Raw genomic sequence first — 144,179 nt, 5'->3', positions numbered from 1 at the left:
GAGCCACGTGATGACGCGCCGCCGGGCGCTGGAAACAGCCGCGGCGCGTCCGGAGGCGAAGAGGGGAGCGTTGCGAGCCTCTGAACGCTCCGGACCATGCGGGAACCAGGTGGGGCCGGTGGGAGGGAAGCCGGGTGTGCCGGGGGGTGGAGGGGCCCCCCTTCGTGTGTCGGGCTGCCGAGGCCCGACATGCTGCCCCCTCTACCAGGGGCCCACCTGGAATGCAAGAAGAGAGAGGTGAGCGATCCGTAACGTGAGCAACTGTCCCCCCCGAGGTCTCCCCCGGCTTCCCCGGATGTTTCCGGTGGAAAGCACGGAGAAGGCGTGGTGCACACACATCCTCTTCCCGTACCCAGGTGGCCTCCTCCATGGGGTACCCCTTCCAGAGCACCAAGTATTGCACCCGCCCCCTACGTTTCCGGGAGTCCAGGATCTCCTGTACCTCATAGTGACTGCCCTGTACAGGTTCCGGGCCACCCTCCCCTGCCGCCGCGGAGGCGGTCGTAGCAGGCTTCAGCAGGCTGCTGTGGAAAACGGGGTGTATCTTTCCAAGTAGAGGAGGTAGCCGGAGTCTGACGGTGACGGGATTGATTACCTGTATAACTCGGAAGGGTCCGAGGTATTTGGGTCCTAGCTTTCTACATGGCACCTGCAGCCGCAGGTATTTTGTAGAGAGGTAGACGAGATCACCTACTTTGGGAGGTGCTAACGGCCGTCTTTTCCTGTCCGCCTGCTCTTTGTATGATTCTGCTGCTCGCTCTAACGCCTTCTTAGCCACCCCCCACACCTCCTCCAACCGGTGCATCCACGCCCCAGGTGTGCAGGATGCTGGGGCCCCCTGATCGCACCCTGCGATAGGAACAAACTCGTAACCGGATACCACTTTAAAGGGGGAGAACCCAGTGCTGCTATGCACTGCGTTGTTGTAGGCAACTTCCGCGAAGGATAACAAGTCCACCCATTCGGACTGTTGGTATGACACATAACAACGCAGGTATCGCTCCACTGCCGCGTTTGCACGTTCCGCGGCTCCATTCGTGCTTGGGTGGTACGCCGAGCTCAGACCCTGTGTTGCTCCAATATAACGTACGAACTCCCTCCAGAACCGAGCCGTGAACTGGACCCCACGGTCGGAGATGATACGCCGTGGCACCCCGTGGAGACGATAGATATGTTGGACGAACAACCAGGCCAACCGACGGGCCGAGGGCAATCCCTTACAGGGGATGAAGTGGGCTTGTTTCGAGAACAAGTCTACTACTGTCCACAACACGTTATATCCCCTGCTTTCCGGTAGCTCAACCACAAAGTCCATTGCAATGTCCTGCCAAGGTCTTACGGGATCTGCCACCTGTTGCAGGAGGCCTGCCGGTTTCTTGGTAGAGGGCTTAGTGGTCGCGCAAATGCGGCACTTCTGCACATAGCTTTCAATGTCCCGTCTCATGGTTGGCCACCAGAACTGGCGGCGGGCCAGATGCAGGGTTTTCACGAACCCGTAATGACCTGCCTGCCTAGCGTCATGGCATTGGTAGAGTGCCTGATGTCGTGCCGCTGCAGGCACATACAACCTGGCCCCGTGCCAAGCTAAACCATCCCGCAACGAGAGGGTGTCGGGGTGCGCCCGCATCCAGTCGTCGGTCGCCAACGCTCCCTTACACGTCCGCAGGAAATCGTCTGTCACGGTGTTGGCCCTGTGCTCCGTCTCCTCCACCGGGCGGGGCGGCGGTACCAGTGCCTGCACTACCTCCTCCTTCCGGCAATCGTACTGCGGTAGCCGAGACAAGGCGTCCGCCAGGAAATTCCTACCCCCAGGCACGTACTTGAGGCGAAACCGGAAGCGTTGGAAGTACTGGGCCCACCGTACGTGTTTCGGGGACAGTCGGCGGGGTGTTTGCAGGGCTTCCAGGTTTTTATGGTCCGTCCAAACCTCGAACTCCTGGCTAGCCCCCTCCAGAAGGTGTCTCCAGGTCCCCAGGGCCCAGCGGACCGCAAAGGCCTCTTTCTCCCAGATAGCCCAAGCCCTCTCCGCGGTCGTTAGCTTCTTGGAGGCGTACGCGCAGGGCCGCAATCCTCCCTCCGCATGCCGTTGCAGAAGAACAGCTCCAACAGCCACGTCGCTTGCATCAGCCTGTACTACGTAGGGCAGGTCAGGGTTCGGGTGTTGCAGAACGGGCTCCCTGGCAAACTGCGCCTTGAGCGCCTCAAAAGCCCGCTGGCATGTAGTGGTCCATGCAAGCTTCTGCCCTGGCCGCGGCGACGTTGCCATCTGTTTAGTTCGCAGTAGGTCCGTGAGCGGCAGGGCGATGGAAGCGAAATGCGGAATAAATTGCCGATAAAAGTTAGCGAAGCCTAGAAAACTCTGCAACTGTTTTCGGGTCCGTGGGGCTTGCCACTGCTGGATAGCCTCCACTTTCCCCGGGTCCATCTCCACCCCGCTGGAGGACACCCGATACCCCAAATAGTCCAGCCGGGGCTTGTGAAACTCACATTTAGAAAGCTTCACATATAACCGGGCATCCCTCAACTTGGTCAGCACACTCCGCACTAAGGCGACATGCTCCTCCAGCGTGGACGTATATATGAGGATGTCGTCAAGATAGACAAGAACCCCCCGGTACAAATGGTCATGCAGGACTTGGTTAATCAACTGCATGAATACCGCGGGGGCTCCTTGCAGGCCAAACGGCATTACCCTAAACTGGAAGCTCCCCAACGGGCAGTTGAAAGCCGTCTTCCATTCATCACCAGCTTTTATCCGAACGCGGTAGTATGCCTCCCTTAGGTCTAACTTGGTGAACACCCGGCCCGTAGCCAAATGAGCTAAAAGGTCCTTCACCAAAGGGAGGGGGTACAAGTGCTCCACACATACCGCGTTGACCCCCCGGTAATCAACGCACAGTCTTAGGGTCCCGTCTTTCTTCTCTCTGAACAAGACAGGGGCCGCCATCCTAGACCGAGCGGGCTGGATGAACCCCCGCCGCAGGTTCCTGTCTATGTATTGACGGAGCTCCTGCATTTCCCGGGGTGCCATTGCGTACATGCGGGGTTTCGGCAATTTTGCCCCTGGCTCCAGTTCAATAGCGCAGTCCGTGGGGCGGTGGGGTGGCAAGGCGTCACACTCCTTCTCATCAAAAACGTCTGCGAGATCGCTGTACTCCTGTGGTACCTGTGTCTCAAGCCCGGTACCCACCCCTGCGGCCCCCTCTGGTCCACCGATCCCCTCCGGACCCAGGAAGGAATGCTTTTCAGGAGGCTGGGGCCCTGTCCCAAGACGAAGGTGCCGGCATCCCCCCTCCCACCAAACCGTGGGGCCCCACCTGTCCAACCATGTAAGCCCCAAGATGACTGCCTCCGTCATAGACGGCACCACGACAAACCGGAGAGTCTCCCAGTGTGTACCCAATTCCATCCTCACCGGTGCCGTTACATGCGTAATAGGTGCTCCACCCAAAAGAGACCCGTCTACCTGCTGAAAACGGATAGGTTTGGGGAGCCGCTGAAGGGGAATACCAGCCTCCCTTGCCATCACCAGGCTAATTAGGCAGCGTGTGCTGCCTGTATCAATCAGAGCCTTACACTCCCTTCTCTCACCCGTTCGTGGACTTATCAACACCACGGGCAGCACAAAAGGACACACCGGAGCGCTTACCATCGGGTCCTCCTCGTACTCGGGATCCTCAGAGCCGTCGGACGTGTCCGTTCGTCCATCCGCCGGGCCCACTGGACGTATCGGTGTCGATGTTCGGGGTGTGTTGTCAGCCACCTGGTACGCTGTTCTGGAGCGGTCTGCAGCTCTTCTGGGGGTCGGGACCCGCGCCTCCGGAGGGTTGGGCCCCGGTCGCGGCGGAGGCAACGGGCAGTCCACCGCCCGATGGCCCGGTTGGTCGCAGCGAAAGCAGCGGATTGTTGGACGGGGCGCCGGTGGGGGGCCGGGTTGTGTCGCCGCCGCCACAGGCTTCCGGCTCTCTGTCTTCGGGCCCTCCGGGGTCCTCCAGGCTCCAGGGGCCACTATTGGTCTGCCCCGGGTATCCTGCAACCCAATGTCTAGCTCCACCGCCACCCGGAACCAGTCCTGAAGCCGTGCAGGTACCCCCCGCACCACACATGCCCGCCGGAGAGCTCCATCAAGACCGGCCCGGAAGTGGTGCACCAGCAAGCGCTCGGGCCACGAGCGTAACCTGCCCGCAACCCTGCGGAACTCAAGCACGTACTCCTCTGCCGGCCGTCCTCGCTGCCTGATGGCCAACACTTCGGCTTCCGCGCGATGTAAGCGGGATACATCCTCGAAGCGGACGCGTAGGGCTTCCAAAAACAGCCCCACGTCCCCGAGCTCACGGGCGTGGTCACTGTAGAGGTCCGCTGCCCAGGTCGCAGCCTCACCCTGAAGGCACGCGGTGACCGCCACCACCATCGCCCACTGTGATGAATAGGTATGGGCGTACCCGTCCAGATGGTTAATCACCTGCCCTAGGAACATGGCCAGGCGGTCGGGATGCCCATCATAGGTTGTAGTGAGCGGTGGGGGTCCCCACACCACGCCCGGTCCCCAATGGCCAACAGGTGGTCGGGTCTGAGCCTGGGACACCCCCACCGACCTGGGTGCGGGACGTCCAGGGCCCCGGTCAGGCGTTGGCCACGCTTCACGCCCCCCTTGTGCTCGTGTGGATGGGGGCCGAACGCCCCCCTCCCCGGGCACCTTGAACTTTGGGCTAGCCAGGCGGAAACGGGACGTTGCTGTCTGACTGGGTGCCCCCCCCAGAGACCACTGTCCAATGTCTTCTTCAGGAGCCATGACTCCCCAGGAACCGCCGTCACGTGCCCCGACTTCTCCGAACCTTTCGCGCAGCACATCCATAGTTTGGCTCCCGGGTGCAGTTGAATAGCTGTATTCCTCGCCATCATCATCGGTAAGCCGACGCTCCCTCCAACCCAGTGGAGCCCCACCGGGCCGGGCCGTTCGTCCTTGCTCGGGCCCCGTGCGCCCCAGGATCGAGCTCAGCCACCACTCCCCCCCCTGGGTTTGGCTACTGACGCCCTGGGACTCCACCGCAGGGTCTGTTGGCTGCACGTCCCGCACTTTGGGCCTCACAACCGGTTGGACGTCCTCCACGTCCCTCTCCACAGGGGTTGTCACCTCCGCCCCGGCCACACCAGCCTCCTCCGAAGCAGGCTCCAACGCGGCCCCTTGCACACCCTCCGCCATGGCGCACGAACGGAACACAGCCGAGAGGCAGTAGGGCCGCAATGCTAGAGGCAACGCTGGCTTTCTGTCAAAGCTCGTCCTGCAACAAGCAGGGTAGGTGCCGAACACAGGAACGAGAGACTTCTGCTGCAGTCTAGAAGCACTTTATTCTTCAGAGCAATAGCCGCAACGAGAAACAAAGCCAGCGTTGGCTGCTATCCGCACCCAACGCTGTTATATACACATCCGAAAACCCCACCCAAACTCCACCCAAACATGCCTCCGCCCTCCCATTCCCTATAACTTCTCCACCCCTCCCCTACAAGGCCTTTCGCCCGTCGCTCAGGCAGGTAAGGCCCTCCCAACGTGTCGCCACCACCGTGCCCTTTTCCCTCACCCACTCCCCGCTGCACCCACCCCCGAAGCCCCCTGTCACCCAGCCACCCGGACACCATAGGGGGGAGGGACCCATCCTCTATCGGCGTTGCCACACAGTCCCGCGCAGGCATGGCGTCGGAGCCCTCCCAGGCCGCAGAGACGTTGAGCCGGCTCAGGCCTCCACCGGGCAGGCTGCAGGCCGGGGTCCGTTGCTCACCCTTGCCGCCGACCGAGCACAGCAGCCGCGGCGCATTCCGAGGGAGCAGAGGCCGCAGCGCAGGTCCTGGAGCCGTCCGAGCCGGAGAGCCGCGCGCAGACGCGCCGCAGGGCGAGGCCGGCAGCCGCGGCGCGTCTGGAAGCACCGGAAGAGGCGACGCGGGCCCCGGAGCCGGCCGAGCCGGGGAGCCGCGCGTAGTCACGTCGCCAGGCGAGGGCTGCCGCTGCGGCGCATCCGGACGCGCCAGAAGGGAAGGCTCGGGTCCCGGAGCCTTCCTCGCCGGGGAGCCACGTGATGACGCGCCGCCGGGCGCTGGAAACAGCCGCGGCGCGTCCGGAGGCGAAGAGGGGAGCGTTGCGAGCCTCTGAACGCTCCGGACCATGCGGGAACCAGGTGGGGCCGGTGGGAGGGAAGCCGGGTGTGCCGGGGGGGTGGAGGGGCCCCCCTTCGTGTGTCGGGCTGCCGAGGCCCGACAGTAATATCAAATTTAAATGTTCTTCTCACTTAATTGTAATTTTTAGTCACTTCTGGTTTCATTTAATGTCCAACTTTCAAAGTCCCAATCAATCATTTTTTTTTAAGAATTCAAAACAAAAACATTTTCGCATGGAAAGGATGCTTATAATTGATTTCAAACTCTTATTTCAAATTCATCTGGCCCATTGGTCAGCAATGAAGACATCATGTTGCCATATGCTAAGGCAGTCCTTGAACCATGTAGTAGATTCTAATGGGGAGAAGGAATAACCTTGAGGAATAGGAAGAAGAACTGCAACCAAGAGAATGGTCAGATAAAAGAAATCTGAATCTGGGGCAGAAATATAATTTGAGAAACCATTTCAGACAGGATCTTCCCTCATAGGAGGGAAGTGTATTCAAACTTGCAAGATTCTGTTGCTGTAACTTTATAATAAAAATAGTACTAGCATCCATAACTTTGGCTTCCTAATCTACAACTACTGTATATAAAACAATAGGTCTTGTCTACTTAATGTTTCTATTAATACAGTATCTTGGAAAAGGGAGCAAAATGAGTGATTATATCATAACAGGATATAAAGGATTTTAGAAACAAGTCCTCAACATAAAGGGACAGCATCCTTTTAGCTCACTGAACACATCTGGCATTTTAATACAAGTCAAGGAAGAAGGGGCATTCAGAAAAGTTGGCTTGTACAATTGACTTGTATAATCAGCTGTGTTCACCTGAGCTATAATTTAATTTAACTGATTTACCTAATATGAGAATTCATATGACATACAGAACATCGACCAATCTTGTGAGGGTGGGTTTGCCTAAAACGTAGGCTGAAAGGAGGTTAGCGTGTCTGTTTTAATGGCATAGTACACAATCAAAATGGCTGTGGTACTAATGTTTTCCTGTTCAGCAAATGGTGGCCATGATGCACTTGCCGTAAAAAATTAATAACAAAGGCCAATACTGGTGAGGTATCTTACCCCCACCCCCACCAATCCTGCAGGATGATTGTATTATATCATTGATATCATTGTATTATTTATCTATACTGGAGCACCAATAAAGCACTGGCTGGCATAATCTATCGTTTTCTAAAAGTTCTCTAGGATTAGGGAGTTCTCAGGGAAGAAGTCCAAAAATTCAAGATGGCACCTGCAGCCATGCATCCAGAACTGTCTTAACATCTGGGGAGATAAGCTACAGCATTTGCATAATGATATCATCACACACCTTGTCCCCATTCCCAATAAACATCCATGCTGAACACGGGTTCTTTGCAACATGCCAGTTTTGCAATTGTTACTTTTTGATTGTTAAAAAAAATGTTTTAAAAAATCTTAAGAGAGACACCTCATCTCTTGTTCCTGGTTAGCAATTCCAGGCCTGTAGCATCTTCATTCACTGTGGCTTCTATTTAAAATGCAGCACACAAAGTACATGGTTCAAGTTGTTTCCTAGCACCCAGTAATTTGAGATCTGTTAACTGAAGATTTGGGGATCAATCTGCTGATTAAATGAATTCATTTGTATTCAAGTGCCAAGCTATAACTGTGCCTTGCTTTAGGTCCTGTTGCAGGTGAACATGTTCCTAGGACCGAATCTGAAGTGGTTCCTTTTGGTTTTGCAAGCATTTACAGGGAATGTCGAGCAGAGCACAAGTCTATAGAAGCACACACACAGAGCAAGCTTGCTAGCAAAAGAACTTAATTCAGAAAGAGGCCAAAGAAGCACATAGGTGAAATATATTGGTCACAGGTCCTGATTCAGACACCACAGAAAGGTGATAAACTGCTCCAGGGTTAGAAAGCCAAAATGTGAGGATATATATGTGATTCAAGGCATAAAGGCACAGCATCGAGGTTGGAATATTTTCCAATAAAGAATTAGAAGCTTGCAGTTGTTCGAATGTAGGCCAGCCCACAGGTCACACCCAACTAAGGACATTGCCATCTTTGTTTTGTAAGGATCCAGTTGAGTGCCTCTGATTTAGCATGATCCAAATATTGACAACACTGTTTAGAGACAGATCAGGTGAATGACCAATGTTAGAGCGACATATATACAGCATTACTGTGCAGGAAGAGTGAAAGAACTGAATAGTAAATTCATGCCATGTCTTTATTCTTCAGAATACTGAAGACTAGTATCACTGCTGTTGCTTTTTTCAATTTCCTGGTTGTCTAGAATATCAGTACATGTTGAAAGAGGCAAAGCAAACAAGCTGTCTGAATAGAGACATTTGTGCTGCTTTGTTTTCTCAATAATTAATATGTCAATAATCAAGTGGGAAAGATCTGCTTAAGCAGCTAGAAAGGTGATAGTCGCTTGACTTTTCCATAAATAGATGGTGGTCTAGCTGCCTTCGGAGGTACTCGGAAGAAACAGACAAAGTAAGTAAAGAAATCAGCTGTCGCTCACATCCTTATTAACCTCTGCATAAATATTTCTGCCTAAAGATCTTTTAATATATGGTTTTAATATTTAATATTTACATCTTAATACCTTGTTTTCATTTTATGTTTTTAATCATATATTTGCTCTATTTTGGAATTTTGATTGTGGAACAAAAATTATTAAATATTGAAAGCCGTGAACAATATACAGTATAAATATATCAAAATCAACAGCCTTTTAAATTGTGTTAGTTTTAAAAGAAAAAGGATTACTGGTTTATAAGTATTATTTTTTTTAAAAAAATTAACATTTTGTTTTAATAGTATACAGTACATTTTATAGAACAGAATCCACTGCAGATGAAAGTTACACATCTGATAAAATGGATTCTAATATAGAAAGCTTGTGCCTTAACAAATTTGATCATGGTGCCAGTAAAGATACTTTTTGCTTCATGTACTTCTCTAGAAAAATCTAGGTCCAATCTTGTCCATGTTTACTCTTTAAACACCAACATTTATCAATGAATAATTATTAAATAAATATGCTAAATATATCAAACATTCTGAAGTTGTACTAGAACAGGGGTGTCAAACTCCCGGCCCGTGGGCCAGACGTGTCATCCAGAAGCCACGCCCACCCCATTGCCAGCAATGGTGAAAAAGCTCCAATATGTTGTGCGACGTCACATGACGTCACGAATTTGACATGTCTGAGAGCATTAAATATTTTTAAGAATTTCTTTCTTTAAGAAAAAAGTACCCATTATTGACAGTTTCTTTCTGCAATTCAGTTTTAAAAATTAGTCTTTCAATTGGCCCCTTATACTCCACTAACTTTGCTGTTTGACAGCTAACAATGGCAATAAACTTTGGTATATTCCAGAGGTTCTATATTATTACTCTAGGAATCTCTGCTTAGGGTATGATTCAATCAAGTTAATGCATAAGCATTTCTTAGTGGTGATTTCTATTTGTTTATAATAATATTTTTTAAAGTTTAGTTCTGACATTATAAAAATTTATCAAAAAAGATATTATGTTTGGATGTAAGAATAAATACATAAATTTTATAAACATAGTAAATCTGTGTAGTTGAACTCTTATTTCTCTCAAATGATTTGCAATGCTTAATGGGTTTTAAAAAATAAAGGGAATCATGTAGCTCATTAAAAAAATCACTTTAAACAATATCATCCAAAATATGACAAAATACCAAGGGGCTTTCTGACTTCATAGTACTCTTAATATCAATGTTTTTTTAAAAAAAGGCAGGGGTGAAAGAGAAAAAAACTGACTGTGGTAAAACCAACTGAATTAGGGCTCTGTGGCGTGGCATCTCAGTTTTGAGATATATGTAGTATATTAGCCTTTGTGATAAGGAAATGAATAAAAGCTGATTCAACATTTTTAAAGTGCAAAAGCCAACACTCAGATCCACCTTTAAGCAAAATCCAGAAAAGATAGAGAAGACAGATTAAAGACAAAAATGGCTATGTTCGTACTAGCAAACTTAAAATTAATATTAGCTGATAGGTGACAAGCCAATTGGAGACTTTTTGAGTAGCATTGATTGGAAAACTGGTAGTTAGGCAGAATTAGAGTGACTACTGATATTGTCCACTACTTAGAACTCTTTCTTAATCTGTTTTCTCTCTTGGCTTTGTTTGAAAAAAAAGTAGATAGTGAACATTCTATATTAAATAGAGCACACAAAACTGAATGATGATTTGAGGGATCCTTGGTGATCTCTGAGCTTGGTTGTTTACTACTACTAATAATAATGAAATTCAATGGTGAAAACAGTAAGGTTCTACATTTAGGCAAGAAAAACCAAATGCACAGGTATAGCAATATTAGATACTCATTCTCCTTCTCATACTTAACTGCTAATATTTCTAACAAAAACAGTTCTGGTTTAAATTCAACCTGTATTTTAGTCATCTTTTCCAACCATGTATGTATCTTAAGTCAGAACTTTTTCACTTTAGGGCATACCAACCAGATATGGTAGTAGGTACCTGGCCTTTGTTTACATTTCCAGCAATTATTTGAAGTATTTTTAAACATTTTAGCTAATCTTACTGGTGTCATATGCCATCTATAAAACATTTTATACAAATTTTCTTTATATGAAGCTGCTTTAGTCAATTTAATATTTCTATCCCATAATTTTTGCCAGTCTTCCAAATCTATAGAATATCCAAAGTTTTTTGCCCATGTTATCATTGTATCTTTTGTTCTTCTTCCATCTTCAAGTTTAGCAGAAATCTGTACAGTTTCTTAATCAGGTTTTCATCTGTTTTTAATAATATTTGATCAAATTCTGTCTGTTCTTTATAAAATCCCATTGTCCTTGCATCTTTTCTATATCTTGTTTGAATTTGTAAATATGGCCACCATGCTAAGTCAATACCTTGTCAATGTAAGTCTTGTCTGCCTTTCAATTTTCCTTCCTTATCTGGAATATCTTTGTAGGTAACAACTTTGTCATAGTTAATTAAATTGGTTAAGCAAAAGCTTCCATTGTTGAAAGCCACTCAGGTAGTTTAATATAGATTTTATGCTTTATTCTTTCCCATTCTAAAAGAAGTACATTCCTTATAAAGTGATTTTGGAAGTATCTATGTATTTTACTTTTCTTGTACCATAGAAAGGCATGCCAACCAATTTGTAGGTCATGCCCTCTAGGTACAATAGTCTTTTATTTCTCAATGTAATCCATTCTTTAAGCTGAGGAATTCTCTACCATTTTTGAACTTGACTTGGTCTAGGATAATCACAGTTTCCCAATTGAAACTATGGTTAAGTCTGTCCATGTGTTGTTAAATTAAGGAGTTCATCATGTCTTCTGACTGCTAGTTGGTGTTCATGGATGTGCTCAGCTAGTCTACCTATTTGTCTATGTAGTATCTGTTGCAGACCGTACAGTGTATGTCGTAGATGATTCCTGTTTTTTCTTCTTGGGGTGCTGGGTCTTTTGGTTTATTTAGGATGTTTTGGAGACCTTTAGTTGGTTTGTGTGCTATGCTGATGCCATGTGGTTGTAGTAGTCTGTTGGTTTCTGATGCAGTGTTATCCTTTTTATTTATTTATTTATTGAATTTCTATACCATCCTTCTCCCGAAGGACTCAGGGCAATAAAAAGATTACATACAAAAGTTAAAATAAAATTAAATTAATTAAGCCCTAACAATAAATAATTAAAAATACCCCAAACCCTTAAACCAGGTCGGCCTGTTCAAATAAATAGGTTTTCAGATCACTGCGGAAAGAGCGAAGGTTGGGAGCCATCCGGAGCTCAACCAGTAATTGATTCCAAAGGGCTGGCGTGCCCACAGAGAATGCTCTCCCCCTGGGGGCCGCAAGCCGACACTCTCTGACCGACGGCACCCTGAGGAGGCCCTCTCTATGGGAGTGCACAGGATGAAGGGAAGATGACGCCGGCAGCAGGTGCTCCTGTAAGTAATCCGGACCCATGCCATTTAGGGATATATAGGTAATCACCAGCACCTTGAATCTCACCCGGAGGGCAACTGGAAGCCAATGCAGCTCGTGGAGAAGAGGCGTTACATGGGAGTATCGGGAGACCCCATCACAACTTGTGCAGCCACATTCTGTACCAGCTGAAGCCTCCGAGTGGTCCTCAAGGGCGGCCCCATGTACAGAGCATTGCAGTAGTCACGAGAGGTCATGAGCACATGAGTGACTGTACACAGGGCATCCCGGTCCAGATAGGGTCGCAACTGGTGCACCAGGCGAACTTGTGTTGTTTGTCTGTATTGGGATGAGAGGTCAGGCACTTTTTGATGAAGTTGTGTGGATATCCATTCTATTGGAAGGGGTTGTATAGATCATCTGTTTCCTTTTTCTGATGTTCAGGGTTACTGCAGTGTGTTTGATGATGATTTATGTGACTGGCTTGCTACATGGTATTACTAATATTTCTCAGACTGATATTTCACAGTATGAAAACCTAATAAATAAAATATTCCAAAAAGTTGTCTGAAACATCAGAAAGCCACCCCATCTAGTCAGTAGACATTACAAAGCAGCTACCTATCTTTACAGATCTAGCTGAATTTAGTTCTTATAACCATCAGCTAGATGGCAGTGAATCTTCCTATGACAAGAATCAAAGACTTAGAAATGATAATTTAGGTCATCAAGCAGAAAATGCTTTGCTGATGCAGGAATCCAGTTTCAAGCAGCCCCTGCTTGAAAATATTTCCTTTGGAAGAGTTTTTGTAGCCGTATGTACCTTATTACATTTCTCTGATTCATGACAGATTTATATTCTATATCTTGAGGAAAATATGGCTCCTGACTTGTGTCTTTGGGATCCTTGTGTTACACCAACAACAGTGATATGTTGTGAAAATTCAGTGATGGGATACTATCATGAACAATAAATTCTACTATTTTGGAATGCATTTATTTATTTAGCATTTATCAAATTTGGAAACTGCTCATATCCCTCACAGAAGGACTCTGGGTGATGCACAAAAATAACATAAAAACATAAAAACTGTAAATAAAATTTAAATATGAGGCAAGGAAAGTTATGATAACTTTGCATTAAAAATGAAAAAAATCCACAATTCCTATAAACAGAAAAAAGAAGTTCTAACCCTTTTTCCAGATACAGTGGCCTTTTTTGGGGGGGGGAGAAAATAATTTGCAGCATGGTTCTAAGCTTATGTTGTCTGACTCTTAGTGGACTAACCTCCCTCCACCTGTCGTCAAATATGTTTCAAATATCTTAAAACAAGAATTCTAAAGGATATACAGTGGAGTCCTCAATGCTCTCTGAGCTTGGTGGTTTTCTTGAAGATGTTTCATTACCAAACTAGGTAACATCATTTGTACTTATGAATAAATGTAGTTAAACCACATATTTAAAATTAGCATTACTTCTTTAAAGCAGATAATCAGCAGTCACCAATCTCATTGGGTCTCTGAATGGCTCAGTAACCTTTGCTGTAATCTCTTATTTTGCTCCAACTAATCAGTTCATGTCAGTTAACAGAATTACTTTTTCTAGATCCCATTCTTTCATAATGTCACACTGTTCTTTCCAAAATTCATCCCTGATTCCTTCATTGCTATTCACTGGAGCGTGACATGCAATTAGTATCAACAAATGAATTTTTATCTTCACACACACTTGCAACAGTCTACAAAATACAAATTAATACTCTGTGACAATGAAATGAAACCTAGTTTTTCATAGCCATATATGTATTAAAAACTTCTCTGATACATCCTTCTTTTTTGCCTCAGTTTCACAAACACACTACTTATTTTCCTCTCTTTCATTAGATTTGTTCATTTATGCTCTTTAACATTTAATCCTCTTACCTTGTAAATTACAGTCTTCCTTTCCTGTAGTTGTTACAAAATGTTCCATAAATATTGGTCTTCATTGTCCATCATTACTTTGGTTAATTGAGCTTCCACATAACTTTTATTGCAAAAATGAGAAAAAGTAGACTAAATTAGCAGCCTTAGTCATACTCATATAATATTCCATGCTCATGAGAAGAACAAAGTGTAACCAGGTTTCAACCTATTTTTTCAGTATTGTATTACACATTTTTCCATATGCCATAAGTGTAACTAAGGTCCAGTTTTTGTTCTAAGTTGCATGCTCGTTCTATTCTGTACATGCTAGGTTCTTTAATCTAAGATCTACTTTCAAACCAAGGTATTTGTCAGGTGCAAAAAGCCAAGAATGACACTCCAAGCAATTTATTTATTGCATATTCACCCATAGACAAAATCTTGCTGGACTAAAGCTTACTCTTCATTAACAATCTGATAAATGCTGGGAAGAAATTAAGGAAGATCCCTTATTTACTACTCCTGTACCACTTCCTTCACAGCACTGACTCGAGGCTAATGTTTCTCTTTATTCCTCTCTTCTGTAACTTAGAGCTTGATTCCACAACAGTAGTGTTGACCCAAACCCCCCAACTAAGAGGTGCAGGTATTGATACACTAAGGGATTTTCCATGTTTTTAGAGAGGGATCTTTAACTTACATGCAATGAATAGCTGAAGAATCAATGGCATTGTGAACTGACGTGAAAGAGCTAAATAGCATGTAGAATTGATATAATCTGGTAAGTAAAAGTTCCTACTACTACTACTACTTCATCTTGCTATGGTATTTTTAGTACTCTGATATATAGAGAAAGGAGAAGCAATATAACTTACTTTCTGATAAAATGAGCTGCAGCTCATGAAATCTTATGCTTTTTAATAACATTTGTTAGTCAGAAAAGTGCTACCGGACTCCTGATTTATTTATTTATTTATTTATTTTGCTACCATAGACTAATGTGGCTGTTCCCCTAAGATCATGTATTGCTAGATGGGTTTTTTAAAAAAAAAATAATTTCAACATTCTGTGAAAATATAATTTTAAAAAATCTTCTAAAAATCTAATTCGACATTGTCATAAAGCTTAATGGAAAATATGATAACATAACTTAAAAAGCCTAAGTTTTAAATCTGAGACCATGAATTTCTTGGGGGAAAGCAAAACAAGAAAAGGTGTATGCAACACAAGTTGATAAAAAAGGTAGGTCTTTGATCTTCAGAGATTATATGAATCCAATTTTGGGGATCAACTGAAGTTCTGAATGTAAAGAAACACAATGTAGCTAATATTCCCTAGTCCAGTGGTGGCGAACCTATGGTATGCGTGCCAGAGGCGGCACTTGGAACTCTCTCTGTGAGCATGTATGCCATTGCCCCACTCCTGCCTCCCCCTGCGGACCCCTCCTCACCAACAGCCCCCCGGAGCAGAGTTGTCCCCAGGCACGGCCCATGCGGAGCAGTGCAGCCGAGGACATGGAAGCCGGACACCAGGGACAAGACTCTGCCCTCATGCCCTGCTGTCCACAGATGATGCTCCAGGGCATGGGCAAAGGGCGTGGCTGCCATGGCACTGCAGGGCTGCCTGGGCGATCTGCTGCAGTGGGCCGTGGAGTCAGTGGGTGGCCCTGTGGGTGGCCAGGGGTGGGGTGGGGGCAGGGCAAAGCGGGGGTGGAGTGGGGAGGGTGGGGTGGGCCAGGGATGGGGCAGTTTTTGGGCACTCGGTCTCTAAAAGGTTTGCCAACACTGCCCTAGCCAGTTGTAATGCCGATAAAGCAGAAAGTAATCAGATTCTAGGAGTAGACAAATAGGTCCAATAAGAATCATTAATGAACTATGAATTTCTGGACAATATCTTCCAGTGGCTTTATATAAATTTGGCTTGAATATTGTCTTTATTCAAAATTCTATGAACATTGAAAAAAACATTTTTCTGCAGTAGATGGGCTTCCATGAAAACAAGTTTGAATCTCTGTAAAGCAAGTCTCCTTCAGATCAAGCTCAGATCCCGGTGACTACACTGGACTAGTTGTTTTTGCAATGACCACAAATCTCTTTCAACACTTGGTAAATTTGGTATCAGAAGGATTCAAGCACTGCAGTAAAGCAACGGTAGCTGTACATTTTGTTAACAATTCAATCAAATAATTTGTAGAGATACTTAGCTTTTCAATTGATCCTTTTTTCCCCATTTCTATTTTTTGTTTTTGGGTTTTTTCATATTTGCAAATACACTGTTTTCTTTTAAGATAAACCTGGCATTAAATGTTCCTATATAATCAGGAGTCTGTGCCATTTAATTTCAGTTGAGAATCTACTAGAGAAAGTCCAGAGACAAGGTAAGAACTGAATGTGGATTTTGATTTTGATTTGGATGAATGATCATGTCAGCTTGATTAAGAGTAATCAACTAGTTCAAACTAAGGAGTACATTTCCATGGCAAAGAGTGAACTTAAACTTGAGTTTTTGCTGTTCTAGTCAACACTTAAAACATTACATCATTCTAATTCTCTCAAAATGAGAAGTGAATATTGCCTTTGAAGGCATTAATAAAACTGCTGCTTTCACTTCACATCAAAGTCAAGCACTGCAGTTTCCTCTTTCTGCTTTACCTCCCCAAAATGCTGTTTTTTTAAAAAAGAAAAAAAAACTCCTAAAAGATGCATGTATTTTTTTTCCTGACTGAACTGAAGTCACTTTGCTTTCTCCAAACACATTGACTATATTTCTAATAAATATTTAAATAATGCAAGCTAATGATACCGAAGGCCTGAGATAACTATTATCAAAACCTTTGCCTTATCAGTTAGAAAGTTCATGAGTATTATATGTAACCCTAACCCTAACCATTAAGTATTGACAAAAATAATAAAAAATAAATAAGCCTCATTTCTGTATGAAATTTAGAAAGAATAGAATAGAATAGAATAGAATAATAGAATAGAATAGAATAGAATAGAATAGAATAGAATAGAATAGAATAGAATAGAATAGAATAGAATAGAATAGAATAGAATAGAATAGAATAGAATCTGAAAGGGTCCTTGGAGGTCTTCTAGTCCAGCCCCCTGCTCGAGCAGCAGAACCTATACCATTTCAGACAACTGACTAGTCTCTTCTTAAAAACCTCCAGTGATGCAGCGCCCACGATTTCTGGAGGCAAGCTGTTCCACTTGTTAATTGTCCTCATTGTTAGGAAGTTTCTCTTTAATTCCAGGTTGCTTCTCTCTTTGGTCAATTTCCAACCATTGTTTCTTGTCTTGCCCTCTGGTGCTTTGGAGAATAGTTTGATGCCTTCTTTGTGGTAGCCCCTCAAATACTGGAATACTGCTATCATGTCACCTCTGTTTCTTCTTTTCTTTAGACTAGCCATACCCAAGTCCTGCAGCTGTTCTTCATATGTTTTAGTCTCCAGGCCTTTGATCATTTTCGTTGCTCTTGTCTGAACTTTTTCCAAGGTCTCAACATCTTTTTTGTAGTATGGTGACCAGAATTGTTTGCAGTATTCCAGGTGTGGGCTTATTAGGGCTTTATAAAGTGGTACTAATACTTCGTGTGATCTTGATTCTATGCCTCTGTTTATACAACCCAGGATTGTGTTAGCTTTTTTGGCTGCTGCTGCACACTGCTGGCTCATAGTCAAGTGATCGTCCACTAGGACTTCAAGGTCCCTCTCACAGTTGCTGTTTTTGAGCCAGGCCTCGCCCAATCTGTACTTGTACCTTTGATTTTTCCTGCCTAAATGTAAAACTGCTTTTCTCCACACTGAAACTCATTTTGTTAGATAGAGGGCCCATTGTTCAAGTTTGTCAAGATCTTTTGGATCCTGAGCTTGTCTTCTGGGGTGTTGACTATTCCTGCCAGTTTGGTGTCATCTGCAGATTTGATGAGATCCCCTTCTATTCCCTCATCTAAATCTTTATATATAATTTATGAAATTTTCCAGTTAGAAAATAAAACTTTTGGGTGCTTGCCTTGGGTTTTCAAAATTTTCCTAGTAGCATAGGAAATCCGAAAGTTATAGACCAATAGCAGTTTATCTACGGTATTTGGAAAAAGGATTGGGTTTTTTTTTAATCTGAGGATGGCTAGTAAATTTTAGCTTGAGGCATTTTTAGCTTTCCATATGTGACATAGAATTTGTCAGGTGCAAAGCCAAAAATGACACATTGCTTATACCTAATATACAGGATTTTGCCGAACTGAAGTTGTAACAGATATATTCTGAGAGATTCTAAACTGTGGCTACCCTGAAACTCTTCCCCACTCTTTCATCCACTCTGGACTGTGCAGTCTCGTAATCTGGGCCTCTTTCTGATGAGATCTGCTGCCTCTTCCCTGGGAAAGCTTTGTGTGGCCGAAACTCCTCTATCCTTATTCTCCAGGTACATATTCCATCACAGTATTTGATTTCCAACTAGACAATCCATGTCCTGTTAGGCATTGTTTCAATGATATTCCTAAACTGATAAACTAAACTTTCCTTGTGGGAAGCTGGCAGGGAATATCAGAAATCACAGCACCGCATGGTGGAGCTGCAGTGGCCACAACTTTGACAGCACAATCTGTCTGAAGATCCTTAGAATTTCAATCCCACAGGAGTAATGGGTCCTGGATTTCAGATGCATTCTTTAAGCTGGCCCATTTAAGATAGCAACAGATTTTGCCTAATGATACACTGTTTTGCCCAATTGAAGGTTACAAACACAAACAGGAGAGTTTAATTATATATAGATTATTCATTCTATAGAGTGAAAAAGAGGAAAAGTTGATAAGCCATTATATAATAATTATGTAGAAATATGAGAGTCAGGACAGTGTGGTAGTTCCAGTGTTAGTTTAGGGCCATTCAACTTTAAGTGTACTTTCACCCATGGAACTTAACTAAGTGACTGTAGGTTAGTCACTTTTTTCAGACCAACCTACTTCTTGTATTTTTGTGGGGATAAAAAGAGTGGAGATAGCTATGTAACCGCTTTATTTTTCTGAAGAAATGGTGACATTTATTTTTAATAAACAAATATAATGAGCAGCGATGCATATTATAATCTTATTGTTTTATCTCATTTGTTTGCCATCATGTGGCATATAAATAGCTGGTTTTAATACTATTATTAATCTAATACTTGTGTACTTTCAGGGAAGAAAATACCTATTCATTATGAATTCATCTAACTATTCTTCATGGAACAAATCTGATTTAATACGAACCTTAATAGCAGTAAAAATGGGCCTTTATTTCATTAATTTCACCTTCACTGCCATTATGAGTATGATGATCATTAATATTATAAGACAGAATTACAAAATGAGGAAAGAAGTCAGATACTTCTTTCTTTGCCACCATCTCATCGGCTCTACTTTATTTTGTGCTTTTGGCATTATAAGCAATGCAATACAAACATTGCACGTGCAAATACTCTGGGTCTGGATCATCTTCAGGGTACAAGCAGCAACGGCAGAATCAGTCCTCCTAACTTTAGCTTTGATGGCCCTCAATACTTGCCTTGCCGTTTGCTGGCCTTTGAGATACTTGGCATTTGTGCACTCAGTAAAAAACAAAGTGACAGCTTCTATTTGGATTGGGACTATATTCAAATCTACATTATTGATCATTATTGAAGGTACAGACCAGAATCCAGAGGAAATTTTTGAAGAAGAACCCTCTTGTCCTACAATGCTAGGTGGCAATTTTGCAAAAATATCTGGTCTTCTTCTCATTTCGCTTCTTGCAGCTGCCATAATGACTGGTTATATCTTATTGTGCAGAGAAGGAAAACTTTCTGGTCATTTTAATTCTTCAAATAAGAAAGCCATAAAAAAATGGCTTCCGGTGGCGTCGCGGCGCCGAAGACAGCCTTCCCGGGCTGCCCGCGGCTCAGCTGTTTGTTTTTTCGCCCGTAACAGCGCCGAACAGCTGTTCGGGCGAAATTGAAGCCCCCTCCTCGGGAGAAGAGGAGGGGGTGAGGCCCCAGGTAGGGGTTGAGTTCTCCGAGGCCGCCTGAGCTCGGAGCTTGGGCGGCTGAAGGATTGAACTCCCCCGAAGCCTGGGTTGCTCCCAGCTGGCCGGCGTGTCTGCTCTGAACTTTTTGGAGCAGAGCCAGGCGTCTGCGAACCATCCCTGCCTGAAGAAAGGACTATGATTTAAAGGAGCAGGCAGAGCGATACAAGAGATAAAGGTGAAGAGGCTTATTTTATTATACTCTCTAACTACTTGAACTTTTTAAACTCTAAGTGAAAGTGCGTCATATTTGAGGATTAAAAGATGGCGGCGAAACCTCCCCCTAAAACTCTTCGGAGTGGTGGATCCTCGCCAGTGCAACAATCATCTTTACAGGCGTTGCACCCTTCTGAAGCGCTGACAGCGAAGGAGTTTCGAGATGCTGTGGATAAACTTTTGGACTCAATTAATCAATCAATGGCTGACAAATTTGCGCAGATGGAGGAGAAATTGGAGAAACTGGAGGAGAGAATGGAAGAGAGGATGGAACAGAAGCTCAGCGTGATGAAGGTAGACATTTTGTCTTCAGTGCATAAAGTGGCGGAATGTGTGGAAGAATTAGATGAAAAGATGGATGATTTGGCTCAAAGGAATGCTATATTAGAAGTTAAAGTAAGAGAGAATGAAAATGTAAGAGACAAACTGGAGAAGGATTTAAGTTTAGCCCAATTTTACCAGATGCAGTTTGCTGTCAGAATCAGAGGCTTAAAAGAGGATACTAAAGAAGATTTGAAGCAGCTGATCTCTGAGGCTTTTGAAGAAGTATTAAACCTGCCAGCATCTGAAATAAGAGCAGCTATGGATAAAGTGTTTCGGGTGAATTCATGGATTGCCAGACAGAGGAAGTTGCCTAGAGATGTGGTGGTTTATTTTGCAAAAAGGGAGATCAGAGATCAAATTATACAAGCTGCCTATGATGTTAAAGTGGTGATTGCTGAACAAGAAGTTTTGGTTTTAAAAGAAATTCCTCCAAGGATTTTAAGGGGAAGGAAGGATTATACATTCCTCGTGCATGAGCTCAAGCAAAGAGATATAAGGTTCAGATGGGAGATTCCTCAGGGGCTGATGGTGATGCATGAAGGTAAAAGGTACCGGTTGATTACTGTGAAGCAAGCGCGTGATTTCTACAATAATGTCCTAAAAGCAACCCCATTAACGCTCCTGGAAGCTGGAAAAGGATCTGGAGAAGAAGAACAGCAAGAGGAGGAAATAGAGGAAAGTGGCGTGGGAGGAGATCAAGTTACAACTTCTTTGGATGATCCTAGAGAGCAAAGAGTGACGCGTGCTGCTTTAAAACGAGCAAAGAAAATAATAGAACAAGATCAGCAAAAGTCTTCAGTTTCTTCGCAACGTATATACAGTCAAGCTGTGGGAGGGGCACGGCCTAAAGAAGTTAGTCCTATCAAGGCTGTGGTCCAAGGGCTTCTGGATGATATGCATGGCAACTAAATTTTTAACTTGGAATGTTAATGGACTAAATTCACCGCAGAAGAGGAAGAAAGTTTTTCAATATTTAAAGCAATTTAAGATAGATGTTATATGCTTGCAAGAAACGCATATTAGAGTTTTGGATCAAATTTCAATCCCACAGGAGTAATGGGTCCTGGATTTCAGATGCATTCTTTAAGCTGGCCCATTTAAGATAGCAACAGATTTTGCCTAATGATACACTGTTTTGCCCAATTGAAGGTTACAAACACAAACAGGAGAGTTTAATTATATATAGATTATTCATTCTATAGAGTGAAAAAGAGGAAAAGTTGATAAGCCATTATATAATAATTATGTAGAAATATGAGAGTCAGGACAGTGTGGTAGTTCCAGTGTTAGTTTAGGGCCATTCAACTTTAAGTGTACTTTCACCCATGGAACTTAACTAAGTGACTGTAGGTTAGTCACTTTTTTCAGACCAACCTACTTCTTGTATTTTTGTGGGGATAAAAAGAGTGGAGATAGCTATGTAACCGCTTTATTTTTCTGAAGAAATGGTGACATTTATTTTTAATAAACAAATATAATGAGCAGCGATGCATATTATAATCTTATTGTTTTATCTCATTTGTTTGCCATCATGTGGCATATAAATAGCTGGTTTTAATACTATTATTAATCTAATACTTGTGTACTTTCAGGGAAGAAAATACCTATTCATTATGAATTCATCTAACTATTCTTCATGGAACAAATCTGATTTAATACGAACCTTAATAGCAGTAAAAATGGGCCTTTATTTCATTAATTTCACCTTCACTGCCATTATGAGTATGATGATCATTAATATTATAAGACAGAATTACAAAATGAGGAAAGAAGTCAGATACTTCTTTCTTTGCCACCATCTCATCGGCTCTACTTTATTTTGTGCTTTTGGCATTATAAGCAATGCAATACAAACATTGCACGTGCAAATACTCTGGGTCTGGATCATCTTCAGGGTACAAGCAGCAACGGCAGAATCAGTCCTCCTAACTTTAGCTTTGATGGCCCTCAATACTTGCCTTGCCGTTTGCTGGCCTTTGAGATACTTGGCATTTGTGCACTCAGTAAAAAACAAAGTGACAGCTTCTATTTGGATTGGGACTATATTCAAATCTACATTATTGATCATTATTGAAGGTACAGACCAGAATCCAGAGGAAATTTTTGAAGAAGAACCCTCTTGTCCTACAATGCTAGGTGGCAATTTTGCAAAAAATATCTGGTCTTCTTCTCATTTCGCTTCTTGCAGCTGCCATAATGACTGGTTATATCTTATTGTGCAGAGAAGGAAAACTTTCTGGTCATTTTAATTCTTCAAATAAGAAAGCCATAAAAACAATTATTATTCATGGCTTGCAGATGAGTTTTCATATTCTTCCACCTTTGATTATTGGAGCCATTGGAAAAGGAACAGAACACACAGAAATAAAATTTGGAGCTTTTGTTGTTTTCTGCTTTGCACAAAGCTTTAGTCCTGTAGTTTATGGACTTCATAATAAGGAACTGCTGGAGAAATTATGCATCAGAAAAGAAGGAATTCAAGACAGTAACTACTTGGTAAATAATAATAGTAACACACTGCAGCTTCAAATGACTGAAAATCCAGTAAATGGAAAAATAACTTCTCTATGTAATGTATAAATGCTCAAAGGCAAGTAATGTTATATCTAATAAATTGTGTCTTTCTGTTTCTGAATATGTTTCTGGATTATAATCTTGGATATTGCAGAATTATATACAACACATGCAATGATTCAACTCAACTGAATTTATGGAGTTAAAAAGTTATATTGGGTATTTCAAGACCAGGGAAATAACCAATGCACAGCTCGGTAAAGGTTCATGACCAACTTGGAAAACAACAGTCATCTGCAGATTCCTCACTTATCTGAAAAGAGGGCAGCCAATTTGTTGGTTCACAGAAACACTGTTACTAAGAAACTAAAAAAAGTGTCTGTCTTAATCAAATTGGTTTCTAAAGTGAAAGTAATTCTCTTGATGAGTGTTCTCTATTCTTATCTCATTCTGTTTCAATGATCATATTTTTAATCAAGGACCAACATAACCAGTTGGGATTTTGGAGTGCTACATTTTTACTTTAAAAAGGGTCGAACACAAATCTGGGTCCACAAAGAGTCCCAAGTCTCATTGTTTTTAGCCTCAAAACACTCCCATTTGTATTTGGTGTACAATATTTTTCTTACTGCAGCTGGAGCAATATATTCTTTCTTTGGACAGTTATATATCCAGCCTTCCAATCTTATGCTTGTAAATGTCAATGCACCTAGTTTGTTGTCATCCACTAGACTCTACTTTATTGACCTCACATATCCTCCATATGCATTCTAGAAAACATGATGATCTACTAGGGCTTTAGTAAGAAGTGGGCAAGCTTGGGGCAGCAGGTTCTCCTGGAGTATGGAGCTATTTGTAAGAAAAGCCTACAACTTGCTTTCAAATCGCAACAATGCCTTCCATTTTAAAGGCTTTGTGGTCCCCTATCATAGATAGGTTAGTAAGTGGAACAATTCTTAGTTAAATTGTGCTTGTGTTATATCCTAATTAAGTTTTTTCCCAGTGGGATTCCCAACAAATAGATACAGTAAATAATGATAGACATTCTTTTTTAAAGATTACCATTTCTTCATAGACTATAAGTACCGTGTTTGATAAGATGCCCTTTCATTTTTGTCTTGTTCTTTGAGATCAATAGTGCAACTACGATACCAATTAAGAAAAAAAATCAGATGGTTTATTTATTTTATTCATTTATATTTCATACTTCTTAATTTAATGTTCACATCCTTTCTCAATAAGACATCTTGCTTTAGGTCTGATCACTTTCTCTCCTGCTTTTTTTTTCTTTCTATTTTCTCTGGGCTTTTATATTAGAATTGCAATACTTAAAAATTCAAACCAGAATTGTACAAATCCACCATCATTGGTAGATTTAGGAAGTCGTAAGTCTGAGGACCTCGATCTGGTTGTATTTGTATTTCCACATATTGTCTAATTAAAAATAACCAGGTGATTGCCATCTTGCAAAATGAATACATCTAATACTTCTTTATTTTCAGGGATGCTTCTAAATCCTACAAGATCCAGCAAGTAAAAAAAAAAAGCAGTGGGGTGTACCCTGATACTTTGTTTTGGAGCACACCAGATATCCAGGTTTTAGAGTGGGAGAAGAGAAAGAGAGAGAACATAAAAATTATTATCCTGAGGAATCTGAGTGGTAAAGTGCTGCATCATGGGCAGCAAGATATTTTGCCTGTGTTTTCATGTTTTTAATTTGTATTTGTATTTGTTTTGCTTAATAAAGTATTTGCTTAAAACAAAAATGTTTCGTTTGGGTGCTTTGCTGTATGTTTCTCTCTGTGTGTTTCACCTGATGTGGCTTTGTGAAGTGTTTTTTCAGAGCAAGGACGTGTTTGCCTAAGTAATGGATGTTGTTCCAGATATCATTAGTCACTTGTTACTCAACTGTTGTTTTCTTCATTAAAACAGAAAATGTTTTATTTCATTTTATTAAGATCCTAATTTTTAGATAAGCTACTTTTTTGCTGCCTCATCAGTTTGCTCTTTTGGGAAATCTCCTTTTTATTGATCGGCAGCTAGTTTGTGAAAGCACTTATACCGATCATTCCAGATGTGTTTGTAAGCCCCAAAGATTTGGGAACAAGGCATCCAAAGTAATAATTCAAATATATATTTCTATGTGGCTCTGCATTTTAACGGTCTTTCAACCTGCTCTTTAGAAACATGCTTCAAGCAATCTTGCTGTCATTATTACTTGCATTGGGAGAGAAGGCAGAGAGATGCCATAGTTTAGTCTTATTTCGCCTCAGTAACCTTCTTGGGCAAGATATATGTGAGGAAATGAGTCATTTGCAGCAAGTCATGCATATTCAGAAAGCATTACAAATTGATCTTTATACAATTAATTGTAACATTAAGGTGAAGTTGAACCACTTGGTATAATAATGGATGAGAAATTGTGGGGGAGCAGTGGTTAGAATGCAATATTGCATGCTAACTCTGCCCACTGCCAGGAGTTCAATCCTGACTAGTTCAAGGTTGACTCAGCATTCCATCCTTCCGAGGTTGATAAAATGAGGAGCCAGATTGTTGGGGGCCATATGCTGACTCTGTAAACCACCTATGTAAAGCACTATGAAGCGGTATATAAATCTAAATGCTATTGCTATTTATTGACGAATCAATTTTGTTCCTCCCTCATAAAATGTATGTCCAACATTTGTAACTACAGGACTCATTACTCAGCAAGAAACTAAATTACAGTTAATTGAGAATATAAGAGAAAAGCAAGATAAAACCTATCTCAACATCCTGGCATATGTTCCAATAAGGGAGAGATACAGTTTCCTTGATAATATGAGCAGAACAACAAAACAAGTTGATGATTTTTGTGGAGTTAGAATTGCTGAGACAAGTTCTTCTGGAAAAAGGAATTTTGGCAAATTATCATTGAGAATAGCTGAAGGAAAACACCATGTCTGGCTTTTTAAAAGGTTCACTGCTGAGCAGGGAATGTGTGTGGTTAATCATACACTTGGTTCCCATCCAGAGTATTCCAAATGCTCCTTGATATGATGTGAAATTAAACTAACTTCATTGTGTTTTCTGCATGAAGAAATCCAATCTTAATCATTTGAAACAAGACAATATCTGGTCTACAAAGAGACAAAGAAAGGCAAGTTTTTTGTATTACTAGGAGGTACCTAGAACCAGTGCTTTTTTTGTAAAAAAAAAAAAGGTGCCAGAACTCACACACGTCATACAACCTGCCTTGCCTACCCTACAAGGTTCCATCCAAAAAAGGTGCCGGAACTCCGTTCTGGGTGTTTTATGACAAAAATGCCCTGCATAGAACATTGAAATTGGTCCATTAACTATACAACATCATTCTGGCCAGGCTGGAGATGCTGTGGAAATCTTGATCCAGTGCCTGCAAGTTATGAGATTCTGAATGGCATCTTTAAAAACCCACAAAGAATCCTAGCAACATATAATTTCTGATTAATCAGAAACACTCTGATTACTTTTCACTCTACTGTAGTGATTGATTGGATCATGCCTCTTGTAAGCAAGTAGGTCCATGTCATAAGGGGTCGCCCTGGGCTTATTATCTGCTAAGGCTATGGCCAGGTAAAATGTTGTCCAGTTACATTTATGCACCAGTCCCAGCATCTGGCTTTTTAGGATAACTTCAACAAGCAATTAGGAAAGAGGGAGGGCATTGGTTTATCACTTGTGAGGAAGAGATGTGGGGGTTGCTTGCAAGTGCATACACAAGACACAGATACACAGAGAATCCTTCTATCTTCCTATCTTCCAGCTGGAGTGAAGGCATTGCCTGTGGTAAAATGAAGCACAGCAAACAGCCTGTATAGTACTGTTTGTTCCAGATGAGACTGAAAAACATTACTTTTGACACAGAACAAGGAAAAAGAAGGAGGGGTTGGATTCACAGCAGGTCAAGAGTGGGTTGAAGATAATGTCATACATTCATGACTTCCAGAATTAGTAACTGGGCCATCCTTCAGCTAGGACAAGCAGAACATGCATATGAAACCTTAAACTATTATAAGATACTCTATGTGAGGTGGCCTTTGAAAATGACCCAGAAACTACGGTTGGTTGTAATGTAACTTGCTCATAATCTCCTGGTTTCTGGCCTCCTGTTTTAACCACTGGATCAAACTGGCTCTGTAATTTAAAATGCTATGCTTCTCTCTGAAACTTAGGAAACAATTAAGAAGTAGCTTTGAATATTGTGGTCAACTTTGGTCGGTTATGTATGTAGGAGACATAATGCTAGGTGAGCAAAAGAGTCTGCTATGGGGTATACATAAGAGATAAGAAAATTGATAAGCAAAGCCAAAGTGTGAAAAAGGCAATGGAGGAAAAATTGTGACGATAGACTTGGGACTTCTCATTCTAGTAATCTAGAATGAGACCTGTATCTACTCATATTTTCATGCTTTGAAACTGTTAGGTGCAGACACTGGGGCAGGTAACAGGAGCTCATCCTGTTGCAGGGTACCCAAGTCTCGAACCTGGGCTGTCAGCTTTCCAGCCAACAAGCCCAGACTCTTAACTGCTGAGCCATTGTGCCACTTAATTGAATTAATGTTTAAACAATTGTAGTTATACACATAATTAAAATGTTTATTTCCCATAGATTTAATAGTTTTCCCCTTCTGACAAACAAAAACTATAGTTCAGTAGCAATTTTGGTAGGAAGATTTAGGCCTCGAGTTCAAGAGTTTGTGTGTTAGAAGTTCTAACATATGGCATACAGAGATAGTAATTTAGAATCTGTACATTGTAGATAGATTGTCCAACTTCATACATATACTTGTAATGAGGATAGGGAATATAATATAATATAATATAATATAATATAATATAATATAATATAATATAATATAATATAATATAATATAATATAATATAATAATATAATATAATATAATATAATATAATATAATATAATATAATATAATATAATATAATATAATATAATATAATATAATATAATATAATATAATATAATATAATATAATAATATAATATAATATAATATAATATAATATAATATAATATAATATAATATAATATAATATAATATAATATAATATAATATAATATAATATAATATAATATTCAGTCAAGGTTATGCCTAATTACTCCATGTTAAATCATCTTATTTGTGCTAAGATTCAGCAATTTAGATCAGATAAACATAAATACTTGTCAACAGAAGCTGGGGATATTGACCACATATACAGGGAGTGCAGAATTATTAGGCAAGTTGTATTTTTGAGGATTAATTTTATTATTGAACAACAACCATGTTCTCAATGAACCAAAAAAACTCATTAATATCAAAGCTGAATATTTTTGGAAGTAGTTTTTAGTTTGTTTTTAGTTATAGCTATTTTAGGGGGATATCTGTGTGTGCAGGTGACTATTACTGTGCATAATTATTAGGCAACTTAACAAAAAACAAATATATACCCATTTCAATTATTTATTTTTACCAGTGAAACCAATATAACATCTCAACATTCACAAATATACATTTCTGACATTCAAAAACATAACAAAAACAAATCAGTGACCAATATAGCCACCTTTCTTTGCAAGGACACTCAAAAGCCTGCCATCCATGGATTCTGTCAGTGTTTTGATCTGTTCACCATCAACATTGCGTGCAGCAGCAACCACAGCCTCCCAGACACTGTTCAGAGAGGTGTACTGTTTTCCCTCCTTGTAAATCTCACATTTGATGATGGACCACAGGTTCTCAATGGGGTTCAGATCAGGTGAACAAGGAGGCCATGTCATTAGATTTCCTTCTTTTATACCCTTTCTTGCCAGCCACGCTGTGGAGTACTTGGACGCGTGTGATGGAGCATTGTCCTGCATGAAAATCATGTTTTTCTTGAAGGATGCAGACTTCTTCCTGTACCACTGCTTGAAGAAGGTGTCTTCCAGAAACTGGCAGTAGGACTGGGAGTTGAGCTTGACTCCATCCTCAACCCGAAAAGGCCCCACAAGCTCATCTTTGATGATTCCAGCCCAAACCAGTACTCCACCTCCACCTTGCTGGCGTCTGAGTTGGACTGGAGCTCTCTGCCCTTTACCAATCCAGCCACGGGCCCATCCATCTGGCCCATCAAGACTCACTCTCATTTCATCAGTCCATAAAACCTTAGAAAAATCAGTCTTGAGATATTTCTTGGCCCAGTCTTGACGTTTCAGCTTGTGTGTCTTGTTCAGTGGTGGTCGTCTTTCAGCCTTTCTTACCTTGGCCATGTCTCTGAGTATTGCACACCTTGTGCTTTTGGGCACTCCAGTGATGTTGCAGCTCTGAAATATGGCCAAACTGGTGGCAAGTGGCATCTTGGCAGCTGCACGCTTGACTTTTCTCAGTTCATGGGCAGTTATTTTGCGCCTTGGTTTCTCCACACGCTTCTTGCGACCCTGTTGACTATTTTGAATGAAACGCTTGATTGTTCGATGATCACGCTTCAGAAGCTTTGCAATTTTAAGAGTGCTGCATCCCTCTGCAAGATATCTCACTATTTTTGACTTTTCTGAGCCTGTCAAGTCCTTCTTTTGACCCATTTTGCCAAAGGAAAGGAAGTTGCCTAATAATTATGCACACCTGATACAGGGTGTTGATGTCATTAGACCACACCCCTTCTCATTACAGAGATGCACATCACCTAATATGCTTAATTGGTAGTAGGCTTTCGAGCCTATACAGCTTGGAGTAAGACAACATGCATAAAGAGGATGATGTGGTCAAAATACTCATTTGCCTAATAATTCTGCACTCCCTGTAAAAGGTGTTTAATGATGTGGTTGAGAATCATTGCTAAGAAACTTTTGCAAGAGAACCCATTACTGGAATAAAGGAAGATGATGTGATCTTTACTTGAGCTGTGGGCAAGGGATCTAGAGACAGTCCGAAGGTAAACAAAGTTTATCATTAGGACTCTAAAAGCATAACCCATGCATATTTAGATAAGCATTACAAAGATTGTGCTTAGAATATTATGGGATGGGACCTGTTCAGGGCTTTTTTTCTCATAGAACGCTCAGAACGGAGTTCCGGCACCTTTTTTGGATGGAACCTTGTAGGGTAGGCAAGGCGGGTTGTATGACATGTGTGAGTTCCGGCACCTTTTTCTTTTACAAAAAAAGCACTGGACCTGTTACATCTAATTGCATGTACAGTAGGTAAAACTATAATCTTATGCTTCAGCAAACAGTACAAATAGCGTGGTGTAAACATGTCTTGGGGGTCCTTTCTTGCTGAAGCTATCAACAAGATGCCACTGTGCTTCTGCGCAGAAATAAAATGTTTGAATTCCACTTTCTTTGACTCTGTGTGATTCATTGGCCCATCGCACCAGGTGAATGAACCCAGTGTTGGCATTGGGCCAATACTTTGGAGAAGTCCCTTCTGTTCCAGGTTTTAATACTTAAATGGCTTAACCAAAAGGATTAGTTTAAAAGAAGGTAAACATAATTTTATTTTTTCATGTTTTATTTTATACAATTCAAACAATAAACATATTTCTCTCTCTACTGTTTTCTCTACAACCGTTCTATGAGGTGGATTGGGCTGAAAGAGAATGACTGGTTCAAAATTCACCATTTTTCTTCCATTCTAGTCTTCCTTTAGATTAAAATTCAGTCTTCCACTTTCTGGTCCAGAACCTTAACCATTGTACTAAACTGGCACTCACCTTGTTAATGACAAAAAGATTCCAATGTTATTCAGATGCTGTGAGAACTTACCCTAATAGATCACACACGCTATGCATTAAAAGCCATCTGGAAGCTGCCTGAATCCCAATCTCTCATATTGCAGTTTCCCTTATATTTTCATATGGCTGTTTTGCTAGAGGAAAAAGGGTCTTGATCAGCCATTTCTTCAAACAAGGCCTGACTCTGACAAGGATGTAAGTAGACCTGTCTGGGCCCAAGATAAACCCCTCAAATGAGAGTGCTGAGTGTTGAGCCTGGCCTCTAATCTCCAGTGTCAGCCACTGTTAACAGATAGATGAAATGGAGTAAAATCATACTTTATGTTTATTCCTTCTCTGCTGCCACTGAAACAGCAATTGCCTTGAGACACATGAGGGTCTAGGCAGCAAAATATGGATGACCACTAGATAACCAAGTGGTTGAGTTTTCTGTACTGTTGCTTATGCCCTCCAATGCTTTGAATTCCTGCAGCCCAGTTATGAAGGAGAAGCAGCACTTGCTAGGGAAGCTGTCATGGCTTCCATGGATTTTGCTTTCAATGCATGTGGTGCTGCTCAAGGGTTGGCTGATCCAGGAGTGCCATCAGAGCTAGAAATACCAGTAGTAACAGGAGCAGTAGTGGTCGCTCTTTTCTCTCATACTCTCCTTTGTACTGGGCACCATTGCTTTTTTGGGGGTCCCATTACTAGTATTTAGACTAAATAATCAGGTATAACTGTTAAGACAGACTACAGAAAAACTGTCTTGCTGCCATCTAGTGGTAAAGTAGAGTTTGCAGCCAAGATAAGGTATCCATGTCTTCTGAAGGTATTTAGAACAAGGAATGGACAGGAAGCCAAGAGCGGTTGGCATCCCTGTGCATGCAACTCTTAAGTCTATGCTCTTCATTTATTATTTATAAAATTTATTGGCCGCCCATTTTACCACAGGGTAACTGGACGACTTACAATCATATACATATGCTTAGATAAAAACATACATACGTTAAAATCATTACAATCCTTAAAATACTTGAAAAGTTGGAAAGGGAAGGCGCAGGGGAGAGGTGGATCTGTTGTTACTCAATTAACCACCACCACTGTGCTGCTCCCCTTTGAGGCCCCAAGCTAACGGCCAGAGCCAGGTTGTGAGGCCCTTACAGAAGGATAGGAAGGTTGGGGCCAACGCACCTCGAGGGACAAGATGCTTCAGAGGGCAGGCACAGCAGCAGAGAGGCCCTTCTCCTGCAACCCACTGGCTGGAACAATTGGGCCAATGGAGCCCACAGCATACCTCCTCTGCCGGCATGGGTGAGATGGGCCAATCCCAGTGGGATGAGGGAGTCCCTCAACATGATGTTGATGCCACTGATTCCAGAGGATCTAAATGAGTCATTTCTTCAAATCATAATCTAACCTCTTTAGGTTATCTTGGCTTACATTAAAACATATTATTTGATTACTATGAACTGTTATCACTCTTTCATTAAGATAGTCATTTCACTGAAGACCCATGTCACTGAAACCTGATAGAAACTTGAACAATAATTTCTTGGCCATTCTCTTCGTAGTACTTACTCCATTATCAAAGCTTCATAATTGGGTCCAGCCAAGACATCTTGCATTCCCAAGAATACATAAGGTTAGATAAGTACATTTATTGCAAGTATAATAACAGAAACACTCTTCATTTAGCAATGCCCCAAACTCTGGCCTTTATTATATTAATCCCCATTGTTTTCTTTTTACCTTTTACCTTATTTCCCTATCTTGAAGGTTGATGCATATTTATCTTTCAAATGGCTTTCTCTCATGTGAGAATCAGACATCCCACCCTCACTAGCTTCAACTTTAGACGTACCAAGATTATATGTGGGAAAGGAACATAGTGTTCCACAACATGTATGCAAGAGATTAAAAAGACTATTATGTATTGTAAACAACCAGTGGCAAACTTTTGTATTATCAACAAAGAGATCCATCTCCTCATTGGTTCATGGAAGGCTCTTAGAAAAAGAATCAGAAAGTCTCTGACCTAATGTACATGGGAATATTTATTTGTTTGATTGATTGATTTTTAATCCCATCTTGATTACTTGAAAAATAAGTTTAAGTGGCAAATATACATAATACAGGTAGTCCTCGACTTACAACAGTTCATTTAGTGACTGCTCAAAGTTACAACAGCACTGAAAAATGTAACCATTTTTCACACCTACAACCATTGCAGCATCCTCATGGTCAGGTAATTAAAATTTGGATGCTAGGCAACTGTCTCATATTTATGACCTTGCAGTGTCCCAGAGTGATGTGATCATCTTTTGCAACCTTCTTACAAGCAAAGTCAATGGGGAATCCAGATTCAATTACCAACCATGATACTAACTTAACAATTGCAGTGATTCACTTAACAATTGTGGCAAGAAAGGTCATAAAATTGGGCAAAATTCACTTAACGAATGTTTCACTTAGCCACAGAAATGTTGGGCTCAATTGTGGTCATAAGTTGAGGACTACCTGTACATCCTGGGAAATGCTGGGAAAGATTGAGGGCAATAGAAAAAGAGGACGACAGAGAATGAGGTGGCTGGATGGAGTCACTGAAGCAGTAGGCGTGAGCTTAAAGGGACTCCATAAGATGGTAGAAGACAGGAAGGCCTGGAGGAACGTTGTCCATGGGGTCACCAGGGGTCGGACACAACTTCGCAACTAACAACAACAACCTGTACATCCAATTTTTCCCACAACAACCCTTTGTGGTAGGTTGGGCTGAAAAAGAGCAACTGGCCCAAAGTCACCCAGCGGGTTTCTGGGCCAGCACCTTAATCACTATATTGTTTTAAATTGAAAATAATTGTATAACACCATCCCACCATTTCAATAAACCTTGCTAAAGACTATACAAATATAATCATGTTGAAAAATAGTCACTTGATTTAGGCAGCCACCAAAGAGCCTGACACCACACAGAAAAAAAATGCAGAGGGGAAGTGGGGTCAAGGGTTGTTCACTAAAAAATAAGGAAATGAATATACACAGTTCAATATGAATTTACAAATACAAAATGTATCTGCTAGCCTAAGTGCTAGGACTAGGTAGAAAATATTATTTTGAATGAAATGCAAGGGATGCCTCTTGCTTATAACATATTCTGAGAAACTACATAGCTAAACAGAATGCATTTGAGTTTATTTTTTGAGTTTTATAGCCATCAAACTCCAGCCCTGCCAAATGAATTTTAGTATATCTGTTTTCACAAGAATAACCAATGAAATGTCACACATCCTGCTAAGGACGGTTAGCTTTATTTTAAGAATTATATTGCTATCCAGAAAAAACGATCATGCCTTTATCTGTATTTGATTAGTTTGCAGACAGCAAGCAGAAAAAATAAATTCATTTTCTTTTTCCATCTGATTTTTTTAAAAAACATTATATTAAAAACAAATAAGAAGCTGATAGATTGCAAAGCAATGATTATCCATTAGCATTATACTTATTTAAAATAATGCTGTTGGGTTTTACAAGAGTTCTGTAAACATTCTTAGAAAACAAACCTTATGCCCCTCTACCCAGAAAATGGATAAAAGTAAATGGGGGGGGGGAAGCACTGAAAGTGGTGGTGAGCAATCTCACTAATTTGCCTTGTGCAAATGGAAGTTGTATCATTCCATTCATCATAGCAGTTTTGTGATGGTAGCCATGATCGACTCTCAAAATTCGATATGTACCTACAAACCCCCAAATTTTGTTTACTTTTGGTATGAATCTCTTGTTTCCCAACACCATGACCAAGGCTTGACCAATGTCCTATGGACATTTTATAAATTTTTAGGCAATGTTTTCAGAAGTTGCTTGCTATTGCCTCTTTCCTTCCTAGTGTTAAGAGAAAGGGACTTGCCCAGTGGTGGGATTCAGCCAGTTTGCACCACTTTGGCAGAACCGGTAGCTAATTTTTTGTTGCCCAGGCCCAGAATGGACTTCCGGAAGCAGCATCCATACAGAGAACCGGTTGTTCACATATTTGAATCCCACCACTGGACTTGTCCAAAGTCATCTTTGTCGATGCCAGGACTAGAATATACAATCTCTGAGTTTCTAGCAAATACCCACAAAAAAGTTCGTAAAATGGAGCACAACTTAATTTGGCTCCATTGTGGTTGTAAGTTGAGGACTGTATGTAACTGGGCAAGATGTAGGCATAAAGAACCAGAAGGTGTCTGATGTCAGCTGAGCATCACATAGTGAGGCGAATTATTAAAAAAAACCAAAACATTGAAAATGTTAGGTTTGCTGATTTGGCATATTTTATTTAAAGCTTTTTATTCAATGCATGTCAACTTTATGTGCTATATAAATATCTCATTGAGTTGAAATGATGATTAAAGAAATAGAAACTAATAAAGTAAATTTAATGGAGTTAAACTATTATATTCAAACAACTTTTGCAGCTCTATTTTGAAGTTTGAAATAATAGCTTAGAGATATGACATGGCAGCTTGTTAGCAGGCAATTCCCTTGTTTAAGAAGGAAAATGAAAGCACTTAGTATAGCAACTGCTTCTATAATACTGCTAGTTGGTGGCCTTCTGACTGCAACAACCAAGCAGAAAAGCCTTTCAGTGGTGCCTGATTTTTCTGGAAAGGACAAACAATACTGTTATTATTCAGAGACAAGTAAGTGCCTTGCTCCTTTATGGTGTTCGCGGCATAATTTTTGCTTTGTGGCTATTTGCTTTCCCTAAGTTTGTTTTGATACTTGAAATTAGCAAATGATTGTATTGTTCACATATCACTGCAAATTTTACATGATAATTATAGTACTGCATTATTTTAATTTTGTAAGCTACTTGCATTTTCTACTTTTCTTTAATAGAAACATCGCTTGATATGCTTTTAATAATAAATATACGTAATTTGAGAGCCAGCTTGTGACGGAGTGAAAAACACCAGGCTAGAAACTCAGAGATTGTATATTCTGAACAGATGACTTTGGGCAAGTCCAGGATTTTGTGGAATTTGATACTCAAATCATGAAGTTGAGGACAATAACAAAAGTTGGGAGCTTTTTAAAAAAAACGCAGGGGATCAGAAATTTATAAGACAATCCCACATTGTGCTTTTCTACAGAATTGAATAAAATCCTATAAGCAAGGGCTCAAAGTTTATATGACTATGCTATAATTTCTATTTTAAACAGCAATAAAGAAGAAAAAGGCTTTAGGATTCTTTATTACTTTTCCCTTTATCACAATCTTTACTTGTTTAAGTAGAATTATTCTTCATTTATAGTGTAAATGGAAAGCTCAGGCTGTTCTTATTTAATTCATGAACAAATATGCTGAGAATGGAGGAAATATTTAATGTTAATGTTTGTTTGTTTGTTTGTTTGTGGGGGGTTGGAGACAGGCATTTGTACCAAAAGGGATTTCCAGATTAACTATACTAGTGGCATAAACACACTGGTGTTTGATGTAAGATTCAGTGGATCTGAAACATTCAAAGATTATTTTGTAGAGAATTAGAAATAAGAGCACTTTTGAAACGTTCCAGTAGACTTGAGAGAATAAAGCATACAACCCTTGGTAATCCTTTGTAATGGGAAGGATTTCATTCTTCTCTAGTGAGGCTTTTTTCCCTTCTATTAACAGTTTAGTCTTAGTGGTCATCATAAGCTGTTCCAGTCCTCCCTATTTTTCCTGAGAGGAAATTCTGGCAATAAATAGAAAGCAAGACATGTTTCTGTTTCAGACAGTTAAAAAACACACACACTTTTTTCTCCTTTATTTCCACCGTATATATTTTATGCAATGTGTACGTTTCTTTTTAACAAAACAATTTTTTTTAAGATCCTATCTTCATTTTTAAAAATCTGATCCTGCTGCCTTGATTGAGGACCTATTCGGTGTCTCTAATGCAGTGAAATAAGATAACACGCTATTAATTTCAAAAGCAAAAGAAAAGCTGTTTCAACGCTGTTTGTGACAGCGATTGGCTTTAGTGTTTGTGCTTTACTTTAATTATTTTTTAAAAAGTTAGATCTGGATTGTTAAAATTGAGAGTACTTCAGCGGCTGTGCTGACTTCCATGATGCCAAAATGTCAATGTACCACAATAGCAGAGATAGCCTATGAATAAAAAGAATATCAGAAACAACAATAAACAAGAAGCAGCATCTCATCTTAAGAAGGGGGCATGCTGTGAATTCAGCCCGATTATGGCCAATCTGCTTTTTTTTTTCTGCTACAGGGAGCATGTATCAGTATATACCACTTAAGTCATCTTAGTATTTTATAGGTCACTGGGGTTTTTAAGGAGTAACATTTATGGTCATTCTCCATGGCATAGAACAATGCAGAAGATTCGATTCTTCATTTTCTAGCAGGCGCTGATTTTAGGAACTCTTTAAGGATGGAAAGGCATTTTGAAGCATAAGCCGTATTGCAAAATAGCTTCCATTTATGCCTTGCAGATATATTTAGCTGTAACCATGCTTGTGGTTAAACAGGGTGCAACACAGAAGCAGACAGCTGATTCTGCAGCCAGACCTCATGTGCCTGTGATTTTGTCAATAGGCTCAGCATTTCAGTAATCCACTGCAGAATTAGTGTTTTAGCAATGGTGGTCTCACCTCTTAAATGCTTAACAACAGCTACAGCAGAGTAAATTATTTGTCATAAAGAAAATAGCAAAACAGAACAATAGTACTATAGAGCTAGGACCTAATACGTACTATGTGAAATCTTCATTCATCAAGGAGGGTATTGTTGCGGATTTTCTTTCCAATCCTCTTTTTTTAAAAAAAAGAAAAAGAAATCTTCTGTTTTTCTCAGTAGGAGATGGCTGTGGTCAGTAGAAAGCGATCTGCAGACAGGTTTTGCCAGAAAATCTGCCATACTTCAAGGTTGCATTGATGAAGAAACTAGAGCTTTGCTGAACACAGCATAGTAACAATTTACCTTGCATCATCAGTTGATGGCAGGTTTCCCCCCCCCCTTCTTCTCCTTTGTTCCCTCCCACACGGTTGCTGTAAGACAGAGCATATTTGCAATGTCACTTAACAACATTAATCAGATACTGCATATAAGGTGAGCTGTCCCTTGCCTTTTCTCGTAGTGGATCTGTGCTGCTGTGCCTGTCTCTCTGTCTCATTCTGTTGCAAGCATAAAATGGCAGGCAGGATTAATGCAGCTTGCGCTGCCTGCATGATCTCGAGACTGAATTCATTATACCATGCCTAGTATTTCTAAAGGGAGCATGTAAATGCTCTGTGTGCCTTATCATGCCATAGTAAGGGCTTGTTCTTCCTAACAGAGATTGCTGTATTAGCAAGCATTTTCAGAATTCAATTTCATTTTCCGTACCGTTAGTTAATAGCTCATTGTTGCACTTCAAAACCAGCATTGGGTCTTTTGTTGTTACTATTATTTTAAAATGAATTAAGCGGAAGCTGCTTCCAGTTGGTGTCACTCTATTTCCCCTTTGCCTTGGCTGCTCTTTAAATAATGTATGTTGTATTGCTAATTAATGGCAATATCAAATTAAACCCTTCGAAACTGACGTATTTCTTATAAAGCCCATGCAATCTATTTTTAACTCTTACTGCGTAAGAGGTGTGCATAGGGCTTTGGTTGCTGAGTTTTTCTTTTCAGCAGGGGCAATCATCCTGGGCTGATGTTCAAGCAGATGTGACAAGGGGCCTTTGCAGTCAGTGGTCATCTTCAAGCCTTGAACCTTCAGAAAAGGAGACGAAAGTCCTGTGCTGCAGCTTTAAAAACAAACCACCACCTTCCACTACCACCTTGGATGAGAAGATCTCTCCGCATTCCACATCTCTCCTTCCCATTGATAAATTCAGCAATCTTGGTCACAGTCTATTCAAAGCAAGGTGTTTTTGAAAACAGCTTCTTTTTTCCTTTGGTTTTTTTTAATAGTCAAGCTTTCATAGTCTCTCCATTGCTTTAAACAAGAATGGCTGAGTGCACTGCCATGCTAAGACTTAATTAAACCACATAAACAGGTAGGTGAAGATTTGCATGTTTTTTTTTTTACCAATTGTTATTCCACAATGGAAGAATATGAAAATACAGACACTGAGCTGATAATCTGTTAAATAAGTATAATTTGTAATGAAATACTTCTAAAATATTTAACTTGTATTTATTGAAGAGACAATTTTGTCAGTTTAAAAACATACCTCTTTCAGAATTGAAAATAGCATTTTTGCTAGGTAATCAGGGCGTGGCACCGCTTATGCAATAAAAGACTTTTTAGAAAGCTCAACAATTTTAAAACATTTGAAAGTCAACTATGAAAATGAATAGACTTTTTGCTAAGATACAAACATCTAAGTTGTGAATATAGCTCTGATAAAAATTGAAAATATTCGAATTTTGTGCTATAAAGCGGTCTATTGGCATTTATTATAAAAACTAACTTATTTATTGTTCTTTTATAAAGATTGCTGTCATAAAGTAAGGATACATTTAAACACAGTATTTTTTTCCTTTTGCGATGGCAGCTATTTTTAAAAGATTAGCACCTAAATGTGTTCCTTTCCCTTTGAAATGAATGCGAATTAGAATTGGACTTATTCAGCAAATTAAAACAAAATGTGTAGATATCCTAATCTATAAGTTAATTTTTCAGTATGGACATATAACATATACTAACATAGATGCTTTATAATATAGTTTTTTCACATCAATATTGGGCCAACCTGTTACCTTGGTAACCAAATTCTGTTAAAGGATGCAGTAACAGAGCTGCAAAGGCATTTATTATTATTTATTATTCCTCAGTGCAAATGACTATTTGATAATATTTTTACATGGCTATGATTTTTAAGTGATTGGAGACTTTAGCCTGTAACTGTAATATTTTCTGTCATCTTAACTTGATTACTTAAGCAATGCAACAACGCTAGTTGTGTTCTCACTAAAACAAACACCATAGTATGAAGGAATTCACTGTGACACAAATGTAGAATCTTGATTTATACTTAAAACAGGTTCAGCACTGTAGAAGCAGAACTAAATTTAAAAACAGCAGAAAACTACAAATTGGTTTAAAGCTTTCTTCTCTCATTATTTCTTTTAGCAACAATTTTACATATTTTTATTACCTACCAGTAACTTAATCTGACATTTTAACCAAACTGAACATATTTTACAATGAAATGTATGAGATGAAAGCTGTGATGATGCAGTTTGTAATTTATTATAACATTAATGCAAGATGAAGTTGACAGTGATGTAACATGTAATAAAAAGCAGCTTTATCTGATATTTTTAGTAGTTATCTGTAAAATTAAACCTAAGGGTGAAAGGTATTACTTGTAGTGTAAATATTTCTCCACTTTTTGATATAGATACTTTAGAATATGTATTCTAAATGAAGCACAGCTCTTTGTAAAGATATTTTCAGCACAGAAGCCATCTTTTCAAATGCTTATCTTCAAAATAATCAAAGATTGTCATATTCAGCACACAATATAGTTGTTTAGTGGCAATATTAAGAAATACAGTTACATCAGGCACAGGTACCTACAGCAAATATAAACAACAAAAGACAATATTAATTTGATAAAATAGCTCACAACAAACAATATTTTTGTTTTAGAAAAATAATAATAAAACTTGTTTTAAAATGAAGCTGTAGAATATGCATATTACTCAAAATGGTGTAAAATGTAAATGGATGAATGCACTAAAATCAGGCATTTTTATTCACTTTTTAATAATTCTTTCAAAAGCTAACTTTCAGTACAAAGATTGTGATAGGATTGATTACATTTTTTCAGGATGAATTATTTTGATTATTTACTTTAGAAAATATAATGTAATTATCAGGTCCTTGATAGTGTTAGGAACATTATTATTCATTTTATTTGTAGATTTTTTTTCTTTTTAATAAAGTTTACATATCATTCTATGACATTGTATTAAGGATTTCTACAGGAGAGCAGGAAAATGAGGATTTATGAAGCACTTCTTGGTTTTCATTTCTTTTCATCTTTAAAGAGCAAATGATGGTGTCAGAAAAAAATGCAGCTTTCTTTAGCTATGAAGTTTTCATATGGCTACTAGCTCTAAGCTACAGAAATCCAGATAACCATTAGATGGCAGCAAGAGTTTTCTGTATCTAATGGTTATCCTGATTTTTGCAGTCCCAATAGGTTTGTTGACATGCACTGCTGATTCTCATTTTTAAATATTACCAGCCAGTTAGTATCCATTTTCCAATCCGTCCTTTTTTCTTCTCAGCCATTTTAGCATACAGTAGTACCAATGACACTGTTAAGTCATGTAGTAATGTGATTTGCTTATTTTTGTCTTTGGATGCTATTTATATGAACTGTTACTGAAGTTTATAAACCACAACGTATAACTTAGTATGAGGTGTCAATTATGTAGCTTATGTAACAAACAGACCCTGGTACAACAAAATTGTAGCAAAATATGATAAGTGAATCAAAATATTGGCATGTACTGTTTTCCTCCAAATGGCTATAAATATCTATTCATTTGCTAAATAGCTATTAGTGTTGGTTGGATCATCCTCATCTACTAAATTGTTTCCTTTAAGATGCAAAAAAGAGGAAAGATCAGCTGATGTCCCAGTTTCCATCTCCTTGTTACATGTACGTGCTACTTCTTGTTCATAAAAGGGTTAAAGATGGAAGAATCAAAACCTTTCAGACCATCCATGCTAATTATTCCCAGTATCTGGAACCTTCCATCCTATTTGAGATTTCATATAGATAATGCTAACAATTTGGTTACATCTATCTCTTCCTGCTTTTTTCTACATTTTATACAGTTTGGTTGCTACATAGTTACTAAAAAGTAACTATTTTAGATGTTTGCTAATGTTTGATAAATGTCAAGATAGATATTTTTGCTGGCTGAACTAAGTGACAGATGTGCTTGCTTTAATCTGAATATAGGAATTGACTGGGAGTGTGCTGGGTGCAAACTAAAGTGGAAATTAACCCATCATAATTTTCCAACAGAAGTTATGGGTCTAGTATGAAGCCAGAACTACACACTGGGCACTCAAAGTACGCCAGTCACAAAAACATCCCAAATTATTTCTAGTCCAGCATATATCTGAACCAACGCTCAGAGATACGTATCATGGATGTTCACATCCTAACTGAAGAACGTTTCTTCTGTACTGTCAAAGCTTGCATAAATGGACCGGACTGGAAAAATCTCATGAAGATGGGAAACAATCTAGCAATGGAGCATAGAAATAGAGGCATTATTTGAAAAAGATGAACTTCTCAGATGCCATGTCCAGAAGAAGTCGAGGTTAGGACAGCTTGGATAAAAAAAAATTAGATTACCAAAATCTGAAATAATTAACTCAACAAACTAAATTAAGTTGATTGAAAACTGGTTTAGAAAAAGAGATTTAGAACAAGCTAAGGAAGATATATGCATTGTTAGGAATGAATAATACATTATTTTATTTGTTTGTTTGTTTAGCATATTTAAGAACTGTCCATCTCTGAGGGACTCTGAGCAGTGTATAATAAATATTAAAAGCATAAAAACAGTATATAAAATTTAAAATGTTAATGTTCAGAAAACTAGTACATCTGAAAATATCAAGACATGACATTTAATGGAAATGAAGTTAAGAGTAGTTTCTATTCAGAGGACAGTAAAAGAAAATATAGGTAGTTCTCGTCTTATGACCAAAATTTACCCCAAAAATTCTATTGCTAAGTGAGATATTGTTGAGTTTTGCCCCATTTTACAACCTTTCTTGCCACAGTTGTTAAGTGAATCACTGTAGTTGATTAGTAACCCAGTTGTTAAATGAATCTAGCTTTCCCATTGACTGCTTGTCAGAAGGTTGCAATAGGTGATCACATGACCCCAGGACACTGTAACAGTCATAAGTATGAACCAGTTGTCCAGCATCTGAATTTTGATCACATAATCATGGGGATGCTGCAAAGATCATAACTCTGAAAAATCGTTATAAGTCACATTTTTCAGTGCTTTTGTAACTTTGAATGATCACTAAACAAACTGTTGTAAGTCGAGGACTATCTGTAGTATCAAATTGCTAATTTGATCAAGGAACTGTTATTAAGATAATTACCACAAAACTATACATATATGGTACAGTTGTTGAAACGTTATGATGAAATTCCCTTGAGAATATAATTGCCAAACTGGAAATATGCAAACATGTGCAACTGAAGGGAAATCTCTAAACAATATAAATGTAATCCATCATTACTATAATGAAAGGCGACGTACTTAAAAAGAAAACATATTAAAAGAGAAAGGAGACTTTACAGAAATAAGGATCCATACTAAGAAAGAGATAATGAGAGGGAATGTCCTAAAAGAAAAGTCAATCCTTCAGAAGGATTACAAAAAAATGATATAAAGAAAGAAAAATAATATTTATATTAGCAAATAAATGCTTATTTGAAATCAGACAAGATTTTGAAAGAAAATTTTTTGATATATAGTGGTGAATCAAATCAATAAATCCGCTTGATGAATCTTATGAGAAAAAAATTAATTTAGTACATGCTGAAAAGGCAGTATTAAACTGAAATGCCCAGTAAATCTTAATATTTCAGGAAGCCTGTCGGCAACTGAGTTGGATGCAAATTGCATTAAGTCTATGTTATCTTCTTATGCAACATGGCTGTAAAATTCTACTTAAAAATAAACTTTGCACTGTTACAATAAGCTACCAAGTAATGTTAGTAGAAAGTAGAAGAAAGCTAATTTGCTGGATCTTATGCTGTGGAGAGAGAGAAGCAGTTCGGTCTAGTGGTTAAGGCATCACATTAGAAACCAGGAAATGCACTAAGGCAGTCAGGTGACCTTGGGCCAGTCATTCTCTCTCAGCCCAAGGAAGGAGCAACTGCAAACCACTTCTGAAAAAATCTTACCAAAAAACCTGTAGGGACTTGTAGTCCAGGCAGTCTCCAAAAATTAGTCACAATTGAATGGAAGAAAAAAAATGCTGGGATAAAGCAAAGCTATTTATTTAACAATAAAAGATCTAGCTAAAATCTCATAAACAGAATACCATTTTGTTTTTTATTTGTTTTAACCTAGTTTCTGATTCTTTTAATGTTTTTTATATACCGGTACTTTTGATTATGATTATGTATGCGTCCAGAGTGACTATGTGAGGTGTGTGGATATAACAATGTGATTAAATAAATAAATATAAATAAGAATTATAGAATGGGAGCAAATGTCACATCTAAAGCTGTTTGGATGCAAAGCTTGCCGTACATTAAAAAATAAATAAATTACAGAACCCAGTTAGGAACAATACTGATTTATCAAATAAAAACTAAAGGCTACAGGGTTTTGGACTTAAAAACTGAAAAAGTAAACATACACTATGTTGCTCCTTTCAATAAAGGATAAATGACTTCCAGCAGGTAAATACAATCCAACCTAGTTTTACCAGTAGCATCTCTGTCCAGGCAATTCACAAAGGGAAGCAGCAAATAAAATCCAGAATTAGAGTTAACAATATCTGAAAAAATCTAATAAAGGAATTGAGAGAAGCTGTTGCACTAGGGATGGGCCCAATCCATAGAAAAAAGTGCAGTATAGCCAGTAGCACAGAAGGCATAGAGATGGAGGGAAACTGCATCAGAAGCAAAGAAATCCTTGCACAAAAATGAAATATGGATTTTAACAGAGCTACTAAAGGGCAAGAAAGCCATAGACCAGGGCTTTTCAACCTTTTCACCCATTGTACCACTTTTAGGATAAGGCACTCTCCGAGTACCACCAGTCACCCAGTAAGGTGTCAAAAACGTGACACCCCCCCAAAAAGAAAAAAATAAGTACAGGTAGTCCTCGACTTTCAACATTTCGCTTAGTGACTGTTTGAAGTTACGACGGCACTGAAAAAAGTGACTTATGACCATTTTTCACACTTATGACTGTTGCAGCATCCCCAGGGTCATGTGATTTACATTTGGATGCTTGGCAACTGATTCATACTTATGATGGTCAGTGTCCCAGAGCCATGTGATCACCTTTTGCAACTGTTTGACAAGCGAAGTCAATGGCTGGGGGGGCAGCTCATCACTCAGGTTGCAGGGTGCCTGTGTGGGGGGAATCCATGGGTCTCTGGTGGAGAGGGGTGGGACTGGGGTGGGTGCCCTCCTTCCATCTATCTCTCCCATTGTCCCTTCCTTCTTTCCTTCCTTTCTTACCTCCTTCTTTGTCCCTTCCTCCTTCCCTTCCATTGTCCCTCCCTCCCTCAGGTTACAGGGTGCCTCTGTGTGTGTGTGTGGGGGGAATCCATAGGTCTCTGGTGGAGGGGGGTGGGACTGGGGTAGGTGCCCTCCTTCCCTCCCTCTCTCCCATTGTTCCTTCCTTCTTTCCTTCCTTTCTTACCTCCTTCTTTGTCCCTTCCTTCCTTCCCTCCCATCTCCCCTTCCCTCCTCCCTCCCTCCCTTCTCTGGGAGCTTGAGGTTGCTAAGTGAGGCCAGTAAATACTTGCTGCAAGGAAAGCAATTGCAATGGCGCAGCAGAGGGAATTGGCGTTTCTCCGCGCACGCTGATCAGCGCGCGCAAGAAACACCAGATCTCGAGTCTTCATCCCAACTGCCTGCCTTACTACAAGGAAAGCAATTGGGATGTGCAGCAGAGGGAATCAGCGTTTCTCAGCACGCGCTGATCAACAGAAAGCAAGCTGAAACAGAGGGAGACTGTCAGGAGCACGAGATCAGCGTGGGCTGAGAAATGCCGATCTCATACTCCTGGCAATTTCCCTCGATTTCCACTTGTGAAGGTCAGGGCCGGCCTTACGGAGTCACCAGAGCTCCCGTGGGCCTGGGAGGACGCATACACAGGGCCGCTGATCAGCTGACAACTCTGTACCACCGGCCCCGACCTCCGCCGACAGGCTCCAGTCGGCGGAGGTCGAGGCCAGCTGTACAGAGTCACCGACAGTGGAGGGGGGAGGGAAGTCAGGCGGGCGCATTTTTCCCTCCACATTCTGATGGCTTCACCTACCTTGGCGTGGATCAGGGGAAAAACGTGGGCCTTGATTCCCACCTGCTGCTGCAGGATGAGTCCTGGGGACTCATTGCCGCTTTGCTTTCCCCTCCATAAAGAACATTGGGAAGAGGAGAGTGAGGAGGAAAAGAAAATGAACACCTACCTGCCGAGGATGTCTCTGTACCCTTCAGGCTCGGGCTTGCTTCTGGGGGAAGGTTGCTGACAATGAGCCCAAGGGGAGGGCGGGGCCTCACTCTGCCCCTGCACTCTTCTCCTGCAGGCTGCCGGCAAGCAGCATGTTTTCCGGCAGCAAGTGAGCTGGTAGGGAGTGGGAGGGGGAGGTGGGGGGGAGGAAGGAAACACCGCGTACCATCAGCTAGGTGCTCACGTACCACCAGTGATACACGTACCACCAGTGGTACACGTACCACCAGTGGTACACGTACCACTGGTTGAAAAGCCCTGCCATAGACTATAAACATTCTTTCAAAACAAAGTATGATGCTCACGCAAAATTCAATACCATAAAGCTAGGTTTAATACTGTGTTTCCCCGAAAATAAGACTGGGTCTTATTTTTATTTTATTTTTTTGCCTCCAAAAGAGGCACCAGGTCTTATTTCCAGGGGGTGTCTTTTATACTCACCTCCGACACCGACAGCCCCACCCAGCCAGTCCACTTCTTCTATGGCTGAAGGAGCAGTTTCATTCTGCAGCTGCATTCCGGCCTGCATTTTGCAGTCAGGCCTTTCCAGAAGGCCACTGCAGCTGAGTAGCAAGCTATGGATTGAATCTGGAAAGGCCTGTGACTGAGAAATGCAGGCCTGGCTGCAGAAGATGCCACATAAGAAATGGGCTGGTGAGGAGAGGCCTAGCTGCAAGCTAAGTGACTGCAGGGCATGTGGGGTAGCTCCACACCCCTATCCCCACCCTAGCTTGATTTTTAGGTGTGTGCCTTGCCCCCATACCAGAGCTTATTTTGGGGGTAGGGCTTATATTGGACCCACCCCCCAAAATCAAGCTGGGGCTTATTTTTGGGTTAGGCCTTTCGGGAAAACATGGTAGCTAAGGAATATAAACAAGAATATGGTAAGGTTTATTATGTTTTTGCATTAATAGTTAAGTATGCAAGTTTAGCAATATTTCAAATACTGCACAGAAAGCACTTAAGACAACCTTTCTGCATGGTGATCTGAAAAAGAAAATAGACTGATCACCAAATTTTGAAGAGTCAAATAAAGATTAGTGTGTAAATTGCAAACATCCACATGCAGGCTAAAGCTAGCAGCCAAAGCATGGTCTGATAAACCTAATCAAATATTGAAAACATGAACTTTGATTAAGGAAATACTGGCCCATATTTACATATGAGCCATGGAAAGATACATGCTCAGCTTTACAAGGCAAGATAGAAAGACCTGCACATGGATTAGAGCAGAGGTCCCCAACCTTTGGGGCACCGGGGACCAGTTACGTGGAGAGAGATTTTTCCATGGACCGGAGGGAGCGCGGTTTTGTATGCTGCCTGCATCCTGCAGATGGGGCTTTGTTTGTTTGTGCGGCCTGGTTGCTGGCATGCCGCGGACCGGTTGGGGATCCCTGGATTAGAGAATGAACAAATGTATACAATGTCATCAAGAAAGTAAAACAATTGAAATAAAAATGGGCTGGTCACACAGCAAGAACTTATGGCAGGTGGAGCAAGGCAGTCATAGAATAGATCCCACTTGGAAAAAAAAGCCTCCACAAAAGAGAACTAAAACAAGATGGATCAATGACATCTGCAAGTATTACGGGCCCAATTGGCAAAAGAAAGCTCAGGACTGTATTGGTTGGAAACATGCAGAAGAGCCTTCATCCTGTAGTGGATAGACTGGATAAAATGATGATGATTTACATACAGCAATTAAATATGGAATACACTTGTATATTCTCTGTTATGTTGATTTAATTCTACGTGCAATAGACAGCTTGGAGAATATCGAAGTGGAAATAAAATAGGGGCATATTAGCCATTATTTTCAACTGAAATAACAAAGGACAAAAGGTAAGAAAGCTTGCTCAGTCAAAAACAAAGATAATGTACCTAATTAAGTTCCTAAGTCTCAGTGAAGCTAAGAAGTATCCCCATGAAAATTGGATGCCTAAATAAAGATGGAAAGCAAAACAAGTTGTCATGTATAGGGCAGCCAAAAGAAAACTATTATGCATTATAACTTTAAGTAAACCTGATATAGCCAGTGCAGTTGGACTGCTGCATAGAAAGATCAGTGAGCCAACACAAGAGGACTGGACAGTAGTAAAATAGGCAGATACTTAAAAGGAATGTTTCATCTTTATTTAAAATTGCCTATAACTAATAATATAAAATTTATTACATATACAAATTCAGATTGGCTGGGAGATAAATCTGGCAGGAACTCAGCTACAGAACACTTATTTTTTATAGGATCATGCTCACCACCTGATGTAGGAAGAAACAAAGTATTGTAGCCCTGTAATCCATAGATGTTTAATGCTGTGCTGTGGAACAAGCTTGTAGGAAATTTATACGACTACACAAAGTATTCCTAAACTTCAAAATAAAAGAACCAATTCCAGCCATGTTATCTGAGGACAACATGGGCTGTATCAAAATTCCACATACAGAGACCCCATATCATTAAATCTATTATGTGAAGGACATGCAAGAAAAAGAGCAAATAAAACTGAGGTACAGGTAGTCCTCAATACACTACAACTGAGTCCAAAATTTCCATTGCTAATCAAGACAATTGTTAAGTGAGTTTTTACGATCTTTCTTGCCACATTTGTTAAGTGAATCACTGCAGTTGTTTTACGATCTTTCTTGCCACATTTGTTAAGTGAATCACTGCAGTTGTTAAGTTAGTACCATAACACGGTTGGTAAGTGAATCTGGCTTCCCCACTGAACTTTGCTTGCCAGAAAGTTGCAAAAGGTGATCGCATGAAACACATGCCAGTTGTTAAGTTGTTAAGCAGAAGCCCTTCAAATGTCTTGAGTTACAGCTTCAGGAGCCTGGTCAATGTAGCCAATGGTAAGAATTGAGGAATTTATGTTCCAAAGTGGAGGAGATAGATTGCAGTTAAAAGTCACATATTGCTCTACATTCTAAAGTGTCTAATGTAGTTTCTGGCTAGTCATTTGCTTTATGCTTTTAAGCAATGGGTACAATTTATTATGACTTGCTCATCAGATTTCTATAGTTTGTTGAAGAAAGCTATGGTTAGGACAAACCATTATTTTCTTTTATGTGTGAACCCACATCCCTTGATGTCTGGTGTAAGAGCAATGGCTTTGGTAGTCTTCTGCAGTATTATGGTATGTTTTGTCTATATATTTGTGAACAAATAAAATATAAAATGCCAATCAGCTTCCATTGGCCTCCTTCCAAAAGAAGTTATATCCAGTTTGGAGCCAAACCCCTGAAAATTTGTAGTGCAGTAGCAATAATAATACAGGTAATTTCTCCCAATGTAGCTAAGTAGATAGAAGAGCCCACATTGACCCATTCAATCTCAGAATAACCCTGCATAATTTATACCATCACTCCAACATATTTTTGTTGCAAGAATCCAAATTAAAGCATCCAAAGAGGAAGACATTGTCTCTGGAGGTAATTGGTTCCTTTCTCAAATTGTTCTTCCTATTTGGAAGTTAGTCCTGCAACAACCCATTAATAACTGATGGCAGCAGCTCAGAATATAAGATTATAACCTCTCCCTATATGGTTATATGACATTTAGAATTCTGAGGAAAAAACACAAATCTCCCGTAGATTCTCTTCCTTGAAAAAGATGGCTAAACAACTTAGTTTCAGGGAGGGAATCAGCACAGGACAGGAGACATCTTCCATTCTCGGATCTTGGTTGTTCTCGCTTTCTTTAATGGGAGTTCCAAGTAAAAATACAGAGAAGATGGCTGCCTCATTTCCAGGCTGGAGGAAATCTAGTATGTCTACTCTGTTTCTGCTCTTCTCAGAGTGCAGCAGAACAATTTAGTAATGGCTGCACTTAACTGCACAGTCTGAACTTTCTAAATATTTATTCATTCATTTATTTTCCACCTTTATTCTTTTTACAAATAATTTAAGGCAGCAACATATCTAGCATACTTGCCTCCTGTTTTCCCCACAACAACAATCCTGTTTGATGAGTTAGGCTGAGAGAAAGTAACTGGCTTTCTTGGCTAAGATAGGATGTGAAATCATGATCCTTTGCTTTATCACTGAAAGGAGACCAGCACATACTGAAAGAATGGAAAACCTGTGGCCCTGAACTACATTGTCCATTATTCATCACTAATGGCCTGCTGATTGGATCTGCTTGGAAATGTAATCTCTTACTCATAATGCCAGCATATACAGCATGTTTTATATATGCTTCGTCTTCCAGACTTTTCAAACAGCTAATCAAAAGGCTAGTAATTTAGGCAGATGAATTCCCACAAATCTGGAAGGCCTCCAGTTTGGGAAGGCTGATGTGAGGATGCTCTGATGGGTTGAAGAAGCTCATATTTAAAACCCTATCCAGAATATAAATTCACAGCATAACCATTATTTAAGCATGACTTAGTTCACCAGTTTGATATGCTTTGGAAAAAAAGTATTTTACTAATTTATGGAACAAACCAATATTTAAGCATAATAATGATTATTAATCCTATTTTATTTTGTAACTGAAATGATCTCCTCCAAGGGGTTAGATTCCTATATTATGCTCAACCATATTTTTAAATCATTGAAAAGACATAGTGGCTTAACTCATAAAGTACATTCTGTACAATGTGATGGTTCACACATTACTGTAAACTAAGATTACGAGAACTAGTCTGTAGAACTCCAGAAGTTCATTAGAGGGCACCAAAGAGTTATTTTTCTGTATCCCTTTATTGCCATCTAGTTTTCTTCCAGATCTCATAGTCTTAGTTTATTTTATTTATTTATTTATTTAATTAGTTTTCTATACCGCCCTATTTCCGAAGGACTCAGGGCGGTTTACAGGGCAGCATATAAAAGACAATATAAAAAGAGAATATAAAATTAAAATTAATTAAATTAATTAAAGCCCAACAATTAAAACAATATTAAAAAGCTAAAACCCCTTCAGTCCAGGCCTGATAGATCGAAAAGCCAGGTTTTCAGGTCCCGGCGAAATGAACGCAGATCGGGGGCGGTCCGGAGTTCCACAGGTAAATCATTCCAAAGGGCAGGCGTGCCCACAGAAAATGCCCTCCCTCTGGGGATCACCCGCCGGCACTCCTTAACCGGCAGCACCCTAAGGAGGCCCTCTCTATGGGAGCACACAGGACGATGGGAAGTTGATGCTGGCAGCAGGTGCTCCCTAAGATAATCCGGACCCATGCCATGTAGGGCTTTATAGATCATCACCAGCACCTTGAATCTCACCCGGAGGGCAACTGGAAGCCAATGCAGCTCGCGGAGAAGAGGTGTTACACGGGAGTATCGGGAGACTCCCATCACAACTCGTGCGGCTGCATTCTGTACCAGCTGAAGCCTCCGAGTGGTTCTCAATGGCAGCCCCATGTAGAGAGCGTTGCAGTAGTCTAGCCGGGAGGTCACGAGCGCATGAGTGACTGTGCGTAGGGCATCTCGGTCCAGATAGCGCCGCAACTGGTGCACCAGGCGAACCTGGGCAAAAGCTCCCCTGGTCACGGCTCCTATGTGGTCTTCTAAACTGAGCCGTGAATCCAGGAGGACACCCAAGTTGCGGGCCCTATCAATAGGGGGTAACACCTCACCCCCCCATAGTTAACGATGGACAAAACTGGTTCTCCCGAGATGCCGGTATGTACAGCCACTCAGTCTTGGTGGGATTGAGTCGAAGCCTGTTCCTCCCCATCCAAACCCGGACCGCCTCCAGGCAAGTTTAGGGTGTTTTATGGACATACTGCAGTGTTTCTCAGTCTTGGTAATTTGAAAATAATCTTAAATACTCTAATCTTTGAAAACTATGCATTTTTTGAGATTTGTCATAATGTGGTCTAAGATGTGACTTGACTACCCTGGGGTCTTATCTCCATTTTGTGTGGCTTCTTAACCATAATTTGTAGTTCATTCCTGTTTTAACAAGGCATAGGTGTTAGTTGCAATTTAAAACTCTGATTGGTTTCAATTTCTAGTTATTATTAACTTGAAAGTGATATCTGTTTTACATGTCACTTTAAATCAGCATGTAGAACTACGTACTCTCAAAGACATTGAAAATTAGCTAAAGGCCAAATATACTTCAGTTTTCTTGGTATTTAAAGTAGAATTACGGGACATACTACCTGCTAAGTATGCTGTGCTGCTTATTTCTAATTACACTCTATTAGAGTATGTGTAAATTCATCCTATGTCAAAATTGCCTTGCAATTTTTCCTGGGTTTATTCCCCTGTAAAACAGATTTCTACTTAATTTTGTTACTATTGTTTGATCATGTTCTCAGAATGCTTGAAAAAGTTTTGATTTTCTTTGGTAGTGCTTTTGCATGAGTTTTATTGTTGAGATGGTCAACAGTGCCTCTGCAAGTGTTTGATTTCTTTTATACGTATCTTCATTACTCTGAAGCTTCTCTGATTGCCCACGTGTTCTACTATGAAAGATCCCAGCAGGAATAGTTTTCTTGTAATATCTTTCTATAGATTTTATTGAAGTAGCATCAGAAGCCAAGGAGGCTAAGACAAGAGGAAAGGTTCCTGTGTTAAGACACTCACCTAGACACCTTGGCCTCTTCCTAGTTAAGTACAAAAATACCAAATTCAGCCTTTGAAAATTCACCAAAATTCTATTCTTTTCAAAGAAATTTCAAAAATAATTTCTCTTTTACCAAAATCAAGCAAGAACTGGTAGAAAGAATGCAGTATATTTTTTCAACACAGCAGTAAAGCTCTAGCAACCTCTCTTCAATACAGTATATTCTGATAACACAGATCTTGAAACTTCTTACCCACTGAAGGAAGTGGAAAATATGTAAAACTATGCTGCAGTTTGCTCACCAAAAATAACACTAAACAGACTTAAAATCTTGGACAGTCTCTGACTTTGAAGAAAATATATGATCAGTATGAAGGAAAAAAGTGTGCACATGCCGCACGCATGTGCGCGCGCACGCACACACACACACACACACACACACAGAGTACTTCATTTCACCAAGCAACATGAAATGGAATATGATGTAGGGAACAACAGGGGGGGAAAAGCAAAGATTTGTTCATGTTCTGGTTAGATGCAAATGTGAACACAGTTTTTGACTAATTGTATGAAAATATTTTATTAAAAAATAGACTGACTATAATGCATAAATTGACCTTTATAACTTTCAGCGGTTTAGCTGGAAAATAACATTGCAAAGATAAAAACAATATTGAAACTTCTACTGTGGAAACAGAAAGATATATTCTTGATATTGGAGTTGCAAACCATGTGGATTAATCTTTTCATATCCTTTGTTGTGTGTACATTAATGTACTTGCCTGAGTTGCATTCTCGAATGAAGCATTGGGGGAGATAAAAAATGGAAGCTGAGTGTAGTAAGTTCGTTTTCTAAGATCAGTTGCCTGTGCCTTTTGACTACTTTCAGTTAATATAATAGAAGTTTTAAAACCATAGGAAAGTTTCCATTTGAGTCATTTCTAAAAATTATGTTTTAGAATGATTAGCACATAGAGAAAAATATGTTCATAAGAACATAAACATTGCTTTGATTGAATAGCCTACCAACCACTTCTTCCAATGTTATTTTAGTGACCAAGAAAATATATTCTGGAAGCTGATAGATTGTGCTATTTCTAACATGTATCATTGTCCTCAGCAATCAAAACTATACTGACTTTGGCAAGGGGGTTTGGTTTATTATTTTCCTTGGATGTGCCCAGTCTCCTCTTTGTTTATCATTTTAATATTGCAATGATTTCCAGATTCATTGTGTGAAATCAAGATCAAAAAGTGATTCCAAATTCTAGTATTTTGAACATGGGAAAAATTTCCCTTTGACATCTTTCACCATTCATAGGCCCATATTCTTTTATCCATTAAAATATCCAATTAGAAATTTAACAAACTTCACAAAAGTTTTAAAAGACATTCCTCAAGTGCATTTTTTAATCTGACTGGAATAAAGGGTGATAAGATAAAATTCACCTTTGGTTCTCAATGATTGTCAGAGTTGGAATGTATTGAACAGGTTTATTCTCTGATATATACGTCTATCCTTGCTGTACTTAGTTCAGTGACACTGCTACCTGAATCATTAATTGAGAACTAAAGCTGAATGCTTGTTCACCTTGGCCTCTTCCAAACTGAAGACCCTTGCCTAATTCTGTGAACCTTTGAATAATGTACTATGCTTTATCATTCCAGTTCCAAAAAATTTTAACAAAATTTTTAAGTATTGCATTAAATGTGCAAGTACATTCTTGATTGTATTTATATGTCACCCACTTCCTTAACAGCTTTGGGTTAATTTTAAAACATCCATAAGAATAGCTTTAAAATGTGACAGATATACAACACAAAACTAGAATATTAGATTAAAAGGCCCTGATAAATATATATGATTGAAACCCCCTCCTAAACCATATTAAAGAAGATATTTTCTTCAACTTTGTAGGCTGGTGCTTAAAAAAATACTATGGTCTCTACCTGGGAAAATATCAGCAACATTGATATGATTGTCTTCCTTGTTGTAAATATGGTTCATAGGAAGTACAGTGTAGGGCCCTTTTGTGCTTTCTTAATCAATAAGTAAGACATCTTTCTCAAATATTAGTATACAAAGATATTTTAAATATTCTAATGACTGGGTGAAAAAAGTGTTAAATGCATTAAGCGTTCATCTAAGCAGACATTCAGCTAAATAGCTTGTTAATAATAAAGTAGATTCCTAAGTAGAACATAAAATAAATAGATGACCAGTAGTAGAAACCGTTCTTTGAAAAATGTAAACTCCTGAAATTGATAATTAGGAGAATGTTGACTGTGAGATTTATAGTTAGTCAATCAACTTTTATGTAATGTATTGGGCCTTGTTTTGCTGAGTGTACCATGTGGGGTTTGAATGCTGGAAGGCTGCTTAAGCAAGGACCTGGCTAACGGCTCCCAGCTCCTCAGACAACCCGTTTCCAGCACTGCCATTGGCTGCCTCTGGGGCGGCAATAGGTTGCTTTAAACCTATTGGCCGCCACCTAGAGGCCAGGGTATAAATAGCTGCATCCGCTATTTTACAACATTTTACAATTCATTTTCAACTCTTTTATTGCCATGAATGTTCTGAGTTTTTGATACAGAAATATTTTGGAAGTGTCAGCATTTTTAAAAACCTTTAAAAAGGACCTATTGTCACATGTCAGTCAAATTTCTGCCTACCGGTATTGGAAAGGGCCTAAGCATTCAGGAATCTAGTGATCTCATCACCATTCAAATTCATTCCTTTATTATTTATTTATTTAATTTCTATACTGCCCTTCTCCCGAAAGACTCAGGGCGGTGTACAGGGCAATAAAATGCAATAAAAATACAATATACAAAAGTTAAAATGAGAATTAAATAGAATAGCCCAATTGCAGTAAAATGGTTAGGTACACCTTGTAAATCCAATCCAAAAGATCACCTTATTTTGAGCTTACATTTTTCAGCCAAGATGCTATGGGAGTTATTTTAGGTAATTATAAAACTGGACTCTTGCTAAATAGCTTTTGTTAAAGTATCAAGAGTTTGATGGTGCTTATCTCTCCATGGCCATTTGCCATTTTTCCTTAAGAGTTTCCATAAAACCCTAGTAATGTTAGCAGATGTGATTACCTATTAAATGAAAAGCTCCTGAATTTTTAACTGTTTTGTATACCTTGGTGAAAGGCTAGGATACAAGGCTTTTATCTAAATCAATTTTTCTTCCTCTTGGCTCATGTTATCCTGCAGTGTTTAATCTTTTATTTTACTGGCTGCATTTTCCTCCAAATTTATTGTAAACCTAGAGTCAGTGCATTCAAATACTTCCTATTGTAAACCTAGTGTCTCTGAGTCAGTGCTATTCAGTATTTCCAGATACCAGTAGTACAGTACAGGTATTCTGCAGGGCTTCTGCAGTGTGGACATTTGAAAGAGTGCTGATCCCTCATGGGCCAAGCTGTATGGCAAAACCCAGTATATCCCAGAGCTTGTGAATCAGCCGATCTGCAAGTGGGTGGGGATGACACCCATTTCCTGTTTAATCTGTCATCTGCTATTTCAAATATATTGCCTTTTAGAGCCTATTGGATAGATGATCTGCAGTTTATAGTTGGTGATGCTGGCACTAAGAGAGCCCATTTTCAAAGTGCCAGATTCCCACTTTCCCTAAAATAGGATGTCCTTGGAACAGTGTTAGAATAGGTGGTGCCTCCTAGAACCAACATGAAGTAACCAATAGGCTGTTGGGTTGATCCCTCCCATGTGGGAGAGTTACTGCCTCTGAGATAATGAGCAGTGAAGTTAATACAGATTTTATATAACTTACCACTGCTTCCAAGGGAAAACAACATCTTAACATGGAAAGACTAAAGATGAATTAAAATCTGATCAGGTACGGATTTCAGAGAAGATGAAGACAAAAGCATGAAGATAAGAGGTTGCCCTCTGTGTTGATGAAAGTGAGGAAAGGATCTCTGTTTTTGTGTATCCACCTTGACTTGAGATTATGAAACTTTGCAACTATTGCCTTATGATTCCTTCCACATTTGTCCAGTTAAAACCTTGGTTTCCAATGAAATAATTGTAGTTTCTTGCTAACTATGCACCTGACCTCCTACTGTGCTCTTTTTCGGTTTATTGCCATCTTGCCTTTCATTATTTCTACTTAACTGCTGTTGGATGTGAGGGCGATCTGGCTGCGACATCTGTCGCCCCATTGATCGCCAGGGTTGATTCGGCTGATCTGGCTGGCTAGGCGGGTGTCCCCTTCCTCCCTCACCGCTCCATGTGCGTCCCTCCCGAAGCTGCGCGCTCGGTGGAAGAGGACGACCATCCCAGATAGAAGGAGTGTACCGATCTTCAGTCAAGGGTATACTTAACTGCTGCCTTCTTTCCTCTAGAATTACTTAAATCTACAAGGATTTTTATCTTCTCTTTGTTCTTGTGGTCACAGTTTACTCTGTTCAAGCATTATCTTGTTTTGGCTATCTTCCAGCATTTCATCATCTTAGTTTGTTTGACTGCTGGATATTGACTTTGATTTTCCACTTGAGTTTCATTGAGGCATAAAGGATAGCTGTTTTATAATTTTAATCTTTAGAACGCACACATAATTAGTAGTTATAGGCCGTATTATCATTATTATTAGGCAGCTTGGGTCTATTAGGACTTCTTTGTTACAAGCAAGTAAATATAATCAGAATTAAGCTTAGAACAAATATGTTCATTATTTTAAGACAGCACAAAAATCTATACTGCTACTATATCCTAAGATTTACCTAAGATTCATATTTAATAAATGTTTTATTTTCATTCTGGTTATTTCATTTTATTTTAGTTTCATTATGCTTATATTTGTCTTTGTGCCTTATTCAATATACAAATTGGAACAATTTTTAATAATTTAATTTGTATACCGCCCTTCTCCCGAAGGACTCAGGGCGGTGAACAGGGCAATACATAATAAAAAACAAGATACAAAAATTAAAAAGTGATTAAGCTATGCCCGTAGTCATTAATACATATTAAAAATTTAAAACTAATTATAAAAACCCAACCCCATCCCGTCAGGCCAGGCCAGCTTGTTCAAAAAAGGTTTTGAGATCGCGCCGGAAGGAGCGAAGGTCGGGGGCCATCCGGAGCTCGACCGGTAAGCGGTTCCATAGGTCTGGCACGCCCACAGAGAACGCTCTCCCCCTGGGGGCCACCAATCGGCATTCTTTGATCGGAGGCACCCTAAGGAGGCCCTCTCTGTGGGAGCGCACTGGACGGAGGGAAGTTGACGCCGGCCGCAGGTGTTGCCGTAGGTAATCCGGACCCATGCCATGAAGGGCTTTGTAAGTCATCACTAACACCTTGAACCTCACCCGGAGAGCAACCGGTAGCCACTGCAGCTTGCGGAGCAGAGGTGTAACATGGGAGTATCGGGAAACCCCCAAGACAACTCGCGCAGCTGCATTGTGCACCAGTTGAAGTCTCCGGGTGGACCTCAAGGGCAGCCCCATGTAGAGAGCATTACAGTAGTCTAGACGAGAAGTCACGAGCGCATGAGTGACTGTACGCAAGGCATCCCGGTCTAGATAGGGCCACAACTGGCGCACCAGGCAAACCTGGGCAAAGGACCCCCTAGTCACAGCTCCAATATGCTCTTCCAAAGAGAGCTGTGAATCTAGAAGGACCCCCAAGTTGCAAGCCCTATCTACAGGGGGTAATAGCTCACCCCCCATGGCCAGAGATGGAATAATCGGAATTTCCCGGGATGCCGGTACGAACAGCCACTCAGTCTTGTCAGGGTTGAGTCGAAGCCTGTTCCTCCCCATCCAGACCCGGACCGCCTCCAGGCAGCGGGACATCACGTCGAGGGCATCACTGGGGTGGTTTGGGGTCGAAATAAAAAGCTGGGTATCATCAGCATATTGATGATACCCAACTCCGAAACCACGAATGATCTCACCCAGCGGCTTCATATAGATGTTGAACAGGAGAGGCGAGAGAACCGATCCCTGAGGAACTCCACAAATGAGAGGTCTCAAGGTCGATCTCTGCCCCCCTGCCAACACCGACTGCGAACGTCCCAGAAGGTAAGAGGAGAACCACTGGAGAACTATGCCTCCCACTCCTAACCCCCTGAGACGTTGCAGCAGGATACCATGGTCGATGGTATCAAAAGCCGCTGAGAGGTCTAAAAGGACTAGGACAGAGGAGCAACCTCTGTCCCGAGCCCGCCAGAGATCATTCACCAGCGCGACCAATGCCGTCTCCGTGCTGTACCCGGGCCTGAAACCCGATTGGTACGGCTCAAGATAATCAGCTTCATCCAAGAACAAAGGGAGCTGCTGCGCCACCACGCTCTCAACAACCTTCGCCAGAAAGCGAAGGTTGGAGACCGGACGATAATTGTTTAAAATTTTGAATTTTAAAACAAATGGGAACAATATTTATACAAATATTTTAAACTGGGGTCTCTATCCAAAGATCACAACTAAGGAGCAATTTATGGGAAACACTGCTTAAGTTAATTTCCTATAAGGGATTTAAGTATATGGTTAATTTTGAATGGAAATGAATGAGGCTTCAAAGCATTTGAGTCATGACTTGACAAACAGAGTCAAATTTTAAAAGTAACTCTTTTGTTTGCATGCTTAATGTTCATATGGACTCTGTTAGATCCTTCTTTTTAGAGTAACATAAAGTCAAACTCTATCCCTTTTAGGAAGTTGGTCTGATGTATACAATCACCATGATACAAAAAAGATGTTAAGACGGTAGAGAGGGTGCAGAGAAAATCAACAAAGATGATTTGAGAGCTGGAGTCTAAAACATATGAAGAACAATCACAGGAATTGGGAATGTAGTCTATCAAACAGAAGGGCTACAAGTGACATGATAGCAATCTTTCAATATTTGAGCAACTGTCACAGAGAAGAGAGGGTCAAGCTGTTCTCCAAACCATTTGAGGTCAGAATAAGAAGTAATGGATGGAAACTTATCAAAGAGAGATCCAACCTTCCATACAACTAGGAAGAAATTTCCTGACAGTGAGAACAATTAACCAGTAGAATGGTTTGCCTCCAGAAATTGTGGGTGCCCTGTCACTATAGGTTTTTAAGAAGAGATTGGACAGCCATTTTTCTAGAATGGTATAGGGTCTCCTGCTTGAGGAGAGGATTGGACTGGAAGACCTCCAAGGCCCCTTCCAGCTCTGTTATTCTGTATACTGTGCCTTAACAGAGAAGAAGGAAAATACAAACTATTGTGTTGTGGGTTCTTGGCCGCACGGTCCGACAACAGACAAAGGATTCAGCATAGCAGCTCTTTATTGGTGGTAGTACTGAAGTGAACAAAGGGGTTACCTGTACCCCTTATATACCTGGACAGGTGCACTGGCAGCCAATCCCTTATTTGGGTTTTCCCGCTGAGCGCTTACCAGCCAATCCTGTTACAGCACAACGCCACCTGATGGTCACAATGAACTGCTGCTTGTATTTTATTATCCCCATACATAACACCCCTTCCCCATAATAAAAAATAAACATTTTTTTATTTCTAACACATACTTCTTGGTGATGCTTAGACACTTTGCGTCCTTCCTTACGTCCTTACATAGTCCTCTAGATAAGCAGGTGGCCTATGAGTCCTGGTTGACCTTCTCAGGGGTTGCTCCCCTCCCTGGACAGTTGCATCATAAGTTGAGTCCTGGCTCTGGGGCCTTGCAACCCATTGCTGTTCAGGCCTGCCAAAAGCCTCTGGCAACAGTACAGTGTCCGGAAGATCTTCTTCCTCCCCTAAACCCCATGTTTGTGGTTGGGTGGATTGGTCACCCTGTGACCTTTCAGGAACCAATTTCCTGATTTGGTCGATGTGTCTCCTGACCTGGCCCCCCCCTCCACCTCTACAATGTAAGACAGTGGCCCTGTTCTGTCAATTACCTTCCCCAGAATCCACACATGTCCCGGCCCGTAGTTCCTGACCCAAACTTGGTTTCCTGTGTGTAGTTCCCTGGGGGGCAAAGGTTGTTCTGTCTCTGCGGCCACTATGTCAGGGTGGAATCTGTCCAACTTTGTGATGAGACGTCTGCCCCAATGCAGTTCAGCTGGACTCTTGCCTGTGGTTGTTCACGGGGTAGTGTGTTGAGCCAGAAGGAATTGGGCCAACCTCTGATGCCAGTCACTGCTGACGATGCGTCTCAAAGCGTCCTTAGTCGTCCTCACCATAAGTTCTGCCTGCCCATTAGACAATGGGTGAAAGGGCGCAGAGGTGACGTGTCTAATCAAGTTGGCCCTCGTGAAATCCTGGAAATCAGCAGATGTGAATTGTGGGCCATTATCCGAAACTATCACATCAGGCAGGCCATGAGTAGCAAAGAGTGCCCTTAGTACCTGAACCGTTTTGGCTGTGGTCATACTGGTCACTGGTACCACCTCTAGCCACTTGGAGTAGCTGTCCACTACCACTAAGAAAGTTTTGCCTTGAAAAGGGCCAGCATAATCTATGTGGATTCTGGACCAGGGGTTGTGTGTCACCTCCCACTTGTGGACCGGTGCGTGTGGCTGATCTGGCCTAGATCTTTGGCATGCGTAACACCCTGCTACCTCAATAGCTTTATCCAGGCCCGGCCACCACAAATAACTCCTGGCTAAGGCTTTCATCCTGACTATGCCCGGGTGTCCCTCATGTAATGACCGTAAAATTTAAATTTCTCAGGAATGATGACCCTGCTACCCCACAATAGGCATCCCTTATGAGAAGACAGCTCATGTCTCCTCGTGAAGAATGCCTGAAATTCCAGGCCTGCACTCTTTCCCTGCCACCCTGAGGCCACCCACACCAGTACTCTGCTGAGAAACTTATCTGCTGTGGTACCTGCAGCAATGTCCTTAGCGTGGAGTGGGCATTCTGGCAGGTCCTGAATTGCCATAATCTGTTCAGCAGGTGCTGGATCCGGTTCTGTAGTGGCTACTGGTAATCTGCTTAATGCATCAGCATGACCCATGTCCTTTCCTGGTTTATGAACCAGTTTGCACGTGTATGCTGAAAGGAATATGGACCACCTCATCATCCTTGGGGATAGGATTTGTGGGGTTTGCCTGTCAGTCGTGAACAACCCCAGCAGAGGCTTATGGTCCGTGAAGATAGTGATGTTCTGAACCAGCCAACTACCGGCCTTGTAATAAGGCAAACCCCTGTTCAAACAGTAGAGACTGGAGAGCGTCTGAGGCTGCAAAGCGTCTGCCAAGATTTATTACTCAATTAACAGAACAAGAAACAAAAACACTGGAACTTGAATCCTCAAGCGGAAGGGTTGCTTTCAGCAACCAGCCCTTCCCCAAACACTCCTTTTATTTAGAGTTCAGGGCGTGGCCTCCCTCTGCCTCCTCCCGAGGAGACCCGCAGCCTTTCTCTGCTTGGTCCTGCTCGACTGCCTCCTGCGTCGGGCGTCCTTGAACAGGGCCAGCTGTGAGTCATCATCCTCCGCACTATCGGGCTCACGCAGCTGAGAAGAGGGCCCCGGCTGGGAGCTCTGCCAAGCCTCCAAGCCATCATCAGCCAGTTCGTCTCCCTCCTCCCCCTCATCTGAGTCATCCGATACATCTGAGCCGGCTGCCGGACCCACAGGCTGGCCCTGAGTCACAACAAGTGAATTCCCTGCCATATAAGTAATCATGACATTTCTTGACCCCTGACACTATTGCCAGGGCCTCCTTATCTATTTGGGCATAATTCCTTTCTGCCCTTGACAGTGTCCGGGAGTAATAAGCGATAGGTCTCTGCTCCCCATTGTCCTCTATGTGACTTAGGACAGCACCTACTCCATAGGGGGATGCATCGCATGCAATGCAGATGGGTTTGGTTTCAATAAAATGTGTGACAGTTGAGTTGCATGACAATAGGTCTTTTAAATTCCTAAAACTCTGTTCGTGGACCTTGGTCCAATTCCAAGGAGTTTTCTTGTCTAAGAGCCTGTGTAATGGCTCAGCAATCGCTGCTTTGTGGGGTAAAAAGTCATGATAGAAATTAAACCACCCCAAGAAAGCTTGCAATTCAGCTTTGTTCTTTGGAGTAGGAGCCATTTTAATTGCTCTTACCTTTGAATCAGTAGGGTGAATTCCTTTGGCATCAATTCTGAACCCCAGGAATTTAGTTGATGCCACTCCAATACTGCATTTGTCCTTAAGTTTCAGCCCTGCAGAACGGAATCTGCTTAACACAGCCTGCAACCTGTCAGCCAGGACCTCCTCAGAATCTCCAGCAATGAGGACATCATCAAAGTATGGGCATACCCCAGGTATGCTCTTCAGAGTCCTCTCCATCACCTCCTGAAAGATTCCAGGAGCCACAGAGACTCCGAATTGCAATCGGTTGACTCTGAAGGCTCCTCTGTGAGTTACAATAGTCTGAGCGACTGCTGTCTCCCTGGTAACGGGGAGCTGCTGATACACTTGCGCCAAGTTGAGCTTGGCAAAGATGGTGCCGCCCTGGAGTGCAGAGAGGACGTGTCTCACCATTGGAACCGGGTAAGCATGCAGATTTAGGGCCCGGTTCACCGTGGCCTTATAATCCACGCAAATTCTCACTTCCCCGTTGGCTTTGAGTGGGGTGACTATCGGGGTCTCCCACTCTCCCCCGTCCACGGGTTCTAACACCCCTTGACCCACTAATTTATCCAATTCGCTCTCAATCTTGTGCTTGAGAGCGAAGGGCACTCTACGGGGTTTTATTCTTATGGGGAGAATATTGGGGTTCAATTTAAACTTAATTGGGGGCCCTGTGTATTTACCCAACTTGCCATCGAATATGTCTGCAAACGTTTTGCAGACGGATTCGAGGCTTTTGGTCTGGATGCTATGGATCCCTGAGATCCCTATTCCCAGAGCCTGAAACCAATTAAGCCCCACTCAACTGGTCCTCCGGCCCTCGGCTACCAGGACGTCCAAAGGACCCTGGAAGTTCTTGAACCCTACTAACATGGTGGCCACCCCCTTAACTTTAATGGGTGCATGCTGGAAATCAGCTAACTGAATGTTGGTGGGCTTCAAAGGAGCCCACCGTTTGCTCCGGCCACAAACTGCTCTAAATGCATCACTAGAAATGATGGAGAGTGCGGATCCGGAGTCGAGCTCCATCTTGCAAGGTACCCCTTGCAACTGTACCTCTAATGTTATTTTTGGTGTGAGAACCCGGTGAATGTCTGTGTGTGAGACGGTCACCTTGTTCCTGTGGACTTTGGTAGGAGAGGGCTGAGGAGAGTTGAGATGAGGGGACTCAGTACCTTTAGGCCACATGTCCACCAATTGAAGTTTGTGCAAGTTGTCCCGCGTGCGATTTCGGCAGATGGCCGCGATGTGTCCTATCTTACCGCAGAACTGGCACTTAACGAATCTGAACTTGCAGGTCACCCTCGGATGGTTTCCCCCGCAGCTAGCACATTTTTGAGTGGTTTCTTTGTAGTTGCAGCTTGTGCATTTGCTAGTTGCTGGTGTCTTCCGCTGGCTTCCATTGTTGTCGCACCGCGGTTGCTGTCTTCCTTGCTTTTGATGCATGGCATCAATCTCAGCCTCCTCCACCACTTCTCTGATTCTGCCATCCACAGCCTCTCCATGATGAATGGAACCGCCTGGGCTGCGGTTCGAGTTTGATGGGTCGCGTTTACTGCTCCCCCAGCGGCTTTGCTGGCCAAGATCTCATCCTGAGAATCTTATAATGTGATCGTCGGCCGGGCGTATAGGCACTGCTGCAGTTGCTTGTCTCGGAGCCCACACACCAACCGATCCTGCAACCTTTCTTCTAAATTATTAAAATTGCACAGGTGCGCAGCTTCCCGTAGAGCTGCGATAAATTCGGAAGCCGTCTCACCTGGCCGCTGGCACCGTTGGTCGAACTGGCCTCGCCACATCAGTTCGGACATTCGCGGCTTGAAATGATTATTCAGCTTCTCCATGACGTCCTTGTACGACACGGTCTCGATCGCCATCGGCACGCAGAGGCTAACGGCCAGGTCATGGATCGCTGGGCCGCTCAGGCAGGTCAGGAATGCTGCTTTCTGGATATCATCAGTAATCCGGTTAGCCCGCAAGAACCCTTCTACCTGACTCAGGTGTGAAGCCCATCTCTTGGGATGCCGCATATTGAATGGCGGAACCTGTCTGTACTGCGCCATGGTTATCCTGTTTCTCCGCTTTACTGACCGCAAGCGCTTGCTTAGCCAGCCAAGGAAGGTTCGGGGAATTGTTTTTTCCCTCTGATCCTTAGTGACTTCAGCCCCTCAGGAGAAACAGGATCCCACCTTCGTTGTCACTATTGTGTTGTGGGTTCTTGGCCGCATGGTCCGACAACAGACAAAGGATTCAGGATAGCAGCTCTTTATTGGTGGTAGTACTGAAGTGAACAAAGGGGTTACCTGTACCCCTTATATACCTGGTCAGGTGCACTGGCAGCCAATCCCTTATTTGGGTTTTCCTCGCCGAGCGCTTACCAGCCAATCCTGTTATAGCACAGCACCACCTGATGGTCACAATGAACTGCTGCTTGTATTTTATTATCCCCATACATAACACAAACCATCTTTGTTTAACTATAGAACTGTATCTTCAGAGATAATACATCTTTCTCCTTCACAGTCCCATGACGGCTATCATGACTCAAACAGTATGCAAATCAGAACCCTCAATTTTGTCACTGTTTTATCAGCCCATTATTCATATGCTGTAACAAATATGGCTACTCAATCTTCTTGTTTCATCAGGACCTTTTTTTAGGAGTGCAATCTGAGACAAGTATATGGATGATGATAATCTGTGGATAATTTTAATAAATGCCAGTATCTGATACTGGCATTTAATCAGTTCTGAGTAAATAGGAAATATAAAGTATTGATTGTGCTCATAATTTCCAGTGATATAAGACAAAGTCAGTCCATAGGAACTCTTGATGTTACATAAGATAAGATAATCTTGTCATTTTTTTACTGTGGGCACAACAACACACATCAAAAATGAAATTTAGTTGCCGGCTCTCTAAGTGAAACACATACATGACACGCACCTAAAACATACTATAAACAACATATGTATAAATCCACCCTCCTACATATACATAACAATAAAATATTAAATACTGTCCATCTTGAATATATAACGGAAGGAGGAAGACAGAGTTCACAAGGTTAATGCTGCATGGAATGAAACTATGGTTGAATCTGGATGTTCTGCTATGGATAAAAGGCCCAGTTTGTCTAGTAGATGCTGGGGAATGATAAATAAATCAGGATTTGTTAGTTGCAAATGACTAAAAAATAATGTGGCAACTTAGAAATAAATTACTCATGTTACTAAAATTATATTTGCTATTTTTTTCCTATAGTCTGATGTAGTCTCCTTTGAACTGAGCTCCATCTTGTGGTCACACATACAAGACCAAGATACCGGTAATGCAAGTATGAGAGACAATAAGGAAGTAGGGGCATAACAGGAAAAATCCCATTTAGAGATTCATACAATACATTGTTTCAGGTAAATTTAAGGCATTAATTACTCCAGTGATTAAACTGGTTCAGACATCCACAAAACATCTGTGGTCAAACATGCAAGTTGTTTTCTAGACTGAATTCAGGAGGAATCTGTTTTTCTGCTGTATATGGAAGAGGCTGTGTGCAGACTTGATTAATTGTTCAATGAACATTCCATTCAACACTTTCTATTGAAGATTCTTTCTAGTATAATAGTCTTCAAATGTGTAGAAATAGAAATACGTATATATACGTTTCCAATAGAAAAATGCAAATGTGCAATGAAAAATATTTTGCCTGCAGAAGTTCTAGCAATCACCCATTGTTTTTTAAAGTGCAAAATAGTTGCTAAAATGGAGATACATACATTTTGTGCATATAGGTGTTATTGTAAAAAGAAAATTATATCCAGCAAAATCATTCAACATTCCTTGAAGATTGTTTATGGAGTTTATTAGTGAAATATATAGCCAATAATTTCAATTGCAAAAATAATGATATGCTACTCCCAAAAATGATATTCAGCTACTCCAATGAAAATAGAAACAGATTTATTTAGAAGATTAAAATATCTAAAGATATCAGACAATTATGATCTATATATACCTAAGTATTTCCCACCGCCCGATTCTCTTCCCTATTTTTTGTTCATTTGTTAATGGAAAAAAATATTTTTGGAAGCTTAGAAATATTAAGTCAAATTAAATTATCAATCCTTTGTAAACAATGGGGTCCTGTTGTTTTGTCAGCAGGTAGAGAGAAAAGGAAGGGAATGAATTTGTAAATTTCATTAGTTTATATGTCAGAAGAAAAAGTTGACAGCCTTCATTACTGGGTTAAACCAACCTTAATCAAAGGCCATAGTTGAAATTGTGTAATTTAATTTAGATGTCAAATGCTTGTATTTCTAATTCCATAACACATAGCATGATCTTAATATTTGTCTATTGAAGCCCTTTTATCTAAAGGGCTGCAACTGCTTACCTAAAGTATAGTATCAACATTCTTTATTTTGAAGATTCTTTCTTTTATATTAGCCTTCAAATGAATATACATACGTGGGGTCAAAAAATGAACTACATTGTAATTTCAAGACATTATCATTCTGATTAGTATGCATTTACATTTCTTTTCATGTTTATAAATAAATATAAATTTGTGAGATATGGACACAAAAGCAAAATTACAACTTATCAACTTATATTTAACTTATACAATATATGAATTCAATACTTATGCTAATTTTTAAAAACCATTTAATGGCTGACATTGTAATCTAGAAATTATGATCTCTAAAACATAGCTTAATTATTTTTATACCTTCCAGTTCCAAAGATTGATCCTGAATTAATTTATCACATAAGCATGGTTTGTTTTATAAATAGCATTATTGTACGTTATGATTTCATAATAATAAAACCATTATTATATTTATAATGCCTTTTTAAATAGAATATTAGTCTTTGCACTATTTCATTGCAATCACATGGGGTAATTGTAACCCATATACATTTTTACTGCAGAATTAATAGAGAAGTAGAGTTATAAAAGCCGATCCTAGCAAAAGATTATAATAAATAGTATCTCAAAATTACAAAAGTTTATCACTAATAGTTTTCTGATGTGTGGGATTATTGTATGTTTGTGTGTGTCTGGGAGAAATCATTACAACATATAGAGGTCATTTTTTCTCAGCAAAAATAATTTGATAAATGTAATGTTGAATTTCTTTTCAGAAATCCAAACAAGCCTGAACCATTCATCCCAAATCTATTGACTGTATCCCCCATACTGATGTATTTTTGCAAACCCTCCCAATCCAAAGAAGAAATATATGCCTATTTTTGTGGCTTTGTATCCAATACATTTTAGTATTTGAGCTAGATTTTAATATGAGGTAGCACAGCTGTGTACATCCAATGCCATTTATGTCTCCTTCTTTGAGTTTATTTATGATCAAACCTAGCTGGGTTATGAATTTAAGTTGGTCACAGGTATTTTCTTTAGAGCTTTTAAGGGTCTTTGTCTCATTTGTATTTATTTTGTTTAAAGTCTTCAAATAAAAAAAAATGCATGAAATGTTGGCTTACTGCAAAGCCAGTGCCTGAGGCTTGTTATCCTTTTTATTTACAAGAATCCTTCAAGGCCCTACATGAGCACCACAGACATTCTTAGGTACTTCTTTGTCCCAAAAAGAGAGACAAAGTTGAGGTACCTGGAAGCATCCTGGAGGCCGGATATGGTGAATGTTATTTTGTGACAAGAAAGTGTTTTGTGAATGGGCAAGGCTCTGCCTACCTCCCTTGGCAGTCAACAGGAATTCTGACGTGTAACTTTAGCTTTCCAAATGAGAATTTATATAACAGCTATTCAAATATCTGGAATCTGGCTTACTTTCTCAAGCACTCCCAAACTTTTAAAAACAGTCACCAAGGAGAGAGACCTAGCCTGGATTTGCAAAAATGTTTGGCAATTTATCTTACCAGAGTCAGAAACAACTCTTACAATAAGTATCATTCAGCTAAATTGGATTACATTCTATTAAAAAATATGTAACCTTTTTTTACAACACAAAGCATATGAGTCTTAGCAGAAATTATATTTATAATATTCATGGAGCATCCCAACCATCCACCCTGTAATATTGAATATACTTCCTTTTTCTCACTAAATTTCATGATTGAAGTTCCATTTAGGATACTTATTTTCACTGTATCTGCCTCTTAACCGTCCTTTTCCATCTAACTGCTCAGTTATCATCGCTGTCTGTGAAGATTCTCAGTCATCCAGGTCATGGTTGTCCCAAAAGTGCTTTTTCATGTCCCAAAAGTGCTTTCTTTTTTCTCTTTGAAGACGTTTTGCTTCTCATCCAAGAAGCTTCTTCAGCTGAGGGGATGGTGGGGAATGAAAGGATTTATATTCTTTGTAGACAGCTGGTCATTTGTATTCTTTTAGTGAGTTATTGATGCCACCTGGAGGCATAAATACACCAACATGGGGGGGAGCTAGCTTTTTAATGATAATTGTAGTTACCTTTCTATGATTTTTTTTTAAAAAAATGTTCTTTGGCTAAAGAAGCTGGCACTGACTGATGGTTTCTGAATCCTGTTGGTCAATTATAACAGTGTCACTGCTCTGGCAGTCTGCACTGGAGATCATATTCCCTATTGACTTTTAAAAAACTCCTAAAAACAGAACTATTCTTAAGGTATCCTCTGAACTTCATATCTGTCCACTTTTTCTTTATTTATCGTTGTTTGTTGTTTTTTGATCTCATTATGTTTTAATTGTACTGCAGATATTTTAATTAGTATGTATTGTAGGTGGCCGAGTGTGATCACTTTGTGATGGGGTATGGGGACAATAAGTATTAGCATTTGATCTTGATTTTAAAATCTCTTCTTTATTTAAACAGATGACCATCATGTCCCACTTAAAGGATCTCAAAGATGACTTTCACAGTGACACAGTCCTTTCCATATTAAATGAACAACGCATTCGGGGCATTTTATGTGATGTCACCATAATTGTAGAAGATACCAAATTCAAAGCCCATAGTAATATCCTGGCTGCTTCAAGCCTTTATTTCAAAAATATATTTTGGAGTCATGCAATCTGCATTTCTGGACATGTGTTAGAACTAGATGGTCTGAAGGCTGAAGTGTTCACAGAGATACTTAATTACATCTATAGTTCTACAGTAATTGTTAAAAAACAAGAGTCTCTTGTGGATCTTGCCGCTGCTGGCAAAAAATTGGGAATATCTTTTTTAGAAGATCTTACAGAAAAGAGCCTTTCCAGTTCCCCTCGTCTGTATTCATTTTGCAATACTGAAAAAAATGACGTGAAAGAAGAAAAAAGACAGGAAGATTCAGCCATTACAAATGGACCAAGAATCACGAATGCATACTCAATTTTTGAAACTGAAAGTAGTAATAATTTGTTTTCTCCTCTTGACCTGAGGGCAAGTTTTAAAAAAATGCCTGAAACAAATAAAGCATCCAATAGTGATTTGGACAGGACTGATGCATGCAAAGAGGCTGAGAGAGCCAGCACATTAGCTGAACATTCCTATGCTGTTACAACAGGTTGCAATGCTTTACAACAAAATTCCTTTTATTATGAAAACACACCACTTTATAAAACAGGTGAAGATTGTTCTGAAGCTGCAGAGTTAGTGCCTCCAGTTAAATCAGTAACACACTCATATAATGCACCAAAGGCTATATTTAACTCCCAGATCACAGATGCTCCTACTGTAAAGATATCAGCCCACAAGGGAAGCAGTTCAGAGGCTCCCCATAAAGTCATAAATGACCACAGCCATTCTTTTCAAAACTGCCAGGCAAATAAAGCCAATATTCTCTCTTCTAAGGAAAATGAAAATAAATCAGATAACCTTTCTGGAACAATAGCTATGGACATTCCACATCCTTACAACTGCAATTGTTGTACTAAATCATTGAATGATAAAACTCAGTTAAGCACTCATCTTAAACTTCATTCACAATGTCAAGAGACTTTAGTTTGCAAATATTGTAGCAAACAGTGTGACAATATTGCTGGACTAGAGACTCATGAACAAGAATGTAGGGGTCTGAATAATTTGTGTGTTGAAAATGAAAATGAGCGGAATAGTCTGGATAATTTTGCTCCTTCAAATGAAAAAACTGGCACCTCATATGTAAGCCCAGACCCCACAGAAACTGAAAATGAGATTACTGATTATCCTGCCACAAACGGTACAATGCCAGAAACAGACCATTTTGTTAAAGTTGTTGGTGGACAGATACTTTATACTTGCAGTGTTTGTAAACGTACCTATGTTACCTTGTCTAGCCTCCGAAGACATTCAAATGTTCATTCTTGGAGAAGAACCTATCCATGCCATTATTGCAACAAAGTCTTTGCGTTAGCAGAGTACCGTACTAGACACGAAATCTGGCACACGGGTGAAAGGCGATACCAATGTATCTTCTGTCTTGAGACTTTTATGACATACTATATACTCAAAAACCATCAGAAATCTTTTCATGCAATTGATCACCGACTTGGTGTAAACAAGAAAACAGCTAATGGCGGCTTAAAACCAAATGTATATCCTTACAAGCTTTACAGGCTTTTGCCTATGAAATGTAAAAGGGCACCATATAAAAGTTACGGAAACTCATCATATGAAAGTGTACAAGTTAATGAAGTGCCATCTAGCACCTGTATTATTCAGAATACTGTCACATCTGAACTGTCATCCTTGAATTTTGAACACAATATATTGCCAGCTCCCAGTATTTCTTTGGATAGTTCTTCGTGTGGTGATGTTACAGCAACATCTGAAAATCCTCCAAATGTTTCTTCCTGGAAAATTTCATCAAGGACAGATCTTAACAATAACGCTCCCACTAACAGAAGGACATTATCTTCTGTTGAGGATTCTGGTCCTCAGGAATACGATTCCTCTTGTCAAGCAATTAGTAATAGCAATTCCCATGAGAATTCAACCTCTGTTATTAGCTATAACAATCCAGCATCTTCTGTTATAGTGCATAGTGGAAGAGTTTCCTCAGTGATAATGCACAGTAATGCTGTCAATGCAGTAGGAAGAAGTGATAAGGGGACTTCAGATATCACAATCAGTCAAGTAGCAAGCAATGATCTTATATATGAGTCAGAAAATGGCAATAGTAGAACAAAAAGCAATAAAGAAAAGAAAAAGGTCCCCCTATATGACAGAGAAGCAACTTTAAAGGAGGTAAAATATACAACAAATACAGGGATACCTTCTAACACACCTACACACATCATTGAAACTTCAAGTAAGACTGAAACTTATATCGCAAAACCTGCACTGCCAGGAACATCTGCTGACAGCAACGTTGCTCCACTTTGTCAAATAACAGTTAAAATTGGAAATGAAGCTATTGTGAAAAGACATATTTTGGGGTCCAAACTGTTTTACAAAAAAGGCAGAAAATCTAAATATGAATCCAAAGGTGATCAGACAGTTCAGGTTGCAGAACGGGAAAAGAGAGAGAGAAGCACGTCTCGAGTTTGTCAGGCAGACATTGAAAGTGAAATGGGTGATGATATCAGCGACCATGACTCTAATGATAAACCTTGGCGGCCATATTACAATTACAAACCAAAAAAGAAATCTAAACAACTAAGAAAAATGAGAAAAGCAAAATGGAGAGAGAAATGCAGGAGCAGAAATTCCTGTCAGGAAAGTGAGAAGGCCTATGTCACCACTTATGCTCTTAGGAATATTCCTGAAGAGAAGGTCTGTAATCAAGAAGGGGAAGAGAAAATGCCAGATCTTTATTGTAAGCTCTGTGAAAGGGAGAATACTTCTACAGAAGTATCCCATGACCACTCACACTGGGAGACCACAGAGTCTGAGACTTTCACTTGTGATTTATGCCAAAAGCATTTCCAGAGCAATTCTACCCTAAGGGTGCATAAACGGTGTCATGTGGGGGAGAAACCCTACCTTTGCAAAACCTGTGGGAAAAGTTTTTCAATCTCTAGCAATTTACAGAAGCATGAACGCACCCATTCTGCCGTCAAGGATTTCATCTGTCAACACTGTAACAAAGCATTCACTCTCAATGAAACACTCAAAATACACGAAAGAATCCATACAGGAGAAAAACGCTACCACTGTCAGTTTTGTTTTCAGGGCTTCTTATATCTGTCCACCAAAAGGAATCATGAGCAAAGGCATAAGCGTGAGCACACTGGAAAAGGCTATGCATGTTTTCAGTGCCCCAAGGTTTGTAAGACGGCAGCTGCTCTTGGGATGCACCAGAAGAAGCATTTGTTTAAACCACCTAAGCAAGAGGACAGAAAAGACTGTTTGTTTAATGAAAGCTCTAAATCATATAAAAGTCAACATTTCTTTGATTCAGAGCAACAGGAAACAGCTAAACCTCTCCTAACTAAATGCCTAACTGATGCAGAAAGTTTCAAAGCCAGTAATATTCAGAATACTGCATTGGATGCTGGACTCTGAGTAAGAAAAGGGTGTGGCAACAAAGATTAAAATAGAAAGATGAAAGGCCATAGATGCAAGCAATTAATGCAAAAAAAATCCAAATTTATGGAAGTTCTTAAAATTTGAGATATATATTTTTCACATAAATATATTGCATACTTTACATTTTAAATGTGCCATAAAAAGCAAAATTTGGAAAATATACTGAAGTTAATGAAGCCTAAAAAATTATAAGGAGATATTAATATCCCTCAGAAGAAAGTTTATGTAAAAAAGAATATGCTTAACTGAAATGTTTAAAAGGATATTATAAAGAATTTACTGTTGTACTGGAAATATGCCTAACCTGTTAAGAATATGAATCATTTTGGGCAACTAAAAAATGAGTGATATCCATCCAGAATATATAGTAAGGTTAAAGTGTTTTCTGCTAGAAGAAATTACATCTTTCTTCCATAGTTGGTTCAAAGGTCAACACTGTTTTAAAATTTTAATTTAGCCCTAGTTCAATGTGTACACAATAAGCATCTGGTTAAGATTCTAGCATTTGTTATTTGAGTAGTCCGCTCAGCCATTCGAAGTGTGAATATGCTGTTACCGAACAATTTTGTAAGAGCTTATGAATGGTTCATCGTACAATCAGCCAGATGTATTATTATAATAAATATTTATATTCTTAACATGTACCACAATGTGTCATCAGCTCATTATACGGTATATTAATGCTATCAGATTTGCAGATTTGCAGACTGATGTGCAAGTGAAGTTTAAATATGATAGCATTATACATGATTCCTTCATGAGCATAGTTACACACATGGAATAAGATCTCTATCTTGTTGAAGAGACTTTTCTTACCATTAGTCTACAAGCATCATTCAGACCATCAGCTCAATGCCCATGTATGTCTTCTGTATACAGTGATTTCTCCTCATTGACTTGGTCCAGGCATGACCTGTCCTCTGAGAAGAAATAATCTGCAAGAATCCAATACAGGAACAGGTAACTGGATACAATATTAAATTTCTCCATGGAATATTCCTAAAACTTACAGCTGACATTTTCAGTTGTGTTTGCCTCTAAATATATGTTCAAGGCTCAAAAAAGGAAAAAAAGAGGCACTCTGATCCTATTTTAGGTATACTGCTGTACTCATGAGTGTGAAGATAGTTTTGGTACCTTGATTTACTCCAAGGCCAATACTCTCATATTTGGATTTACTGAATTGTATTCCAAGTTGACTTCCACAGTGTTTAACATATATAGTCATCACCCTAGTTTGTGTAATTACCATAGAATTTAGACACTCCAATCCTAACCTCAAGTATGTATAGAACTGTCTACCTGAATAATGTGGGCTTTCAGTATTATTTTATATTTTCTTTTTGCATACTTAATGGGCACTGTGCAGTGAGCACCCTCTCTCCTAATAATGTATTCAATAATAATAATAATAATGTGACCAATATGATTTTACTGTTTAAAATTAGGACTGTTGTAGAAATGCATCATTACCCATAAATGGATCAAACCTTTTTAGAAATTTTGATAATTCTGCATAAAATGGTTCTTCTGTAAGCTTTTTGTACAGAAGTTTGTGTTACCATCTCCTCTGCTGATATTTCCTAGCTATGTCTAAAGAGGGTCTGAATTATTTATTTTATTAATTCCATTTATATCCCGCCCTTCTCCGAAGACTCAGGGCGGCTTACAAGCTTAGCAGTAGCCTTCATTCTATGTATATGCCTGCTTGTTAGGGCTTTCACACACACACCCCAAGCGGCATTATTACAAAGTCAGCTTAATTGCCCCCAACAATCTGGGTCCTCATTTTACCTACCTCGGAAGGATGGAAGGCTGAGTCAACCTTGAGCCTGGTGGGATGCGAACCTGCACTAATTGCAGGCAGCCGGTGTTACTTAAGGAGGCATTAGCCCACTTGCTCCACCAAGGCTCTTATCTGCATTATACCAACAGATTTCTCTACCCAACAGGCTATATAAATGTCAAACTGAAAAAAGAATAATCTTATCTGAACAGATAAAATATTTTTAAGAGGAGACCATCCTTTTATACTGTAGCTGCAACTCTTTTAATCTAATGCATTATTAGTGTTTTGGGTTGCATCCTCTATTCGCTTTGTACCAACCAGAAAATTAATCAACTATACCTACAAGGGTTTGGTTATTTTTTCTTTTTTTCTTTCTCTTTTTTTCATTTTCTTTCTCTCTTTCTTTATCTTTTTCTGTTTCTTTTTCTTTTTTCTTCCTTCCTTCCTTCCTTGGAGAGGGGTGCGATTGACATAATTAATAAGAAGAAAAATATAATCAAACTGATATGGGAAAAAGCAAAGTTTTAAAGAAAACTATTTTGAATGAGTTACTTTATTAGGTATGTTGATGCCTAAATAAAAGAGAACACTGAATCGATGAAAATTACAGTGAAGCTCGAAGTTAATGTACCAACCAGAGGGCATGGATGCCCAATAACATGTCCATTAAATCACAAATTAATTATTCACAGCAACTAATCCACATAATTTTGCATAAAATGTCACAAATGATGAAAAATTGATATAGCTTTGTCTCACTCAGACTATTTTAAATACGGTTGACCTGTCTGCTGTTCTGGAGAATGTTAGGACCAAAATGTGGTCTATTGCTTCTAAAATCCTCTAAATAGTGGTCCTTTAATTAAGTTTTCTGTAAAACATATCCACATTTTTAACATTTTGAGAATGTAGAAAACTGCGCTCCACATTTTATTATAGGAAAAGTATCGTTTAAAGAAGATTCTATTTGGCACATTAATTTTGGCCATTTATGCTCACATTTCCACATTATATAACACAAATACTTATAAATGTGATAACATATTTATGCTGAACTTGTCTAATGTCATTTTGCAAGTGATTAAAGTAGCTCTCACAATATAAGCACTGAAAAAGTTCTAACTATATACATAAAACATTTCTGCACATCAAAGTCTATCACTTAGAAAATTATATTATGAGCTGTTTAAAATAAGTACTTTATGACTTTGTAAAACAATATCTCAATAATTCTAGACCAAAGCCAACATTGGTTAAGATTTATATGTAATGATAATTGTACAAATATTTTCTATAACTGTTTAATTAATATGGAAAACAATAGCTTCTGTTACATTTGAGGGCTTTGTATATTTTGATAAAAACATGCTAACTTTGTAATTCTGCCTGTTCACTACAGTTTATAGAAAGCAATTTTAATATGTCAATGTTATGTTTATAATTCATTACCGTAATAGAATTTTATTAATCAGCATAATGGAGAAGTATTACGAGACATAGAATTAAAGCAAATATTGTTAATATAATGTTTGCTACATAATGGCATATGCATTTTGTTTTAACAGAACTATTAAAAACTGACATTCACAACTATTAAGAGAATCAAGCTTTTTTCCCTTTACAAAATATTATGACTTCATCAAAATAGCCACAAATTCATTCATTCATTCATTCTGTATCTTCCTTCCTTCCTTAATTATGATAATCTAAACAAAAAACAAAACAAACAGGAAGGCATGAAGACTGGTGGGAATCAAGGATTATACAACTAAGTACTAAATATATTGGCATCTCTGGGAATTTACGTTACAGATCATACTTTACAAACCACCATGACTGAATTTAATATGTGCCCAAACCCAACAAACAGACTGCATTATGGCTTAGTTTAATGCCTCTGTCCAGCTTGCGTCCAGTACCTGTTTTATTCCATGTGTGTGCAACATGTACTGTGTCATTACCAAACTAGGAACTCCTTGGGTTACGAGAAGTTGCTCCTTGAAATCTTTCGGAGATCCTCCACTGCCATAATGTGGAATTCAATATGGAGAGCTTCCATTTTTAAAAGCTTTTTTAAATTATTATAGTTGAATATGGAGAGCTCCTCCTCCTAACACAAGTGAATAAGAACATTCAGGAATGAAATTCTGCTTCCATGTCAGAGCTTCAGGAGTTCAGTTCTAGGATGCCAATTACTAAAACAATTAGCAGCCTATTACTATTTTGGAGTTATTGTCCTTGTTTCTTGAACTTTAGTTGCTGTCCCACCAGGACTATTTGCTTGTCTCACAACTCCTGCTCTACAAGTAGTATGGCAGGAACACTGCATACTAAAATAAGAAACAGGTTGGTTGACACATTGGTTAAGTTGTTCTTTTACATAATATAAATCAATTAACTTTTTCTCAAACCAATTCTCTGATTCAAAATAAATTTTAAATGTCAGGAATGAAAGACGTTTAGTCCAAGAACGTTTGAACAAGTTATAAATTTCTGAATCTTGATGTATATAAATCTTCTTCTGTGATCTAAAATTGAACAAAAATAACTCTTAGTCAGCCACTACGGTCCAGCTTCCCAAGTTCAAGATTAGCATGTTAAAGTATATGAGTTATTATGCTTCTAGAAACAGATGGATACTATACTACATTAGTTTTTTAGCATAGGATATGAATGCTTAAGATGGCCTTTAAGTATTACTAATTAGAAAAAATTCTAGGAAATACGGAGTAGTAACTAATACCAAAATTTGCTGGCATTACTTCAAAATAATTCACTTTCTTTGGTTATATCCTATTAAAAGTTTTTGCTGTTATTAATGTTCTTTTTCTACAGTGAGTTACATCCAAAAGTTACATATCCATCTGCACTCAGTGTTCTAAAACCTTCTGTTTTACATCCACCTACTCCTTCTCGCTAAAAATACATCTTCATAAAAAACATTTTTTAAAAAAATCACACAGTATTAATTTGAAACTCATTCAAAGCAAGCAACACATATCTTGTAATTTTTAGCCTCTTTCTGGATCTCTGGTTGCAAATCAGTAAAGGATGAATGGAAATGAGAGGGAGGCTAAGTCAGAAATTAAACAAGCAATATATATGTAACACAACACACTAAGCTATGAGTTATTACTTATGAAGTCAGAAGCGAACCACATTAGGGCTAAGTATGTTATACGTGAAAGTAGCCCTATAGCTTTTGGTGCTGCTGTTTCTTTTCACTCCACATATATTTTAGGTGATATAACTGCCTGTGAAATGATACTAAAAAAACCTTAGTACAGTACAGGTGAGGCCTTACTGATATAATTTCCTTTTACCTAAAAAAGTTTTTTGTTATTCTAAAGGCATTTCTGTTGATTGTGATAGTACATTGCTGAAAGAGAAAATCCCACTGAATATACTGAAAACTATTTTCTTCGGCTTTAGATTCCTTTATTACTTTGCCCTGAATAATTTAATCTGAAATATGATCTATACAAACGTAGAAAGCTGTTTTTCTATATTATTAAACATTGCTAGAAATCAAGCAGGACAGAGGAAGAAAAAAGATAATTATAGTGGCATTCACTGTTCTTTCTAGAAAGGAATTTTCATTCACAAGCCCGTTTTAGTGCCAACAATTGTGCCAACTCTTACAATTAAAAATGGATTTTATTCAACCCAATAGCCATTGTGGTTTATAAGCTATACTTACTTACCTTTGCTATGTAAATTCAACTGTTTCTTCAATAAACCATGATTAAGCCAACCATGGCTTAGCAGTTGAAAATACTTCACAGAAAGGATACACAAGCTATGATAAAAACCTGGTCAGACAGCTGGAGAAGTGCATACTATTCTGTAATATAATTTGCATTGCATTATTACATTATATGAATACAAATAATGCTTCACTAAGCCATGGTTATACAATTCAATAAATCAGTATTCAAATATTCATAATAAACTATGGGTGGCACAATGTATGAATCTAGCCAGCAATTTCATATACTGGGGCTTTTTTAGAGCTTGAAAAATATGCAAATCTCCTAATGATACAGGGATATCAACTTACTAGGGTCAAAAGGCAAAATGGCAACCAATGGAGTGTGATTAAAGTGATCCCTCATTTTGAACTTTTTGATCCTACCTTGCAGACACTTCTGCTTATGTACAGGAAACTACAGTTAGAACTCCCATTAAAAAGCAAAGTTACTAGTTTGAAGAATCTTTAATAACACTATGTCAATTTCCACAGAGCAATTTTTGTATTTTACTTTCATGCCTATGAAGTACATTTACCACATCTGGACTGCAAATTTCATCGCATTCACAAGATGGCCAGAAAGAAATACCTAAGCAGCTAATTCATAGCCATAAGGATATTTCCAGTCCAGGCATGGTGCCTTATGGTACCATCAAGATTTTCTTCATGATGATCCCTAACCTGTTCTTTCAGGTTTTCTAATGATATAAACATTGCTAAAGTTACCGAGTCATCCACCTTACTGATGGTGGTCCCAAATTCTCAAACTTAAAAAAAAATACATATTATTTCAATTATAACTAGATGTGACTCAAAAATCTTTGGTAACTGTAATTATAACATTTAATTACAATTACATAATAAATTTAAATGCAAGTAATAGTTGGATATTTGCTCATTTGATTTAAGATACCAGATATTTTAAGATACCACATATTTTAAATTATTTTTCTTGAAAAACCCAGATAGCTGGGTCTTCACATTAGTATCCGAAGTAGGATAATTTGAGTCTGAGTGCAGGCAGCTAGTATGAGGTTTTTTATAATCTAATCAAGAGCACTTTTCCTCACTGGCACCTAATCACAGCACAGACATGCCTGGCAAATAACTTTTTTGCTGTTTCCATGATGCTGCCTTCATCTCATTCCCACTCCTGGGAATGACCTCATCTTGGCTGACCTCATCTTTAGATGTACCAGTGGTAAAATAATATCTTCCCCCTTATTTCAGTATTATTTCACAGCAGTCTCCAGAAACATCTGCCCAGCTTTGTTACCCAGCATCAGCCAATTGAAATGTAAAGGAAATATAGGATACAGTACAGCAAAGAGCCTGTATATGTCTCTGACTGGGGACAGGGAGTTTGGACTTAGGAGCTAGTTTGTCATAGTGGTTAACGTAGCAGGCTGGACCCTGGGAGACCATGAATTCTAATCCCAACTCAGGCATGAAACCAGAATGACTGCTAGTCACTCTCTCTCAACCTTAGAAAGCGGGCAATGGCAAACCACTTCTGAAGTCCTGCCAAATAAACCCAGGTGCTTTTCCAGGCAGTCACCAGGAGTCAAGACTGACTCAAAGACACATACACAAAATATTTGGCCTTAACTGAGCAAGGGAAATGACCCATCACTAATATAGAAATGCCCAGTTAAGAGCCTCGTGCGTTTTTGTAGCCTTCCATCGTCATGGTATTCTCCAGCCTTTGCCGAAAGAGCCGTTTCCCACCCCCCCACCTTCCAGTTTCTTCAAAACTGCTTCCATTTTCCAAATCACCATTGGATATGCAAAAAGCACCGGTTCTTTAGTGCGGTTTAGATCTGGAAATGACGCTGGGCCCGCATCAGGTTGAGTAACAAGCTGACAGTTCCGGCCGCCCTGACTTTCTCTTAGTCATGCCTAACGGAAAGATAAGGCAGCTGCCTTCTCCAAAGGGCAGGGGCGATGCATCATCCCGATAACCCCGAAGCCCAGCCGCTCACTTGCCGGGGAAAAGGAAAGCCGAAAAAGCACGCATGCGCGCGTGGCATCCGTGCCCGGCCGCCCACCCTCGAGCTTCCAACCAATGGCAGAAGAGAAGAGCCCGAGAGCGGTGGGCGTGGCTGCGGTGGTTAGGGCTTTGCCCGTCAGCACCGCGACAGGGTAGGTCTACGCGGTTTTGTACACAGTCGAGTGGGTCGGGGCGCGTGCGGAAGCCGTTTGGCCTTTTCTCTTGGCCGCGCGGCGGGTGGCCCCCGGCTATGGCTGCTGGCGACGGGGGCGACGAAGAGGTGCGAGTGCTGCAGACTCTCCGCGGAAAGATTTGTAAGTCACTGGGAGGGGTCGGCTATCCGGACCCGGTTCTCCGTGTGTGTGTGTGTGTGTCTGTGTGTGTGTGTATATGTACAAGTCCGTGGCCGGAAAGAGGGTGAGGGAAGTGCGTGTGAGGGCGGAGGTCGGAGACGAAGAGGCAGAGCCGGAAGGAAGTACCTGTGCCTTGGAGCGGCCTGACTGACTCATCCGCCCCAGCCCTCCAACCCCTGCTGCTTCCCCGGGTGTTTTCGGCGGGTGTGTGCGTTTGTGTAGGAGTAGATTACTCCGCCTCGTGGCTAAAAGCTACAGGCAGTCGGGAGTGGAAGTGCATCGGTAATGCAGTAATTGTGTTTAATTTACTCGTTGGTGCCCCTTCTTGTTTGGATGGGCTGCTTTTACCCCTCTTATTGGAGGGGTTTTGTAAGCCACTCAGATTTCATGGATTAAAGCGGTCCAAACCTCTCGAAAATAAACGTAAATAATGAGTAGGAAAGGAGTGAGAGAAATCAATACACGCACGCACCCCTATCAAATAGAGAGAAGAGTGACTGAAGATGAGAGTTGATGTAAAGAAAATAAAAGGGACCTTCAAAGGAAGATTTTGTACCGGGATAGATGATGTGTGGATATAACATTACTTTTTAGCTGGGAATGGGAGGGGTTGTGATCCATTAGGATCTGAGAGCATCAGGGTGGTAAAAACTGGCACGTGAAGTAAATGGGGATATTTGTGTAAGTTTTGGAACCAAGTATTTGGTAAAAGGGATTCAGAAGTTAAGCAAGGCAGCCCACTTTTTCTCTTGCCTGAAGCTAACTCTCATTTCCTAACTATTATTTGAAAGCTTTTATTACATGTTACATTTGATAGATGTTTCCCAATTCTGACTTTTTATGTGGAAACTGTTCTGTGTGGTAACACTTAAATGTTTTAGGTGAAATTTAATTTGGCTATATTGACTTATAGGACAAATCCTTGACATTTCTCTTCATAATTAAGTTTCCAGAGGGTTAATTATGTTAGTCTATTGAACGACAAACTGTATTTTGACAGATTTAAAAATACCAATGAAGGAGAATTTAAAAATAACATTTAAGGCTTAAAAGCAAAATGCCAAAGAGTACTTACTAACAAATCCTATCTAACTTTAACACCCTAGGTTGTATCATGTCAAAACAATATTTGACATCTATAGTCCACATATTAATGCCATTGCTATCACTTGATCATTACAGTAGGTTACAAGTGGATGCTGCAATGGGAGAGAAATGAACTTGTGAATGTGATGTAAAACTGTAACTACAGTAGTCTTGCAAACCGACTGCTTATCTAGTAGTATAACAAGATGTCCTTGATCACACATTAAATGCCAAAAGAAACTACTGATTTAAATTGAGCTTACCATTGATAAGTCTTCATGTACATATTTGGTAAATGGTGTACATCTGATTGAATGCAGCCATCACTACAATAGTGTTTAAATCATTTTATGTGTAAGAAACGTCATGTATACATATATACAAATGCAGCTTTAAGTCTTAAAAATTATTAGAACGACTATAAATGAAAAACAACAGTGCTTATCAAAATTTGAAAATGACGCATATGACATATATAGAATAATTCCATGTTTAGCAACCCTTTGGGTTATTGATCAACACTGTCCTTAATAAATGAATTATCATAGTTCAAAATGTATCTTGTCCTGAAATTTTTGTAGAAAGATTTTTACTTCCACACTCCAAATTTATTTATAGCTTGGAATAGAAGCATCACTTTTCCTGTTTTCACTCCAATTCTTATATATTTTTAATCTTTGAGAAAATATGAAATAATGCAAATATTCTTTCTGTTCCTACCGAGAAAAATCTCTGAAGTGAATGAATGAGACCAAATTAAAATGCCTATGCAATGATTTAGTTCAAAGGAGTCGACTAATGATTTTTACCAATTCATAACTGATTCTCTAACATCTTAACCTTACCTGAAATTTATTTTGACTGAAAAAATTGAACTGCAAACCCATGTTTGATAGGTAGATAACAGTATATTTGTTTAGGAAATTCATTTGTATTTATTATAATTTTAGTATGTTAAATAGTTATAACTGCAACCATGACATTTTAATGAAAATGTTAGCATTTATAGATTTTAATTTCTAACAAACTGTTCTTTTGGGTAAAATTGAGATTTGTTTGACAAGAAATCTTTTTCAAGGGGGAAATGTTTTGTTACTTGCATGTGATTTATCAGGAAATTTTTATAAATGACCACATTATGGGAGGAGAATGTTATACTTATTATTATTATTAAACATGATATAACAGCGGCTATCAAAATGGACAAAGTTAATAGGATGTTTCTGGCAATTATAACCAAGGTGCATCTTAACTTGAAGATAGAAAATGTAAAAACTATAGTCTGAGATATAAGAAATAAAAGAGTGATAATGTTATGAGTCAATTTTAGGGTAACCGGAATAAACAGGATGTAGTGGTTTTGTTGAAATGGGAGGAACTGAAGTACTTTCATGTAAGTCAAATGTAACCCGTTTCCTTTCTCACGCATTTGAAATAATTGCAAGAAAAATGTTTTCAATGAAAATATATATTGCAATATAGTCTTCTGTTCTAGATTTGATTTAAAACCATGCCTGCTTTCAAAATTTTTAGTATTTACAGTGTATATTACACTTTCAAAATGCTGGCGTAGGCTTGCTAGCCAGTGGTATTTGATCTTATCCCAATCAATTTTCTGTACTGTATCAGTTTCTCAGTGAGATGCTAGATTTAGTTTTAATAAACAAGAACCTGTGATTAAAACATATCCCAATTCCTACAAACCATTATTTTAGAACTACTTCATTTTACCCTGCTTATGTATTTAATAAAATTAGTGATAAATTACATTTTATATGTGTATATGTATGCTTTTGGGCTTTTTAATATATTTATACATGTCTGACATTGGATAACCAAAGAATTTATATTTCAACATGCTTTATATGTGTTTTTTCTGTTTTAGCTCCATTTAGTATTTGTTAGTGTTGTGTAACAATCTAGATTTGAAGGGAGAAATGAGATATGGTGCCTTCACTATTAAACATGTCTTTTTCTGGCCACACAAGCCCGGAAAAGAAGCATTTTTTTTAAAAGCTAAATGTCTATGGAGATTCTCAGTCATCCAGGTCATGGTTGTCCCAAAAATGCTTCTTCAAGAGGCAATTGGACTTTCTTGTTTTTCTTTGAAGACATTTCACTTCTCATCCAAGAAGCTTCTTCATTTTTTAAAAGTATTTGCTTAATTAATTCATCCTATTTGTGCCATTTAATTTTTCTTTCCAAGTTGAATTCAGTTCGCTACAAATCCCTAGTATTTGTATAGTGTCTCTGTAATATTTTTAGATAATAAGATTATTGAGATAATAGGTTAAGTTTCTTAAATATCTCTAATAAACTAGAGTTAACTTATTTGTAGATGTCTTAATATGGGGCTGTACAGTTATCCTTAAAGTATATTTCTGAGAGGTTTATTTCTCAAAATAGTTGAAGTATGAATGAAAATTAGGTAAGATTTGGATGAGATTAAAATATGATGTCTAATTAGGCTAAATTAAATGGAGTCCTGTGTTATGTCCATGTGATTGCATTTTTCTCAATCTTGTGACTTTCTTCTTTGTGTTTCCTAATATTATAGGATGGGATTTATGGAAATTGTGTTTTACCACAAGAACTCCCAAATTGTGGCAGAGTAATTTATAGCAGTAAATACAATAATAATGTTTATTGGCTACTTACTTCAGTATGCTGTTATTTTTTTAACATGATGAGAATAAAATCATCTCAAGATTTCATTTGTAAATTGATTGAACCATGGTTTTCTTCTACATGGTATTAAAAATATTTCATTTTGTCAATAGGTCAAGCCAAAAACTTAGTGCCATATCCAGGACCAAATAAAATGAGAGACTGCTTTTGTACAGTCAACTTGGATCAAGAAGAGGTATTTCGTACTCAAGTGGTAGAGAAATCTTTAAGGTGAGCTTCTAATCTTGATGTGAGTCTTACTGAAAGTAAATCTTAGTTAGAAAGCAAACCTTAGTTAAGTTTGAAGGTATTTTATTTATTTATAATATTAATATACTGTTTGTCTAAATATATCACTTAGTGTAGTAGATGTTCATCAGATTGTTATATTGTGTTTCTATTAATTGGAATTGAGCATACAGAAGGAATAGAAATGTGCAAAATTTGTTGATCCAGGAAGAGTTTTGGACAACTCAATTTCTTCTGGCATCATAAAGTCGTCAGAGTTAGCTTGGTAGATTCTAGAAGTAAATAATGGATTATAAAGGTTGGAAGGAAGCCTTGGGTTAGAATATTCTCTTCTAGCTTTCTTAGTCCACATCTCTGGAAGATGTCTCTCGAGCCTCAATTTAATAATTCTAGTAAAAGAGTCGACCACTTCCTAAGGCAAGCCTGTTTCACTGCTAAACACCTGTTAATGTAAGTATTTTTTCTTGATGCCCAATTAAAGTCTGTTTCTTTGTAATTTAAAAACATAATTTCTTATCTTGCCCACTAGCGCAGCACAAAACAAGGCTTCAGTTATTTGAAAACAGCTGTCCTATGTTCCTGCAGGCATCACTACTTTATACTAAACATATTCAGCATCTCTAACTCTTCTTCATAAATTTTTTCTTTCATATTCTTTGGTTGCTATTCTCTGGACATGTTCCTATTTGTCAATATTTGTCCTAAACCTTGGTTTCAGGTCTTTTAGATATTGTCTGACCAGTAGAAAATAAGTCATTTATCTTGTATACTTATCTTGACGCAGCCTTGGGTTGCATGTAACACTGGACAAAAACAGTTTCGTTTTCTGAGCACCTCTGGGGATATCTTATAGATTTTTGACTGCTAATCATGAAATAAACCTGTAATTTAACCTGTCATGTACCATTTTATAAAACTCTTCTGTTCTTACACAATGGCAATGTACACCCTTCAGTACATGTTGGCTATGCTGCACACATGAAAAAGCATACGAAAACATGTAACTTGTTGAAATATATCCACTGTACTAAATCTGGAATATCTCTGGAGAACTACTAGAGCATCAAACTACATTCAACTGGTTGACAAACATTGTGCAGCATACAAGACTATAAAGTACAATATGTCACTGAAGATTCATTTTCTTTGTTCACACTTGGATTTGAAAATCTAGGTGCAGTCAGTGACAAACATGGTGAAAGATTTCACTAGGATTTTTGCCACGGTGGAAAAACAGTATCAGGGCAACGAATCCATCAATGTTGGCTGACTATTTTTGGACACTACAGCGAGATGCTTTGGACTCTGACTACAAACAAAAATCAGCAAAACACTTTTGGTTCAGTTGAACTCATGCAGTGTATCAGAAACATTATGCAATTAAAAAAATAAACATTAAGAGTTAATTTCATATTTCTCAAGATTCCTACATACTACAGTAATTCTGAAATTATATTTGTGTTCAGTTTGAGGGGTCTAACATAATCGCTTCAGGAAATAAATTTTTTGAAAACTTTGTTGTCCAGTATAATCTTTTTCTTTGCACTGTTTGGCCAATTTAGACTAGTGACCCGGTAAGACACTCAGATTTTTTTTGCATATTCTGTTGCCCAGTATGATTTTGCCCACTCTGCACTCATGCATTTAATTTTTCGTATGTAAACAAAGGACATTATATTTGTCCTTCCTAATGCATGTCTAATTTTCAGACAGTTGTTCCAACTGTCAGATTTCCCTGAATTTTGACTGTCCTATACAATGTTTATTATCCCTCAGATCTTTGTGTCATATGTAAATTAGATCTTATCTAACCATTTATCAATCATATAAAAATACATTGTATAGTACAGGGCTTAGAATGGAGCCCTGCTTTATTTATTCTTCGATTTATATAGCCGTCTTATCTCACATAAAGTCAGTTTGGCATAGTAGTAAAGATGCTGATATAGGAATCAGGAAACTGAGTTCTAGGCTCTCTTAGGCATAAAAGATGGGTGGGTGATTGAGGCCAGTCACTCTTTCTCAACCCAACCTGGGGCAAATAAGCAGGAATATTAGGTATGTTTGCCTTTTTGAGTTGACCAACTGTATATAGTAGGACATAATAATGATGTGGCTTAACAATAAAATCACCATTTAGGCCAATCATCTCTTTCCTGCTTGACAGAAAGCTGCACTTAATAGGTAAAGTTGTTCAACAAGCTTTGTATCCATCCTTCTGAAGTCGCATAGTCCAAATTGTCTTCTCATCTTCTCTGCTGGGATTTCATAGGAGATTTTGTCAAATGCTTTCTGAAGACAAGTTACACTATGTTCAACATACTCAATTAAACCAGTCAATTTATTAAAAAGGATAACTGGTTGATTTGGCATGACCAGTTCTTGATAATCCATGCTAGCTCCTGCCAAATGACACATTTGCTTAAAAACTGACTGCTGACCCATCTATAATTATACAACATTTCCCCTTCTCCAGTCCTTCAGCACCAACGTCCATCCATTATTTCTCAAACATAAAAGGATTTTGAGAAAACATCTGTAATGTGTTCCTTCAAGATTCTAAGATGTAATTGATATAGGACTTAACTGATGACTAATTATCTTGGATTACTACTTTCTTATGACAGTTCTGCTTGCATCCATCTGAGGGGTTGCCCTATGGCAGGGGTGTCAAACTGCCGGCCCACAGGCCGGAGGCATCATAGCGAAACCACACCCACCCCATTTCCAGCAATGGCAAAAAAGTTGCAATACATCACGACACATCACGTGCCATTGCGAGTTTTGACACCCCTGCCCTATGGAGAGAAGAAAAAAGCAAAGTAGAAAAATGTTGCCCTCTACCTATCCATGTTTCCATCCTATAATCTTCTTCATACCCCCTTCTTTTTCTTTCTCTTACTTCTGTCATCATTTAAAAAGGACACTTGTTCCTCAGAATTCTTTTGTTCCCTATCCTATCCCAATATTATTTCTAAAGTTATTGGCTGATTGCTGGTATGTTTTCTTGGTGATTGTATCTACTCACCTTTTCCTAAATACCGTATTTTTCGGACCATAAGACGCACCGGACCATAAGACGCACCCAGTTTTTAGAGCAGGAAAACAAGAAAAAAATTATTTCTCCTTCTCTCTCTCTCCCTCTCTTTCTCTTTTTCTCCCTCCCTCTCCCATTGTCCCTTCCTTCCAGTCGCCATTAAATGGATTGGACTTCAGGCAATGCTGAGCGTTACTCGAAATACTTTACATGGGTTATTGTTTGAATTATCCTTCACTAATCCCGCAAGATGGGGTACCAGCAACTCTTTATTTTGCATCCCAGAGAAATTACGAGAGAGGATTGCAGCGGGGGTCTTGTAGAGACTCGGTTACACAGACAAAAACTATGGCTGGGCCGCTAACACGTTTATAAGCAAGCATGGCTTGTGGTTTGTCACCATTGCAGATGTAACCTGAGAATTTTCACTTTGTCTGGAATTAAAGAAACAAAACAAAACCACGGATCCCTTTTTAAAGTTCACTTGGTTGACGGCTTCCTTCCATACTCTTCCCAGCAGAGAATAGAACATGAAACTTAGCTAACTAGATTAAGGACAGTTTGGGAACTATTTACCAGTCAGGCCCAACTTACTGAGCCTTATTTGTTTTGCTTGTCACTTAAAACAAACTTGTGGCTCCTTGTGATGTGCAGACTTCCTTCTCTCTGAATTGCAGTTCCAGATTGTTTACCAGATGTTAAACGGGATCTCTTCTCAGAAATGCAGCTGGCCCTCTGTTTGCTTTCACTCGTTTTCCCACTGAAAATCTGAGCCACTCACCTTGCTGGTCTTTGTGCAATAGGAAATGGTCCGTGTGTGAAACGGAGCGAGGGAGATTGCCAGAAATGCGAATCGGCTGATCTCGCGCTCCTGCAAACTCCCTCGCTCGGTTTCAGCTTCCCTTGCTACAAGAGAAAGCAAGCTAAAACGGAGCAAGGGAGATTGCCAGAAATGCGGATCGGCCGATCTCGCGCTCCTGCAATCTGCCTCTCTCGGTTTCAGCTTCCCTTGCTAAAAGAGAAAGCAGGCTGAAATGAGGCAGATTGCAGCAGCGCGAGATCAGCCGATTCGCATTCCTGGCAATCTCCCTCACTCCGTCTCAGCCTGCTTTCTCTTGTAGCAAGGGAAGCTGAAACCGAGCGAGGCAGATTGCAGGAGCGTGAGATCGGCGTTTCTCAGCACGTGCCGATTCGTGCTCCTGGCAATCTCCCTTACTTTCCACTTGCGGAGGTTGGGGCTGGCCATATGGATCACCTTCAGACCATAAGACGCACCCTTGTTTTCCCCCCCACTTTTGGGGGGAAAAAGTGCGTCTTATGGTCCAAGAAATATGGTAATCCTTTTGATTCTTATTTGGCTGAAAGTTGTTCATGCTTCCACATTTTTTTCTGTGACTATTTTTTTCTTTTCATTCAAATAGAAAGTGAGTGTGTATTTAGTACTATCAGGCCCAAGAACCAAGAACACATGTGGAAATACTTCTGAGTAGTTTTCTTTATTGTTTTTAGTAGACAGAATCTTGCAACCTAAAGTGACTATCTGCATAACTGTATATATGTTCTGTGAACTGCTAGTAATTTAATTTAATTTAATAAAATAATTTAATAAAAACTAAACTAAACTAAACTAGGGAGCAGCCATTTTAACTTCATTCCTACAGACCAAACTTCAAGCTCCGTTGCCTCTTTGCCCTCTGGAAAGCAGCCGCTCCCTCCTGGGAATCCAGACTACAATCCACCACAAGTACCTTGCTTTTGAGAAGTTGCCAACCCTCTTCTATTTCTTTTGACCCAAGGATTTCTGTCCACGTTGACCTACCCAGCATTTTTTTTAACTTCTTGAAATTGGCTCTCCTAAAATCTAATGTGCATGCACAACCATCTCTAGTTTTTCTTTCTGCATGTTGGACTACTGCTAGCAAGGCAGGACTGGAACTAATTACGCAAATTCAAATCCAAGCATTCCTGATAAGTGATTTTTCTTTTGGGAAAATTACAAAGCCATAATAACAGAATTCCAGTGATGACAGTGTTTCAATTGCAAACTATTCATAGATTTTAGACCTTTTTTTGTATTCTATTCTTTTGCGTGCTCTACATAAAGCATTACTTAGTCCCAGTTTAGGGTAGGGGAAAGCTCTGTTCTTTGTTTAAAGATTTGTGATCACGTCCCTCACTGACTATGAGATTTAACTCTCCCATTCTAGTATCTTAAACTCATGATGATATGTTCATTTCCTCACAAGATTTCTAGTTCTTAGTTCTTCAATGAAAACCTCCTTATTGATTAGATCATATTGGAACAGCCAATCTTCTCATCTTTCTGGAAAATGAAACCATAAACAAGACCACAGATGATTTTTTGTGACTTTGCAATATTTGTTAAGTTGGTTTTCCAATGGAAATGTGGTTATTTTAAGTCTCCATTATTAATCCATCTTTCCTCCCAGAAGGTTCCGAATTCTAGCTTGGAACAGCATTATCTCTATCTTCTACCTGACCTGGCAGTCAGTATCATGCCAGCAACATAATATTTTTTTGCTATTTATCCTTCTCTGTGGTCTTAGGCAAGCTCTCTAAATTAGATTCTTGGATGCCTACACATATGGACTTTCTTCACATAAAATGTTGCTTCTCCCATTTTTTTCCTGGCCTCTTCTGCACTCTGTTCATGAGGTTCATCTCAACAAGTTACAGTAGGGCCTACTAAATAATATTTGCTTTCCAGCATTAAGATTTAATTTTTTCTCTTTGTTCCTTATACTCTCCTGAGGAACAATCTACCTTACAAGTCAAGGATAGCCACCATTCATAGGGCATTCTGGAAACAGGTAAAGACAGTTTCCAAAAAGTTTCTGGAGTTTTTATATAGAGAATGGCATGTGCAAGAACAGTGAAAGGTTCTCAGGAGTTACTGTTTAATAAAATATCTATCCTAATGTTAATTTAGGAATGCTATGCTAAAATTAGCAGAATAATTCTTGAAAGGGACTTACGTTCAGAATCCTTTTATTAAAATTTGTAACTTACAAATATAAAGCAGACAAGGTGATACGTTACAAAATAATCAGGTAGTTTGCTGATTTGTTTTCACAGTCCATTTTTTGGAGAAGAGTTTTACTTTGAAATACCAAGAATATTCCAATATTTATCATTCTATATATATGACAAAAATGTTCTACAGAGGGACCTGCGTATAGGTAAGAAATAACAATTGATATATTAATATTCATGGATTGTTTTGTTGTATTAAACGTGAAACTGTTGATCATTAGGGGAATGCATTTCATTTTTTAAAATATAAAATATTTGTTCTACATGATGTGAAGCTCAGGTGACCAAATGACTAAATTAATGCATGCCATTTGAACTATCATCAGTCTGGCTAAATCGAATATTCTGGGATAACATGCAAAACCAGACATTTTACTCTGAAATTTTACCTTCATTCATCTTCAAACACTGATTGTTACATTTACCACAGCTCCCTAATGCTAGAATGCAAAGTACTGGAAAATTGTATTTTAAAGATGTTTAGGATATAGAGTATTCTGATGCTGATCTTTTCTAGAGCTGTGTTAGATAGACACAATACTTGTTTTTTAATTAATTTACCCACTCTTATTTTTCTTTTAGGTAAAATAGCTATCAAAAAAGAAGATTTGAGCATATATTCTGGCAAGGAAACGTGGTTTATACTTCAACCAGTTGATTCTAACTCAGAAGTTCAGGTAAAATTAAATAAACATGAAAACTAATGCTGATGTGTGTATAGTGCTGCTGACACATTTATAAATCCATTTGTATTTGCTATATTTCTGCATGCTTAAATTTGATCTGTTTTCCACACAAGTCCTAAACTAGATAAAAAAAATTAAGTGAATCAAAAACATTATACTTGTTCATTTATTCATTTGGGGAAAATGATCGAAAGCTACATATTTGTGGCAAAAGTATGTGAACGTCTAGGATTATCAGTTCATTCAAAGAGAAAATTAGAGTGATCATTATCAATGTCATCAGTGGGATAATAATCTGGTGTGACTGAAGTCCTGTCTTATTTAAACAACAGAATTTTTGGTATTTGCTATCAAAGTCTGATCTTATGTAGACGTGTGTCATGACTTGAAGAAAGGAGATTCTGAGGACCTGTAAAAATTAATTGTTGATGCTCATCAGGCTGAAAAAGATACAGAACTATTTCTAAAGAGTTTGGATTCTACCAGTCTACTGTCGGGCAGATTGTATACAAATAGAGACTTCTACACCATTGTTACACTTCCCAAGAGTGGCTGACAAACCAAGATCACCCCAAAAGCAATATGTGTAATATTCTGGGAGTTCTCAAGGAAAATCACGATAATGTTTAAGGAACTAGAGACCTCTCATGCATCAGTGGATGTTAGTGTTCATGAGAACTCCAATAGGTGAATGCTGAGCAATAACGATGTACATTGCAGAGTTGCAAGGAGAAAACAATTACTTTCCAAAAAGTACATAGCTGCCTATTTATAGTTTGTGAAAACCATGTAGATAAGCCCAAATGGCCAAATCAAAATCCTTACCTTCATCCTGTGGAAATGTTGTGGAAGGACTTGAATCAAGGAAGCCCACCAACATCCCTAAGTGGAATTTGTTCTGTAAGGAAGAATGGGTTAAAATTCCTCTAAACCAACGTGCAGGACTGAATTAACAGTTCTTGGAACATATAGTTGCACTTGTTACGGCTCCTGGGGGCCACACCAGATGCTAAAAGCAATTATATAATGATGGTGGGTGGGCAATGGTCATAAGTTCAAATTTAGGTCATGACTGTCTTTTTGGAGGCTGTTAATTCAAACTATCATTAGGCAAGCAATCATACAGTAAGTTGAGGAGTATCTGTACCTAACGTGTTTAGCACATCGACACTGGCTAAACTAAAGATTTTCATAAATCTATATCTTGAAATATTAAACAGACGCTGTAATTACTACAGGTTGGGTTATTGTTTTCGGGTTGCTCTGTACTATTCCATAATTGCTGTTAGTCTATATAGCAATATGAATCAGTTCAGGAGAAAAATAAGCCCCAGAAAGATGAATACAGGTAGTTCTCATTTGCAACCACAGTTTGGACTGGCTTTTGTCTTAGTCTAGCTTCCTTTGCTATAGAGACTTTAAAAAGTCCTAAACTTACATCATCACCATCATCAACAGTTGCTAAATAAGGTTGTCACTAAACAAGGACTACCTGAATTAATGAAACTCCCTTTGGGATTAATATTCTACCGTATGTTCTCTTTGACATTTTTTATTAATGTGGATCATGAGCTTCCATGTTATCAATTGTTTCTTAGAGGAAGTAGAAGCAATATCTATTGTTACGCTCTAATGCTTAATATTTGACACCTTTTTGTGGAATTTATTCAGTAAATAATAATTTAAATCTAACATTTTCATAGGAAGATGTTAATTGGTAGGATTTGGGGTTTTATTCTTTTTACGGAAAGGGCTTTTAGTTTTTCTGCTTTTTGTAATGTGATGATAACTTGGAAAACATTTTGAAAACATGTAGAATAGTATTGGCAACATAACAAGAAGTATAATTTGACAGACTTTCGACTCAATGTTTTTCCTCTTTACCAACAGGGAAAAGTACATCTTGAATTAAGACTAAATGAACTGATTACAGATAATGGATCTGTATGCCAGCAACTAGTAGTACAGTAAGGATATTTTTAAAAAATAGTTTGCTTATGAAAACTAAATAGATTAAAATGTTATTACTGAATCATTATAACTAAGTAGGGAAATTTCCAAGTGTAAAACATCCTTGAATTTTACTTTTTAATAATGACTGCATTCCTAAAAAAAAACCCTAAAATTCAATTTTCTTAACTTGGGAAAACATCTTTTTTTAAAAAAAAATGGTACCTAACATGAGATCTATTAGTTTTCATTTATTTTCTCCAACTGGAAATTTTGTGTTTGGGGAATGAGAAAGAGAACAGTTAAAGCAAGCCGTGTATACCCAAACTTCAAGGTCGCAGAGTTTGAGCAAGTTTGAGATTACCATCTTGTCAGTTACATGAAATTTTGTAACTTCATCTAAAAATCTAATTGATTTGATCTTGCATTTATTTAATCTGATTTGTCTATACTAGCAAAGGGATGGTGATATATCAGACAATCACAAAGTTAAATCCTGAAACTGGTTAAATTATTTCTGGTTTGGGACTTTATAGCTATTGATATTATTAATGTGTATCACACCCTTGTGTACCACAAAGTTTCCTTGTTAGCATAATTAATTATTAAATCATGTAAGAGTCAGGCAGTCCCATTTAGGACATTTGTCCCAATTCCCTCCTCAATGCAGGAATCCAAATTAAAGCATCTTACACAAATGACAGTTCAGTTTGCTTGAACACATCCTGGGAAAGGAGCCCATCTCTCTGAATAATTATTTGTACTGTTGAGCTCCAGTTAGCACTAGAAAGTTCTTTCTAAATACGATTGGAATCTGCCTTCTGTAACATAAACGTGTTATACCATTGCCTGGTTTCTGGAATGAGAGATGACAGGTCTTGACCTGTGTGATGTCTTTCAGGTTTTTGAAGAATGTGAATACATCCCACCTCCAATATGTTCTCTCAAGATTAAATGCACATAGCTTCTAGAATGGAGCAGGTATAAGAAGCCAATTACTTAGAATTATTAGTAGATGTTGCTAAAAGTTACTGACAAGACAATGAAAACTGACAACATGGTTGCTGACCTGTGTAAAGAATATATGTCCAATGCCAGCTGACAGTTGAATTAGCACATCTTATTTTTCATTTATCTGTTAGATGTGACATAACTTTAAATGAACTGCAACTGGACTAGTAATTTCCTTTTTCTTTTTTTAATTCTAGCTTGAAGGAATGTCATGGGCTGCCTCTTATTAATGGGCAAAATTGTGATCCTTATGCCACAGTATCTGTTGTTGGTCCTTCAAGGTAACTAGTTAAAATGTTTTGAAGTTGCCAAGGTAACAATTGAAAATTTATGCCAAAATTAGGTTGATATTAGTGCACCAGTTTTCAATTGATCAATGTTTCGTTAAACAAAATGTACAGGGTTAATACACATTTTATTATATGATACATTAAACTGAATTATAGCTCTGCATGTTGTGGATGTTCCATATAAGACAATATAAAGGCATGTTTTAAAAAGTGCCAGTATGCATGAAAATAATCTGAATTAAGTTTCAGGTCCTTAATGTAATGCTATGGGATAATATTGTGGCTATAAACTCTCCTTGGCTTTTTCTAGGCACTGTGCCTCATCTAATACTCTTTTTTTTTTTTTTTGGACCGCTATGTCACTGTAAAGCCAATGGATAAAATACGGTCCTAGAATTGGGAACTTTGGGTTCAACTCTGCTTTTGGGTATGGAAGCTGACATGATGTCTTTGGACAACTCACTGCTCTTATTCCAATTTCCATACCGGATTTCTGTTGGGGAAAAAATGGATATGTACACTATTTGAGCTTCTGGAAGAACTGTGGGACATAGATCTTATAAAAGCACACATCAGTTGCATCTCCATAACTGCAGTAGTATCCACAATATTCATGTGGTATTTAGAATATGCAGTTGGCTAAACTAGAAAATCATGTGTTAAAGAATGCTAGTCTCTACAATATTTTTATTCATTATAATCACTTTGTTGCTCCTCCCAAAAATTCTGGTGTGTGCTACTTTCTCTTTATTCAGTACTGCATGTAAAGATAGCCTCCCTTCTCATATTGATATTTTAGGTTATGAGAAGACTAGTCTGCATGGCTCTACTCTCCCCTCAGACATTGATTCCAAGCATAAAGAAAATATCTTAAAATGTCTCCCTATATGAAATCATATGAATATGTGAAAGCAATAGTAGATAAGAGTTTATAAAATGCTAATATAAACTTAAAGAACTGAATTCTGTAATCCATCCTTAATCTGTTTCAGACTGCAATAGATAAATAATATTTCATTTATAAATAATTTTATAAAGTCTAATTCTAAATCTTCCTTGAAATTTTCTGCTTTGTTTTTTTTCTAATAAGTATTTCACATAATCAGATTTAATAGGTTTTTAAATCCCAAGTGGCCAAAATCTTCCAGTGTACTGAATACAAACTATGTGTAGTATGTATATATATATTTCCAGACACAAATATTAACCTAACTACACCATATTTTTTAAATTTTTAATGGGGCTATACAATTTCAAGGAGTCAGTGATGTATTTGGATAATTTTTAAAAAGTCCTTTAATTTTAAACTAAAAAATGCTTTATCATGTAGACTAATCCTATTAATTACAATTATATATTTTAAGACCTATATGGTAAAGCTGTATTGTGTTGGAACAGGAACGATCAAAAGAAGACAAAGGTAAAGAAGAAAACAAGCAATCCACAATTTAATGAAACATTTTATTTTGAGGTAACTAATTTCTTATCTTATGTTGATACTCTGCCCATCAATTTATTCTGTACTGCTTTTGGAGCAAAAAAGGGAGCTCAGATTTCAAAATGACTAGGTCTATAATAAAGATGCCTTCTCCTCTAGATTTTTACATGCCTTACCTAGCACCAAAAGTTGTTTCAGTATTTAACATAGCATTTTATCTCAGGAAGTTTCAGTAATGTTGTTGACCCAGCATTATTAATAGAAAAGTACGAGTGTTGATTATTACTGTTGACATAGCTATAAAAACATAAGTACCAGCCTTTTTCTTCTTTCAGGTCGCTTTACTTTAACATGAATGTTTTAGAATATTTTAAAAGTGTTGAAAGATTATGAGAGATTATTTTTAAAATAACAATAGGATAAAGGTGCTTATATATTAAAGGTTCAAGTCAATCATTAGATAGCATTTTTTGTGGCAACTTCTGTGTTTTCTGTTTTAAAAGTTGTTATGTTCTTCCTGGAAGAATGCTAGCTGTGATTCTTTTCACTAACACTTTACAAATAAAAAATCAAATTTTCCATGACATCAAAATATGGTTAAAGCCTTGGGCTTTAACCGAAAGGAGTAAAACAAAAATTAAGCATAGTTTTCTTACATTTTATATAGCTTATTAAAATGCTTTTTAGAGTTGCCCATCTTACAGCAGTATTATCACTGATACATTGTAAACATTTACTGTAATAGTCTTTCTTACATTTCAAGATATATGTCTTTTTTATTTAAATATAGATCCATTTTTTAGTAACAAACAATGTTAGAAAGGCATAGCTATTAGACTGAAATAAATGGGTAGTGCTAAAAGAGAAACAAATTACTCTGTTTTATTTTCAGGTAACTAGATCCAGTAGTTACACCAAGAAGTCACAGTTTCAAGTAGAAGAAGAAGACATTGAGAAGCTGGAAATCAGGTATATTCTTCAACATATTAAGATTAATTCAGATATTGCAATCCAAGCAGACAATGCTTCTTACAATAAAAGTAAAAAGTTGCTCTGTAATTGTTGAAGATGATCAAGGTAATTATTAAGTTTGGGGTGAGATTCAGTTTAAAACTGGCCTTGAAAAAAAACATGCCTTCAAAAACAGAAGTGAAGCATATTCAGAAAAGCTATTAAGTCAAAGCATGTTACTTACAGTATTTATTCTAATTGCATATAATAACCATCTGTGGCTAAGGAGAAGTAAATCATAATATATTTAGAGCTATTAATTTTCAAGTACACCTAGATAACAGTTTAGACATTTTAACTGGCCTGTGACTTACACATTTCTTGCTATGAAACAAAAACATTTTTATTGGGAAATATACAATGATGGAGTGGACAAATGCATATATACACTTCTCAATGCAATAAATTTTGAGAAGGAATTATAATTGGAATATTTTGAAGAAAAGAATGTACTATTTCTTAATCCGACTTCAACTAAAGCTTTTCTGTAGGGTTAGAACATCTGAATTCATATCACAGTTGGTATAACATGTAGCAGTAGAACCTGCTACATCTTCAGAAATATCACAATACATCGAATGTTTTTCTCTTCTTAATATATGTGCTGTTTAACAGAAATATTGGTGAGGTAAGACTCAGGAACCCACATACAGTGTGTGTATATGCTTTTAAGTTATGAATACTTGAACTGTCTTGGCTAAAAAGTAATTTTAAAGAATACATAATGCATGTGTCATTGAAGTGCTACAGTTTAACCAGAATAAAAACTAAATGGGATTAATAAAAATAAAATCAGAATATTAAATGCCTGAGAAGAAAATATACTTTTTTTTAATGCCTCGGCACCATTGCTTTTTTCTTACTGATAAAGTTTCAGTTTTAACTACTAGGCAGATTTTCACAGTTGCTTTCTATAAAACTAAGATACACTTTTCTTCTTAACTCAGACTATTAGATGAGAGATAATAACCTTACTTTTGTGCATGTGGAGTTGGTGTGCTGCTCTGTGTGATCATTTAAAATCATATGGCCACTTAAAAATTAAATATGTGATGACAGCTAACTAATCAGTTATTAAAACTAAGATTTAACTTTCAGGATTGACTTCTGGAACAATGGCAACTTGGTGCAAGACCTTTTCCTAGGAGAAATTAAGATTCCTGTCAAAACATTAGGAAGTGATGTTTTCCCAGCATGGTAAGGAATCGAGTGCAAAGTTGTCGTATTGGCAAAATGAAGAATAGGTTTAACATAATTAAACTAGCATAGCTTCTACCTTCAATATTTTTACCGACTAGTCCAAGTGAATTAATATTTCCTACATTTTCATTGAAACCAACAAAAGGGTTTTAAGTATTACAAAGCAAACAGTTAATCTTAACTGCATTCAAAGAAAGGAAAAGTCACATTGTGATTAATAGTTTAGAACTCTGTTCAAAAGCCATGTTGACATAGTATAAATCCAGCAATGTGTACAAGGTAGCCCTAGTTTCCAGTATTATTTAAAGCTTTAGTAAAATTGCATATAAAACAGCCTTGCTCTCTAATAGTATTATTAAATCAAGCTACTAACCTTTGCCAACTTGTAAAGTAGTTGTCTTTTCAGTATTTTTTTAATATGTTTCATTTCCTGAAAAATAGATGCCAAAAACACAGAACAGGGCTTTTCAAACTTTTTCAGGCCACAGATGTGTAGTTTGTTTTTTAAAAAACATTGTAGAGCTCATGATTAAGAAGCAAAACTCTAATAATAGAAAATTGACTGCATTTGAATAAGTATGGGGTTGGTTTTGGTCTCTCACAGAAACCTGTTTGTGAAGAATCTTAGGATTTTGTGAAACACAGCTTGAAAAACACTGCTATGTTGAACACAAAAAATCAATCTATTTTTTAAAAAACAAATTATTAAACTTTGTGCAGTAGATAATAGTTTATTGCATTAATAAAGAGTCAATCTCTAAAAAAAATTATATATCTATAATCATTGCAGTGAAATATAATAACAGTATGAGCAACTGTACTACAGGTTAGGCAGAGTTCCAGATTGGTAGAAACAGCATTATACGTTACCATGTATAAAAATATTGGGTTTTCTTCCTAATGGCATTTGAGGACAATTACCATCCAGATTGTCAAGATTTTAGGAGGGAATAGAGAATGTCTTTGAAGGACGGGGGAAGAATCGTTACCATGCAACGGTCAGATAAGTGGGGTTTGAACCTAGACCAGAAGAAACTAACTTGAGAAAACATCTCAGATAAGCCCCTGCCTAGTTCACACAAACAGAAAGTGGGAAAGCACATTCAGGCAAACTGTTACAACAAACGTTGCATTGACCTATATGACTTTGGATTCTTAGTCTGGATAGAATTCTCTACCACTTCAAAAAAGTCATGCTCTGAAAGCCATCTTTGTACACAATTGATCTTTACAGTTAATAAGCCTCTTTTAATGACTCATGGCATGACACATTTGAATCACGAATTTTGCTTTCTTTGTGGTAGATTCCTCTTATGGAACAAGTTGCTGGAATTTAGACAAGCTTCTTTTCTGGTTCTTTTATATTTCATGAATGTATAATGTTTTAATTATTTAATAGAATTTTTGTATGCTGTCCATAACCGTGAAGTGAGAAGATAGTATAAGCATTTTCTAAATATATGAATAAGTGCAAATTAGCAAATCTAAAAAAGGAGGGAAGGGAAGCGAAAAAGATCCTATTCCTTTTTCATTCTATGTTTATTCTTACTTAATTGCTTAAAACTACAATTTGCTCAGCCTGTCATTTAGAGAATACCTTAAGCCTTAAAATTTCTTATTTTTAAGGTACCTCCTACAACCAAAAGATAATGGAAATAAATCTGCTAAAAGTGAAGATCATGGATCCCTTAGACTGAATATAAATTATGCTGAAGATTATGTACTTCCGTCTGAGTATTACGGGTCTCTTAGAGACTTGCTTCTGAAATCATCTGAAGTAGAGGTATTTTTCATTTTTCAAGTGTCACTAGCCCACTCCTGTGCTGGATTTATTGGGAAGTGGTACAAGTTCTCCTTTCAAAGGGAGATATTTTAAGTTAGATTAAGTGTGAAGTCGGCTTCAGACCTTTTTTCTGTCTAAGAAATTAATGTTTTGTGGAGGCCACACTCATAACAACTATTATGAGAGTTCATTCTGTATAACAGGGCTAGCAAATGGTTTGATTTAAATCCTTGTTATATTCAAAGGGAGAGAGCTTTTTCTGCGGACCACAAAACCAGTGGTTTTGTGTGCTGTCTGCATCCCACAGATGGGGCTTTCCTTGTTTGTGCAGACCAGTTGCTGGCATGCTGTAGCCCAGAACTAGTTCACGGACCAGGGATTGGGGACCCCTAATTTAGTGGACTAAATTTGGATTCTATTTGGGTTGGCTTAAAGGTGGGAAAAGATCCTCTAAAAGACAAACTGTTATCTACTCTTCACTTTCAAATTTCCCTAAATTCAAATCTCTTTTTGACATCTTTTGAAATAAGAGTTTAAATGGCAACGTGGAGTTCTGAGAGATAAACCATTTCAGTTTGTACCCTGAACCTTCTTCCCAGGCCTAATTTGCTGATTAATTTTGAGAACAGTCTATTTGGTTCCTGGGAGTGCTCTGTCAGTTTTGGATAGCCTACAGTCACAAAGAACTGATTTTGTTTTTACTGAAAGTTTATTTTGCAGTTGGATGCTCCATCTGATATTAAAAACTTAAATATGAACATAAACAGTAATTTTGAGGGGTTTTTCCTATTATGTCAAATGAAAGGCAAAAGGTATTTCGGTAAGATTTTCTTCCAATCAGCTGGCAAAAAATTAATTGTAATTCTTGAAACTGGAAGAAAATTATTTTACATGAGCTTTTTTTTAAACTTAGGCAAAGATTTACCTGAAAAATTACTATTACTCTTATTAACTTTTCCCTGCATATTTGAATGTGAGGAATTATATATGTTCATCCCATTTCCCCCTTTTTATAGCCAATTTCTGCATCAGCTGCTTACATCTTGGCTGAAGTGTGTCGAGATAAATACGATGGTATTTTGCCACTTGTAAGGTTGTTGCTGCACCATCATAGATTAGTGCAGTTTGTTACTGAAGTGGCAGGATTAGAACTGAAGGAAACCCAGTAAGTGCTTGATTTTCTTCCATTCTCTCCAACAGCTGTCTATGACAAAGATAAATGAGTAAACTTGTCACGGAGATTTTTCTATTAAATTATTTTTCTCAGTAAATATTACAGATTTTTTGATTCTTACGACTAAATGATTCAGAATCTTTTGAAATGAATATGTAATAATTGTTTGATTTTGTTAGAAAATAGATATTTTCTGTTTCTTGGCATACGGTATTTTTAAGTTCTGGAGAAATCTTGTGATTTTCTAATCCTGGAGAAAAAGATACTGGGTCTTCCACAGCTTATCTTTCTTACATTTATTAAAGAATGAACCCTTGCAATTATGCTATGCCTCCAACGTTTCACCAGTGAAACCCTGCATTAAAGATCAGTATAATTCAGTCCAAGATTTCTTCCTCCCTCCTGGTAGAAGGCCAGCTGAGCGTGAATTGGTCTTATTAATGGTTTTAAAATGTGCATATTCTCTTAATTTTTCTAGAATTTATTATTAATGATTTGATTTTAAAAAACAGAAATGGCATAGCAATATCAAGATTATATAGAACCAAAGAAAGATGGAAGAATTCGTTCTGTATAATGGTGTCATATTTCTGAAAAGAAATTGAAATCCTTACATGCATTTTTAAAGATAGTGCCTATTCTAATTGACTGTTTGGAAAGAGGTGTCTAGAATTAAATTATGCCATAATAAATGTATAATATTGATTAAACATATTAATTTGAATTTGGCTACTATTAGGGCAACCTAGAAGACATTGGTATCTATTGATAATATGTATCCAGATATATATTTGTAATATTAGAGATATTTTAAAATGTTGCATTGTTGTAGACTATATTAGCTAGAAACTGCAGCAGAGAACTTTGGTCATCTTATATCTGCATGAGTGTTTGTGGATATATGTGTATGTATACACTTCTGAATTTCTAATTATTTCTATTGTATTACAGAGAAGTAAATACAATCTTCAGAGGAAACTCTTTAACTACTCGGTGTGTAGATGAGATGATGAAAATAGTGGGAAAGCACTACTTGAAAGTTACTTTAAAACCAATTCTAGATGAGGTATGATAAATGTATGTGTTGAAATGCTACATATTGGGAGTAATGGAAAAATCCCTACTGCCTAAAAATTTCATACTACTACTACAGATACCAGTTGTTTTCAGCTTTGTGCAAGGTCTAAAATGTCTGTATTGCTTTCTTGAGACTGGATGAACTAATCCAGTTCTTATCGTGCTAGACTGCAAAATAAATCTAATATGCTACATAATCCAATCGCTTTGCAAAATATTAAGTTGCAAATTCTTTAATCCATTTGTTTAATATATTCACCTTATATTCATATATTGTGTGAACAGTTTACCAAAGGCTGAGCACCTCATATTAGAATTGAGTGTGCAATATTTTTACATCCACCATCATCTTCCTTACATCAGCTTGGCTAGATGTAGATTTGAAATTGAATTTTCAGTATGCAAACAGAAAGAATATTTATTCTTGCTACTGTTGTTTCAGTGGTCAGAATTCCAAGGTGTAGTAGGAATTAGATTTCAAAACTTTATAAAATGACAATGAAAAACATCCTAGGATATAGCATTATGCACAAATATAACATTTTTGGAAACTACTAAATCCATTAGTCTGCATATCACAGTGGAAATAGAAAAGAATTATGCAATGTTTATTATGGGCTTGGAGTACTGGCAGGGAAGGGATATAGTTTTATTCCATACTGTATTGATTTTATGTGAAGATTGAAGTAAAAAGTCAGCTTGGCAGCCCATATATTCTTAGCTCACATTTCTCTTGACTCCTGGTTGTCACAAAAAGGTTTACCTGTTTCATTGTAGCAGCTACAATTGTATTGGATTAATAACATCATAACATCATTTATTGTATATGTTGCTTCATCTTCCCAGAACAGGTCAGGCTCATTCAACAAAGATTGCTGGCACTATTGTGACTGCATTCTGACTTTTCCTGCTGGATATCATCTAGCATTACTAGCTGCAAACGAGCATGTCAGATATCACTTTAACAAGAAAGTATATAATTTGCTAATTACGCATATGGGTGATGCATAACTTAAAAGACAACAGTTTTGTTCCTGTAACTGGTCCTTCAAATGGTCAACTTTGCATTTACTGCATAAGTAAACTTTTCCACACAAATTGTTCTACAACATTTTCAAGAGACTGAAGTAAAGTAGTAGTTTTCTTGTATTGCAAAAATCATGTGTACCTTGAAGAATCATTGTTATAGGTTAGCAATCTATTTTTAACATCTGATCCAAGAGAGAACATAGTTATTGTATTATTAATTGTCATTTTATAATAAATAAAAGTTTCATTCTTTTAACTTAAAAACAAGTCTCACTGCTGATTAGACAAGTATGTAACTGTGCTGCAAACTTTAATCTTGTTTCAGATATGTGAGAATCCTAAACCTTGTGAAATTGATCCCCTGAAACTGAAAGAAGTAGATAATGTGGAAATGCACAAGGTATGCTAAAATGTTGTGTAGGGATTTTTTAAATTTATATTTATGGAACTTGTAACAAACAAGCATTTTCTGGAATATAAAAGTCCACAATAATTTTAGTAACAAGAAAGTATATTAAGAAACTGAACACTTTTCTTTCTCTTATGATTTTGCCTACTGCATTTCTGTTTTTTAGTTTCATTATGTCAACCTCACTATAATTACTGGGTATAATTAAAAACAACTGTAAAACAAAATACAATATTTGATATATACTTGACACAATTTAAATCAAACCTTATCATTGAAATCTGCTATTGTTTATTCTACCATTAAGAAAATGGAAATGTTAACTACGGTATATTATTGATAGTCCAATTACAAGACACATTGTATCTGAAAAGTACTATGGGCATTAATATTAACTACATAGTAAGCTTCTCTGTATTTGATACCACCGACTGAATTTATAATATAATGCTGTGTTTGATCCATGTTATCAGTATTGAGAATAAAAAGTGGATTTGGATGTAATCAAGTGACTTTCATTGGTCTATATATAAACATCCAGAATAAATAAAATTAGAAAAGTCCAACAAAAACAAGGAATGCTGACATAAATTAATAAAAATAGCAATAGTTTTTTTTATAACATACATTAAATCAGAAGAATGCCTTCCAAAATAATTGGTTGCCCATAATTTTCTGAAAGTGGTGAGCCTAATCTCTCAAAGGAGATGCCATTCCAAAACAATGTGCCACTCCCAAAAACCAGCATTTAATAGCTTTGGCCCCCTTTGCTTCCCAGGAGTGTCGAACCACTACCAGTTACTACCTGCAAGATCTAATAAGTGGGATCAATTTTATTTGGAGCAAATCATTCCGCAAGCAGTAACTTATGCAGGCTTTATAGTCCACACTAGTACCTTAAATTGTAACTTAAAAACCTATCAGCAGCCAATGCAAGGCCCATGAAATTGGAGCGTCACGGTCCATCACCAAGAACTGGTATATATACAGGCCACCACATTTTGGACCAGTGCAACTTCTGATGTTTACAAGGGCAGCCTTATGTGACATTCACTGCAATAATCCATACACATGGAAATGAGGGCATGAGTTATCATACCAGGTTTTTCTACACTAGGTCAAATTGCCATTGGCACACCAGCCACAGGTGGACAATAGTCCCTAATCATGTTCTAGAAAGATCTGTGGGTTTAGAAGGCTTCTCCCTCATTGCAAACCTGTCGTCTTGTGGGTAATGCCTGCCTATACCGATCTCATTGAAGACTCTTTTGTACAAACAGTAACTCTTAACTTGGGCTCAGCTTCACTCTGTTTTCTCCAGTTCAGATATTTAATAGTCTTCAGGAATAAGAGAGAATATCAGCAGCAACTTCCCTATAGCTCAAGATGGCAATGTAAAATTGAGTGTCATCATCATATTGATAATACAGCTGGGCCATTAGATGACCTCATTACTGACTTCATATAAATGTTGAAAAGGCAGAGAGGAACAACTCCTGTGACACTTCACATATCACAGGCTATCAGGCCAAGCTCCTGCTACCTCTGACTAGAACTGACAACTGAGGAAGGAGTGCAACTATTGCAAAACAGTGCCTCCGGTTCTCAACCCCCATAGGCAGTCCAGTAAGATTCCATGGTTGGTAGTACAAAAAGCCAACAGAAGGTCCAAGGCAACCAGGAAAAATGAACTATCCCTCCTTAGAGTCCCAAATCAGGTCATCCAATAGGAGAATCAATGTCCTTTCTCTCCCATGTCCAGGCCTGAATCCTAACTGAAAAGGGTCCAGATAATCTTTTTCATCTAGGGCTCTGTAAAGCTGCCACCACTGTCTCAACAACAGTGAGGAAATGCTAGAAACCAGATGGTAGTTGGCCATGTTTCCAGGGCCAGCCTTTTCATAAGGGAGCACAGCACAGTATTTGGCAAAACTTCAAGGAATTCCCTCCCTACAAAGAGCAGTTGACAATCTTCCAGATTCAGGTGGCAGACAACAGCAAAGATTGACTTAACGTCCTTCAAGGTCACAAACCAAGAGGAATCCCAGATAGCATCACAGAACCTTGCCCAGTCACCACCAAGGACAGAGCGACATTGATAAAGTGACTGTGTGTGGGAAAGAAAGAGAAAGAATTTTTGGAGGGCCTTGCATTTTATTCTTTTTTTAAAAAATGCCACTGAATGCTAGGATGGTAATTATGCATACAAATTTGTTGAAGAGATTTTTCTCACTGATAAAATGAACTTGGTGAACACTTAAAATAAAAATTATTAACTTTCTGAAATCATTTGTCTACACAGGAAAATCTTCGTTATTATGTTGACAAAGTTTTCAGTACAATTGTACAATCAAGTATAAGTTGCCCAACATTAATGTGTGATGTGTTGTGTTCTCTGAGGCGCTTGGCTGCTGAAAGATTTCCTAGTAAGTGGATCAATGTCTCAAAATGACTTGAATAAAGGGTCTACATCCACGAGAATGTTACTAAAAATCAGTTCTATAGCATTTGTAGAAAAGAGGGAAATACAAATTATTAATATACCAGGTGTACACTGTGTTGTGTGTCTTCTGCTGATATATTGCTGTTAACAGCAAGCAACCATACTTATGCTCCACACTAATGTTGTACTGAAGGGATAGGTAGTAGTGGCTTTGGACTAAAGCTACTATAATATTCTATCACTAGATACGCAGACTGAGGCTAAGCTAAAATTTCTTACTAAGTTGCCTCTTACTGCTATATTACAGAAAAATAATTTACATTTCCAGTCATAGAAAATATATATTTAATAGGTGACTATTGCATGCACCAACCTCGGGTGCCTAAATTCATCGCTACCTTTATTTCTAAAGTAAGAGGAAACAGGCAGGAAACTGATTGCACTACAGACTTTTGTTAGTATTAACAGTGGTTTATGGAAACATTGAATTTAAAAATGTATCTTTGGACTTATGTATGGAAGTATGCTTAGTTAAGATTAATCATAACAATAGAGCCTACTTTAAATAAATACAGAAGTGGAAACTTGCAGTTTCATTCACACCTGTGACAGAGAAGAGGAAGGGGCACAATCCTTAGTTTGCTATAACTAGCAGGAAACATCGAATAAACTAACAATTCCGATACATGCCCAATAACACAGGGCCATGCATCTTTCATCATAACATCACTTTCATTTCACACTACTTGCTACTTCGCTATTTTGCAGAAGAATAGTAACCCTTTTTTTTCTACTGACACCCTACTAAGATTTTTCACTATCTTATTTCACCCATTTCCTGCTAAGTTATACATTTCACATTTCATGGTTTTTCTCTGCAGATGACCCTCATGTACAGTACTCTGCAGTGAGCAGCTTTGTGTTCCTTCGTTTCTTTGCTGTAGCTGCAGTATCGCCTCATACTTTCCATTTACGACCTCATCATCCAGTAAGTTTTGATAATGTTATGTTCATGCAGTTGGTGAGCTTAGGAGGATGTATGAAGAGATAAACTTACAACATAAGCAGCTGAGGGAGCTTGGAGACCATTTAACATATTTTTAAAAACTCACTGATCAGTTATCAAACAGTAAAGTATTCTCAGTCATTTTCATATGTTGAAAGTACTTGACATTAGAAACTAGTATATGACTAAAATCAAATTAAACATTTGACTAGTTGGAATCTAATGACTTAACATTTGGAGATACATTTCCTATTTTCAGTAAAATTAAGAGAAACTAAAAATATATGCTGGTTTATAACTGTAATAAATTTGAAAACACATACTGAAGAGCTAGTCTGGTGTAGTTATTAAGGCATCAGGCTAGAAACCAGGAAATTATGACTTCTGATTTAGGCATGAAGCCAGCTGGGTAACCTTGAGCCAGTCATTCTCACAGTCCCACGAAGAAGACAATGGCAAACATCCAAATCTTGCCAAGAGATCTGCAAGGACTAGCGCAAGTGGCTGCCCAGCGTGAACATTAACTTAAAAAACACACACACACAAAAAGTAATCATACTCCATCATGTTTTAGTTGATTTAGCTTTGACTATATTGCTCAAAAACCTTTGATGAAGTCTATACAGATAGTCCTCATTTAGTACAGTTCATGAAGGAGTCATATTATTATTCTAAGCAAAAATCTTGTTAAAAGCTTCCACAGGAAATACAACGGAGAGAGAATTAAGTCACTAATATTGCACACATATGTCTATTTTTTTCTTCCTGGATTATTGGTATATTATTCTTTTAGGTGCATAATTTCCAGAACATATTTATGTAGCAATCTTACTGGACCAAGAAGTTAAGCATTTGGCAAAAAAATGTGATAATTTTCCTTATTTTGGCACTGAATATAGTTTTTTTTTCCTTTAGAAAACACCAGATACTACATATGGAATTTGCACAATTTTTCTTCCATGTTTTTGGGCCAGTGCTCTCTCAGCTACACCCTACTTGTTATATCCTCGTACTTTATTCCTTCTCTCATTTAGGAGCTCAAGATATTGCATACAGTATTCTTTTCTCTCCTTGTTTTCCCCACAATCGCCACCTTCTCAATAGGTTGGGCTTAGAGAGCAGAGTGTGCATGGCCAAAAATCACCTAGTGAGTTTCCACGAGTCAGGGCGGACCTCAGTCTTGCCAGTGCCATTTCAACAGTTAACCACTATATTGCACTTTTTTCTTTTCTCTCTTTCTTTCTTTCTTTCTTTCTTCTTTTTTTTTTGGACATGCCTATCAATTCATTTTCACTTGTTCAGTCTTAGGTCTCCCATACTTCATTTAAGTAAAATTGACATGCATTATGTTGTCATTACTAAAGGATTTATTTAAATCTAGAGATTTATAGAACTAAAGCTTTTTTTTTGCCCACTAATTAATAGTGCAGTGAAAGCTATTTTCTGTGGGGGTTTTTTCTCACCTGAACAACTTGTCCAAAAGATTGAGGAACTTTCCAGAACACCTTAACAAATATTTATTATTTTAGAAAAAATTACCCTGGCATTAACTGCCTTGATTACAATGCAGTTAGAACCAAGCTTTTTATAGCTGAAGAAAAACAATTCTTGTTTTAATATTACAAAGCTTATGTGAATGCCCATGAAACCTGTATTGTTGCAGAAAATGTATGTTTGATATGCTGATGTATCTGCCTATTTCATTGTACAGATAGTCCTTGACTTGGCCAACATTGAAGCAACACACGTCACATGATCACATTTTTTGATGTTCAGTAACCAGTCCAAGTGTGTGATTGTTTGCAGCATCCTGTGGTCATGTGACTGGTTTACAGCTTTTTTTTTCCCTCTGGCAGCCAGCATTTGAGGTTTCTTGCAAAAAAAACAAAACCCATTGCGGACAATGTGTTTACTTAAAACCAAAGCATTTGCTTAACAACCATAGTGATTCACTTTAACAACTGTCACTAAATGTCATAAAATCAGCTTGGACATATGATGACCCACTTAATTTGGGCTCAACTACAGTTGTAAGTCAAGGATTACCTATAATACTTTGTCACTAGATACAGCATATTTGGTGATCATATTACAGGTATTTCTTGACTTAAAACCACAACAGACCCTGCAGATTTCTGTTGCTAAGCAAGATGATTAAGTGAATTTTGCTCCATTTTACTACCATTCTTGCCACATTTGTTAAGTGAATCACCGCAGTTAAGTTAGTAACATGGTTGCTGAATGAATCTGGCTTCTCCTTTGACTTTGCTTGTCAGAAAGTTGCAAAAATTGATCACATGTTCCTGGGACACTGCAACTGTCATAAATACATGCCAGTTGCCAAGCATCTGAATTTTGGCCAAATGACTTTGGGCAAGCTACAACTTTGTAAATGTGAAAACTGGTCGTAAGTCACTTTTTTCAGTGCCATTGTAACTTTGAACCATCACTAAATGAATGGTTGGTGAAGGACAATGTGTATACAACACAATTGAACTAGTAAAATATTGAATGTGTTTCTTTGAATGCCTCTTATAGGATGCACAGACTTCTAGAACATTAACTCTTATATCAAAAGCAATTCAGACACTGGGAAGCTGGGGAAGTTTATCCAAAACCAAGCTGGTAAGTATCACACTGAAATTACTTCAGTCTGCTGGTATATCTCTATAAAGATTTACTGTTACCTATTTTCCCTTTTTAGTCAAGCTTCAAGGAGACGTTTATGTGTGAATTTTTCAAAATGTTTCAAGAAGAGGAATACATTGAAATAGTCAAAAAGGTATTGTTTCCTTTATACATAATATTTGGCTTTCTCAAAAGAAAATATGTTTCCTGGCTTTCCTGCAAAACCTTAGAAAATTTTGCCATATTCATTTTTCAGATTTAATCTGAGTCACAGATTAAATCTAAATTGTCCAGCACAGGCCTCTCTCTATATGTTACATTTAAACTCCACTTGTTTTAGTAAAATACTTGGGAGGAGTGTTTTAAAAATACATATATAGTAAATGCAAAGGAAAAATGTAGAACAACGTTATTAAAATGTTTGTTTTACTTAAAAATAAGTTTATTTTAATGTTCTAAATATTTGTTAATTTTTAGGATTCTGGGTAAAATTGGGAAAATAATTCCTATTATTCTAATATATTCTCCATATTCAGTTTTTAGATGAAGTGTCTTCCACGGAAAGTAAAGAGCCAAGTGTCATGAATGAGCCATTGCATCTAAAAGAAGGGTAACTTAATACAAAAGTACAATGTGCAAGGCTGTAATTGATTTTTTTTTTTAAAAATACATCAAATAAATATGTAAGATTTATGACACTTTTGAATATAGTAGTTCCAGGCAGAATTGTAGTATTTCATTTGCAACTGCTTATGAGTTTGAAGAAGTTGCCCTGAGGCTTTGTGAGACCCTGAATGTTAAAATTTGGGCTTTTGTAGGGATTCCTATTAACCTAAATCTAAAATATCTTCTTCCCATGAACAAGATTGCTCTCCCCTGCCCTTTTACTATCCCTGTAAATCAAGCTCGAGCAAACATTTCAAGTGCTAATTACCATTGTGTTATGCCACCGAGAAAATAAAAGCCAGAAAATAAAAATTAACAAATAATTAAAGAGTTCAAAAATTACAGCCTTAAAGGAGAATATTTCTAGCTCAGGATTGAAATGAGGGATCCTTGGTGGTCTTTGAGCTTGGTTGTTTTCTTGAAGACATTTCATTACCCAAACTAGATAACATCATCAGCATTAATGATGATGTTAACACAAGCACTAGCATAGATGATGTTACCTAGTTTGGGTAACAAGGACCCCTAATTACAATCTTGCAAGGGTTCAGCCATTTTTAAAAGGAATTTCATGAACAATATTCGGAAGTGGTGTAGGCCTTACCTTGTTGACTTTTACTGTAGTTTAGAATTCTATGAAGTTATTTATAAATGGAATCTATACAAGGATGTTCTTTTATACAATGAAGGAAAATACAGGTAGTCTTCGACTTAACCAATATTTCATATAGTGACTGTTCAAAGTTACAATGGCACTGGGAAAAGTGTGAAAAACCGTTGCAACATCCTTATAGTCACATGATCAAAATTAGATGCTTGGCAGCTGACTCTCATTTATGATCATTGCAGTGTCCCAGGGTCACGTGACTTTTGTGACTTTCTGACAAGTGAAGTCAATAGAGAAGCCAGATTCACTTAACAACTGTGTTACTAACTGAACAACTTCAGTGATTCAGTTAACAATTGTGACCAGAAAAATCGTAAAACGGGGCAAAATTCACTTAATTGTCTCACTTAGCAACAGAAATTTTGGGTTCAATTGTGGTCGTAAGTCGAAGATTACCTGTATGTAAAAAAAAAAATTATCTTCAAATTTTGTAAACATTTCTTGCTTTATGTAGTAAATTATAGTAACAGTACCAATAAATAATTGTTCTAGTTCAGACATGTCAAACACAAGGCCCGGGGGCCAGATCCGGCCCGTGAAGTGATTTCATGTGGCCCGCGAAGCCATCCTGGAAACAGTGAGGGAACAGCCCCCTCTGCCTTGGCCCTGGCCTAGAGACCCTCCTTCTGCCAGAGACCCTCAGATCTGTCCCACTCCTGCCCAGGCCCCCATAGGCACCCTTGATGCGAATGATGTAGAGCTGGCCATGCCCACCCAGTAGGCCAGACATGTCAAACACAAGGCCCGGGGGCCGGATCCGGCCCACGAAGTGGTTTCATGCGGCCCCCGAAGCCATCCTGGAAACAGTGAGGGAACGGCCCCCACTGCCTTGGCCCTGGCTCAGAGACCCACCTTCTGCCAGAGACCCTCAGATCTGTCCCACTCCTGCCCAGGCCCCCATAGGCACCCTTGATGCCAATGATGTAGAGCTGGCCATGCCCACCCAGTAGGCCGTACACACTCTAGCCACGCCCACCCAGTAGGCCACACCCACCCTGACCATACCCACCCGGCCCCCTGAGGGCAACCGCAATGCTGATGCGGCCCTCAATGAAATTGAGTTTGACAGCCCTGTTCTAGTTTATACCTGTGGTTTTGGTTTTTTTTAACTATATTCAGTTTTTATTGATACTCCTAACTTAGGTTCCATGACAATTTTGGGTTTGTAGGAAAATTGTGGGTTTTTTAAAATATTGTGAATGGTACAAACCTAGCATAAAATGTTAATCGAGCCCTATATGTTTTTACATGTAACCTCTCTCATACAACAAGAATAGGAAGCCCAAAAACAGAGTGAGAGGGGAGAAAAAGAGAAGAGAGCAAGAAAGAAGAGTGTGCACTAAAGAGGAAAGGAAAGAAAAATAATATAGGAAAGAAACTGCATGGCGTTTAGTTTAGCATGCCTTCATGCTGAATCAGGGAATCAGTCTTCAATACTTTTTTGTTCTGGACATGGCTGATTTTTTTTAAGATCAGGAGTTGAATCCATTAATCTAACTTGTAAATGGATAGCCTATTAGGAAATTTGAAAATATCTGTGAAAAATGTTCTTGTATTTGTTTCATAGGGAGATGTTCAAAAGAGCACAAGGAAGAACTCGTATTGGAAAAAAGAATTTCAAAAAGCGTTGGTTCTGCCTTACAAGTAGAGAACTCACTTATCGTAAGCAACAAGGTATTTTTTTTTTAAATGTTAACCTTTCAAGTTACCCAGCTTGGCCTGATGGTGATAAACTAATTATGTTATTCAATTCCAATGGTTAAGAGTACATTAAAACATTGTTCAGTATAAACAAATAAATAAAAGTACTCTTTTGTGTTTTTAATAACAAATGTATTAAGTTTACAAAATTATTTGCCATTGGACTTATATATCTGATTTAACCAGGACAGTGTAGACCAGTGTTTTTCAACCTTTTTTGGGCAAAGGCACACTTCTTTCATGAAAAAAATCACAAGGCACTCCACCATTAGAAAATGTTAAAAAATTTAACTCTGTGCCTATATTGACTATAGGCCTAAGGTACAAAGATGCACCAGTTTCTTCCACATTCTGGAAACACACACAGAAAAATAATAATACAGTAAGTTTAAAAATCAAAGACAGCAGCCCTTGGAATATAGCTAGCTGATCATTTTGTTAGATTTTACAAATTCCTTTGACTGGGATTCCAACACTGCATGAGGTAAATGGTATGTTTTGTAATTATTGCAGTAGAGCAGATAACAGTCTGCTCTACTAAATTTTGATTCAAAGATTTGAGAAAACCTTAATTATGAATGAAATGAATTGTTATTCCAAAGCCCAGTCCCAGATCCCTCAGATCAGTATTTCCCAATATCAAATGATACTTCCAAATCTTGCAAGCAAGAGCAGGATCCCCAATTCTGCACTTCCTTCTGCATGAAAAATGTTAGAGAAGACCCCTTTTGGGTTTGGGTTTGTTTTTTTAAAAAAACAGCCGCCTTTTTCAACTGTGAAAGCAAATGCAGCCAGCATCTTAAACCAAAATCTAAACATGGAGGACCTTCATCTCTCATCCAGAGAGGAGGTCTGTTTCAAGAAGCAGAAACTCCAAAACCGATCTCGATTTTACATAGTCGGAACATTATTTTCCTTCCTTTCTTTTCCACTATCTCCCCTTCCACGACCTTCGAATATGAAGAAAAAAATCAAATCCCTAACTCTTAATGATAGATGAGGCAAGGAATCCCCACCCCAAATTTCCCCACCCCGGAGTGGAGAGGGTCTTGCTCCTTAAACTCATCATTTCCCCCTCCAGCATCTTAGATATCGGAAAAATCGGACGGCCATTCTCCCAAATAGACCGGGGGAGGGGGGAAAGCAGGTCTCCGAGGCCGCTTCTTCCGAAATGTGTCCTGGAATGATGGCCGGGAAGCCCCTCGCGGGCATCAGGCGTGGAGAAAGTGGACCCCGGGCCCGCCAGAACGGGAATGGAGGCAGTTGGATCCAGGCGACTACGGCGCCAGCCGTTTCTAAAGGGGCCTGAGGGTGCCTTACCTAACGAGGAGGCAAACCGAGCGGCCAGTTCCAAAGGGGCCTCCACCGTCTCCCGCCGCGGTTCGCTTTGCCGACGTCTCCTCTGCCCCTTCCCTCACTCGGCCCCAACTCAGGGGGAGGGAAAGCGGGGAGGAGCTTTTGACATTTTTTTTAAAATCTTTCCCACGGCACACCAGGCGGCACACTAGTGTGTCGCGGAACAGTGGTTGAAAAACACTGGTGTAGACAAATAATACACTTGAGTCTGAGAACCAAAAAATGAAATATTGAATTCTTTTTCCTACAGGATCATTCATTCATTGTTGGGATTTGAAAGATTCTCTGGTTAATAGCCTGGGCAGTATACATGAAAAATCAAAACCTGTCAAAATCCACAAAAATAATATAAAATCATAATAATTAATAGCAGATATTCTCTCAGCAGAATACACTCAGTTACCATCCTGACCAGATACTCCACTATCCTTGTCTTCATGGCTCTATGAAGGGATCACATATAATGTGTTCCACTGGTATTTATGTTTTGCATAAAATAAAACCTTAAACAGTTAAGGTTTTATTTACAATTAAAGGATTTGCTATTTTTTTCTTAATCCAGATAAAGAACCTATATTCACCATTCCAGTCAAAAACATTCTTGCAGTAGAAAAACTTGATGAGGGTGCATTTAACAGGAAAAATGTAAGTAACTTCTGAAATAACAGTCAAGCATGGAAAATTATAAATTGTCATATGAAAGTGAGAACTTAAATGCCAAGATACAAAAATCTATTCAGATTCTTGTTGCTTTACTGAAAAAGCACTTGTATGTTGATTCTGAACTACAGGGAGTCCTCAAGTTACAATCACAATAGAGCCCAATATTGATAAGTGAGACAGTTGTAAGTGAGCTTTACCCCATTTTACAACCTTTCTTGCCACAGTTGTTAAGTGAATCATCACAATTGTTAAGTTAGTAACACAGTTTTAAGTGAATCTGGTTTCCCCACTGACTTTGCTTGCCAGAAGATTGAAAAAGGTGATCACAAGATCCTGGGACAGCACAACCAATTGTCTGAATTTTGATCATGTAACCATGAGGCTACAAAGGTTATAAGTGTGAAAAATGGTCATAAATCCCTTTTTTCAGTGATGATGTAACTTTGAACAGTCACAATATGAATTTTTGTAAGTCAAGGACTTCCTGTACAGTATGTCCATGAGACATTCCTTAATTGTAGGACAGGGGTGTCAAACTGCTGCCCCACAGGAAGTAGAAACCCCGCCTACCCATTGCCAGCAATGGGGGGGAAAGCTGTGATACATCACGACACATCACGTGGCCTTGCGAGTTTGACATCCCTGCTATAGGATATCAAAACTACCACTGTTAATATCCTTGCTTGATGATCTGGGATGTGTCTTTATTCTGATACCTGTTTCATCAGGTGTTGTTAATTCCCTAATATAGAGTGAATTTATGAATTGCATGCTGGCAAACAACAGGGTGGATAATAATCGATGATTTGTTTTAAAAATCAGATTTTTTTTATTTAAATGGGTTTTTTATTTAAATCAGATTTTTTTATTTTTATCAAATTTATTTTAAAATGCTTTTGGAGTAAAAAATCTAAATATAGTTTTTTATTTAAGATATATTAATAATTTATTTCATTCAGCATGAAATGGAGCTTAGTTATGTAGCATGAGGCAGTATATTCTGCAATAGTTACATTTTTGGTAAATTCATTCAATGAATCTAAGCTCTGCAAGGTGAGATAACCGGCACTGCAATTTCACAGTAACCATGAGATAAATCATAAAGAAGTTCAGAAATATTCCTTTATCCCATTGTTTTGCAAATCTATGTACACTACAAACTGTATGATTGTTTAAAGGGAAATGCACCTATACCAGGCTCTAAGTGTTTTAATTAAATGAAAGAATTTGAGCAGTTTTCCAACTATGTGTGGTTAACCTATTAACCTAAAATCGGTTCTGATATCACTGTTTTACTAACCTAACAGCTTATTATTCTAAATAGGAAACCTTCATTTTGTTTGCAAATAATAAAGATTCTAACTACCAGCAAGAATGAGTCTTTACATTTAAAGAGCACCTGTCATTTCAGATCCATCATGGCAGCGCCTGTTAGCGAGCATCCACTCACTTGTTGCCCACCACATCCCTCACCTTGTTGTGTCACTGTCGCATCACCAGCTGTCCCATTAAAGTGAATGGGACTGTCGGTGAGTCAACAGCAGGTCAGGAGGAGCCACTGCAGGATAGAGATGACAGTTGCTCTTTAAAAATTATGATTTAAATCGACTAGATTTAAATCAAGCCTTTTTACTAGTGATTTAAATTGTGATTTAAATCAACGTGATTTAAATCAAATCCACGCTGGCGAACAAGATAGAAATGTCATGAGTATTTACCTGATCCTTCTTTACAAGAAGATATTAGAAGAAGTTTCTAAAATACTGGTTTCCCTCCCAAGAGGAATATATTTGGAAGAGAAGAAAGATATTTTCCTACCAAAGAGAAAGACATTGGGGGAGAGATGCTCTGGATATACTTCCCTTTCTAGCTGGCAAAACTGAAGAGGGAAACTGTTTCTTAATCATGTGGTCAGAGATAAATTATCTCAGATGATTGATTAATTGATTGATCTGTCTGTCATTTTCAATTCCTAAAGACCACATAAATATTCTCCATGATGATCTAGCCAAATGGTCCCCAACCTTTTGGGCACCAGGGACCGGTTTACGTGGAGAGAGGTTTTTCCACAGACCAGAGAGGGTGTGGTTTTGTGTGCTGCCTGCATCCTGTGGATGGGGCTTTGCTTGTTTGTGTGGACTGGTTGCTGGCATGTCACGGACCGGTACTGGTCCACTTGAATGGGGGTTGGGGATCCCTGATCTAGCCCATACCTGTTCTTTCAAATCACCACCGTAAATGAGTCCATCAGCCTTACTTCTGGTTGCCCTTTCTACCTTCCAACATTAAATCCTTTTCCAGGGAGCTGGATCTTTACAAAATGTGTCTGAAAAAGGATAATTTGAACCTGGCCATTTGTGATTTCAGTGAAAATTCTGGGTTGATTTATTTGGTGCTCCGTTGGTTTGTTTTCTTCCCTGTCCATAGTATTCTCAGGAGCTTGTGCAACACCAAAGTTTAAAAGCATCAATACTTTATCCTACTTCTTGTTTTTTTAAATGCCAATAGATATTTATGACCCTATTTAAAAATCTAGAGTAAGAATTCCTATATTATTGTTAGGTTTAATGATCCAGTTTAAAGTATAAAACTATGTAACAATATAATTAGAACTACAGAATTTAATGATGCATTATAACCAACACAGAACTTAGCCACAGTAGTACCGATAATGCTAGCATTAGAATCAGAAAGTAAAAATTTTATGCAATAGAGATTGGTTCATTCTGAATACATAAGAAGTGAAATAAGTGAATTCCACATGTTAGAAATTGCAATGCAGCCGTACATGGACAATGATTTCAATCTTCTCTGATCCCCAAAAGCAAACTTCTTCCATTAAGGTTTGGAGTATTTGCTCAATAGAAACATAAATAGTGCAACACATTATGTTGTGAAGGTGAAAGTTTAGGTTTAGGTTTAGGTTTGTTCTCCAAGCTTGTAGGTTGTTTTCCTATTGTTTCGTTACCAGACTAGGTAACAACTTCAGCGGAGTTTAGGGGGTGTCAGTGTCAGTGTTCTTCTGTTTATAAGGGCTTCAGGTGTGAGTGTGTTAAGTGAGGGTCTTGTGATGGGACAGTTGTGAGTCATCAGTGAGTCTTGTGATGGGAAGGTTACATCAGGTCGGGTTCATTGGGAGGTGAACTGCTGGGGGGGACTTGCGTGGGTTGATTGAGGGTAGGTGCTGTCTCTGGTGCTGCGCGGTTAATTTGGATTCTGAGGAGTTCATAGGCTGGTTGTAGGTCAGTGTGTCTGTTGACGGAATTGCTTGTGGAGTGCCAGGCTTTGATGAACTCACTAGTGTGGCATATAGTAGTGTGGCCGATGATTTTTGTGTTGCTCCAATCAAACTCTTGGTGTTGGTGTGGGCAGAGATTAAGGATTTGGGATCGTGGTGTTTGACTGCCAGCTGGTGTTGGGTTTTTAATTGATGTGATGTTTGTCCCATGTAGAATTGGTTGCAATGATTACAGTTGATTTTGTAGACTACATTGTTTCTTACATCCTTTTGTATCTTGCCTTTGGTTCTGGATAATCCCTGGTGGAGTGTGGCTGTGGGTTCAAGAGCTATTGCTATTCCTGAGCGTTGGAGAATTCTGGCTGTCATTTTTGACACCCCTTTTGTGTATGGTAGGGATAGTTTTTGTGTGGTAGTTGGCTGTGTGGTGTGGTTTGGGTGCTATGCATCGAAATACGAAGTTTTTTGGATCGCCATTATGGAAAGACGTCAAGCAGCTTTTCTCTTCTGCTTTTCTTAGTATTGTGTTGCTGCATTGTGTCCTGGCCCTTCTGAAGAGGATCTGGACACAGCTTTTTTTGTGTGCAGTGGGATTGCTTGCGAAGCTGAGGATCTGGTCCATGTGTGTGGGGTAGACACAGGTTTCCAGTTCTCTGTTGTCCATTCTTCTTATAGTAGTGGCCAAAATTGTGGAAACCTTTTGGGAAAAGTGTATTTTTGAAGTTTGATGGCTAATACCACTTTTTTAGAGTAGTACCATAAAATTATATATCAATGGAAAGATAATTTAATCAAGAATGTAATGCAACAAAGTTTGTTCAATTATCTGTACTGTATTCTGTGAAAAGGTATAGCCAAATAACCAGAAAAAGGAAGCACTACTTGCTTAGCTTGATATCAGGTAGCTTTCCTTCATCAGATTGTAGCCAATGAGCATGAGTGTTTAGAGAGCCAATCAGGTGTCATCTTGTTTTGGCAGTGAGCCAATCAGATCACAGTAGGATTCAGTTATTGATGTGAAGCTGAGAGGAGGATCGCTATCAAGTTGGTTGGGGGGGTTTTGTGTTCTTTCATTTAGTGAGCTTGTAAAACATAATAAAATTAAAGTAATGGTGCAAAGAGTTGACTTGTTGCCCAGAAAGCAATGTAAAATAGTATTGTTAAGTGAACAAGGTTACAGTTATAAAGAAATTAGAAGAAAAATTGGTGGAAATGTAACCAAAGCTGGCATTTCTGCTGTACACTTTTCCCAAAAGGTTTCCACAATTTTGGCCACTACTGTATCTTGAAGAATGGGACTCTGTTCTGTTTCCTCTTCACATGTGAATTTGATCCCAGGGAATATGTTGTTGAGTAGGTGGTGTGTTTCTTCAATTTGTTACCTAGCCTGGTAATGAAATGTTCAGAAGCCAACCCACAAGCTTGGAGAACAAACCTTCACCCTCATCCTACACCCAAGCTACAGATATCTGCCACTATTGCAAACATTATGCTGTGCCCAGACAAAGTCATTCAACAACCTGGAAAAGGTGAGAAGTTCTAATGTTTTGCTTTAAAAAGTTTTTACAAGTGACAAAAACTAACTCTCCATCGTTAGAGAAAAAGAATGTCTAATGGCAGGGTGGGGAAACTATAATGCTGCCTGAGAGGCATAAATATGGTCCTTTCATGATCCTTTGGTGTTGAAGACCACTGCAAAGTATTTAAAGGTGTCAACCTGTTCAATCTTAATTCCTCTAAAAAATCTGGTAAATCTACATATTAGTGGAGTTTTTAAGGGGTCCAAAAAGATACTACTATAAATAAATACTTTGTTAGAGGCTGGTGCTTTGCTTTGTAGGATGATTTATTTTTCATTAAATCAAGAGCACAAGGAGTTTGGGTGGTACTAAAAAGAGAAAATTAGTAATAATACTCTTAATTCCTCAATGTCTAACTCCTATTTGTCATACCTATTAATTCACATTGTGGTAGAGTTCTCTTCCCTGCATCCCTTCTAAGAACAATTAGGGAGTGATTGTTTCCTCTCCTACTTTCTCTTTTCTTCTGCCTTGGGGTATCCTTGCGTGTCTGATGTTAATCATGGATGAAATTGGGTAGTCTTTCAGCTTAGAAGTAAAAATGTGGATCACAAGATCCCTCCTTTTCTGAGCAAAATGGAAGCTAATACATTAATCAGTATCTGTTACACCAAGGCAACCATTTGGATAAGTGTCCAGTTTTCTGTTTTCAAAGTTTTTAAATAATAAATAAACATTTTAAAAAATCTGCTGATGCTCTTTTTTTCTCTTATAAATAAACTGTTGGTTGTTTGAGTAGAGCTGTTTTCTTTTTCAGATGTTTCAAGTAATACATGTTGAAAAACCACTCTATGTGCAGGCAAATAATTGTGTGGAGGCTAGTGAGTGGATAGAAGCTCTCTGTAGAGTGAGCAGATGCAACCAAAAGAGATTGAGTGTCTATCACCCATCTGCTTTTTTGAATGGAAATTGGCTTTGCTGTAAAGCCACATCAGAAAACACAGTGGGCTGTATGCCATGTACTGGGTAAGTAACATCTGCAAGAAAAATAACATGCATGTTTTGGAATAGAAATAATTTTGCTTACAATATATTGCTGTAACTTAGATTGCCTTCTCAATGACCAAGGGGAAGGAGGGAGATGCATATCAGAATTACACATGTGCTTGAGATTAGCAAGTGAACGTTATTAGATTTGAAAATATATTTATGGCAACTTGTCATCAAGTATGATTATGAAACAACATAGATTATTAATCCTGTAATAAATGAATGTATTTAAGTTGCCATTTGGAAATGAGTTTTTGTTCTTTGCAACCTGAATATATTTATTTATTTATTTATTTATTTATTTATTTATTTATTTATTTATTATTGGGACATACCGGTATATGCCGCCCTATCTCCCGAAGGACTCAGGGCGGCTAACAACAATAACATACAATAAATACAGAAGTTAAGATAAAATTAAAATTAAAGGCCTCTGTACAATAAATTAAAATTAAAATAAATTAAAAATTAGAGTTAAAAAATTAAAAACATAATTAAAATCCCTGTCAGTCCAGGTCAGCCAGGTGGAAAAGGAGTGTTTTGAGGCCGCAGCGAAAGGACTGGAGAACTTGGGCCATCCGAAGCTCATGGGGGAGCTGGTTCCACAGGGCTGGCGCTCCCACAGAGAAGGCCCTCCCCCTGGGGGTCGCCAGCCGACATTGTCTAGCCGACGGTACCCTGAGGAGGCCTTCTCTGTGTGAGTGCACTGGGCGATGGGAAGTCGTTCCCAGCAGCAGATGGTCCTGCCGACATTGTCTAGCTGACGGTACCCTGAGGAGGCCTTCTCTGTGGGATATATATACTGATATATATCAGTACTTTTCCTTCCTTCCCTCCTTCCTTCCTTCCTGCTTCCTACGACACTGAGCATCTCACAATAAAATCCACCAAAAACATAATATACTATAAAAAAGCAATAAAAGTTTACTATAACTATAAAATAAAACAAACTATGTGGCATCCATAATACATGTATTGGTGGAAACAAGGATCATTTGCAAGAGAAGGAGATATACTGAATTGGCATAAATTAGGTTTAACAATATTTCTCATTTCAAGCTTTTGATATTTTGGGATTGATATTTCTTATTCTCTGTGCTTACTGTTGCTTACTCAAAACAATCTGATGGTTATATGTGTATGTGCCTAGCTTTCCATCTTATTCCTGGTTATTTTTTTACTAAAGAGATAGTTGATTGATCCTTATTTAGTGAGGATTTCTCTGCCTGAAGCAGTTACAGAATAGAGAGTGGGATTTAATACGCTTCTTACTTTTTAACCCTAATCTTAAATTGTTTTGGCATCAAATAATATGAATATTGTATACATGATTATTGTATGATATTAGGAATTAGTTGCAATTGACTAGTTTCACAAATGGGTTTGCTATAGCTTTATAGGCTGTTTCAATTAATTCTGGTAGGCCACATATTAAGAATTCCTACCTATCATGATACAGCTGTAAGTATAAATGATCTAGAACTGTGGTGGTGAACCTATGGCACGCGTGCCACAGGTGGCACGCAGAGCCCTCTGTGGGCACGTGCGGCATCACCTCAGTCCTAGGCCTTCAGCTGGGTTTTATAAAAACTTTTCACTTTAGGCCACCGCCGTGTGCAAAAAAAAAGAGGTTCAATCAATCAATTTCAACTTCTCACGGGGAAAAAAAAGATCTCGCAAAGTTGGAATTGATTGATTGAACTTTTTAGTGCCACCCAGTCTGCCGTTACCACCGCAGCCACGCCCACCCGGCACCCGACGATACATAAGTGGGTTCTGGGTTGCAGTTTGGGCACTCGGTCTCTAAAAGGTTCGCCATCACTGATCTGGAAGTTTTGCACATCTGCATTGCTGGTTTTCCCTTTTAATAAATAACTTCTGTATTTATTGTATGTTATTGTTGTTAGCCACTCTGAGTCCTTCGGGAGATAGGGCGGCATATAAGTCCCAATAAATAAATAAATAAATAAATAAATAAATAAATAAATAAATAAATAAATAAATTTGTATATGCATTAATATATAGCTAGTAAATCTTCTTTAAAATTAACATATTTTGTAAAATTTTGTATTTCTAATTGAAGAGGTGTACCTGCTGACATTCAGATAGAAATAGATGGAGATCGAGAAACAGAGAGAATCTATTCACTCTTTGCAATCAGTATGCCGAAGCTCCAAAAAATGCAAGGTATGAAAGACCTATTTGTCAAAGTAACACAGTCAGTTTTGTAATATTAATAGCTATTAGCTGTTGTCCAAATTGTTAATCCCATATCCATTCTAGGTTCCTAATTTTCAAATACAATAGGTTGGCTCAGAAGAAAATCATGTTGGACACAAACGATGGACTTCTTCCAGACTTTTCCTAGCTGTTCCTCCTCAGCCCCCAGCACTACAGTACCCCATACTCATTTGGAAATCTCTGATCATTGGGAGTTTTTTAATAAGGATATCAGGCTTTATTATGTATAGAGGAGAATAGAGAAAATGGCTTCTGGTAGACTTCTTCCTTGCCTTTGTTTGCACAGTTGCTTTTTTCAAATGTTAAATAGACAAAAACTCTGCTTAAATTCAATTATTTGCTTTCAGTTACAGTGCATTCAGAAAGTATTCAGACCCCCTTCACTTTTGTCAATTTTGTTATTGCAGTCTGATTCCACAGTTGTTGAAATTCATTTTTTCCCATTAATCTACAAGCAGTACCCCATAATCACAAAGTGAAAACAGAACTTTAGAAATGTCTGTAAATTTATTAAAAAGAAAAAACTGAACTATCACATTGGCATAAGTATTCAGACCCTTAGTATTTGTTGAAGCACCTTTGGCAACAATTACAGCCTCGAGTCTTTTAGGGCAGAGGTCCCCAACCTATGGGTTGTGTCCCACTACCGGGCTGTGGCCTTTTGGCCATCGGGCCGTGTGAGTAGCTGGGCATTGTTGTACACATGCATGTGTGCATGCTCACCCTCTGTCCTTGTGCTAGCCGAGTCGCAAATCTCACGCCGGCGCTAGGAGAATCGTGAGCCTCTCACCGGCACTAGGAGAGCCAAGAGCTACGCACCGAGGCTAGCAACCCCATTTGTGGAGCACTCATGCTCATGGCCCCCTTCGTGCGCATGCAGCCACATTTGTGTGTGCGCACAGAAAAGTGCCTGTCCCTCCCTTTCCCACCAGGCCGCCAACACAGAAAGGTTGGTGATCCCTGTTTTAGGGTATGATGCGATAAGCTCTGCACACATGGATTGGGGGATTTTCTGCCATTCCTTACAAATCCTCTCAAGCTCAGTCAAGTTGGATAGCAACTGTTGGTGGACAGCCATTTTCAGGTCCATCCAGAAATGTTCAATAGAGTTCAAGTCAGGGCTCTGGCTTGACCACTCTAGGACATTCACAGAGTTGTCCCTAAGCCACTCCTGTGTTGTCTTGGCTGTGTGCTTAGGATTATTGTCATGTTGGAAAGTGAATCTTTGGTACAGTCTGAGGTCCTGAGTGCTGTGGAACAGATTTTCATTGAGGATATCAGTCAGAGTGACCATCGGGTTCTTGGTCACCTCTCTTACTAAGGCTCTTCTCCCCCAATTGCTCAGTTTGACCGGGCAACCAACTCTTGGAAGAGTCCTGGTTGTGCCAAACTTCTTCCATTTGAGAATTATGGAGGCCACTATGTTTTTAGGAACCTTCAGTGCAGCAGAAATGTTATTGTAGCCTTCCCCAGATCTGTGCCTTCCAGTAATTCTGTCTGTGAGCTCTGCAGACAGTTCCTTTGACTTCATGGCTTTTGCTCTGCTCCAGTATGCATTGACAGATGTGAGGGCTTCTATAGAGAGGTGTGTGCCTTTCCAAATCATGTCCAATTTAATTTACCACAGATGGACTCCAATCAAGGCATAGAAACATGTCAGTAAGAGAAATAGGAGGCACCAGAGCTAAATTTCAGTAGCCCAGCTGGATAAAACTTGATTCCCAAATAATGAATATCAGATATAATCACTCCATGCTTGTTGCAAAGAGTCTGAATACTTATGCCAATGTGGTATTTCAGTTTTTTCTTTTCAATAAATTTACAGGCTTTTCTAGACTTCTCTATTCACTTTGTCATTATGGGTGTAGATTAATGAGAAAAAAATGAATTTCAATAACTACTAGAATCAGATTGCAGCATAACAAAATTGACAAAAGTGAAGGCGATCTGAATGTGCTATATTTAAGATATGGTTCTCAAAGTATCCTGCCAGTGTAGAACTCAGTTACTGCAATAAGTGTTAATAAACCCTACATTTAAGAAGCTAATACTTGGAAGGGAGAGGGCTCTGTTGAAGCTGAATCTACATCCAAATAGCGTGTATTTGATTTGATCTGAGCCTTTCCATACACCTGTAGCAATAGTGGAAATAAACTTTGTGAATTTAAAGCTCTAAGAGATCTAAGTCAAAAGGGTATTGTAAGCGTTCCCGAAATATGGGATTACAGAACCAGGAAGTGATTATATCTGATGTTCATTATTTGGAAAATCCAACTAGGGCTACTCTTCTTTTATTGTGTACTTTAGGTTAGTTTTTATGCATTGTATATCAAGTCTGCTGATTAAAGGTCCATTAAATCAAGAAATTCTTTGACAGCGCCATTTCCTGGATATTCAGACTTGATAGAATTTACAAATTTATGAAAGAAGACTATAATAGTGAGCCTTTTGATTCTTTTATGTTTTTTCATGGAAAGGTTTGTACTTATTAGTCCAGATAACAACTAATTTAAATTGTTTTAAATTTACACTGATGAATTAGTGAATTAACATGAGACAATGTTCTTTTATGCCCAAAAATACCCTTTGTTATTTTAATTAATCACATTTATGGTAAAATTTATGTCTGAAGATATAGAACAACAAAACTTTGTTTCTTGAACATTTAAAGCTTCATTATACTCTAATTTATACTTGTTTTTAGAGGCTTGTGGAAGTATAGCAGTCTATCAAGGTCCACAGAAAGAGCCAGATGACTATTCTAATTTCAAAATTGAGGACTCGGTAGCAACTTTTCAAACTCTTCAGCAAATAATATCTATTGTAGAACAGTTGGACATGCATCATGATAAGTATCGAGAAAAAAGATCATCTAGTGCTAAATATGGCAGTGAGTAAGTATTGTAGGTAATTCTACCATTACAATAGGCTTGTCTTTTAACAAACTGAAACTAAATGTTAATGTAATTCTGTGACCACATAGTCATCTAATTCAGGGGTCCCCAACCTGTGGGCCGCACCCCACTATTGGGCCGTAGCCTCTTGGCCACCGGGCTGCGTGAGTGGCTGGCGAGTGTGTCCGTGTGTGTGTGTGTGTGTACTCACCCCCAATCGCACTAGCTTGTATAGAACATGGAATTATCTCTGAGGGAGATGGGCAGTTAAGAACATATTCTTCATTCTGCAAATCTTGATTTAATGCACTAATTGGGAGAGGAAATATTCAATATTTCCGACTGTTAAATGTAAAAATACATTCTTTGCAGTTGTTTTCTCCTTTCTATAGGGATGCTATTATATAAACTGCCTCAGGTTTTATAAAATTGATAGGACTGAAGTAAATTTAACTTCCTTATCCAGATTATGCAGAATGAAGTTTTCTTTATTTGTGGAAGATATCCAGGTGGATTTAAGTCTGCTCAGTGGGGATCAGTAAAATTGAAATGTTATTGTTGTCAGAAAATACGGCACTAATTGTAAGTGAAAAATAATTTTTAACTTGCAGTTTCTAACAAATAGATAAGGTTCTTTTTTTTCTTTTGTAGAGAAAATCCAATTGTTGGAAAAATTTCCTAATTAAAGGCATCAATAGAGATGGATTTTGAAAGAGAAGAATTGGACTAATTTTCACTCACAAAACAAACTGGTTTTGTGATTATTCCATGAATTTAAGAATATGCATTTCGTACAAATTAGCTGCATTCATAAGTTTATTTAATATTTAACAGTGGAAAGAACAGTGTCGAATCAGATTTCTGCAGGGTTAAAGGAAAACGTATGCATATTGTTTAAAGAACTTAACATACAAAAAAAAGTAAACAAGGTATCTAAAGTTGGGAAGATATTCTAAAGAAATAAGCTTTCTAAGGAAGAAAACAACTACCACCTTCAGTTGGGATTTTATCTGCCAGGATAATCATCAGCTTCTGTGACTATCACTATTATCTGGACAAAGAAATTCTGACAGGTGACAAAAGGATTTGAAGCTTTACATTCAGCGCACAGTCACTTTTAAAGCTTCCTTTCTTAACCTACAGTAGAAATGTTGTTTTTCAAAAAAAAAAAGGAACAAAATAATGGTACTTTTTCAAAATGTGCATTGATAATTAGCAAAGTTACGTTATTTAAGCGGTATCACTGAAGCAGGACAAGTCAGGGAATCTATATGTCTTGTTTACAGTTGGAGTGAATAGTGAAAGATGTGATGTGGAATCATTGGTTTTTCTTTTTGAAATAACACATTGTTAGTATTTTTAGTGATTGGGTTTGGGAGGAGAATATATGCTGTTCAGATAATACGATAGCTGAATACCATGTGGCATATCATTAGTAATACTTTTTTAAAAAAATGCCTAAAGGTAGACGGTATACAGTGAACATTGCCATACACAATTGTAACTACCTGTTTTTGAAAATCACTCCAAGCACTTTACATATCTGGTTAACCCCAGATTATAATTCTAGATACTTTATAGTATCTAATCATTATGATCAGTTGAATGATCACTACTGTGGCTTAAAACCATATTATGAAATTTTATATCAAGGGTATTTTTTACTTGCCAAGTAAAGTTTTGAACTAAGCTTTACTTTTAGAACTCTTAATCTTTCCTTGTTGTATTTGTACCTATAAACTGATAAAACGACTGGTATGTAATAAATATGAACAAACTCTTGGGAGAAGAAAAGGCTAGGTTTTTAAAATCAGTATTATATGAAGTCATCAGAAGTCAAGCTTAACTCAAAATAGATTTTACCTTTTCTTTACTGAATGTGGTACTACAGAAGACTGGCCTTGGGAGCAATTTATTAAGCACTATAAAAACCAGTGAATTTCCACTGAAGTAACGTTCATGATTATCTGTTTTATTGGTCTCCTTACCTTTTAATACTCCTGGTTTACTACTATTTGCCTCCACTCATTAGGATTGCTTTCATTGTCTAATAGAAATCTAAAATAAGGACATTTAAAAGATAAAACTGGCTTAAATACTAATGGTATTATGCTAGCAAAATAAGAGAGCTTGCCATTAAAGTAAATATTCTGATCCTAGGACTGGACTAACCTCTAAATTAAATGCACCTAAATAAAACTACTTTTTCCCAATAGTTGGTATCCATGACTTATCACTAAATGTTTTTGATACTTTTGTTTGAGGCATAGATACAAAAATTTATTAAAACAAACAAGCTCACTGGATATATAAATCTATCAATGCAGATTGTGCATTTTGTGTAAAATGTCAGGGAAACTAATAATTTAGTGACAGAATGAATGACACAGATTGTATAATAAAAGAGATATAAATCTAGAAAAATTATCACAAATTATAATTGATAAATGCAAAGCAAAATGCAAGTGTAATGTAGAGGACTTAAAACGTAAAATTGTGTCTATGTAGTCACCTACGTTAGAGCCTGAATGTCTTTTATGCAAAATATCAAAAACTTTGCTTCCATTCCTTTAATAAATTTTATTTCCAAAATTAAAATACAAACTTCAACGGAGAAAAAGGAAACAAAAACAAAGCACTAAACAAGACAAAAAAGTGCATTAAAAAAACATGCATATATATGGTCCCCCCAGTTGATTACTGATAAATATATTTTTCCCCTTGCAAAATAGGTCTACGAGTTTATAAACTTCTACAGCTCTATTTGCCCAACTAATTCGACCTACCATCTGTTTACCATAAGAAAAGGTATCAGGTAAACCCCACAACAAAATTAAACTTCAAAGTCTTCTTTTAACAATATATTCTTCTATTTCACACACACAGAAAGTACGCAACAGCTTCTAATCTACCATAAACCACTGCAGTAATTACCTCTGATCTGTCCAGGATCAAATCAATCTTGATTGTTTTCCTTAAAATTATGAGCATTAAAATATGCTTCATTACTATGCATATATATATTCATTAATATACTTTAATATATTCAGAAACTGCATTATGTTTTAGTATAAAAAAATGAAAAATATTAATTTTATAGATAATTTAAGCATGGAGATAAATAATCTTTGAGTTTAAAAAAGAAAGTGGATCCTTGATGAAGTATTACCGTATTTTTCAGACCATAAGACGCACCTGACCATAAGACACAACCAGTTTTTAGAGCAGGCAAACAAGAAAAAAAAATTCTGAACCAAATAGTACCGGTATACTAAAACAGGGCTTTTCAACCTTTTCATCCATAGTACCAGTTTTAGGACAAGGCAATGTCCGAGTACCACCAGTCGCCCAGCAAGGTGTCAAAAACGTGACCTCGCCCCCCAAAAAAGAAAAAAAATGATAAAGTACAGGTAGTCCTCGACTTACAATGATTCACTTAGTGACTGTTCAAAGTTACGATGGCACTGAAAAAGTGGCTTATGATCATTTTGCACACTTATGACTGTTGCAGCATCCCCAGGGTCATGTGATTTATATTCGGATGCTTGGCAATCAATCCATATTTATGATGGTCACATTGTTCCAGGGTCATGTGATCGCCTTTTGCAACCTTCTGAGAAGCAAAGTTAGTGGGGAAACCAGATTCACTTAACAATCATGTTACTAATTTAATTTCTCTCTCTCCTTCTCTTTCTCTCCCTCTCTCCCCCTCCCTCTTTCTTTCTCTCTCCTCTCTCTCTCTCCCTTTCTCTCCATCTCCCTTTCTCTCCCTATTTTTCTCTTTCCCTCTATCTCTCCCTCTATTTCCCTCCCTTTCTTTCTCCTTCTCTCTCTCTCCCTCTTTCTCTCCCTCTCTATTTTTCTCTTTCCCTCTATTTCTCCCTTTCTCTCTCCCCCTCTATTTCCCTCCCTCTTTCTTTCTCCTCTCTCTTTCTCTCTCTCCCTTTCTTTCTCTCCCTCTCTCTTTTCCTCTCCCTTTTTCTCTCCCTCTATTTCTCTCCCTTTCTTTCTCCTCTCTCTCTCCCTTTTTCTCTCCCTCCCTATTTCTTTCTCCTTGTCTCTCTCTCCCTCTCTTTCTCTCTCTCTCTATCTCTCCCTCTATTTCCCTCCCTTTCTTTCTCCTTCTCTCTCTCTCCCTCTTTCTCTCCCTCTCTATTTTTCTCTTTCCCTCTATTTCTCCCTTTCTCTCTCCCCCTCTATTTCCCTCCCTCTTTCTTTCTCCTCTCTCTTTCTCTCTCTCCCTTTCTTTCTCTCCCTCTCTCTTTTCCTCTCCCTTTTTCTCTCCCTCTATTTCTCTCCCTTTCTTTCTCCTCTCTCTCTCCCTTTTTCTCTCCCTCCCTATTTCTTTCTCCTTGTCTCTCCCTCTCTTTCTCTCTCTCTCTTTCTCTCTCTCCCTCCCTCTCCCATTGGCCCTTCCTTCCTTCTTTCCTTCCTTCCTTCCTTCCCTCCCTCTTTGTCCTTCCCTCTCTGCATTAGAGCAGTACCCGCAGAGGCGGCCCTGCGGCCCGGCTTTCTCTTGCAGAAAGCAAGCTGAAACGGAGCGAGGGAGATTGCCAGAAATGCGAATCGGCCGATCTCGCGCTCCTGCAATCTGCCTCTCGGTTTCAGCTTCCCTTGCTAAAAGAGAAAGCAGGCTGAAACGAGGGAGATTGCAGCAGCGCGAGATCAGCCAATTCGCATTCCTGGCAATCTCCCTCACTCCGCAAGGGAAGCTGAAACCGAGCGAGGCAGATTGCAGGAGCGTGAGATCGGCGTTTCTCAGCACGTGCCGATTCGTGCTTCTGGCAATCTCCCTTGCTTTCCACTTGCAGAGGTTGGGGCTGGCCATACGGATCACCTTCAGACCATAAGACGTACCCTCATTTCCCCCCCCCCCCCCACTTTTGGGGAAAAAAGTGCGTTTTATGGTCCGAAAAATACGGTACATTTTCACAGATAACTATGAATCTTATCATCCATGGATGGAAAAATCAGAGATTCGCCCACATAAATTTCCCACAGGTGGCACTGAACCTTCTATCATCAGGCTTCCTTTTTGTTCCTTTTCCTTCTGTCAAATAGGAAACAGCCATAGGTCAGCCAAAAATCTTCTAGATTTGTAACTATCAGCCCAAGAGCTATTTTATACCTGTTTACAGCATTTGAAAGTAAGAAAAACATTTATTTCCTTCCTGGGTTATGCCAGATCAATAGGGTATAAGTAAATGTGAATTCTTCTGCCCTGAATTACTCCTATAGCATCAATTTAAGATTGCTCTATTGAAATATATAAACAATAGAAATTAAAGCTTTATTTTGTTCTGAAAAATCTAGCATTTGAATAATAAATGGAAATAATTTATAAGCTTTGTAACTGCATTTTGTCTCTGTTTAGCAGGATTTTTTAATTAGATATTTCTGTGTAATTGTTGTACAGGAATATTGTGTACAGAAGCTCAACCAGCCAGCTGCTAAGCTATTTCCAACTCAAATAGCTAATATGCTGTTGTTTTTTAATGTATGGGAAAGGCTAAGTTGATTTTCCCCCTAAGTATTTGTCTAAAAATGTTCATATATTTATGTTAGTGTTTCCTCAATCCGGTAGACGTGTGGAAGATGACCATTTGACAATCTTAAGAGCATAGCTAACTATTGACCATCAATATATATAATTGAATTATATTATCTGGAGACTTTTAGGCAATCAATCTGTAGTTACAATTTTGAAATATTTACTTATATGCTGAATTACAGCATCACTTTGTTTGATCATCACTGTGTCATTCATTCAGTTCTAATGTTAATTGAAGTAGGCTCTATTCGTGGGATTTTAGTAACCACATAATTGTAAGATGCTACTCAATTCTTAATACTTTTGGTATTCATTCCACATAATCCTTTTGTTTTCCAATCACAGCTATTCCCTTTTTTTATAATAGGATTTACAGGACCAATACCATCTCAGAAAGCATGACATTTAGTATTGAGGATTTCATTTTGCAAGTAGTATTAAAAGATGATACATTTATAATAGTTATCAATAAAGAAAATAAAACTTGTTAGTTTGGGCATTGTTGCCTACATCTATATTATCAGCTTTATGAAGTAATTGTTGAGGGCAATCATTAGGCAGGATTTCTAGAGAGACAGAGATGAAGAGAAAGGACCATGAAGATACTCTCAAGACATCCTCCAACTGGACTCTGCTCTCTTCTATCATCTTCTACCAGAGGTTTAGTTCCACCAACCAACTGCCCTGTAGGAAGGATACCAGAATCTATTTTTTACAATTATTTATTTACTTTTTTATTTATGCTTTTTGATAACTGCTTGCAAACTGCCTTGTAAAATATTTAAGTCAGATTATAAATAATTGTCATGAGAAATAGTTTTATCCTACCAAAATCATGATTAATTTTTGGGCTTTATGCAAGCTTCATGCTTGTGGATGGGTTCATATATTAACTTTGTGCTGGATCAGCCTTATCATTAATGAATATTTCCCCCTTGCAAATGATCTCATTTACTATCTTACTGAATTGGAGGATTTATTTTGTGTTTATTTTCCTGGCCATTTTTTCTAGATTTCAGATTATAGTTTGCAAAAGCTGTTTCTATTTTGCATCTCAGCATTGCAATTAATCCTCCCTGGTTGTCCATAAATTCCAATCTCTTAGTAAGCTGCAGAATACTGGAGAGATCCTTAAACAGTGAAGGACAGGGCATTCACAGATACCCTGTGACCATCATGACTAAATAAGTATGAAAACAACACTTTTTGCCCAACTGAATTTCACCAAAATTCTCTCCACTGAAATAAAATTTGCAAGCAAGTTATTTTACATTGAATTGGAACAGAGAAGGAAAACATCAGACTTTTTAACATAGTTTTAATATAGTGTTAAATGAAACATTTATTTTGTATTTGGATTGCAATGTATTGCCCGCTATTCACAGAGTCTAGCACACATCTCAAACAGTTATTCATTTTTTCTTCTTTACCAGGATTCCTGATTGCAAATTGACTAGGTTTCTGAGCAAATAATGTATACTATCCTTATTTTTGTATGATACCTTTTTGGTATTAAAGGACTTCCTTGGGCTATCTGCTTGTTCTCTCAGGGATGGGTGCACAGCAATAGCATCTGAAGCATAGTGTCCTTAAAGTCTTCATTCCAATTTTAACTCACAAATTTCACATTAATCTTTTACAAATATCAATTTGGCCTTACTGGCCCAGAAAATCTTAAATCACATTCAATAATTATTTTCATTTGACAGTTATGTTCATTTGACAAACTAGATTTATAACTATTACAGGAATAAAAGCACTTTCAAAACAGTACCATATTGTGCCAATAACATTTTGAGGCGGTGAAAATCAACGTAGCAGCACTGAATTAGTTTAAATTTCTATATACCATATCAGTGTTGATAGAAACAACCAAGTGCCAGAGATAATTCTAGGCCTGCCCATGTAATTCTTTTTGTCAATTGTATATTTCCTATGCAGTAGAGAGTCCTACATTATTACATTTTGTACAGATAGGTAAATATTGAAAGGTGTTTCTATTTGAAGTAATCCTGAGTAGTATCTGTTCACTACTTAGCTTTGGTTGACAATGTAAATTTAACAGTGTATTTCAATATGTTAATGATGGTATATTGAATATTAATGATGGTGTGTGTGTAGCAGAATTGTTTGAAACTTGTTTATTGCACATTATTTTAGTAGTTCATTTCTTAAATATATAAAATGTAAATGAAATTTCTTTGTACAGAGATGTTTAAAATCCATAGTTTTGCCACTGAAATCAAAGTGAAATTACATAAGTATATTCACTAAACTGTTATATGATAAAAGTGTTTTGCATAAACATAACTTTATGCCAATTTAAATGGACTAAACAAGGACAAGATAAGTTGGGATTGTATTCATTGAAACCATCAGAATTGCTTTAAAACAGCTATGATTATGCACAAGTAATAATTGACAAGTGCAAAGTAAACACTTATTTCCTTAACAAAATACATACCTTCAAGATTATCGTTTTATAACTTATATTCTGACTAATGTAAAGGAAGAGATAAGAGAAATATTTGAGATTTACAGTGTTTGTATACTACCGTGATACAAACATGATCAATTTTACCATATTTACAAACATCAATTTAAGAAACACCGTATTTAAATTTGGGCTCAGAAAATTATATCTCATTATTGGAAATGCTCAGCAACATTGAAGATGATTTGTGATTTAAAGAGTTCTTGTTGCAATAAACAGTACTTATTTAATTAGACAAGGATCTCATTAGGTACTACAACATGTCGAGTTCAGGGGTAGTATAGTTATTGCCCTCCCAGTACACAGTCCTATGCCCATAGTTACCTTGTCGATTACTTTCACGTACAGAATTCTGTACGTAATGTTAAAGCAGCATGAGTTGTCACCATGTGAGGCCAATTACCATTTACTTCAACAAAAGCATTTAACCTTTACTCTTTCACAAACTACTTGCTCAGTGGTTTATTAAATTCAGTTCAATTAGTTAATTAAACATTCACATACTGGAATATTTGGCTTTTTAATTGTAATATTTTCACTGATCTCAAACATCTCCCATTCTGCAAATATTTGCATGTTACAGCTGGCTTTAGCTGGATGGATAATGGGATCTGAAAATAGCACAAGCCTATTTCATGTATATATACTTGGATAACTTGTCATAAACAAGATTTTTTTTATCACTTCTATCCTCTACATCATACTTTCCCAAAATGTCAGTATATAGTCTGTCCCAAGGGTTGATGGGACTATCCAATTGGTGGTGGTGTTAATTATTCCTGAAACTATTGTACATGAGGTTGAGTGCACAATCTGAAACTTCATGAAGGGGTCAATGAACTGAAAAAGTTTGGGGAGACTCCTCTATGTACTCGATTTCATCTCACCATCCGTAGTTGCTCTTCGGAGTTATTGAAGGCTACAGATTATAATTGAATTCCAGGTTGTTTGTGGTCATTCAAAAAGCTGTAAGGGAAAGACACCAAAGACACTAAAGCTTTAAAATATTAGGGAAATTGCACAGACGGAAAATACAAAATTATTAGGTTGCAGGAGAAAGCTATTTATTTTCTTTGTAACTTAAAGGGGAAGAACTGGATGGGGAAATTGTAGCCAGGAATGCTTTCTTTTGCCAAAACAGTCTGAGTCTACAACAGCAACAAATCTTTGTAACGTTTTTAGTTGCCTGCTACCTTGAATATTGAAATAAGTGACAGGAACTTTAAGAAAAAGTTTTCAAAGGTCCCTATGTTTATTCCATGTTAGTGAACTCTGTATTTGTGGTGTTCTTACAAATGTTAGGTAATTTATTCTACCAGAGCCTGTTATAAATCTAGTTAATGAGAAATCATTAGTTTCAGACAGGATGGAGGAAAATCTTTTATGCATTTTGCTATTTGCATTAGTGGGACACTATTTTGGTACCTCTTTAAACAGATTTCTGTAGAAATGAGCTTCAAGATATGTGATCAACCCATTTATTTTGTTTTCATTTTCCACATCCTCTCCCAGGCCAACATTTTCCTCTGGGGATATATCCCTATATTATCAGCACATCCTATGAGATTTTAGGTAAAGGTAAAAGTTCCCCCGCACATGCATGCTAGTCGTTTCTGACTCTAGGGGCCGGTGCTCATCTCCGTTTCAAAGCCGAAGAGCCAGCGCTTGTCCGAGGACGTCTCTGTGGTCATGTGGCCAGCATGACTAGACACCAAAGGCGCACGGAATGCTGTTACCTTCCCACCGTAGTGGTCCCTATTTTTCTATTTGCATTTTTACGTGCTTTCAAACTGCTAGGTTGGCAGAAGCTGGGACGCATAACAGGTGCTCACTCTGTTACGTGGGACTCAGGATTCGACCCACCAAACTGCTGACCTTCTGATTTTATGAGGTCAAGCTTAAAAACAAAGTACAGCCTTTATTGAGAAGTTTTCCAGTTCATAATTTTCACAATGTTTTGACAGAGAAATGATTGACATTAAAGATTTAACAAACAACACTGCAGCAAAAAGTACATATTTTATTCCCGGGTGGCTTTTAATTATAGATTTTCATATTAACAACGTAAGAATAAGGGATGTTAGGAGAAGCAATAGTGTATGTTTGTGTTAAAGATTAATTATATGTATGACATATAGTTAAATTTGAACTATCTCACTACTAAATTTGTTGACTTGTTTGATTTATGATGGATTTGTTTTGTTTCTTCAGTTGCAGCCTAAAGAAACTTGTTTATAATAACAAATATTACAAAGTATTTTCCATGAATATAATGAACAATACTTAACTAAATATGCGGTAGCACTCAAATTTGAAAGCATCACTATCCATTATTGAATGGCCCACAAGGATTCACAATATTTTGAAGGACACATATTGTCTATTGAATTTACAATCTGGCCTAGTTATAATTTCACCGGTAGTCACGCAGTCCTACAGATTAAGCAGAGCACAGCTTTCTCAACAAAAATTTGTTATCTGCAGAACAGTTATCTTTCAGAAGATAAATTATAACTTCTGGCTAAATACATAACTGAAAGTGTTTTTCATCTGTAGTTGAAGATTTCACTTGAGTTAGGTTTTGTTCATTTCATGTTGTTTGTTGACTACTATGAAATTGCTTCTACAGAGAACAGGCTGAGTCCTGGCTGGTTTTGACAAACAAGTTTCTGACTAAAGTTCCTTTGCCTCTGCCCATCATTACCAGTCATTCTATGAATGATCATTTGAGGGGTCTAGACTTGTCATGATTTTCAGCCCAGCTGTACCCCTAGAAGTTCCTCTTCCAAACCCAGATTTCAAAGCAGTTGCAGAAAGATTTTTTATTGTAATTTATTCCTTTTTCTTTATCGTTTTAGTGCCTTTAGTATTTATATTGGAAGATTAGACTGCTGAGAAAAATTGCAGGCACCTATACTGCCTTCCTCCCCTCCTATTTAAGTCTTCTCTCCAGCATCAGCATGGCAGAGTTGCCTCTAAAAGTTGCAACCGTGAAACAGGTGAGGAGCAGGCAGGGGGAGAATAGAGATGTGTGTTTTGAAAGCTGTCCAGCAGCAGCAGCAGCAAAAACAGAAAAAAGCAGCCAAATAAAATATATTTTTCCTTCATGGACTGAATCATCCAGAGAAAAGAAGTGGCAAAGCAAAGCCCAACGTGGGAAGGTGCAACTGCTTTACATACTGCCCATTAATAAAGAAGTAGAAGAAATCCCATAGGGAGAGGTATTAAAGACAGACCAGTATCTGTAAGAGGAAAACATTGCTGTATACTCCTAATAGTATAGGAATAATAGAATAGTAATAATAGTAATAGCATATGAGTAATAGCATACAAGTAATAGTAGACTATAGTAATTTTAATAGAAATAGGAGTATAGGATAAGATAATACAATGGAACCCATACATAAATACTTACATGTTCTACTTTTGGAGCCTGGCAATTTTTTTCAAAATAAAATATCTCCCCAACTCATAGGTATAAAAATTCAACTGTTCCAGTACTTTTGTGGTTTTTTTGGATCTGGGTCAGAGTGGGTACAGTTTTTAAAAGAAGCTGTGACATTTACTCAGTTTTTTAAATTCAACCAAATGGAAATATGTGAAAGCATGGTAAAAGGTATTCTGCACAATGCTCTAGTATGAAATGTTTTTCTCTCAATCCAAGAGCTTTTCATCCCTAACAAATCTTAACAAATCCCAACCTTTGCAGTAGTGACAGAAACAGTTGCCAGGTGAATGATGCATTGTCCTAGTTCTCTTTGTGGTAGGTTGGTATTTTCATAAATCATTGTTCTGAGACAAAACAAGCCTTATGTGACAAAGGTAAATATGGGATTACACTGTTCCACTTTTGGTGTAAATAATTAATGAGCAATGGCTCTAAGCCTTTTCAGGTACGGCTCTGTGAAGCCAAGAGTTAGAACAAAAATAGAAAATTCTAACACTGACTGGATCACTGTATTTTAGCAACATGACAATTTTTTTACAGACAATGAATATTTAATCAACGCTATATAGAAGTGGATTTTGTAGGAAGAATGGGGGAACTTTGTGTGGGAATTAAGGGAGAACTTTTACTCCTGTGTTATTGGGAATACAACTTACTGGTGAATCAATATTAGTGACACATATAATTCAAATTGGCACTTAGGAAGTTTTAAGAACTTGAAACTGATGTTCCATTGAACAGATATGGAACTAAAGTCAAACCATGGAGATGTTTTTTGTAAAGCTATATTGTTAAGAAAATTGTAGCAAATAGACCATAGGCATCTTTTTTCCTCCAACATGACCATGAGAAGATGGAAAGAAACAGTTTCATTATATTTTAACAGGTAAGTATGGTTAGTTTAGCTGTGATTTGTAGAAGCAGACCAAAATCATAAACAACAGTTTGACTTGTCCAAATATAACAAAGTAACCTGAACAGGCAAATATTTTCAGCCAAGACCCATACTGTCTTAAGGAGGATGAGATTAAGTTGGTTTAAGATGGTCCTGTGAGATTGTCTATGGCTTATAGCTTAGTAAGCAAATCATTTGATGTACATCAATTGCTCAATTTACCTCATCCTTGAAATTAATTATTCACTCATGTAAATTATTTTTGAATTAAAAAATTACATTAGAAATATAGGTTTACTTATTGTGCAGAAGGACAGTGCTTTATAATTTGATACCCTTTAGATTTCAAGTACAATTCCTCTGATAGGAGAACTCTAGGATCTGATGCTAAATCCATGAAATGTTCAACAATTTCATTAACAATCATTTAAGAATTAAAATATATGAAACAAATTATTTGTGAGTTTTGAATCTTTAGCAAAAATTGTCTGTAGTAGTGAAGCTCTGCTATTATCTGTATGATAGCCATGGCAACTAATGCATACATTTCAGCTCTATTTTTGCATAGCAGTGAATAATTTAAGTCTTACAACAAGCTCAAGCCATATATACTTCAAGAAAAACAATCAGAATACTGATAATACTGATACCCATGTCACCAGTGTTATAAATAGGAGGGGAGAAAAGCCTATGTTTTCATTGCACCCCCCCCCCCCGCCCTGCAGTTTAGAGAAGACTTTAAAAATATGGATCAAGCTAGATTCCCATTTTCAAAATGCTCTTCTCTACTTAGGTGAGGAAAAGACAACCACATGGTATGGGTCATTTACTTTCACTGTAATAAGTCCCTGCCACTTTCAAGCATTTGTGGGGATGGGTAAAGAATAGAACTTTCAGTTACGTCCACTCTCTTGGCTCTTGTTGCTTTGAGTGGTGCTGTAGGTGCCTGCTGAGATTCAGGCTCCTTGCCCACACTGCCCTTGGAAAGCCTTGGGGCAGGCTGTGGTGGCTTGGGAGAAAAATATGGTAAGCCATTTATTATGGTAATATTTCCAATGACCTTCTGGTCTTGGGTGACATGACCTCCCCCCTTGCAAAATAGGACTTCCACTTTGTCATCGTCACACAATTTGGTGATGCTCAAAAGGTTGTTGGCTATAGAAGGCGCGTGCAAGACACCTTCTACTTTTCCAAGTCCAGGTACAGAAACAAAACCCTCCCCAACAACTGAAGCAGTATCACCGTTTGCAACCTTGACAGATGAGGTAATTTTCTTTAACCTTTTAAAACCTTGACTCATATTAGTAATGTGAGAAGAAGCTCCAGAGTCCAGTAACCATAAGTCAGTAGAGCTATCAGCCTTTGTTGTGGGGGTGAGGGAACAAGTATGCAGTGAATTTCCCTTGCCCCTGCCACGCCCCCTTCCTCCCCCTTTGCCTCTTACTTGATTGGGACCACGTTTTTACGTCCAAAACCAGATAATGAAATGGACTTCCTAAGAAGCCAGCTATCTCAAGAAAATGTTGATGAAAAAACCCAGCATATTGATTTGACCTGTACGTTCAAGCCACCTCGGTGTAGTTCTTTGTTACTGGTTGCTCCCTTTTGCATTCAGTCTACATTTCTTCACACCTTCATTTTTCATCCTCTCTTCTTACATTCCCACCCTTAAGTAACCCATTCCCAATGTATTTAACCTGTTGTTTTCATGACATTCCAAATTTTCACTTCCAAATAATAAAATGGACACAGGAAAGTCTTTTCAAGGCTTTTGACCAGGGGTTTTCAAACTTGGCCCTTTTATGACTTGTGGACTTCAGCTCCCAGAATTCCTCAGCCAGTGTGCCTGGCTCAGGAATTCTGGGAGTTGAAGTCCACAAGTCATAAAAGGGCCAAGTTTGAAGACCCCTGCTTTTGACAAACATTCATTTCTCATAACAGAACAGATTAAACTCACTGCCTTTTCATCAGCATTTGCACATATTAAAAATTCTCTATTTTCTCATTTTTAGCAAATATTGTACAAGTTTTTATCTACTTCATTTTTATAAATTGGAACTGGTTTTGGGTGCATTAACATTCTGGTCCCCACATTTCATTACACTGCACAATCTAACATTTATTGCTTATCATTCAGGTTCTTAGCCAACAATACAGTATCATCTGCATACTGCACATTCTTGCTCTTAGCAATACACCTCTAACCATCAGCAATGCTTATACATTTGTCCATAAATACGTTAAATAATCAAGGGGACAATATATATCCTTGTCTTACTCCCCACAAGCTAAACCATTTACTAAGCATTTATTTTTGAACATGCTTTACTTCAATTATATTATATTATATTTATTTATTTATTTATTTTATTGGATTTATATACCGCCCTTTCCCAAAGGACTCAGAGCGGTTTACAGGGTATTTAAAACAAAGATCAATACAAAAGTTAAAAACAATTTAAAAAGATTAAATCAATCCCTGAAAAAAAATAAAAAACCCAATTAAAATTAAAATTCTCAGCCTGGGCTGGAGAGCTCGAAGAGCCAGGTCTTCAGGTCCCGGCGAAATGAACGAAGGTCGGGGGCAGTCCTAAGCTCCACGGGCAGCTGGTTCTAGAGGGCAGGCGCACCCACTGAGAAGGCCCTCCCCCTGGGTGTTATCCGCCGGCAATCTTTTACCGGCGGCACCCTGAGAAGACCCTCCCTGTGGGAGCGCACTGGACGAAGGGAACTTGATGTTGGCAGCAGGTGTTCCTTCAGGTATCCCGGACCCAAGCCATTTAAGGCTTTATAGGTCATCACCAGCACCTTGAATCTCACCCGAGGGCAACCAGGAGCCAATGCAGCTCGCAGAGTAGAGGTGTTACATGGGAGTATCGGGAAACCCCCATCACAACTCGCGCGGCCACATTCTGCACCAGCTGAAGCCTCCGAGTGGTCCTCAAGGGCAGCCCCATGTAGAGAGCGTTGCAGTAGTCTAAACGGGAGGTCACGAGCGCATGAGTGACTGTGCATAGGGCATCTCGGTCCAGGTAGGGTCGCAACTGGCGCACCAGGCGAACCTGGGCGAAAGCTCCCCTGGTCACGGCTCCTATATGGTCTTCAAAATTGAGCCGTGAATCCGGGAGGACGCCCAAGTTGCAAGCCCTATCAACGGGGGGTAACACCTCACCCCCCATCGTTAAAGGTGGAATAGTCTGGTTAACCCGATATGCCGATATGCACAGCCACTCAGTCTTGGCAGGATTGAGACGAAGCCTGTTTCTCCCCATCCAGACCTGGACCGCCTCCAGGCAACGGGACATCACGGCGAGGGCATCGCTGGGTTGGTTCGGGGTGGAGAGAAAAAGTTGGGTATCATCAACGTACTCATGATACCCCACCCCGAAACCACGAATGATCTCACCCAGCGGCTTCATATAGATGTTGAACAGGGGGGGAGAGAGAACCGACCCCTGAGGAACTCCACAAATGAGAGGCCTCGGGGTGGATCTCTGCCCTCCCGTCAACACCGACTGCAAGCGGCCCAGGAGATAGGAGGAGAACCACCGTAAAACGGTGCCTCCCACTCCCAACCCCCTGAGATGCCGCAGTAGGATACCATGGTCGATGGTATCAAAAGCCGCTGAGAGATCTAATAGGACTAGGACAGAGGAACAACCCCTGTCCCGAGCCCGCCAGAGATCATTCACCAGCGCGACCAATGCCGTCTCCGTGCTGTGTCCGGGCCTGAATTGAGCAAACACTACACTTCTATTTGTGCAAAACATTCCAACTGAAAATTATTAATTTTATCATATTTCACATTTTGACACAATGACAATTAGTGGCCATTCAACCCGACTAGATCTGAAAACAATCTGAAACAAAGTTCATTCCATCTGGCTTGGTTTAAAGTAGGTATAGTCTAGTTGTTACCCTCCTATATTTGTAATGCCTGACCCACTGAGTAAATAATGACCTCTTTTTTTTTCTTTGCCTTTGGGTTAGACTTGAGTCCTAGCAATTGCATGGACAATTTTGCAGGCAAACCTCTTCCTCAAGGAAAAAACACTCCAGTTGCCTTTTGAAGAAAAAAGGCCATGAAAATACACAGTTTCTGTCATACTTCATCACTCAGTGAGATCACAAAGAACCTCAGCCAATTGAGTCAATTGTTCAAAAACCAATTTTTCAAAGCCTTTCTAAAGCAGTGCAAAGTTGAGGTTAAATGGAACTCTGGAGGAATGAAATTCCAGAGGCATGGCGCTACAGAAGGCATGCCTCTCGATCCTACAACATAGCACTCCTTAACAGAAGGGACTCAGAATATGCCCACTATATTAGATCTTACTGAACTGCTAGGGATACAATCGGGATAATTGAAAATGCTTTGATGAAATGCTTTTATTCTGGTATAAAGACCACATCATATTTAAAAAGTCTCACTGGCATCTTGTTAACTTTTGCCCCGTTCAATTGTATCTAATTCTTGGAGACTGCATGGACAGGCCTCTCTGTCCTTTCTTGACAAAGTTTTTCAGAAGTGGCTTGCCATTGCTTCCTTCCTAGGTGGCTCTGTGCCTAAGGCAGGACTATAACTCCCAGTCTCCCAGTTTCTAGCCTAATGACTTAGCCACTGCACCAATCTGGCTCTCACAGATTTAATTTACTTTAGTTGAAATTAACATGCATCTAAATAGGTTTGCCAGATATTATGAAACTATGTACCACACATCTGAATACATCCCTGATGGCATTTAGATCTTTGTATCCACTACCTAGTATACTGGTATTCAGGAATTTCATCCAAGTTAAGTTTTTAATACAATTCTTAGTGGTGTTTAAGTAAATTATGATCATTATGTACCTGGGGATGAAAAGATGCTAAAGGTTTAGTAGAACTGTTCTTTTTTATTCATCTCTATCACTTTCATAATCGTTTGGCAAGATCTCAATGGACAAAAGTAGGCATTAATTTCTTCAGCTGGTGGTTGTATTATTTCTACCTAAAGAACTGTAATGTTAGATGTGTGAAATTCTTGTATGTTCCTAGAATTGGAACTATTTATCCACGGATCATTCTAGAATCATTTCTTATTGAGAACGGTCTGTTATCCATAAAGTATAAAAGGACATAAAATTCCACAGAAATATTTTTAAAAAGGAATTTCAGTGTGTAGTATAAAGATTTTCTCCTGATCCCACAATGAAAAAGAAGATGGTAACAGTGGATCAGTCCACTGGCAGTACCTTAAAAGACTCTGAAAATCTACCCGGCAGAGGAAAACAGCTTCATATTCATTCACTAAGAAATTCAGGGATATAGTCATGCCTACTAATCATAATTATGGTCTAGCAACCCTGGTGCCTAGCAGCCATAATTCTGGTTTAGGAGCCATGGTGGGGCAGTAGTTAGAATGCAGTATTGCAGGCTCACTCTGCCCACAGTCTGGAATTTGATCCTGATGGGCTCAAGGTTGACTCAGCCTTCCATCCTTCTGAGGTTGGTAAAACGAGGCCCCAGATTGTTAGGGGCAAATATGCTGACATTGTAAACTATTCAGAGAATGCTGGAAAACACTGTGGAGCAGTATATAAGTCTAAATGCTATCGCTAGCATGTTTCACCAAATAACAGTATTTTGGAAATGGAGGAATATATGT

At 38.5% G+C, this 144,179-nt stretch overlaps 2 protein-coding genes and 1 long non-coding RNA gene across 3 annotated transcripts; 2 read left to right on the top strand and 1 right to left on the bottom strand.

Moving 5' to 3' along the window:
- Window positions 1-46,001: 46,001 nt before the first annotated feature.
- Window positions 46,002-78,649, bottom strand: LOC310640981. The gene is made up of 5 exons (XR_014492641.1): window positions 78,532-78,649; window positions 76,747-77,355; window positions 75,171-75,272; window positions 73,855-73,973; window positions 46,002-46,125 (listed from the first exon to the last, which is right to left on the bottom strand). It is a non-coding gene; the product is annotated as an uncharacterized lncRNA (long non-coding RNA).
- Window positions 69,380-73,014, top strand: ZBTB38 (zinc finger and BTB domain containing 38; the record flags this gene model as incomplete). The annotated part of the gene is made up of 1 exon (XM_083363571.1): window positions 69,380-73,014. The coding sequence occupies exon 1, from the start codon at window positions 69,421-69,423 to the stop codon at window positions 73,012-73,014; it is 3,594 nt and encodes a 1,197-aa protein (XP_083219697.1). The 5' UTR covers window positions 69,380-69,420.
- Window positions 78,650-80,711: 2,062 nt separating the features above from the next.
- On the top strand, window positions 80,712-130,735 carry RASA2 (RAS p21 protein activator 2). Its single transcript, XM_083363164.1, has 24 exons — window positions 80,712-80,882; window positions 84,788-84,905; window positions 91,057-91,160; window positions 91,597-91,691; window positions 93,591-93,667; window positions 94,859-94,942; window positions 96,350-96,422; window positions 97,282-97,358; window positions 98,499-98,597; window positions 100,227-100,383; window positions 101,400-101,548; window positions 102,509-102,623; window positions 103,989-104,063; window positions 106,375-106,498; window positions 107,397-107,503; window positions 110,060-110,146; window positions 110,226-110,303; window positions 110,686-110,759; window positions 113,050-113,156; window positions 115,102-115,184; window positions 120,778-120,986; window positions 123,095-123,198; window positions 125,957-126,146; window positions 126,798-130,735. The coding sequence occupies exons 1-24, from the start codon at window positions 80,819-80,821 to the stop codon at window positions 126,826-126,828; spliced, it is 2,481 nt and encodes an 826-aa protein (XP_083219290.1). The 5' UTR covers window positions 80,712-80,818; the 3' UTR covers window positions 126,829-130,735.
- The last annotated feature ends 13,444 nt before the right edge of the window (window positions 130,736-144,179 follow it).

The sequence above is a fragment of the Vipera ursinii genome, assembly GCF_947247035.1.
Source record: "Vipera ursinii genome assembly, chromosome: 5".
In the NCBI taxonomy this organism is placed as follows: domain Eukaryota; kingdom Metazoa; phylum Chordata; class Lepidosauria; order Squamata; family Viperidae; genus Vipera; species Vipera ursinii.
Note: the sequence above shows the minus strand (reverse complement) of the source record. Positions and strands in the feature narration are given on the sequence as shown.

Coding starts and splice junctions, on each gene's coding strand:
- RASA2 (XM_083363164.1), top strand. CDS start 80,819: ATGGCTGCTGGCGACGGGGGCGACGAAGAGGTGCGAGTGCTGCAGACT. Junction 91,692..93,590: donor ATTCTAACTCAGAAGTTCAG/GTAAAATTAAAT, acceptor CTTTACCAACAG/GGAAAAGTACATCTTGAATT. Junction 107,504..110,059: donor ATTTACGACCTCATCATCCA/GTAAGTTTTGAT, acceptor TGCCTCTTATAG/GATGCACAGACTTCTAGAAC.